At 41.1% G+C, this 122,237-nt stretch overlaps 3 protein-coding genes across 4 annotated transcripts in view; all 3 read left to right on the top strand.

Moving 5' to 3' along the window:
• Positions 1-9,278, top strand: part of pidd1 (p53-induced death domain protein 1) — a 10,369-nt gene extending 1,091 nt beyond the window's left edge. Inside the window, exons 2-15 of the mRNA XM_080474919.1 lie at positions 254-667; positions 792-944; positions 1,065-1,116; positions 1,206-1,407; positions 2,088-2,237; positions 2,325-2,498; positions 2,585-2,732; positions 3,276-3,411; positions 3,502-3,652; positions 3,851-3,974; positions 4,095-4,210; positions 6,342-6,449; positions 7,267-7,463; positions 8,608-9,278. Of these exons, the coding sequence (XP_080331045.1) occupies positions 254-667; positions 792-944; positions 1,065-1,116; positions 1,206-1,407; positions 2,088-2,237; positions 2,325-2,498; positions 2,585-2,732; positions 3,276-3,411; positions 3,502-3,652; positions 3,851-3,974; positions 4,095-4,210; positions 6,342-6,449; positions 7,267-7,463; positions 8,608-8,842 (2,360 nt within the window). The 3' untranslated portion in view covers positions 8,843-9,278. The remainder of the gene's footprint in view (positions 1-253; positions 668-791; positions 945-1,064; positions 1,117-1,205; positions 1,408-2,087; positions 2,238-2,324; positions 2,499-2,584; positions 2,733-3,275; positions 3,412-3,501; positions 3,653-3,850; positions 3,975-4,094; positions 4,211-6,341; positions 6,450-7,266; positions 7,464-8,607) is intronic.
• A 1,199-nt stretch (positions 9,279-10,477) lies between these two features.
• Positions 10,478-22,420, top strand: slc25a22a (solute carrier family 25 member 22a). Of its 2 annotated transcripts, none has more exons than XM_080474725.1 (11): positions 10,478-10,586; positions 17,715-17,904; positions 18,000-18,125; positions 18,217-18,272; positions 18,467-18,557; positions 19,294-19,348; positions 20,034-20,094; positions 20,312-20,456; positions 20,556-20,710; positions 20,791-20,866; positions 20,981-22,420. In XM_080474725.1, exons 2-11 carry the CDS (start codon positions 17,885-17,887, stop codon positions 21,132-21,134), a joined length of 939 nt encoding a protein of 312 aa, XP_080330851.1. In that variant the 5' UTR covers positions 10,478-10,586; positions 17,715-17,884; the 3' UTR covers positions 21,135-22,420. The 2 variants fall into 2 exon arrangements, with proteins under 2 accessions (XP_080330851.1, XP_080330852.1); XM_080474726.1 differs by lacking the exon at positions 10,478-10,586 and adding an exon at positions 13,762-13,822 and having other exon boundaries at positions 20,981-22,408.
• Positions 22,421-31,489: 9,069 nt separating this feature from the next.
• Positions 31,490-118,007, top strand: syt7a (synaptotagmin VIIa). Its single transcript, XM_080475336.1, has 12 exons — positions 31,490-31,643; positions 69,633-69,736; positions 83,335-83,414; positions 84,796-84,930; positions 88,677-88,844; positions 95,523-95,669; positions 106,065-106,167; positions 108,601-108,868; positions 110,804-110,973; positions 111,316-111,430; positions 112,078-112,277; positions 114,168-118,007. Exons 1-12 carry the CDS (start codon positions 31,610-31,612, stop codon positions 114,270-114,272), a joined length of 1,629 nt encoding a protein of 542 aa, XP_080331462.1. The 5' UTR covers positions 31,490-31,609; the 3' UTR covers positions 114,273-118,007.
• Positions 118,008-122,237: the final 4,230 nt, after the last annotated feature.

The raw sequence follows: 122,237 nt of genomic DNA, 5'->3' as shown, positions 1-122,237 counted from the left end.
GACAATGTTTGGAAAGATTGGTAAATCGAAATGATCAAATTTGGTTCTTTACAACCTTCAAGTTTGTGTTGATGTTAGTTATATGATATTTGGAATGTCATTGACACAATTGTGTACCAAACAATAGATAGACATTTTGATTCTTCAAATTCTTGATTTGAATATGTTGTATTTTCATTTATAGATTTGTGGGTTTTCTAAGTATTATATTGTCACTTTTTGGCTCCAATTTGTCTTTTCTCTCATTTTAAAGGGAACTGTTTCTATGATTCACAAGGTGATCCCCTGCCTGGCCTCCTCACCTCCTTGCCCTCATCTGTTGCCTCACTTTCTCATCTGGTGCACCTGGATCTCTCCTTCAACCAGCTCTCCTGTTTCCCGCCCTGCCTGCTCGGCCTGCCGTCACTCTCCTCTTTGCTCCTTTGCCACAACCATCTCTCAGCCTTGCCTCCTGATATTGGTCAGCTGTCCTCCCTCAGCTACCTCTCTCTCCTGGGCAACAAGCTGATGTCTCTACCCCCGAGTCTGGGTCAGGTGGGATCACTTCAGACGCTCGATGTGTCTCATAACCTTCTCCAGCAACTACCTGATGAAATTGGTTCTCTGGGGAAGCTCGTTAAACTGGAGCTATCACACAACAAGCTGAATCAGTTACCAGAGAGCATGGGTAAGGGCCTAAGGGTGAGCGGGTATGAATGTACCCCCAGAACTCCAAATCTCAACTGATTTAGTTGAGATAAACTGGTGAATGCTGGGTTAAATTTCTGATCTGGCCTTCTTTGTTTGCACAGGCTCTCTCCTGTCACTCAGGCAGCTTTTCATTTATTGCAATGACCTCCGCCTGATCCCACAATGTCTGAAAAAACTGCCTCTGCTCAGAATAGATGTACGCGGCAATCCTTTGGGAAAACCCCCAACACCTCCTCCTCTGCCTCCTACACCTGGTGAGAAGAGAACAAAAATAAGCTTCAGATCATATTGTACAATGCTCAGATTATTTTGACTGCAGTATTTGCATTCAGTGCCAGTGTGCACACACTGATACGCCACACTTTTCTTGCCAGATCGAGCAGAACCTAAAATACCAGAGCTACACCTTGGATTCAGTCAGCACAGGTACAGTATCAGTCCCATCCCATATCATCACTGTGATATTGTTACGGGCTGTAATAAAGATGTCATGCTCCTTTTGCCTTTCCATTTAGTTTCAGTGTTTCATCTGCTGGGTGTCATGTGTTTATCCCTGGGGGGGCGGAGCTACTTTTCCCCCCAGGCTGCCTGGTGACAAGCACAAGACTACAGTGGGCCGACAGGAGACCAGAGAGAAAGTGGGTGTTGCTCGAAGAGCATGACATCCTCCTGAGCCGCCCGCTGGAGCTCCGTCCTCATGGTATTACGTTCTTGAAGGTATATAAATAAGTTCTAAACTGTTTATGAAATCAATTTCCCTGTTTACTTCATTTGTTAATGGAGCATGCCGCTTTATGCCACTCATCATGCCTGTGAAAGGTTTCAGCGATTCACTAAGTAGCTCCAATGTGATGACAAAAGTGTGAAGAAAAAATGATTCCAGCAATGTGGATTAAAAGTGTGGATATTTTCCTCCTGAATTATGGAAAATGATTAAAATTACTTCAAATCAGGACATCTCAGGCTGTATTTTGATGTCCTAAACCTTTCTTTTACAATTGGCCCATTTATCATTTATGCTTTCAGTTATTTCGTCAAAGAATTCACAACAACAAAAATATACTTCAATTCAAATTGTAAAACCTCAATATATTTTACATTTCTTGATCATAAAATTATCTATTTAAGGATTTTTTTTATCTGAATTTATAAATTGTAAAAAATTACAAAACAGTTCCCTAAAATATTTAAATCTTTTATTTGTCTGAACTGAAAGTAGAAATAACTGACAAAATTCTATTGATATTCAGTTTTTCTAGATGCACTTGTATTACTGCGCATCTGCAACATGTGTATTAGTGGAATACATCTGTGTTATGATCATTATCCTTATTTTTGTTCACTTCCTAATTGCACCTGCATGATGTGACAAACCTCCATCTTTGAAATCCCTCTAGCCTGTGGAGGTGTGTGTGCCATATCATCGGGCAAGAAAAAGGGAGGTGGTGCTGCGTACGTTTGATGGAGTCTCATGGAGCTCACTGCCCACTCATTTGAGGAGAGGGAGCGAGAACCATAGCAGTCACCCGGGGGGACGTCCAGCCAGGGTGAATCATAGATCTTCCCACTGCTAAAGGATATTCTTACAAGTCTTTTTCTGTGCTAAACAAAAAGATGACTTCTTGTACTTGTAGCTGGCGTGCTGCTCTGTAAGCCACTTCTCCTGGTTCATGGCAGTGTCCCAACCAGTAAAGGACAGTTGCCTTGTAACACCAGCTGGAGCCCTACTGGTGTCCAGCTCCGATCCTGGAATCAAACTCAGTTTCCCTCCAGACTCCACTGTGCAGACTCGCACCATAACTTTACAGGTGAAACCTGCTCATAGCACTAACATATTGTAAGAGCAATGTTAACTCTTTTTGCAGGACTTCAGAGCATCTCTCTGTGTGTGTAGGTGCTGCAGGTGTCGATATCAGAGGTGCAGGCTCTCTGCGATGATCCTCAGGCCAAAGTCAGTCCCCTCCTTTGTCTCTCTCAGACTCCCAGCATCAATTTTCTGCAACCAGTGAAGGTTCAGATCCCTCTTCCATCTGGACTCACAGGTATATTATACCATTGACATTCTGATGTATTTTTAATACGAGAATATACAGTTCTGTGTAAAACTCTGAGGTAGATGTGGGTTAAAGTGCTGCTTTCACATCTGGAAGGTATCTGGTGAGAGCCAATGTCCTCTAAGGAGCTTTATGTAATATTTCTGTTTTATGTAAATCAGTATGACCTCCTATAATAAGTATAATTAGTCAAAGCAACAGTTGTGAAGTTCTATTGGTATAATATGACATATTTAGTCATTGGGATTCAGTTTGTACCACAAGAAAGTGTATTGAGTCCCTTTAAAAAGCAGCAGACCAACTGGTTAACCAAACAATGGCTGAAACTCTTGATATCTACACAGTGGTGTGTTTTATTTTGATGAAAAGATTTACATCATTTACCATTTACCAACCAATAAAAAAAACAATAAAAACAAACAGCCAAGGACCCCAAACTCTGAACGCCAGGAGAAGAACAGACTGGCGCTAAACTGACTCAACGAGGCCTCCCAATTTATTAATAAAGGCATATTATACTCATCTCTACAGGCCACACGGTGGATCTGTCTTGTTTGCATCTGCTTCATGGAGATCCTGCTGCTCAGACCTGGACTGACGTCACATCACAAGTGTCCCTCTGTGTCACCCATTTATATGCTATTTTCTACATTACACATTTCTCCTGGTGAGTTTCCCCCCAATCATACAGTACGTGTTTAGTTGAAAGTATTTTACTATGTTGTGCTCAAACTTCGGATTGTTTGCTGAATCACAGGTACTGGCTGTGGTACACCACGCAGCGCTGTGTGAGTGGGGTGGTCAGGAAAATCTATCAAAGGCTAAAACAGTTTAGAGTGCAGTTCTTCGTCCTCCAGCGGAAGACCGATCCCTCACAAGTCCTGCTTCAGTGCTTACCTGCCAACAAGGTCTGGAATCAACTTCCTATTCCAGGTTGTAACTGACTTTATAGAAGTGCTGAGACCATCGTGTGTGTTATGTTATATACGTGTAATGCCTCAATTCTATTAATATTTGACTGAACGAATTACTCAGTGGTGAGATTTTTTCTTTTGTAGTAGTAGTAGTAGTAGTAGTGAACATTGATTGTGATGGTTCCTGCGCAGGTAGAGGGCAGAGTGCAATCTTTGTCTGAGCAGTATGATGGACCACAGCCTTCAGACTTGTGCGACCTGCTGGAAGGAGAACAATTCTTTGCTGGCTTTGAGAGGGGCTTAGATATCAGCACAGGTCTGATTTCCTCTTTGTTGCTATAACTTACAGTGTTTCCCTAAAGTTCTTTGATGTACTAATATGTCTGTTGTGATACTTGCAATAAGTCTTGAGCTGATGCTGTTTTGTGTTTTGCAGACAGACCAGACTGTGTGGGTGGAAGGCTTTGTTTTGTGTTTTACTCAAGCCTGAAGAATGTAAAGGAAGTGTACATCTGTGCTGCTCAAGGTCAGAAGGAGTCAGTGAGGGGACAGGTGAGACTAGCAAATGCAACAGAACATACCAAGATACTGAGCTTCAGTTTATTTTCCTGCTCTCTTAATGTGTAGTTAATATTAAGAACATTTCCACAGTGACTAATTTGCACAACTGCATACATGAAACTCCCCCAATTCATTGTTTGTATCACTTACTTGGATACTGCATGGTCTACATTGTTTCACCACCGGTCGCCGCAATAAATTCTAAGACTGCGGTTTGCCCCCACACTTTGGGGGTGTCGGAGAGAAAAATATGAGAGCCAAGTTCAGTCTTCAGTTTTTCCATATCTTCTTTCTAGCGTGAAACACTCTGGCCAGAACAAATTTTGTTCTTGGTTTTGCCCGTTTGAAAGAACAAAATTATCTGTTCTTGCAGAGACTGTATCCACCTTAAATGTGTCAAGCATCAACATCCTGTAGAAGAGGAAAAGGGCACAATGAGTGATGCTCTTGCTGGTGTTGCTGAAAGGCATGTTAATCCAGCATCCAGCTGACAACATAACTCACTTAATGTGATTCAGAATGTCACAATGGGACATTGTAGTCAGTAATTGTACACGACCCCTTGATTGATAGGGAAAACATTCAGTGCGCGCTTGTTTGAGCTGCTAACCGGCATCAACCTTTTAATGTAACATTTGCTTGACCGTGCATAACAGTATCACTTCTTTGTGGCAGCATGTTTTTAATTCCCTTTTTGAGAATTGCAAAAATATAATTAAGTGCCTGGGTGTCATTAGCATTTCTACTGCGATAAATGTATTTACAATTAATGGGCCTCAAATATTAGCAATTAAGTTTGCTGACAGCTGGAATGCTTTATTATTGTCTCTCTAGGTGAGAGTAGAAACACTTAAATTAATGGTCTGTATATTATCTCCTTTGTGCTTCTCAGTATGGCCCTGCTTGGTTTGGTGACACTAAATCTCCATTAATGTGTTGCCTTTGGAGAAGCAACAAGGCAGAGTTATCAGCAGATACATGGAAGGCCTGGGTGTCCCTGATTTGTTTCAGTATTGTCTTTATATGTCAGATCATTGTTGCGTTTGGTCTGTGAATACAAATTTAAATCATGATGCTCAGATGGAAAAAAGAGAGCTGAATCCTCTGTTTTGTAAAGATTATGTAACTCCAAGTGAGGCTATCAGCAAAATTAAATCCCCTTTTGCAAATTATGAAAAAAAAAGTAGAATTTATTTTGCTTCTTTCTGTTGTTATTCTATTTTTGTTGAGTTTATCGAGGAAAAATGTGATTTGTGGCCTCAGAGATGCCGGTGCACAGACTGCATCTGTTATGAGTAAGCTATCCAAGAAGTGTGCTTCTGCTGCCATGTGTGATAGATTCGATAACACCATTTCAAGAGGTGCAATAACTGGAGGACTGGAGTCTGCTACTTGAATTTCCTGTGTGCGATCGCTTCTACTAAGTACCACTCTGTGCAGCTCACATGGGGACATGATTTAAATACATCGTGCAGACTGCAGATATCATTTTGTCTAACTACGTTGGATAAAGGATTATCCAGTTAAAAATGTTATCCAAGTCACATGTCAACCCTGGTAGATTATATAAGCATGATGAGAGCCATCCATATACATTCTGCTTTCATCAGTGTAGTATAGAAACTCTTTAATGTGCTTTCTCGTTTGTCAGATAGAGGACAGTGTTGGTGCAGGTCACTATAAACGGCGGACACAATGCTGTTCATCATTTACAGCAGTAACATTGAACTGTCCTCTGGAGGAGATATACGTCGCTTCCAGCGGAAAATGGGTTGAAACAAAATTACTGCTTGATAAATTATTTTAAATCATAACATGTCTTAAGATTCACTGGTAATCTGTCAAGACCTGACATCCTACTCAATGCTGCCTGTGATGAGTTCCAGCCCTTTTGGGATTAAGTCTAGAAGATGGGATCACTAAGCGTTAAAATCTGTGTAAAGAAAATGCAGTATGTTGTTTATATTACATTATATATTACATAACATGAAGTAGAAAAGTTCCAACAGTTGAGTGCCAGAAACATGGTGCAGTTGTTCTGATCATATTTTGTCCTATAAAATCAATCTATATGTGTTGCATGAACCACATATTTTAAATGTGCTTTGCATCTCCTTTTCAGGTGTCGTTTTATAGAGGGGAGATTCCCGGCAATGTTCCAGAGGAAGTGTCCAGGAAGAGGAAGGGACTGGACAGCCAGTGGCTTGCTACTTTACCACTAAGACTTCCTGTCAGTTTATTTAAATTTATTCATTTCATATGACAACATCAAACTTTAGTTGTTGAAAAATTTATATTTAATGTAAGGATACAACCTCAATTCCAAAAATGTTGAGTGATTGTGTTCGATTATAAAAAAACCCAAAACAGAATACAATTATTTACACATGTCATAAACCCATATTTTATTAATAATGGAATAAAAACAACATATGAGATGTTGACAATGAGACATATCAACAAATTATGTAAATGATCTGCCAATATTGAATTATATGCCAACGGCAAAATAGTGAAAAAGCTTCATCATGTAATGAAGAACACGTGATATAAAAACGCTGACAGCTTCTTTGGACCAGAAGCAATTTAAAACTCCCCCGGGAAGAAAATGGAAAACTATTTTGTGGTCAGATGAAGTGAAATTTTAAATTGTTTTTGGAACCGAATGTGGACTAAAGAGGAAAGGATCCATACAGTTTATTATCAATGGACAGTTGACAAGGTGAAGTGAAGTATCAGACAGGGAAAGCATTTGGATTGGCCAATACTCAATTTCTTAAAAATCGAGGCCAAAAACTGACCGAGACGTCCCGATTTTTAGCACTTGCTAATCATTTTCTTCAGCTTTTAGTTGCATCTTATCATTTTCCATTTCTGGAATTGCAGTTGTATTTGATCTTGTTGAATATAAAATGTTCACTGTGCAAAAAATCAGGTTCTAGACAAGATACTTTCACCTAACAGTTCACATAAATACTGTACTTGCTGTGATCCTGGAAGGAAGTAAAGTGCTTATTTAAAAGAATTCTTCATATTTTATCCCCTAGGCACGAAATGCAGACAACAGTTTCATCAAAGAAGAACTTCAGTATCCTCCTCTGAACCTGGGCAACCCTGAAAGTGGGTACCTGACAGAAGCCAACCTGTTGTCCATCTCTCTTCAGATTGGGCAGGACTGGCGTGTCATTGGCATTAATCTTGGGTTGAGCTACCAAGAGCTGGATCGCATCCAGTACAAGTACAGGTAAGACTTACAAGTACGGTCAAAACCATCTAATAATCAAAGTGCACATTATACTGTGCAACCCCCCCCCTAAAAACAGTAGCTGCGGAGTAGTTACTTTAAGATCCTGTTGGCTCAGTGGTTCATCCAATATAGACGGAGAAAAATTCAAATAATGTCCTTCAACACTTGATAAGTACAACAGAAACAATGATAAAAGAAAAAATGATCCTAGATATAATGATAATAGAAGTATAATTTCTTAGTAGATTGCCAACTGTCAGCAGTAATAGAGTCTGTTAATGACCTGTGTGTGAATGGGTGCATGTAAATGATTATTCGAAAGCATGCTGAAAAGTCAGTTTACCAAAACATTGTTATTCCAACTGATTGACAGGACACATTTATTATACTCTCAACCACACTTTTTTTTCAATCTCAATTTATGTTGGAATTTAAAATTGCAACAGCAGTTCAATTAGAAACATATATATTTGCTGTTAATGGAACTCAGCATGAGTAATAATGTAATCAGTTATTATACAAACGCACAGTCAAAGCCTCCACAGGATAAGATGGAATGTGATGGCATAAAACTCGAGAAACCCTGTGTCGGGAGAGAAATTGTCATTTTAATCTTTTTAATCTGCACTGCCAGCCTTCGCTAAGCCATCTGGGACACTGGAGCAGATTACACGCAGCCTGTTTCTCATCTGGCCCTCCCCCTTTCTCCTCGTGCTGAGAAGAGATTCTCATGACACGTCCAGAATGCATTATGTGAAATACGGTATTCTGGTGACGATCCTGTACGTAAGAGTGTGATGCAGGAATGTGCTTGCACGTCATTTGACGGATTTGTGCCATAAAATGCTATTTTTATCTTTAGTATCGTTTTGTTTTCAGAGCATCTGATACCAGATTGCATACTGGCAGACTGTGTATATATTTTGTAATATGGTTTTCAAGATGAAGCATCTATCTAAAAAAGGAATTTAACATACATTTTAGAATACTTTATGTTCACAATCATAACTAGTTAGTAGGATCATGATAATTCAAAGCCAGATATACTGTATATTTCCACTAGTTTCATCCATATGTAGGTCACTGCAGCAGGAGGCATATTATGTGACATTTCTGGTGTACACTGTGCTCCGCTCCTCAGGGACAACCTTGGTGCGTTGGTGCTGGACATGCTGTTTCACTGGGCCCGGGCGCAGACAAACACAGGTCCTGGAGCGGTGTCGAGACTGGTGGCTGCGATGATAGAAAGCGGGAGGAGGGACGTGGCCGATGAGATCGAGGACATTGTCAATATTGGAAGAAGGAAATACTCAGAGTCACTGAGGAGGGTAGGCCTGGATGCTGAGGGCGCCTCCTTCGCTGAAGCGCGGCAGTAAATGAGCCCACACTGGGCGCAGATGGCTGACTTACACTTGAGCAACCTGTTTGTTTACAGAAGGCCACCATCATCTCATCCTGCTGTCCAAACAAGTGTCCTTGTGCACAACTGTCTGTCCTTGTCACTGTCACTAAAGCCAGCAATCAGCTGCTGGCGCCTTTTATTAAAGAACAGAGGAATCAAGTGAAATGGATGAACTGTGAGTTGGCCTGCAGCTTTGTTTTATTGCACCTTTAATAAACTGTCTCAGAATGAAAAGTGATGCTATTGCAGCTCATTTCTGCCAAGAATAAAAAAAAATAGTTACTAGCAGTGGTAAAGGTATGTAATCTCTTCAAAACATAGATCACTGTTATTCTGCTGTTTGTTTTTTGACTGTTTTTGTCATTTCTGCTTTACCAATAAATGTAAACTTAATGCAGTGATAATCCTCTATATATTCTAAGAACCTGGCTGATCTATGAGCTTTTGCTAAGTACATAATTAACCAGTCATGGGGTGCAGAGCAGAGTCAGGTCACAACAATGGAAGACCTATTATTGGTGTTTCCAGAGAATCAAGCATGCCATTATTAAGAGTGTCACACTTTCCTTCACAATCTTGTCCTTTATTTCAAAAGTGTTATTTTTCCTACGTGAAAATAGTTGTTGGTATTGGTCTATTTCAACCTTACTTAGTGGTCCTAATTGCAAATCACTGCTTGTATGAATAGGAGTGAAGTATTTTTCATTTTAACGCAGTGTTTTGATACTAAGGTCTAGCCAATATGATCCTAGTCCTTTGTAAAAGGGCCTAATGTGTGAGTAATCTGAAGCTAATGTGTTAAAAGAAGGGAATTAAAGTTAAATTATACCTATTAAAAAGACACCAAGGCAGATAGGGTGTTTCCATTAGCTATCACGTTAATACATTTCAGCCTCTGACATGATCATCTCTTCAAGGGGAATAGGTTTGTCTTGCCTTGGCTAATTTCTTGTGGAATAAGTTGTCATGTCACCCAGAAGCAAATAATTAATGGCATACTAGCTTTTTTCTCTGTTCTCAAAAATATTGTGAAAAGATATTCCTGGTACCTGTTCAGGCAGAGCAAACATTAAGTTGTGTTCAAAGGTCTGGGTAATGTGCTGGAAAGTGCAAGGGGAGGTTTTTTTTTCTGTCCCCTCCACAACTCATTGACTTTCTTTTATGTGTGTCCTTTGGTCACTGAGTAATCAGAGTAGCTGTAGTCCGGGATGTTATTTCTTTTTGTAAGCAAGCAGTCTGATGAGTACAACTGATGCTGTTTGCTGCAGGTGACTCACTGCAGATTAAATCCTGCGTGCTCTCCTTCATCCCCAATATTTCCACTGTGTATTTTTTTCTATTTGCGGTGCTCAAGGTCATTGCGTGGAGATGAGTCGTCACTATGACGCGAGCTCCCCCCCCCCCCCCCCCCCTTCAGCCTCCGCCCCCCTACACCTTTCTGCTCCTAAAACAAAAAAAACAAAAAAAAAAACGTGCCTGCAGTTCCACTACGTGCCGCTAAGGGACACCTCGTTTAGTGATTGTAGTCACAGGCTTGCTGGCTGTAGCTGCTTCACCCCTCCCTCCTCTCTCCTTCCTCTCACTCCTACCTCCTCTGCCTCCCTCCGCTGGACTCAAATGCTAGTAGCGCCGGTAGTTTAGCTCCTGTCGGCTCTGTCAGCCGGAGATCCAGAGCTCACACACCGGGGACGCGCCGCGGAGGAACACGGCTCTTTTTGGTATGTACACACCGGGATGCACGCCAGGTCTCGTGCGTCTCCTAACAGGAAAACCGATTAAAAAATCTCACCTGGGAATAACGTGAATGTTTTCTGCTTGAATTTCGTTGTTTTTTGTTTTTTTTTAAATGAGCGGAACGTGAAACAGTTGCCGGTTATTTGAGGCGGGGATGCGACGTTCATTCACGTTCCGTTATGTGGCCGTTATGTGGTTAACGGTACCGTTGGGCCTATTGTAGACATAACGGCGTTATGAAACGCGGCTGAGTGATGGTCGTCAATAATGTGTCATGTCATGACTCAGGTGAGACAGCGTCCCGTTGCCACCTCAGAGAAAACCGAGGTATTTTACCTCCGTCGGTGTCCGTGCGCTTCCCGAGCTTTCCCCGTTAACGGAGCGGCGCACCGTGTTTGACCCGCCGTCGAGCGGCCGCCTGCATCCGCAGTGACTGAAGGTGTCATGATCATGTGTGCGGGGATGTCGGAGTTGGAGGGTAAACCCACTTTAAAGTGTACCCACCTCCCGACAGCCAGACACACACTCCAGCTGGCACTGCGTCCTCTCTGCTGTCAGACCCAAGCAACATAACGAGACTCTCCATCAGTACCACGATGGTTTCCTCAAAGTCTCTTGACTCTGACCTAAAGACCCACAATTACAAAAGTGTGAAAACCAACTGACCCTCCGAGATGCCGAATGAAGTGATGCACAAGAGTCAAATTGCAATTGAGTAGTGAGGAGATTTATAGAGACCAAAATAGGTTACAAAAAGAGCTGAAACTAGGTCACAGAAGGATCAAACAGCTACGCAAAACAAACAAAAACTGGCACAAAATCAGCAAATATAACTACCACAACAAGATGAGTAAGGGATTTGCACGATGTTTTCATTTCTATTTATTTCTCAATGATATCTAAGGCCGCTTTTGTCACAGTTTCAGACTTAATCATCATAAATTATACTATAATGTTTTCTCATTTGTTTTTATAAATGCGGATATTCACAATAAACACCAAATAAAATGACAAATAACCTAAAAGGGGCATCACACTCCATTAGATCCAAAGAAAATATCCAACATCCATTAGAATATGTAAAAATATCTCATATAAACTGGAAATGACAAATAAAACAAGGCAGGCCGGCAAAAAACACAAAAATGTAATGACAAGAACAAGTATAAACACAAAATACTAGGATGCAATATTTATAGAATGGGGAAAAAGTGAAAAACATACAACAAACAATAAAAAAATACTATATAAATAGATGCAGAATTGAAAATAAAATCCACAATTGTACAAAAGTAGCAAAAAAAAACCAAGCAGGGAACTAACCAAGCTTAGGTTGTGAAATTACAGCAAAAAGAAGTCATTTCAAAGTGACTCAATGACATTGTACAAGAAAGGCCAGACAAAATGAATAGTGATGTAGCACAACCAAATAGTCTCAAAGTGAGGTGGATTGGATACAGATTGATAAATAGATGCAATCGGACTTCAAAATATCAAATCTTTGGATCTTTTTCATTCTGGGGTGCTTGACGGGTCACTGGGGGCTCCATACAACTATGATCATTGCTTGAAGGAACCCTCTGATAAAGCAGACTATATCCCTTCTGCCCACTGGTTTGTGTTTAACTTCTCAAATGCACACATAAGGTAACAATTAACTGGTGGATATCAAGAAGACTTGGAAAATGAAACAATGCATTTTTTTCTTTTTTTTTTAAACAGACAAGTATTCCTGAAGGAGAGATCCTGTATTGGTTTTGATGAGGCCCAGCAGTGTAATCAAAAATTCCTCCTGCCTTGAAATTATTGATGAAGCAAGCCATTCTTAGGTGTAGGGTGACATCCTGTGCTTTCCATCTGAACTGACGTAGCGTTGTGACTGCCGGCCTTTCTTTCAACGAGTGGAAAACAGTTGCCTCAGACCTCAGATTATACATTTTGTATGCAGGGCTGAAGGTTCACACCTTTCTCAGAATTTCTGCAGGAGTCTTGCCCGGCAGGATCTTATAAGTGTCAGCATTGTGTGTGTACACTGAATGGGAATCAGTTTTGCTGCGCTGGCAAGGAGCTGCTACCCTGCTGTGTGAAAGGCTTCTCTCTTACTGTAATCTCCAAATTATAACCTAATATCTCAATGCAGAAAGGCTTTTTTGTCCACTGTAACATCCACCAACAATGATGTTCTTATTTCTTTATCAAGGCTTTAGGAAAGCGGAGACGGTAGCAAAACAAGCGGTAAGAAAGAAAAGCCCCAGGTAACTTCAGAAAGAAAGAAAGAAAGAGCCACCAGAGATGACTGCATGGGCTATCACAGGAAGAACTGAACACTACACCACGCGTCTGCACAGAAAGGCCATTCTTGGTGCCTGAATGCTAAGCTCTGTCTGATATTTCTGGTCCACAACAATGCATGATTGCCCAGGATTAATGGCTGCATTTTGAACTCAGAGTAGAGTACCTGTAATAGAAATGCACTAGCGTGACCTGATCACGACCCTCACTTCTCCAGTTGTAAATGGAGATTGCAAGAGCGCTTTCATAAGTAGGCATTAGGATTATGATCCTGATGCTGGAGGGAAGAGCGAATAGTTTTCAGATTTATATGTGACTCCACAAATTCCATTCCTTGTTGATGTTTGCTGGTTGGTATGGAAAAAAAACACAAAATAGGCCTTGTTTTATAAATAGTTAAAAAACAAACGAAGCATCACGATAACAGCATAACATGAATTAAAAGTTGATGAATGTCTCCAGGAGCTGCAAAAGATTATCTAAAACCAATTTTTGTAAAAATTATTATGAAACCGATATGCATAGATATTATTATGGAGGTCAACCATATCATGGCAGCTCAATTAGTGCTACAAAAATAATAATAATTGCATAAAGAGAGTCTCGAGAAGGAAAACTAGACGGATTGAGATTTTGCCCGAGCCTTCATGTGATGGAGAATTGCAGGATCACACTCTCGTCTCACTAAATTACGGTACTCGGGGTGTGCAGAGTGTTAATCAGACCAGTTCATGTGAGACAGATGGACTGGCAACAATCATCTGCACTGAGTCTTTTCAGCTACAATCACGTGAGGCGTGTTCTGAAAGCTCCACTTCTTTGTCACCACTACTCACTTCCCCTTACCAAACTTCCTGTCAGTCGCCGAGACCTTTACCCCGTTGATCCTTGAGAGCAGAGAGGCAGCTGGGCAGTTTTCATGAGCAAGGTAATTGTTCCTGGTTCATTTCAATATGAGAATAATCATTTGCATGTCAGTTTGAATTGGACTGGGGTTGATCTGTCTTCAGATTTGCGGTATTTTCATGGTTATTTGTATCTTTCTGTGATTTCTTTATCTTTGAGACAGCTTCAATGCAGATTAGTCAAAACCTTTTCTTCCCTGATATTTTTCCATCACTGCTCGTGCTATATTTTGTTACTGTGTCCGCACTATAGGGTTCTTTTGCTCAAGGGAGACTTTTGTGATATGACATAGAAGCTCTTCGGTAATATTACTGTTCAATAGTACCTGACTGATAAATTTAAGTTGATAAAAATGTTTATGCTCGTGTTGCTTATGATGTTAAAATGGAAAACAATAAAGAGAAACAAAAAAATGACAATATATAGGAGAGATGAGAATCCCCTAAAGCAGGGCTTGGAGGCTTGTCAGAGGAATGAATCCAGTCAAATGAATTCATTTCTAAAGAAGAGTGTAACTGTTTGGGTTTTTTTAACACTAATTTGTCATTTGTTGACTGAGACAACATTGTTTTGGAAACTCAGCAGATATAACACAACACTTAGAACAAGAGATGGACAGCCAATTGCATCAAGATGCTGCAGGGAGAGTTAGGAATGCACACTTGCATCTTTTTTCCACATAAAAATAAAACCAATTAAAGTACTTATTTTTTATTGGTTGTCATGTTGTCATCATGCTGTGGGTCCCTGAGCAAGACCCTTAACCCCAGCAGCTCCCCGGGTACTTTACTGTACTGCAGCCCACTGCCCCGAGTCATAAGTTGGGTTAAATGCTGGAAAATAATTTCCCGAAGAGTGATCAATAACGTACTGAAAATTCCCCACAAAAATGTCACTGACTGGACTTTCTACTAGGTCTTTAGTAAAGTTGATACTTGGCTTAAGTGGTTAAGTTCAAGGTTTTGCACAAATTGCGTAATCATTTATTGCTTATGTATCAGTGCTTATCAGCTCTAGTAGTGCAAATGCATGCGTGTGTGCTTGCTGATGTTTGTGATATCTATGTCATAAGTCAGCCAGTTTGTGGTCAGCCTGTTTGCTGAGAGAGCTTTAGTAACCGTTGCTTAATTTATTTCCAAAAATCTTGTTTCCCAAAAGTACCTCTTCCTCCTAATGATTGTGTGAGTGGAAAAATGTTGTCCCCAAATGGGATGATAGAGCAATAAAATACATTCATCTAGTAATTTCCCAGAATTTGATATTTATTTCATGTGCTGTGAGAAGCAAAGGAATTTCTTGGAATTAGTGATGCCCCTTGCTGTGGTGACGACACACTGAGGCTGATTCTTTCCGTACAGTCTTCAATTGTCATGACAAGACACTGCAGCCAGGCTATTGCTAAGAGTCAAATGAATGTCCTGTTGCAGACATATCCGTGGTGCTGGAGATAAAGTGAAGTCGACGAGTAAAGCTGCAGGCGCGGTAGAAAAGTAGAGAGCTGTCAGTTGTGACTCATTAGATGTGAAAAGTGATCTATACATCCTATACATTTTCTCCACAGTCCTATGACTTCCGAAATATACACTGCACTTTAAATCGTGGCTTAATGCGAATTCAGAGTTCTGGGAATGGTGTAATTGAGAGTGTTTTTGAGGGAATCAGAGCCAGAAAATGGAGCAACAAAAAGAACATGCAGCTGGGTTAGACATCACCCCTGGGTGAGAAAATGGTTTGACGAGGGCCAGGCATAGAGGTGGGATGTGAATTCAGCTGTGTGAAAACTCCACCAGCAGAGAGAGGCTGACCTGCATCCCCCACCCCCACCCCTCCGCGGCAACCTCTGGAGCAGCCTTTGAGGGCCTCATGTTCCTGTCCAAACTAAACACACAAGCATGCCGCTGCAATCACATCCAGATTCACCTTAAAAAAAAAAGAAGAAAAAAAAAGACAAACCTCCCTGAAAGAGCGATTTGAAGAATTAGTAGATCTTGTAACTGTATAGCTATATACTTACGCACAACATGACTTTTGCACTAAGAAACCCACCAGTCAGCAAACATCTGAGACGTAAATGCTGTGTTTGAGAGTCGTGACTCGTGACTGAGGGAAATGATGGGGGAGGGCTGTTGAGAAGGCGAGAGAGGGAGGGCTGCGGCTCGTACATGCAGAGGCAGCCTGTGATTGGAGGATGGAGGGGGTGGAGAGAAAGGAAGGGGAAATGGAAATCATCTTTTCATACTGAGGGCATTCTGACTCAAAAATATGGAGCATCTTGGCAATATCACACACATTTGATCTTTTTTTCCCGAAAGCCAGTGTTTTCGCTTCCATGAAAATGCACCGTTGTTCTATAACCTTGCCGTCACTGTGGAAGCACTTGTGCATAAAACATGAGTATTCAAGGACATTGCACAGATGCCCATGTAGTGATGGATTTGCTTGGCTGAAGGTGATTATTCTGAAGTGAATGGCAAAGGCTCAATTTCAAAGGAGCTGTCATCTAAGTTGTCTAATTATGTGTCCGTGTTGGAATAAATTCTATGCCAATGTCCATGTTTTACAGACATTGTAGTGTTAAGATGACTTTGACGAATGCTGCAATGATGTCTTTGTTATATATATGCTGGCAAAGCATATTGAACTAAACTGATAAGATAAGACTCACCTGTCACAAATGACACTCAGCTGTCGGGCTGCAGTTGATTTATTTGTAATATTTTTTTAAACACATTTTATTGTTTATATGCTCAAAGAAAATACAAAAGACAAAAACAAAGCCCCCCACCCCAACCGATTAGACAGAACGTTATCCATGGACAAAAAGACATGCAAAATAGTCAAATAAACAGAATAATAACAAAATAACTAATGATAACAATAATGAAAATAGTAATATTACAACAATAATTTTAAGTTAAATTAGAAAAAAATGTATTCATTATTTGGGGAGGTGTAGTTTGGTTCGTAGAGCGGTTGTCTCCCAATTGAAAAGTTGCCGCTTTGATTCCCAACTCCACCTGTCCACATATCGATGTGTCCTTGAGCAAGACACTGAACCCTGAACTTCTCACAGTGGGTGGACTGGTGCCTTGAATGGTAGCCGCCTCCATTGGTGTGTGAATGGGTGAACGTGAAGAACAATGTAAAGCGCTTTGGGGACTGCGCACGCAGTGAAAAAGCGATATATAAGTGAAATCCATGTAATAAAAAAAATTAAAACACAGCTGTAGTTTGTCTCCAGTCCACAATATGTGTCATGAGCTAAGGGTAACCAGCCATCAAAAGGCCATTATACTCTGTCCCTGAGTTTGAGATTTAAAAGACTGTCTTCCCATCAATAGTAGATTTTTCAGATCTGCAGGTATATAATTTAGGAAACGTGTCCAAACTGTAGAAAACAGTTCTTGTGCCTGCCTTAGAGGCAAGGCGCAAAGATTACTATCCTAGGCAGCTGTTGAATTTTATTTTTCTTCTTTCGCCATTTTTTGGCACGTAACTAATCCCACACCATTAAGAGCACAGACACAAAAAGCACATCCAAACGTGTGGACAGTTTGGGAATAGTGTGCTATGACTTTTGTTGATGATTTGGCTAACCCTTTCTTTAAAAAATTGCAATAAATCCTAAGTAAATTGCCCATACAAAGCGGATGGAAGAGGAACCTTATGGAGGAGAAGAATAGTTGATTACATCCTTTCACCTCTGTCTGTTGTCATGGAGACGCTGACAGACAGGAGCAGGGCTCTGAATCACAGTTCAGGATGTCATCAAAAGATGTCATCAGCGAGAGGCAGGCACACAAAATTTCCTCTGGAATTTTTCTGTTTTTGTTCTTCTTTACTCACATGAAGTACATTTTTATTGACTTCTTCCTCAATTCCGTATATTTTGTTGTTTATCTGTTTCCTCACAGATATCTATTACCTTCAGCTAACAACACCTGCAAGCTGACAAACATTTCTACTCCGTAATAAAATCACCTGGCCAACAGAACACTACTTTAACAAGCAAGAGCAAGAGGACGGCCCACGAGTCACCGGCTAACAGACACATTGACCTTTGACCAGCTGGGGCTTGAGATAAATGGCTGACAAGCAGATCAGGTAAGGTTAACTATAGTAATGCCTCATTTTGGTCCAAACTGTGACTGCTGCTCCACATTTAATATATGTGTCTCTGTCTCTGTGGTTTTACCCAGTTTGCCTGCCAAATTGATCAATGGGGGGATCGCTGGCCTGATTGGAGTGACCTGTGTGTTTCCCATTGACCTGGCCAAGACTCGGCTGCAAAACCAGCAAAATGGATGTCGCCTTTACACCAGCATGTATGGAATTTCTGTATTTAATGAATTCTCTACCACACATCATATTATTTCCCGGTCGAACATGTTGACTCATAACATGACTGTGTTTCAGGTCAGACTGCCTTATTAAGACCATCCGGTCAGAGGGGTATTTTGGGATGTACCGAGGTAAGCGGAAGACTTTCAACTTTATTTGTAAAGTAACTATGTCTTTTTAATCACAATATCTTTACTGTCAGCTTCACAGTGAAGATACAGAAATTATTTGAAGTATCGCTATTCAACTGTGCAAAAACATACATTGTGCAGCACTTAATTGTCTTTCCTCTTTGTTCTTTTTTTGTGGATCTTTGTCATTGTAGGAGCGGCGGTGAATTTAACACTTGTCACGCCAGAGAAAGCTATCAAATTGGCTGCTAATGACTTCTTCAGACATCACCTCTCCAAGGATGGGTGAGGCATGAAAGTGCTGACAGGCTGACTGACTCGCACTTACCTACCACACACTTGCACTGTGATTAACTGGTTTGCTCACCAACATATAACCTGACCCATGAGCTGCCCCTTTTCACACCAATATTCCAGTTAATCACCCCAACTACTGTCATCTCTTCAGCTGTCAGCATTTCACATTGTGTTGTTAACTGGGTGGTTTTTAAATATTTGGATTAAAATCGGTAGAAATTCAGTCTTAAAATATGCTACCAGGTGAAATCAGCACATATCATTAGCACATGTCAAACAATAGCAGCTGCCATTTAGTGCAAGCATTTGTTGCCCACCATGAGCACTGCCTGCATTGATAAATCTGAGATGACAAACGTGCAAGCTGATGAATGATTGACTTGTCGGTCCCAGCTGCTCACCTTGTGAATGGTGTTTAAGCATATTGTCATTCATCCATGTAGGAGGCGTCTCGAACTGAAATTCAGTCGGGTCAACTTGGAAGACGTTTCGCCTCTCGTCCAAGTGGCTCTGTCAGTTCTTTACCAGGCGAGCAAGTCAACCTTGTGAACTATTAATCTGCTCTTGTGCCTGGGATGATATGGAAGACAAAGATTAGTGTCCCCAGTACCAATGGTGATAACTCCTTTTCCAAGAACTGGGCAATTGAAGCTGCCTAACTCTCACCTGTCAGTCTAATGTGTGCTGTAATCTGATCCTGCATTTTATCCTTTGTTTCCTCCAGAAAACTCACTCTGCTCAAAGAGATGCTGGCTGGATGTGGAGCAGGTACCTGCCAGGTGAGTGAGTTAGTGACCTGCCGACATTAGCACTACTCCCGTCAGATCACACACAAACGGCAGGAACCACAGTCTCATTTGTTTGTGCCTGCAGCAACAATTAGCCACAACCACATTTAAATGAATGGTGGTGGTCATAGAAACATGCTTGGAGTTTGTCTCTATGGATTTTGTTATCTGCGATCTGAAAGTGACGAGAAACATCCCATTAAGGTGAATGATTTCTAGTCACTGAAATGTTGTCCTGTTAACAGGCACTACAATGGAAGCTACAGATGCGAGTGATCAGATAAGACGCTTTGAGAGTACTTGGCCATGTGAACTGAGTGAATGAGTCAGAGGGAAATGCTTGTTGTCAATGAGGGCAAAGGCTTGGGGCCCCAGGAACGTGATTAGATTAAGTGTAGCAGACCTTGGATTAAGATTGCTACTGAGAACATGCCATCTCACCCTTAATCCAGTTAACTAGTTACTACTTGTGGATTAGAGAGGGAAACAAGAGTTGACATTTTGTCAGTGAATACCAGCAGGTTGTCTCAGGGCACACATCATACCTGACTCAGAGTCAATCCTTAAATCTTGACTTAAAATCACTTCCAATCCAAATAGAGATAAGATAACATAGTGTTGGGAGATGTCTTCATTCTTAGCATGAATAAATGCTTTCATTTTGCTTTTGTTCCAGGTTATTGTCACAACTCCTATGGAGATGTTGAAAATCCAGCTCCAAGACGCTGGGCGAATTGGTAAGAGGAAATGAAATACAGCTGGAGCTTTTGTTGTTGGTATGCTGGACAAACAGTGGCCTCGTGTGGCTGTGTCAGAGATGGCAACTATTTGTACCCTCGTTTCTGTCTCTCCTTTTTTCCACTATGCATTCAAAATGCCTATCCATGTGTCTGATATTAGTAATGTAGGTTTGCTTTTTTATAAAATTAATGATCTGCTTCTTGTGCATTGCAGCTGCTCAGAGGAAGCTTATGCCAGAGACTGTGGCAGCTGGTACTGTGGAAGCCAAGTCCCCAACAGCCATGCAGATTACCAGACAGCTATTGAAGGAAAAGGGCATTGCTGGGTTGTACAAAGGCCTCGGCGCCACATTGCTCAGGTGAGACTGATCTGGCAACCAGCTGACAGTTTTAACTACAAACTGAAGTTTGTTCTTTGTTTTTTGCGACTAATGCTTTTTTTATTTGTGTTTTTGAAGGGATGTTCCTTTTTCTATTATCTATTTCCCACTGTTTGCCAACCTGAATAACCTGGGAAAAAGAGGTTTGGATGGTCCTGCTCCTTTCTATGTGTCATTTATAGCTGGCTGTGCCGCAGGGAGCACAGCGGCAGTTGCTGTCAACCCTGTGGATGGTGAGCACTGAGAATGACAACAGTTATGTCTCCACTGACACTTGATGCTACATATTCAGCTGAATCCATTTGTGTTACAGTTATAAAGACCAGACTGCAATCCCTAAATCGAGGGAGCACAGAAGACACGTACAGTGGAGTGACTGACTGCATCAGGTGACCTCAATGTCTCTCATTGCCCCACTCCAGCATGTGTGAAGCTGCATGTATAGCGCAGCACCCTGGCCGTATGTTCCCGTTTATGTAACAAGGTTTTCATTTGCTCTCCAGGAAAATCCTGCGGAATGAGGGTCCAGCAGCTTTCCTGAAGGGAGCCTATTGTCGAGCCCTGGTCATTGCACCTCTGTTTGGCATCGCCCAGGTGATCTACTTCCTGGGTGTGGGTGAATTTATCCTCAGCTTCTTGCCTAAAAAACATGACTAAGAAGCACCTCCTTTTCTGCCTTTCCCTCCCATAATGCATCACACCAACTGCGTAAGAATTCATCTCGTTCTGAGTTCCTGCCTGGTCAAAGTGCGACCAGTCAGTACATTTTTGTTTAAATTTGTTGTGTTGAATGTTCAAACAGTTCAGGACAGAGCCTTTTTTGCCAAGCTGCCTGTGGTGGCACACCAAATTCCAGTTGGCAGGCTCAGCTAGCTCTCTGGAAATCAAGCCACAAATATCAGCTAATGTCTTTAATGGAATATTGCTTTTTAATGACAACATTTTATCACATTTTGGATATGATTGTTGAATTTTTGAATTAGATGTACTGCCCTTGGTTGCTGCAGATTTGCAAAGCCCTAGAGTACCTAATGTTTCAAACTTCATTAGCTTTTTGCTGATAACCTTGGAAATCAGTTCAAAATATGAATTTTAATTATCTGAAATAAGCAATTAAATTAAATTTCTTTACTAAGGAAGATATTTTACAGCATTTGATCTTGTGAAATGCATACAAAAACATTTTATTTTACCCAGACGGTTCATGCTAAAAGGTAAGACACAGAAAATTAGATTGGCATTTGCTTCTGTTTCAGACAGTGTGTTGAAGCGATACCAGCTCAATCCCTATGCTCTTTCCTGGGAAGCCACATCCCTTCCTGTAAGTGGTTGTAATGAACTCAGCCATTCAGCTCAAAGTAGACTTTGATTGCCTTGGCGTTTCTTAGTAGATCAAGTTCCATCTGATATTTAGCACTACCACAATGGTTCAACTGTTTTGGCTACTTGTAGGATATCCCCTATTTCCAGGTTACACACTAGAATACATCAACAGTGTGAAACATTTGGGCATTATGCACTACTACAAACTACACACACCCATTGTTTAAACTTGACTCAGAGACACAGACAAAACACACAAAAAATGCTGCTCCTGGTCTTTCTTTGTAGTAAAACTGCACGACAAGTGTGTTGGACTCGAGGTCACACCATAGTCCATGATGCCTGCAAGTCTGTCAAATGATGTGTAAAACCAGTTTTCTGCTATGTTTCTATAGTGGACTCAGATGATTTAGTGTTTGTTAGAAATGGAAATAGAAAGCTAAATCAGCTGACAAATGATCAGACGTCACCTACTGAGAGCACTGTCATCCATTGTGGCACCAGTAAATCTGCAGTACTTCTTGCCCCTTCAGACATAGTTATGTTTGTTTACAGATGAGTTAAAACTCACTTTTAAATATCCAAACTTGAAGTCAGTGGCAGGACCCAAAGAGCTAATGAAAAAAACTGATTTCTTTATCAGAAAATCAAACCAATGTTTTTTAAGTGTTATGTGTGTTTGTTTGTTTTTGTCTCTTCAAACCAAACATCTGGGCTTGTTTGCTTTTGTTTTTTCTTTGCTTAAAGCTGCTAGGGTAAGCTGTCCAGTCTTATCTCATTTATGCATCACAACACTGAAGCCCTGCCATTGGTTTATCTCATCGGATATCAAGGTGACTTTGATGTGTATTATCAATCACATTCCTTCCTTACTCCCACTGTTCAAGCAGCTGGTCAATTGTAGGGCTGCACTGTGGGTATACATGCAGCTTTTCAATATGTTATCACTTGTGGGAGTGAGCTTTATTTATCAATATTGCTTTATATAGGCAGTATCTCATTATATATATGTATGTGTTGTTTTTTTCTGTGTCAAAGTGTTCTCCGTATCTATATTGTATATATGCAGATTCTGTGAACTTTAAGTTTTTGGATTTATTGTTTATTTTGTACATGATGGCTTATTTGCACACCTACCTCTCCAGTTCCCCCCCATTAATTCATATTGTGATGATTTTAATGTTATGATGACGTGGACATATCAAATGAGGTAACTTCAATGCAACAAGCATTAATTGAACCTAAATGCAGCATATTAATGAGTGTTTTGCTTTTCACTGTATGAAAAGAGAATTCAAGCATAGATGACATGTTTCCGGAGGTGCCATTTCTCCTTAGACGTTGGTTAATTTTGTGAATCAGCCTGTTTTTCTAATGTCTATTTACTTTGGACCAAATGAGACACAATTTAATGCTAGTAGAAGTGGAGTTGGTTGTAAGGGAAAGGGTAAAGACAATGCTGAAAATGAAATGAAATGTCATAAACCCTGGACACGGCTAGTGAAGACCTGTTGGCATCAGGCAGTGAAGTATATCTGTCTTTTTGAATGGTGCTTTTTTAAATGTGGTAGCTGCAGTATGACAGTGGCTGCACAAACGACCAAGGCTGTATCGACTGAATCACACTGAGTGAGCTAAACTCAGTGTTATCTGTACATACATTTTTAAGGACGGCAGATGATCTCGGGCTAGATATGTTTGCAGAGGAGGACTTATCCAGAGAGGCATTTACTATACAATTCAAATCGCCGGCTAAGAAGCCCAAGCCCTTGTAATGGTTATTAAACAGTAAGATAAATTGTGACATAAACCGATATGAGTCCTTATGCGGGGCATAAATATTGAGAATAGTTATATGTTGATCAGAAAATGTAACCCTTAATCAAAGAGTATCTCCCTTCTAGTGATGTTCTTCATGCTCAAAGATAAAAGGAAGGTTCTTATTTATGAGGATGCCTGTGCCTTTTTTACTCTGTGAATGGCAGGAGAAATAAAATTGGCCTACCCAGTCCCTCCTAAGCTTCAGATGTTCTGTATCAGATAGTGTTGTTTCCTGAAGCAAGGCTACATCAGATTTTAGTTTTTTCAGATGTGTCAAAATTTTCTTTCTTTTAGTGACATGGCCCAACCCCTGGACATTCCAGGTAGTGAGTTTAAGTGAACCAGACACGATAGCTGCAGAGCTGGAAAATGACGAAGTGACCGATAATGAGTGAAGAAAAATCAATCAGGATGCAAGCAGTTCTATGAAAAAGTAATCCTGATCTCCTGTCTATTGGCAAAAAGAAAAGAAAACCTGAACAGCAGCATTTACTCTCCCCTATCCTGTCTCCAAATGACAGGATAAAAATACCATCAAAAAAGCGCTCTAAGCATAGATCAAATCTGAATTTAGCAGATAGTTCACAATAACAACTAAGACACAAAAGACAGTGCCCATCCTCCAGACTAATTAAGATAAACCACCAAAAAATCCCTCAAAATGAACTTGGATCTCAACATATGTGCAAATTGAACCTTAAAAACAAATAACACACCAGAATAATATGAGGGCAAATGAAATATTTACCCTAAGGGTCTGTGTGGTGGTCACGTAGGGTTAACATAGAACAGTGGGGCTCGGTGTACAAAAAGTCTGACTTTCTCCAGTATGACCGGTAACATCAGAGATACTGAAGATACATCATTTAAAGGTGTCCAGGAATGCAGCGGTGGCATCAGGGTGTCAATAAGGCAACTCTGCTCGTTATGAAGCCACCGCAGGTGGGCCGAGAAAAAACTTGTTAGGGCGGTAAACGTAGAAACCGTACCAAGACGCTTCTCGATGGCTTTCCTGATGCCGGGGCTCGATGAGCGCGTTCAATCTCTAGCCGGGGGGGAAGTCGGCGGGAAGACCAACTAAAGTCGGTAACGTTGTCCGGAGAAAATTTGCAAGAGGGACGTCGCCCTCTACCTTCTCTGGGAGGTTGATTATTTTCAGGCTTTTACGTCGACCACAGTTTCACAGGTCATCAAGCTGCACTGTTTTCTCCCTTTAGTTTTGAGGAGTGAAGCGTCGCCAAGCCTGAGCTCACCTGCGGAGCACAAAGCCGCTTAGTGAGCAATTTTCTTCTTAACGTTGGCACCCGACGAAGAGAAAATACAACATTCTTTGTCTCGCGGCGATTCAGGCATCTCTGAAGTACAACGTTAAAGTTGTAATCGAGTATATTTGGAGAAAATCGTAGATTAGCTTAAAGTCTGGAGAGGAGTAAAGTCTCAAGCGGCCATCTTGAACCGGATCACGTGACCAACTCTGCGTTATCAACTGTCTTAACTGAAAGCCATAGGTTAGGGGGGGAAAGCTTGACTTAAGCTGACACCTTTGGCCTTGGTGGTAGATGACAAGTTCAGCCACTGGAAAATGGAAAAAAGAAAAACCCAAAACAAAACCAACAGAGATTCACCTGCTCGTGTGGGTTTGGCTTTATAAATTACTGTTGTCATTTTTCTTTATGACATTCCAAGTTCATCTCGTATATGCTGTTATTGTGATTACATTGCCTATTTCTGTGTTGTTGGATTATTGTTGTGTTTTTTCAGCTCTCTCCTTCTCCACTTTTTATCAGTTTTTTTTCTGTTGAATCTTGAAAATGTTGTGCAAATTATTGTTTGACTCAGCTGTGAATTTTCACTGACCTTGTGCATTTGGTTTCGTATGTGCGTGTGCGTGTGTGTGTCTGACGGTGTAGTGCTGTAGTTGATGTGTAGTTGTTAGTGTGACACTGCGGTATTTTCCTCTTTTGATTGTCAGACCCATGCTCTCTCTCCCTCCTCCCTTCTTCTTTCCATCTATCCGTCACAGTCCTCTGCCACATACTTTATCCAGCATCCACAGCCGGGTTGCAGGGTAACACAGAGGTCCTGACGAAACACCAAATATCTGACTTTAGAGTGTATACAATCAAAGAAAGCACAAAGGTTTATTAGGCACAGGAGAGCATATGGCCAGCTTTGAATATTCAAAGGTCTTGGAAACCCACATGCTTCTTTTGTAGGCAAATGACTGATGTATTTCTACACAGATGTTGATTGATATAAGATATGACTTAAGTTTTGAAGTCTTGCAACAGAGACTTATATATGTCTGTAAAACTGGATTCATAGGGCTGAGATGACAGATCATTATAAGAGATCCCACATGATGGTGTCCACTATGTTAACCATCAGCAGTTATCCACAATAAATGTATATCGCCTACATATTCTAAACAAATCAGATATAAGAATGTAACTTAGATATTATAAGATGTATTATAATTATAGTGAAGAGTTTATTACATTTTAATCTAAAGATTTGTGCTTTATGTACACATACACTGAATAATTCATGAGCCAGCTCACTGATATGCAATAAGTAGAAATCACACAGATACACAGCAGAGAAACACATACACAAAAAAAGAATCACTGAACACAATCAGTCGATCACAACTACACAAAATGTATGCATAATACAAATGGGGACCTTGGAGGCCTTTTGGGGTCAGAGCTCAATTCACGGCCTGTATTCTCTTCCTCCACGAGGAATTGCGCATCAGAGCACTTTAAAAGTAACGACCCTCCCCATCACCCCACTGTCCATCTATAAAGTCTCTCTATGAACATAGAGGGTGTTTTTGAGTATGTGTGGTGAAAGACACGGTTGTCATAGACATTGTTTACAATGCAATGAAAAAAAAAAATCTGAAAAATTTGTGTTCCCTGTCACAATTTGCTGTTCAATAAAGTGACTGTCCTAAAATTGGCTGCTGATGTTGTCTGTGCTGGGGGTTACACATGTTTTTCACACTCATCAACATCTTTCAAGGTCCAGACAGATCAGCAAAGAACTGATGCAATGTTTCTGTTTGTAATAATGCTGTGGAAGCCAAACCGTAAATATGCATTTTGAAGACTACAACTGTGACATTGAGGCTCCTCGGGGGCTTTGGGAACAGCTGAGGCGTGAGGATGCTCTGCTCCGTGGAGCCACCAGGTGTCAGTGTGGGGTTGCAGTAAAGCTCGGAGCGCTCACATGGTGGGAGTATGAAGAGTGTGTGAACAGTGTGCCTCACACTACAGGTGTATGCTCAGCCTGGGTGGTGTGGCAGTTAATCACGCGCTCTGATTTCACTCGCGAGCTATCTCATTCTCAAGTCATGCTAGTTTCTATCTCTTGCAGCTGTGCCAGCTTACACCTCTGTGTGTTTGCCTTTCTCACGTGTGATCTCCAGCATTTCACTTGATGTGAATAAGACCTGTCTCTACATGTTTACAAGTCATGAGAAAATGAAAATGTATTTATGTATTTCACAAAAAGCTAGGAGATCATGAATCTTGCATTATCTCTGCAGTCCGTTTTGTATGATGGAGGTTTATTCATTATTAATCCTTTGCTGTTTATTCAACGTTCATGCTGATCTTATTATTTTTCAGGGGACTGTAGCACCCTGCAGAAAAACTACATTATAATACCCTCATATAACCCTGCAACACACCTTGCAGTCACCCTATATGACTCCTGCCTTTGTGCTGTTTCAGAGTCAAGTGTCATATTCAATCTCTGTGCCTCTGAGAGAGACTCCTTTATTCAGACGTCCTACTCCAGTGTTTACACACACGAGAGATTAGCCGAGGGCTCAGTTTACCACAATGACAAGACTTTGAAATATAGGAATGAGCCACTGTTCTTATTCTCCCAGAAATCCTTTCCGTGTGCCACGACTTAAGCTTCTACCGTGAACTATTATTAGCCTCTCCTGCTTTCTAGAAAGAGGAGTGGAGAAGGTGGAGGGAGAGGTAGCCTAAGTTGAGCTTGAAGGGAAAGAATGATGAAGGAAAAGGGATATCAAGAGATGGAGACAGTAAAGGACCATCGACAGAAGGAGCAGCGAGCCAGAGGGAGGGAGGGGATGGTGCTGATGTGTATATAGGTCACTAAATCAATGGGAATCAGGTTTTTGAAGGGGAGAGAAAGGGGTATTTATAGATACCAGTGGAGACAGATGCATCAGTGACAGGCACAATGTTGCTGGAAGCACAGGGGCGGGGTGGGGTGGAGGTGGTGGTGGTGGGCCGAATCTGGGAATAGACTGTGGTGAAATTAGTCTGCAGAGATTTCCCCTAACAAATGGTGAAGGATTCTCAGTAGTGAACAAATAGCAGCGGGCACAGTGCAAAACAAAATATAATCAAATGGAAATCACTGCAGGATACTTTGAGAAAATGACCTTCTCAGCTCTATTGACAAAATGCAAGCAAACTGTTAGCTGCTGTATTGCAAATGCTCACAGCATTTGCATCTACAGGCTGCGTGTACTCATATCCTATTGAATTTCTAATCTGTGATATCAGAGAGCCACATGATTGAATGCAATATTAGCTTTCTATTTTGCGGACTTGTAAGGAAAATGCATATTTATTACTTGGGCACGCTGAAAGCTACTGAAAGGCTGAGAAGCAAAATGAAACATAACAGGGAGAGCAAGTTGGCTGATCTGTTCACTTTATGGACTTTCCTTTTGAATGCATGGATTAGTTACACAACTTATAGTTTAACAGTATCCACCAACTGTCAGTGCAGGATTCATGCTACACTTTTATTCGTCCTCATGAATTTTCTCATTTCTTTCATAGCGTCCCATGTCTACATATAGCAGCTTCGTGCCACAAGAACTTCCAGTAATAATTTATTTTTTCTCTTTGAACAAGCGAAAACGTAATTGAAGAAATTGCCTTAAATTGCTTTCTAATTGGCTTTTTCTACAACTGAGTCAAGGTCACAGAAAGAAGTGCTTTCTCTCTACTTACCAGCTGCCTATGTATGATGTGAAACAGTCTGGGTATGAATTCTGGATTTTTACATCGAGTTCAGGGACTGTCCAAATAGCAGCCACATCACCTCGCAGAGGAAACTGGTAGTAGCTAATTACTCCCTGAGGATGGTTAGTCTCCTCCCTGTGTTCAGTAATGTGGTCAGTGAACTTGCACAAGACAGTGTCTTCACAATACAAGAGCACGTGAAAAGGGACACAGATATGCGGCAGGTGGGATGAAATGAAAAGACCAGATGGGTTCCAACTTGCCCTGCATTACATCAGTGTTTACTGACAACCAAGCAGGACTTTCATTGGATTTAACAAATTGATTAATTAAAACGTGTCACTCAGGCGGCAGCACGCTGTTGCTTTGATGACTAATTGGTCACACTGTAGTGGCTACTGCCGCTGAAGTAACATAATGTTTTCATTTTAATCACTTTAAAAACACCGTAATCCAATTTTGGAGTAAATCTTTTATTGCTGAAAATAAGTATTGTTATTTGTATCTCAGCTGACAGTTGGGGAAACAAAAGGTACATCCTGAAGAGGCCATCAGTCCATCACAGGGCAAACACAGAGAACATATATATTTCTACATATTCATGTCAAGTCCCTGATTAACCTCAAGCATATGTTTTTGGACTGATGAATTGAACTGAGTAACCTGCACAGGGTGAACATGTAAACTCAAGGGTCCCAAAACCTGGAATAAAACCATGGGGTTTCTTGTGAGGCAAGAGTGCGGCCCACTACCCCAGGATGTGGCCATGACAAATGTCCATCAGTAGTTTTCACATGTTATGTCCAAATAGTAAAAACTCTAATATGTCCAAGTTTAAGACAGAAAAAGTTTAAATATTCACTCTGCAGAAGGTGGGATTTTTCCCTTGATAATTGACTCATTCTGATTAATCAGTTGTCAGAATCTCTGTCAGTTCATTTTCTGGTGATCAGGTAATCATTTCAGAAATCCTTGAAATACAGAGCTTGTAATCATCTCATAAAACATAATGGGTTTTGATAGATTAGGCTGATAGTGACTTAAAAATAACTCTGAGTTGCCTGGGTAGAAAATAAATGGTCTGCTTACCCATGAATATATTGTATTTGTTAGGGTTTATTTGCTGGATGTTTAATTTTGTTACACATTATGCACAAGCTGACGTGTCCATCTGTCTTCTGCATCGGTTTATCTGGTAAAAGGTCGGAGGGCACTGGAGTCGATCCCAGTTAGGTATGTGTGAAGGCAGGATACACATGCACAGTCTCACTTTCAGAGCAGTTTTAGTCACAAAATTACCATCACCTGCATTTGGGAGGAAGCAGGAGAAAAACAACACACTCACACTGAGAACATGCAAACTTCACATAAAAAGGGAATAATTGTCATTAGGTTTCCATTATGTTGATCCATGTGGAAATCTTGTCAAACTATTTAAACATGAAGTGTTGGACTAGACTTCTCATGTCATTGAGATCACTTTGAACAGTTTTATGTATGTTTTTTAACTGTGAAAAATTCTAATTAATAGTACGCAACATGACTGTAAAACCTAGTTTATATACTATATTATACTATATTCTAAAATATAGTGGTTTTTGTATTGCAACACTGAACCTGTGTTCTGTTGAATACAAATGCAACAGAATAACCTGATGTTGATGGGAGACATGTCCAACACCATATTAATGTTGGCATTAAAAAATGAAGATGTCATGTGCAGTGTCTTTTCACTGACAATGAATCAACTGAACCAGTAAAAGCGAGATGAAGAAAATGAAGAAAACTCAGGGCTTCTCAAAGTGTGGGAGGACGAGCTCCCGTCTTAGAGTCAATAAATCTGAAATTTAGTAGGTCTTGATATATAGTCTGCAACTGCTGTCACACTTATGGTTTTGCAGTAAAGCATATTTTTTATCATTTTAATTTGACTCTTCCAAAAGAAAAAGAATTACGACAGGGAATTGGTTATTTATTGTGCCCCCAGGGAGGTTTGCCCCATACTTTGAGAACCACTGTTGAAAAGTTATTTTCATTCTGGAGACTTAATATTTACTTTTAGAGGTCTGCCTTAGTTTTTTTTTTTGTTATTCATGTTTCTTTTTCCCCCATTACAATTAACTGGATCTGCCCCTGATGTTGTTTGACTTATTGGATGAAAATTCAGACTGAAGTTTTTTTTTTTTTTTTTTTTTTTTAAAGGGTCTAAAAATACTTTGTCCCCAAAAAGTCAATTTTTGCATGAGTGCTTTTGCGTCCTAATGAGATATTTTTTGCTGAAAGCACTTTGACTCAAGTATATATAATGTTGATTGCGGGAGGATTTTGGCATGCAGTTTGGTGGTTTGACTTCATTAAACCATCTGTATACTTGCACCACTAAACACATTTCCAATTATCCCATGAAACTGCTGGGATACAGGCTCTGTCCAAATCCCATCAGAGGTGTGTGTGTGTGTGTGTGTGTGTGTGTGTGTGTGTGTGTGTGTGTGTGTGTGTGTGTGTGTGTGTGTGTGTGTGTGTGTGTGTGGGTGGGAAGGGGGGGTCTGCCAGGGGCAAGTTCTTTTTTCTTTAAAGACTACCAATTGAAACAAGGAGAGCAAACAGGACTTCTTTACTCAGCAGTAGAAGTCACTTTCCCCATTTTGTCCTTCGTGTGGTTATTTGGACGGAGAGAGAGAGGAGGGGAGGAGGAAGAGAGCGAGAGAGAGAGCGAGAGAGAGAGAGAGAGAGAGAGAGAGAGAGAGAGAGAGAGAGAGGAGGAGGGAGGTAGTGAGAGTCTCTAACTGGTTAGCCTACCTATCCACTAAGAGGAGAGGAGAGGCTGTTCAGGAGCATCACAACAATAAACAGCTACTACTACACACCACATCAGCCGGAGTTCACCACACACACCAGAGGAGTACCAACAAGAGGAAAGCTGAGACCCCCGCCATCGTCATTCAGCCTCGGAGTGAAGTCACAGCCATGTATCTGAACAGGGAAGAGGACAATGGCAAAGGTAAGATCCCGGGAAGACGTGCCACTGTTTGCTCGCAGCATCCTGACAGTTTCAAGGTGTTTGGTTTCTCTTTGAGGTGACTGCCTGACATGACAAGGTGGGGACTGTCACACCCTCCTCCCCCGGTAACCCTCTTTTCTTTTCTTTTCTTTCCTTCTTTCTTTTTTTTTTTGATCCTGTGTCACGGAGCGGGTGTGTTGCTTAAAAGTGTGGGCTGTCATTATGTAATATCAGTGCAGTTAATTGCCTCCTCGGAGGGTGCTTGTCTTTTTAGCCCGATCCCGCACGTATTTCAACGCGATCAATAGTAAACCTGTTGTAGGCGGAAGCCACTTTGTCATTACGCGTGAATTACCCCACGTGCACGTGCGTGCGCTCCTGATGTTTTCGGACGTCTACAACAGCCACTTAAGCGCTGCATAATGCAAGGTCAAAGCCTTTTAGCTTCAATGAAGCCCAAGTGCACACAGGTCCTCTCTTTATTTATACATCCTCCCACATCCTGCAGAAATCCCACCGACCCAGGCTGCAGAGATAACCGTGCAGGAGCCGGAGGGGCAAAGAGGGTACAAAGGAGGAATATTTGAGTAATCTCTCCCACGTGTTTTCGAGGCGTGATTTCTCCTCTCATCGGGCGCCCAGAAACACACTCGACTCGCGGTTCCTGCTGTTACCATGAAGCATGAATAACTCTCCGAGGCTGAGAGAGGTAATGCTAATTACCACCTAAATCTTCAGGTTATACGAGAATAACACCTGCTGCTACACCGAGAACCGGGGGGGGGGGGGGGGGGGGGGGGGGGGGGGGGGGGGTGTTAAAAAGAGCAAAAAGGCAGGGTGGGAGGAGCCGTTTCTGTTCATTTCCCTGTGATGTGAGATAATGGGATCTCTGCACACACAGACCACAACATGATACTGTAAGGGGGGGCTGTGTGCAGCAGCCTGCAGGGGGGAGGATGGTGGCTTCAGACAATGATGCAAGTCACACCAATGTGTGTGACTGTTCCGGAGGGATACAAAATGACACAAGCTCTTCGAAAATGCTCTTTAACCAATTTGGAGAACTCAACTAAAAAGGTTTGAAGGCAGTGTTTAAGGTCACACCTCCAAAAAGCTGCTGAATATGTGTTCAGTGATGCAAGGTGGTGCCAATTAGGCTTTTATATATTACGACTAGGTTGACGTGTCCATAAATCCATCTGCTTTCCATATCCAGTTCAACTGCTGGAGCTGATCCCATCTAAACAATGGGCAGAGGTAGGTTACACTGTGGAGAGAACAGACACACAACCACACACTCTCACACAATTAAAGACACACGTTTGAGCTTAAAGTGATGACCACTACACCACCGTGGGGCATCTACCCCGAGTTATTGATGTACACAACATTAACTCCCTTTTACAGGACAACATTTTCAAGTAAAACTGGCCAATTTTCATTGCATTTTTGGCATCAGCCTCTGATATTATTAACATTTTGGCTTCCAAAGTGCAACAATTTTTGAAACGCTCCCTCATCCATATCAGTGTGAACAGGGAAGACGCAACTTGTCGCATACTGGCACATGCACACTGCAGTCGCAGTCAATAGTTTTTCTGCCCATGCACAACAATAGTAACAATGGTGGGTTTTCAGAATAATGCCTGTGCTACTGACTCTTTTGAATATAACAACAGTCGTCCAACTAACGAAAGAAAGGAATACGTGTGTGTGTGTGTGTGTGTGTGTGTGTGTGTGTGTGTGTGTGTGTGTGTGTGTGTGTGTGTGTGTGTGTGGATTTGAAGGTGCTTTTTTTCTTTTCTAAATTATTTTTGCTTTAGTCGATTTTATAATAAAGAGTGACGATTGAGCGTGACTTTGTTCAGAAGAGCCCCAGTGAGGTGGCTCACAGTGGTGGAATACAAGTCCATTATAATTATTACAAATTCAAATATTAATTCTGATTGAAAGCAGACTATATTGTGCATGTGCCAGGCTTAGTAATGCTTTGTCTCAAATTGCATACTTGCACTTACTATTTTGAGTGCAGATGTGTATTCATGCTGTTAAGTAAGCAACATTGCAGTGCACTGTGGCAGCCAGATGGTGTGCACTTCACAGTCTCCATCTCTGCAGTTTATTTAACATGTGGCCTGAACTAAATTTACTCAATGAAACTAAACATACAGAGCTGTTCAATGACAGTTATCAATTTTTGAGAGCATTAATCCATGCCTGATTAACACTTAATGCAGACAGTGCACTAATATGCAGAATACCGCACGCTAGTGTAATGTGAACAGAATAAAAACAATTTTCATCTTGGACCCATCCTATAAATGGTGCCAGCACAGTGCTGTTTTTTTTTTTTTTTTTTTTTAAATATGAAAGGACAGTGATTGACTTTTTTTTTTTTTTTTTTGAAGCTAGTTAAAAACTAAAGAGGATCAGTTCACAACACCACTTTCTCGCATGCAGTCACAGCTGCACGTGGATTGTGATGTTGAAAGGTTACAGTGCACATCTCCCAAAAAGTAGAATTATAAGCCAAAGTATATGCAAAAATAAGTTGAAAAAAAATAGTTTGAACATCAGAATAATTATGCAGTCAGTCTGACAGCGTGCATCAGCTGATCTCAATTCATTAAAGTGTTACCTCCTGACTAAGCATTCAGTAACTATAACTACCTGTAGGGCTCTTTTAATCCTTTAAGCCCCACCCACCAGACTATTCAATGCATTTCTAATACAATTAAGCCAATTAACTTAACAATAGCCCCATTATAATCTTCAAAATGTATTTCCTCAGCAAGCGAGTCCTTAATAAATGGAAGACAGAAACAGTTTATAAAAAAAAAAAAAAAAATGACACAGACCACACGGCTCCCCTGCCACAGCACTATCTAACAGCTGATTGAGCGTAGCTTCAGGTTGGTTCAGGAAGCCCATGAACACACACCCACACAGGTAAGCCAACTGACAGTCAATGATGCGAAACGCTGAGTAGATTCCCAAGTGTACACGCTTTCCAACCCATTGGGCTGGCCAAAACAGCTACAGTAACTAACTGCAGTGAGCGTGAATCAGCGCCTGTGTGTTCGTGTAAGTGAGCGAGCATTTTCTGTATGTGTCTCCTAGTGTGCTCTCGCTCAGCCACATGATTAAAATAAATTCGAAAAGTCCTTCCAATATTTAAACGGACCATTGTTTGAGGGGTAAAAGTAAAGTCCACAGTACAAAAATCATGGGAGATTGTGGGAAGTTTTGGGTTAAAATGTATTCTTGAAGGAGTGAGCACAAACCACTGCAGAAATTTAAACTATAATTCATTACAATAACATCCCAGATGGAGATCATTCTCCAAGGATATGATCAGTAACACATCTCCAAATGTATACTTTGGTAGGGTGTTGGATTTTAACATATTAAAGTACTTTCCAATAAATTACCTGATGCAAGGATTACTTGAAACAGCAAAGAAAACCAGGCCATAAAGTTATTAGATAAGTAAGTAAACAAACAAACAAGCAAATTAACTGATTTACACTCGTGTTATTGTTTATGTTAAAGCTATTGACCAAAAGCTTGCTTGTATGCTACGAATGTTTCAGGGTGTGATTGACTTTCTTAGCATTAAGGTTCCACAATTAACTGAGCTGAATGCTGTTAATGTTATGTCTAATGTTAAGAAGGAAACACTGCCCTGCTAAGACACTAAACTAATAGTAGATGGTAGAGCTTACTTGCCAAACCTCAGCATACTAAGCTCTGTCATTATGAGCATGTTGGCCTGAATAATATAATTGGCTTCTGTACAGCTGAACAGAATGGCGAATGTGACTTATTTTTTTGCAATGGATAACTGAGCAGCGTAAAACCTTGTGGGGTGTGCGGGCATCATGGTGCTGGAGGTCATGTAGGTCATCAGCAGGTGTTCTGAGAGGAATGAACGTCGGAGCGTTAGTGTTTTGTACAAATGGAGCTGTAACCTGCTGTTAGACCTGTTGGTCATTCCGCTCCAGGATAAAACAGAAATTGTATTTTCAGGGATTAATGAAGTGCTTTTAAGGTAGTACTAAAGTTATGGGGAGGCTGGCTCCCAGTGCATTGGGGCTACTATTGTAAGTAAAGAAATCAATACTTGATTGACAGCTCTAATTGATTCTCATAAGCGAGTGTTTCCCTTCACTGCATTGCCGTGGCCTTTAAATTCACACTGCGTCTCAAGGTGGACGGGCAGGGAGAGGGAGAGAGCTCTACCATGGATGTATTGATTATGGCCTCAGAGGATTAAAGGGGTGGGCTGAAGACAAACAGTTTGATCATATGTGAGTCTGACAAACTGTCGCCTACTGTCACACAAACATCTGAAATAAAACTCAACGTGGACTCTGATCGATATAAAACTTAAGAAGGAAAAGTAAATGGTACAGTGTAGAAAGGAGTGAATGCTGGGGATAATTTGGCACAGTATTATCGCCTCTTCAGTTTGATGGCTTAATGGTTTAATATTTCTATTCATTGAAAAACATTCAACCACTATTTAGATGACTTACCGAGCTCCAGCAGGGATTGATTGTTGGTGATTAAAAACTAACCTGGGACTATTCTGACTAATCAACCCGCGTGCAGACCTCATCTATGGATTAAAATATTATAGGCGTTTAATTAATAATGTGTGAAGTCTGTTTTTGAACAGCTCAGCAACAGGAGGAGTTCAGTATCTGAGACTGGACACTTTGGGACCATAGACGATAGAAAGTATTTCACTGTAGTGTTGACATGGACTGAAACACTAAAGATGTCAAACCGGTGTCCACTCAAACACAGAACAATTATAAGCCCTTGATAATTACACTAATAAGTGTTGGGTAGCAGTAAATAGCTGGAGTCCAGGCTGGCTTCTTGGTGGAGAGGCAGTGAAGTTTTCAGGAAATCAGGAAGTTGTTTTCTTGACAGGATATCTTCACATCACCCTTTTGATGATCAGTGGTACAAAATAAATATTTTCCATCTGCTTCACACTGGACAGTAAAAGCTATATATCCCGATGCATCAAAAGTGTTTCTGTTCCACTAACGTCTATTCAATTTTGAATTTATGAACTCTTGTACACACAATCAGCTTTTGCCTGTCTCTGCTGAAGAGCTTTACAAAGACACTGGTTTATTTTGCCAACGGTGTTTTCCACTTGTCCATCCCTAGAACTGCTTTGTTTATAGCTGGTTTACTATCTGATCGGTCCACGTGGGCTATAGGCATGACATTGCTTAATACTTAATTCAAGAATACCTAATTAGATAAATCCTAAACTAATTTTTAAAATGATTTCTAATAGTTGCTGTGCTTAAAAGTCAAATCCCAATTCAGCTTATTTTGTTGTTCTTCAGTGTGCAGTGGCATGGAGGTGACCAACATGTGGCACTGCTAAGATGTGACAAGAGCCCAGGTGGGTTTGATAACAGTCTTCAGCTCGTCTCTTCTTTTCACAATAACCCACAGATTCTGTGTCCTGATCACGTCAGGCCAGTTGGCTAGACCCTCAAGCTCGGTAATACCACTGTCAACAAAGCACTTGTGGGAAGTTTTGGCTGTGTGGATAAGTGGACTGTTTTGCTGGAAACGAAAGCCCGAATCATTGTAAAGCTTTTCAGGAGACAGAAGAATGGAGTGCTCAACAATCTCCTGGAAGATGGAATGTTGACTTTGGTGTTGATAAAACACAGTGGGGCAGCAGAAGCAGAGGACATGTTCTGTGGATACTTTGCTGGACGTGATGCAGCTTGGGTTTAGAGTCTCCCTCTCGCCAAACTCATAAATATGATTGCCATGTTACGATAAACGCAATATTTATTTTCATATGAAAACATTGAACAACAGTGCAATAATCCTATTGTTTGTTTTTCCTGAGCCCAAATAAAACTGTTCTGATGTCGCCTCTGGTTCAGGAGTGTCTTGACACAGAGGAATGCAACACTTGTCGATTTCTCAGACACGTCTGTGTGTGGTTGCCTTTGATGTTCTGACTCCAGCTTCGGTCCACTCTTTCTGAAGCTCCTGCAAGTTACCGACTTTGCTATGCCTGATAATCTTTTCATGGTACCCTGGTGGCTTTTGCAACTTTTAGTTCCACACACCGTCCCTGAGTTTCTTCTGGTTTTCTGTCGAGTCAGCAGTTTTTTTTTTACAGTAGTTTGTTCTGAACCACAGTGAAATACAAGTGGTTTATACTAAATATTGATGTACTTGACATGATATATTCAAATTGGGAGATAGATTATTTTTAGACTGCAATGTAAATGAAGTCATCTTTCAGTTATTATATTTTCTTAAAATAAAAAAAAACACCTATTTTTTTATGCTATTCCATTAAGAAACAGGGAGTGATGTTAGGGAGAAGCCTATTCATATTCATATTTTTTTCTTGGTCATGTCCGAGTGCAAATAAGGATTATAATAAATAAGTGCAGGGTAAAAAAACAAGTAATTTTACTAAAACACACATTTTTAGAACATAATGGAGACTAATTTAAATCTTAAAATAAGCTCAGGTGAAAAAACACAAAGGAAGGTGTTGTGAAAATTGCAGACTGTATATAATATATAATATCAAATACTTTCAATCTAAAGAATCTGACTAGCACAAGAAAAGTCTGCACTTATTCACACTTTTGAAAGGTTTGCCGTTTAACAAATAGGCACAAATGTAATATTGCGTGCACTAAGAAACCCTAGAATCCCCCCCCCCCCCCAAAAAAAAAACTAAAACAAAAAAACTATCAATTTAGCATGGTTGCCTTCATTTGGATTATTGGGCATGTTTCTCAGATTGCACAAAATAACTAATGCAAGTTTGATAACTTCCTCTACCAAAAAGCCCAATTCCATGGTATAACATAATATTTTGTGCATGTGGGGGCTCAGCGCTGCATCTCATTACTCCATGGTGAATGCGAGCGGGGTCTAATCTGTGCAAAAAATGTCAATTGAATACCTTTATTTGCACATGCTGTCACTTTTTAGAAAAACAAAAGCAAACTGAAGCACAAACCATTTGCATGAGCATGCAAATTAGCACACTTTATACAACATCCTTATCAATTAGGCCTTGCATCTCATGATGTTAAAAAGATGTTAACCGAGTTGAAGGTGGATCAACCTCCGTCGGGGGGGAGGTTCTCCTCAAACCCATTAAAAACTCTTGTTTTACTTCAAAGCTTGCTGCATCTCAACTGTGCTTAATTGACAACATTTCCCCCGTTTTTTATTTGCCTGAATTTAAGAACAGCTGTGTCGGTGTATGTCCCTGGACTGGCTCAAAAGGAGCTCTACACATGCTACTTTGTATATTTGCTTTTTACAGCAATCACCAGTGAGTGTGAAAAATCTGTCAGGCAGGCAGCGTCATCACCCCATGCATAACTAGAAGACCGTCTCTACTTGTGAAATGTCTGTGCTGCACTTCTATTCGCTGTTCAGCAGGAATTTCAGCGGGTAGTCACAAACTGGAGGTTTCTCTTTTTTAGACGAGCTGAAACAGTGCAGCATTCAGCTTGTCAAGTAGCAGGAGGCCAGTAAGTGAAGAGCCGAGCAGCTTCTTCCACTGATGACTTTCTTTGATGAACTGGCTGCAGTGGGTGTGTTGGATGGGTACTGATGCCTTTATTGATCGATCACAATGAGGGGAAAATGGTTCAGGTCCTGGTTTGGTTTGGGGGGGGGGGGGGGCATGTTCAGAGAATGAACCTGTGGTTGACTGTCTTCATGTATTATGCATGTAATCAACCTGATCTGTAAAACTGACAAGAGGAGGAGGCTAATGCTAATGCAGTCTTTATGGTTCAGCTGGGACACCTCAGGACTTCTGGACCCGTCAGTATATTGCCAGATCAAACTAAATCCGGTTAATGTCGAAACAAAATTAATAAATCCATTTAAAGCTTTATTTTTTTTTCCAAACAGCATGAAGTAAAATCTTTCTGTAAATTGACATTTTGGTTTCTCTCAGTTTTTGTGGCCCTCGGTCTGAAGACAGAGTTTGTGCATCAGGGACAAATTGTCTTAAATTTATTTGATGTGTGGTCCCACACTCTGTCTGGCACCACACAACCTCTGTGGCTTCAACATGATATATAGGAATGCTGTCAGGTTTGCTATTGATTTAGGATGATGCTGGCATTGCTTTTGGGCTGGAGTCCAAACCTCCAGTCAGGGCTACAAATCTTTAAATGATGTAAGTTTGGCATCCATAGCAGCACTAATAGAACTCCTCAGGTAAAATACATTTCTGCGGATAAATCTGCTACCTAAAGAGGGGATGTTGTGAGCAGACGGGTCCATTTTACAGCAAGAATATCATGAATGAAAATTACTGCTCTTAGGTTGAATGATAACAACAATATGTTGTTTTTTTTTAATAATTTTTGTGAAGATGTCATTACTTTTAATTGGACACTATTCTTAGCCCTCTATTTTATTTGTAGAATATTATGATTTAGGACACGATTTCTGCAAAACTGCCCATATTAACATTATTTGTACTGAAATACTCACTCACAGATGGCCTCATTGAGTTCACTTGTACACCACAGACCAATCCAGTTATTCGGCTACTTGATCTATTCTATATTTACAAAGGAAATATTGTTCAGTTTAGCTTGAGATAGTCAGAGAGGATTTAAATTAAATGGATTTTAATTATAGAGGTTTCGCTTTGGCGTGTATTTGAACTGAGCTGAATTATTTGCGAAGGTTTTCTTTGGGGTGGCCTTTAAAAGAATTCAGTCCAGCCAGACTCTACTGCAAACTAAGATCTTGAAACACAAGCATTCAGCTAAATTATATCCTCTCTGGCAGCATCAAGTAGAAGTAAAAAAATGTATAATATTGCTGTGATGGAGTGTGATTTATTTATTTATTTATTTAATTTCATTATTTTCTAAATAAGTGCCAAATGGTGATATTAGTCATCTTGGACAATTGGGCAGAAGCACTCATTCATTGCTCATTTTCAAAGCCATAAAATCAAAATAAATCCAGGTATCCTAGTCATGAGAGGGCGAAAGACTTTGCAATAAATGTGATGTAATTTTCAGATTAATTTTCTTTGAGCTACTTGTAGTTTACGATTGTATTTTTGTCGGACCAGCTTTAGCAGTTTTTTCATCTCCCGTATTAGACATGCTGTGTGCTCTCATATGCATTCTTGAAATTGTGGTTAGAGCCTCTGTAAAAGTAATTTGCTGTAATCACTCAGGTCTGAATGAAAAGGCCTTCATTTTGCCCCAGGTTTTTGACGCTTCTCGGTTTACTACCTTGTTGGTGTCAATTCTTAGTGTGCATCAAAGGCTTTTAGCGGTGATGGAAATGAAATGGAAAGAGCGGGGATTGGTGGCGTGTCTTTAACATGGTGTGAAGTGTAGGTGCCTGCAGAAGATTGTGTGTTCCTCACCTCTCTGTTATTATTGCCCTGTAGAAATTGATGATGTCCTTCTACTTCATGGCTGTTTTACTAATGTCGGGGTTTTTTTTTTTTTTTTTCTTTAGACCAAGATGAATTATTTAAAAAAATAAAAGCTGGATAAAAGGTTTCTGACTAAATAGCTGCATTCAACAAGTCTATATTTTTGTGATCAAACTTAAAAGGGAGATTACTGAGATATTCCTTCATGGCACACGCTTTTTTTTCTCTCCTCGTTTTGTTTAAAGCATAAAGCAGCTGCAAGCAATTCTGTTGTCTTGTCAGTCTGCTGTATTGATATCAGATGCAAAGCAGATGAAAATGTCATATTTTATAGCTGAGCTTGAATTAATCGCATCAGATTCAGTCTGTGAGCATCAGATCGGGGTGCACAATCACAGCGGAGACCTTTAGATACGCAAGGTACATAAACTCAGGCTCAGGAATTGTGTAATTGTAAGGAGCGCTTATTCAGCCCGTTTGACATTTAATGGATCACTCTGTCACTTGAGCTTAAGTTTATTTAGCTTTGAATGGATAGTCGAATGGTTAACAGCTTCAATTTATGATACAGATGGAAAATCTGAAGGATTTCTGGAGTCAGAGGAACAGGCTGCGATGGAGGCAATTAGACGCTTTTGTAGGAACACCTGCAACGAAACACGGATTTGGACCTGCTGCTTCACCATTCCACCGAGGGAGCTCGTCATCCTCCCTGGTGGAACAGGAAGCCGCATCAGCTGATTAGAGCAGCGTCTAATCACACCATGAATCCAGCAATTTGCGCTGCAGACAAATAAAATCACATTTGCAAAGAATAAAATTTATTTCATTGATTAACCTGATTAACCGGCAGCTTATTAGGACGATCATATAAAGGGTAATGCAGGATACGCATTTTGTAATATGTAGAAGTGTTAGCTGTCAGGTTGTAAATAATGCTAATTAATCTAGTTCCAATAACCTTCAACCTCAAAACATTTTAAATTGTTGTTCAAAATGCTCTAAAATGCAGCTTTCACTTTATGGGCTACTAATGTATTATTCAATTCAGACTATTTTTAAAAATGTTATGACCACTTTCTCCTACAGGGTACAGCTGATATAGAAAACACTTTCAACTGAGGATTACAGTATTAGATATTATGCTCGGTTTTGCTTATTATACAGCAATGGTTATGTAAGTAGAGGGGTGAGCCTCCTACAGGGGCCACCGAAGACTTATTGGGGGGTTGGTGCAGCAGCAGAAAGCTGGGGGTGTTGGGGATCTTTTTTGTTTTCATTTTTGAGAAGAAATCATATAATGAAGAAATAATTTCAAAATGACTTTTTCTTTAAGACATTGAAAATCTAAAATAGGTTTAACTACTGTTGCGGACAATGAAAACAAAAACCCACAAGATATTTAAATGAAATGCCTCTAACTAGCACTCTAACTAGCATTCTGATGGTTTCCAACTTATTTGACCAGCACCAGCATTTAAATGTGCCACTTTTATATTTTTTTTAACAAACTTGTTATTACATATTATTTAAAATTAAAAGAGGTGAGATTATTTCTCTATTTCATGATATATTTACAGAGTCCTCCTCGAATCTGAATGCATAATCCTTCAAAATCCTGGCATCAGTGTTGTTCATCATGAGAATCAGCACACATCCTTATTTATGTGTTCTTCCCGCTGCATTAGGAGCGCTCATTAAAGGTTTACATGCCACTCATAAACAAGGCTGAAAGTAATAGGTCTCACCGCCTATTATAAATCATTAATGATGGAGGACCTGTTTTCCACATAGTAGACTTGTTGATGGAGCTTCTTCGAGCTGGAGTTATTTTTGCATTGACCACTCTCAGCTGATGAGCTTGCGGAGGAGGGGAAGGTCTTTTACTTCTCCTCTCTCTGCCATCTTCTGTCCCTTTCTCCTCTATGTCTCCGAGAGGCGGAGGGGTACAAAAAGCAGCAGGAGGAGGAGGAGGAGAAAAGGAGCGCGCCGGTTAACATCAGCCGGCCTGGGGAAGAGTGATAGAAAGCAAGAGTTCGAGAGGCAGACGATAGAGTGGAGGCGAGCGTAAAAAGATGGAGAGTGCAGGAGAGACAGAGGGAGACGGAGAAGCAAAGAACAAGCCCTGGAGTGCTAGCCAGTCAAGGTCACACAGAGGAGAGGAGGCCCTATATATATATATATATATATATATATACGGTATATATATATATATATATATATATATATATATATATATATATATATATATATATATATATATATATATATATATATATGGGGTTTGTGACAGTGGATTAGTTTAGAGGGGGGTTTTTTTGTGCGGGAGGGATGATGAAAGGAAGCAGAGGAGGCAGAGAAGGGAAAGCCAGATGAAAAGAGCTTGTAATATGACTTCACAACAGTGTCTTAATACTCTCCTCACTTCTGTATTCATGACAGGGCTGGCTTAATGTGTGACTTTTAGTGTGTTTGACTTGAATTTAGCCGTGGCAGTGGTACATGTGTTCTCCTTGTGGCGACTGCATTTGTGTGTACGGGATGTGAACGGTTCCTTGTATGCTGTTACGTAACCGTTCAGTCTCGCCGTGTTGATCCTTGTTCTCTTTGCAGTCTCTTTTATTCTGTCTTTTTCCTTTGGCCCCCCTCCTCATCACTCAATGACCTCCACTGTCTCCTTGCAGCGCTCACTGCCACGAGGTGCCACAATGCATTTTGTTAAGTGCATGCTTTTTGAAAATTAAACACAGTTGCTCTGCAGGTACATCCTGCACCTTCTTTCCCGAAAGCAAAGAGACAAGAGGAAGTGGCCATTAATCCCATCCTGGAAACTTGCTCCACTTTGGATTGTAGATGGGGGAACGGAGAGTACTGCATAATGGATAGCCGGGTGCTTGTCATCTTAGGATCAAGAGTTTGGGAAGCTGACTCGTGGTTTGCTGAGAACACTCTTTATTCGGTTATCCGAAGAGGATGCAAAGTGTCACTTGGAAATGTGATCACCACTGTCTCCACAAACATATTAGCTCAGTTTGCATCTTACACCCAGGAGAGATTACGTGTGTGTGAGCAGTTGCCATAGTGTTTCAGAGCACCAAGGAGCTGATGTGAAAGATCTGAGGTTGCTGGGGTGCTCTGCAACATTATCTCTCTGGAGCAATAGTGTGTGTAGTCGTGATAACATATGATGACAATGTTTACCGGAGCTCAGAAGTTCATGCTGTGTGTGGCCAATCTCAGATGCCTCACACCGTTATTGTTTTAGATAGTCTCACCCCCTAACGTAGTCATGCATCACAGATGGGTTTTTACTTATTAGAAAAATCCCCTCTCTAGACTCTGTCCTCCTAAAATGCAATCACCACCACTAATCCTCACATTAAACCTCTGGTGGTCACACAATCGCATTCACTGTAAGACTCTTAGCGAATTCTTGGCAAATTCTCCTGTTGACTTTCATCATTACCCGTCCAAAGCGCAATTAATCTTTTCACATTGTGATTTAACTCAGATGAAGAGAAACAGCTTCTGCAATAATGGTTTCAAAGCTTTTTTTTTTACTCCCAGCACACGGTTATTTCACCCACGTAATTCAGACTCTGCGGAGCTGGTCTGCAATGTAAGCTGGTGCACATATGACTTTTAAGTTTTGCATTGTTCTATCACACACATTTAATGAAAACAGACAGGAGCCAGGGATGAGAGATGAGAGTATGACATGCAACAAAGTCCTCAGCTGGAGCCACTCATCCTTAAATGAGTCCTCTAAAAGGAAACCGCCCGCAGTCATCGGAGCAATAGTTTGACATTTTGGGACAAAACACTCACTCGTCTTTTCATTGAGATGTAAGTGGGAATATTGACTCAATTGTCTGCTGTCCGTAAAGACATGTTTTTTCATGTTATATGGTTTGGGCTTTTTTACAAATTTTGGAGGACGTCACATCAAAGATATTCAGAGAGGTCAATCATTTTGCAGCCACCATATCTTGATAAATTGTGTAACATCACAAGATACTATCATAAATTAGATGACAAACAAACAGAAGCTACAATAAATTCAGTAATTACAAGCTTCTTGTTTTAAAAGGCTCACCCCACTGAAATAGCTGAAATGTGACACTGAACCTGTAAAGGAAAAGTCTAAATACTTATTTAGTAGTACTAGTATTTCTGTTCTATTCTTTTCTATTCTAAAGTAAGGTACTTCATAGTTTAACTTCAAATGAAGACAGGAATGAAGCTGAATAAACTAACAGTCTCAGGCCAAAGATAAAATCTGCCTACTGTCACCTGTAATATCCCTTCCCTGTTATCTTGTTGTGTTAATCCAAGTGTAAAAGAGACAATTTGTCATTATATGCTGCTGTATTTCTTGGCTCTTTTCTGGTGACTTCCTGGAGTATTAGCCATGCCTGTGAGCTGGTCCTTTCCAAGAAACAACTTGGCACAAACACACTTTTGGTTTTGAACCAGTTACACAAATGAAACATAATGGGAGTGAATGAGTGAGCTGCAGAGGTGTAGATTGGTGGATTTTGTCCGTTTTTTCATAGCATGTACGGGAATGCAGGCGAACGATAGCTTCGTCTTTACTGTAATGGCATTGTGCTTCTCATCTAATAAATACCAGCAGGAATGCAAATGTCTCTCTTGAAATGTCAAACACTCCTTTGAAGGGAAACCTTTCAGTCACATAAGTCTGTGCCGCTAAAAACATCTTCTGTACACTTCTGACAAGCATGGTATTTATTGAATACTGCAGTTATGCTTTGGTTGAGCCAAGGTCACCACATGTCCAGTAAATTTACCGCAGGAGTTGACAGTAAGAGGGGAATTTTGCTAAAACAAAACTTAATATTCAAAGATACGTGTTATAAAGAAGGGATGTGACGCTGTGTGCTTTAGTACAGGGTGTTCTGCAACTCGGTGTGTTTGCTAGAGCATTAATGCGCGCGTTTGTGCGTGTAGCCACACTGTTTCTTGGTATTTAGCAAAAGAAAAAAAGTGTGTGATTGTGTGTGAGCCACCCTGTATCTGGCAAGGTAGTCAGACTGACAGATTGGACTGTATGAGTGCCATCTCCTCAGCTTGGCTGCCTGAGCACTTCTCCCGCGCTCCCACTTCCTCCGTTTCATCTTCCCATACCCTGCTTGAGTGGTGACCAGCAGGGCAAGGGATATTTTCCTCTGTTCGTCTTATCTAGCTGTATAGGTAGGCCCTCTGTTTGGATTAAGTCCCCTCAGTGTTCCATAGCTGTAGCCAGAATAAATGATGGATCAGCCGTCCTGCTCTGTCTCCCCTGCGCTTGAGCCAAAGAGGTAGATTTGACAGTGTGAGGTTAAAATGCCAGTGATGGCAGCAAACACTAGCTGTGTCCTTGCTTTATTCTTATGCATTAGCAGCTTGTGGCTGCGTCAGGATCAGCCCAAAGACACTCATATATTTATAGATGATAAAGACAACAGAGCCATTGTTCTGCATGACCAGACTGGGTCAGTAAGAGGCTCAACAGCTGATTATTAATTTTGTTATCATCTCTATCCTTACAGTTTAAAATTTTTTTTAAAAATGTTTTTATTTTGGCAAAGTTTTGAGAATAACCCATTTCTGAAAATGTGAAATTGTAGTTGACACAAGCATACCTGCTTTGTTTTGCTTTTGCTTTACAATGCGTGCACTTAGCCATTTTCAGTTTAAGGTTGGAAGCATGAAGAGAGAAGAGGAGGAGGAGCAGGAGGAGGAGCAGGCAGAACAGGAGTCATGAGGGACAGAGGGAAAACCTGACACAAACAATAGAAATACACGCTGCCATGCCTAAAGATTGTAATATGCCAAATACAAGTTTACACGCTGATTAGGATGTGGAAAAGTGTGTTTCTGTGGGTGTGTTTGAGGCTGCAGACTGAGAGAAATTAGAGGAGATCAGCTGAATATCTTACTTGAAAGTACCATTTCTGAGCACAAGAACACCAAACTGCAGATACCAACAGCGGGCAGACTCATGTTTTTGTTCACTCACTCTCCCTCCCACTCTATCTCCAAAAACGATCTGGATTACTGTTTTTGTTGCTCTTCTTGAACACCCCACCAGTTATCTAACTTTTTTTTTTTTTCTTTGTCACAAACTCATCATCCTATGTTTGCCTTGGCAGCGGTGTGAACTGGTGCAGCTGGAAGGGCACAATGAATTGGTTGCGAGCAATTGTGCATGCATGGGAGTGAGTTGAGAGAGCTCAGCCCCTGGACTCAGTAGAGCTAAGACACACCAGATTGGGCTGGCTCGTCCAAGCAGTACATTTCTGATTGGTCTGGGCTACAGAGCTGAAATGTGCCTTTTGTGCCACTGGTACATACAATTGATATTCAGTAGAAAAATCTCTCTCCCTCTCTCCCTCCCTTTCCCCCTCTCTCTCTCTCTCTCTCCCCCTCCCCTCCACGATTAGGGACGGCAGGCCTTTTCGACATCCACAGATCGTATTTCATGTATGCAACGTTCATTGATTAATGCCAACCGCCCTGAGACCCTTCTCAGTGATTATGGCTCTCAGGCTTGGGAGGGGCTGCTGATACCCTTAATGAGTCATAAAAGGCGAAGAATTATACACTCCAATACTCTTGACATTGGGTGATATTTCAATATTTGGTCACTCACTCTCGGAGTCTATTTGCCCACAGAGTTGGCATACGCTCAAATGCCCTCAGACACGCATTTGCACGAGTAAACAGAAAAATCTTGACTTTCCAGTCCATGGTGTGTTCGGTGCGCTCAGGATATTTGGGCACAGGCTGGATCCTGCTGCGCAGCCCGGAAAAACAAACACGCAGGTCAAACAGAGAGCTCCCAGAATGCTCTGTGATTCAGCTGCGCTCACTCACCACCAAAATAAGCATGGTGATTACATAATCAAAACAAGAAGCCTGAATGCCTAAAACCACTATATGATAATTGTCATGGTATCATCCTGCGTTCTGTGACTCTGCAGCACATCCTGCCCGTGGTGATGGGCCATCCTGGGTGATAATGTTTGTCAGCTGCAGCATGAGACCAATTGTGCCTAAAATATGTTGTCCTAAATGTGATTTCCCTCTTGATAAGGATGGTGACTGGTTTCACAGTCTGTTCTCCTTTAATGAGACAATGGAGCTCCTCTGTCAGCCAATGAACTCCCATAAAGTGATAGTGCATACATTGGATGTTTTACTATCTGCTTTTCACACCATCTTTCTCTGGGGTATATCTGTTCCTCCCTTGCGTCAAAGTTGACTGCCCTCTAAAAAAACCCAAAACAAAACACTGCTTAATTACAGTGCAACAGAGGGAGGAGGTGAGTGGAAAGTGTGGAGAAATGAGCAAAAACAAGAAATGGGGAAGAATAAGCTTTGAGCATGCAATCAGAGAAGGTAAAATGAGTGCATGAGAACAGCTGGAAGAAACTGACGGCGGACAGGGAGGGTGTTCATAATTAGGATTGTTTTAGAAGTAGCGTTGCTTAAAAAAAACAGTTAATATTTGATGATTGCTGCAATCTGAGATCCCCCACAGAACAAGCTCTGAGGGGAAACACACAATGACTGCACATCAGACATGGCTGAGGATTGACAGGCATGTGGCTCCCAGCTTCTTCCAACAGTCTTCTTCCTTCTTAAAGCGCCTGACAAACCTCATTAAGGACTATTCACGCAGGGTCTATAGACATGAGACATACCAAGAAAGGTTCATGTATTAAACATGAATCGCTCAAGGTTATACAGCAGAGCCTATACATGGACCTATAGTGCCTAATGCTACACAAGCACACACCTACACTGTAAACACTGGAGCATATGTAATGTAGCAGCAATATTTACTGTCATTGCTTCAACTTGTGACATAAGCTGGTGCCATTAGTGTAAGAAGCAGGGCCTGGTCTAATCACAGTGGGAACAGCTTTTGCACACACCTCAGTTTTGATCCACATTCCAGAATCACGTCCACCCCCCCAACTCAACTCTCCTAAAATATTAATATATAGTAATAGGCTATTTGTATTAAATATTGAATTCTGTGTCTTATTTGCATCTCATAAACTCATGGTCATTATTAGTTTCGATTACCTTTGAAATGTTCCAACTTGCAGGATGGAGACAGAAAGCGAATGGCTGAGGAGCTGATGATGTTTCTGAGAGGAGGGGAACTCGTAGTGTGTGCTGAGAATAGCTTCGGGTAGCTCAGTGAAAATGAATCTTGTGTCCTTTTGGCTGCTCCATTTTCCTCTTCTTCTTCTTGTATGTCTGCACGCCGCCTGCTGTGCTCTGTTTCCCACTGTTTATTAACCACTGCTTGCAAGCAGCACTTTCTGTAGTGTGCCCCAGACAGATTTGACAGCCTGGACTGGGACCATAAATTACCTCCTGTTAGTGTATTATCTACCCAAGAGATCACAAACCCAGGTATCTGGTGTGAGGTGGATTCAAGAAGAGCAGTGGATAAAAAAGACAAGTTAATGGCAGCGATGGAGAATATAAGGCAAAATATTTTCCATTGACTTTAAAGATCATAAGGAAACCCAAACAATTCTCCATAAGTGAAGCGTAATGTTTAAATCGGCAGCTCAATAAATTTGCGTTTTAGTCTGTCCAGCGCTCTCATTTCATTTCAGTTTGAATATGCAGGAATATTATTGTGTAACAGCAAATCTCCTTCAAAGTGTCCTGCTGTGAAAGCGTAAAGAACCTAATGTCAGTCGTACTGACCAGATCATCTGCTGTTCTGGTTTTCAGAGTAACCAGAGTGGTTATACTGGAGCGTGTGACCATTTTCATAGCTCTGACCTGAGGTTATTACTGTGTGCACTGATGAAGAAAAAAAGAAACTGCGTGCATTCATTCTGTCATGCTGTCGCAGTGGCTTTAGGACAGTGTTGATTGGTGTTAAGATGCAATGCTTACATTTAATTCTGCACTTGTTGAGTGCTGATCTTCTATCTACAGTGATTTGTAAGGGTGACCTGTCGAATTAAGTAACTACTAACTGACTAGTCTGGCTAACATTGAGGGAGGTGACGTTCACTTCACAAATGACACTTTCTTCCCTCCTTCCAAAGACATATGGAAGAACTCGTTCTAATTACAGCAATATGAAAGTCTGTGAGAGAGAAGGTTGAAAGGGGAGTTTGCTGGTGTCGTCACTAATAATTTGCAGCCACCCCATGTCTCCTTCACATGTCAGAAAACACTCAAAATTACCCCAAATAAACCAAACAATAAATATTTTAATAACTGTTAGTCCATCAGAAATACAACAGCCCTGATTTTCCAGCAAAATTCTGTGTGATTAGCACTTTTTGCTTCAGTGGTCCCATGGGAGGAGTGCAGCAGGTATGCCAACAGCCTCATAGAATAAAGGTTATTTCAAATAATAACTTAATTTGGTGGAAATTAAATGGAACTTATATTTCCTCATGAGTCCAATTTAAGATTTATTGATTGTTTATTCAAAGACTGATTCACTAAAATTACTTGGCTTTCTTTTCCTGCTATTTCCAAAAGGATTCTAGAAAAATGGGCAGTGTGCAGAAGTGTTTGGACGAGCGCTCCTTCCTGAGAATCTGTGTGGGTTTCCAACTAAAATGTGTGTTTGTTGATCCAATGATCAGTGAGCAGCTCTCAATCCAGGTGTAATTGCTCCAAAGCAGCTTTGAGGATCTCCTGCGATCAAATTGCTCAAACAGCATTCAGCGATGGTCAGTGATGCATGTGACTGCATATTCAGTGTAGTGTGAAAGCAAATGCCTCTCTGACTGCATGCGAGAGCTGAGGGGTCAACTTCAACTTTGTACAACATGCATTTAGCATGACAAGTTGTTTGTTTGTGGCTAACAGCATGGACAATGTTTTGAAATCAGTTCCTGAGGGGGAGATAGTAAACACTATTTCTTTGTCTCCAGGGTAGATCTGTGGCTTAGCACAAATGTGTTTTTCCATTCAGCAGCGGTTGCAGTTTCCCACAGATCAGAAAAAAGAGAAAGTGTTCCAGGAAGCAATGTCATCATGGCGAGTGGCAGCTCACACCAGACACACAGCCGGTTGCATGATGTACATGTGGAATGGCTGTCCTTTGACAGGATCATGGGCCTCCAGCCACAACAACTGGGCCAAAGAGGATTTGTCAGAGCCATTACGCTGGAGAAAATAGAAAATACAGTCCATAGAATAGAAACTACATTACTATTTTTTTTAAATGAAAAAATAACCCACTTGGCAATCATAACTGCCTGTAAAGAAGTGCTAAAAGATTTACAGTTGTTTTAGGGAAGGGGTGATAGGCGTAATGAGTAAGCCGTGCCTGGTTCTTTTTGGCTTTGCAGTGAAGAGGACACTAATGAAAAGCCCTGAGCATCTGTAGGCCTGCTTGCCCATGCTCCCTCACTGTCTTCCTCCAGGAAGGCTGCATAACCGCGGCCACAGCCAGCCATACGCGTAGTCACCCCCCCCCCCCCCCCCCCCCCCCCCCCCCCCTCGTGCCTCTACAGTCTGCCAGCCCCCAACTAGCACAGCCTGGAGGTAGGGCAGCCTGGCAGTGCTCTGTGTTTAATTTTTTCTTTACTTGCTCTGGACTAATCCTATTTTGGGTGCTGCTTTCTGAGCGAAGGTTTGCTCAATCTTTGCAGGTCACATGCATAAAGAACTGACATTTAGGGACTCACCCCCTCAACCTTTTGCGTATTATTAAATCATCTGTTTATGACTACTCCGCTGTTCAATTATATGTGCAGTGGACGTGTCACAGTTTATGTAGACAGCGATATAAAAGTCCAGAGGGGAAGTACAAATCGTTGCAAGCCTCGTGCCCCTGTTCTTCCTCCTGTTCTTCCTCCCTTGTCTCCGGTCCCATTGTCTGTGAGAGCAAGCCCACACAGGAATCCTCCGGCACAGCCTGGTGATTCACTCCGCAGCCACAGCCGCATTCAGACAATCAAACAAATGAGCAAAGACACACAATAAAATACCCCCTCCCCAAACCATATGTTTCATCTGTGTATCACTTAGTGTTTTGAATGAAATTGTGTGAGCCACTTTACACATTTCCATTAGATAAAGATAGGGATTCGTGCTAAACCATTCCAATAACTTTAATGCTTATTTTCCTGAATAGAAGCATTCATCTTAGTCTCAAAATATTTGCAGCGCTTTTAAACACATGAGTCAATATTCATTTTACTTTTCCAATAAACTTAAAGTCTTTCTTTTGGTGTATATTATTTCTTATATGACATTATCTTTGACAAAATGCTTTTTGACCACATTGGTAATATACAGCAAGCCAAACAGGTCTCCAAAGCTGCACTTAAGTACAGAGAAACTTCAGCAGTAAGAACCCAGTCAGTCTCCTCTGGGAAGATGTATGTCCAAGCTAAAATGCATCACAAGTCATCTGGTGGTTGCCTAGTCGTTCCAACTTGAGTCAAAATGAAAGAACTGACCGACAGAATGACGCAATGCCTATATAAGCACACTTAACAATCGGGCAGCTGTGGCTCAGATGGAGGAGCCAGTTGTCTTCCAACTTCAACCAGCTGAAGGTTGGCTCAGTCCCCATCACTGCTTGTGCTGAAGTGTCCTTGAGCAGAATGCTGAGCAGTTCTAGGTCCGCCTTTCAACTGTGGTGCAGCATGACTTGAGCAACACTGCCACAATGATGGACCTGTAAATTGGCCAAGTATGATGTTATGTCTTCTTGCAGCATGTCTGCGATGGTTTAATAAACAGTTTATTTTCTGCCACTACTTTGGCTGTGATCTAACAAAAATCCCTCCCTTTTGAAACACTTTCTTGTGTTCTTGCAAGCTCCTGATTGACGGAAAAAAAAACAGGTTGCATACAAATCACACAAGTGCCCTCTTTGTCCTTTTGGCAATCAAACCGACCCTATATAGACACGAGGCTGAGAGGCTCCCTCGACAGCAGCGGTTGTTCTTTGCTTCTTCCATCTGGCCCATTACACAAGATGAAAATCATAGCTCCTTGAAGTTAATTAATCAAGCACGGATCAAGTTTGCTTGGAGCTTTTGTTTTCCATTCCAATTACAATAAATATCGGCTGCTATGCAAGCGAGATTGTTTGTGACAACTTAGTTTGCATGTGGCCAGGTCAGTATTGTTCACCCTCAAGAGGGTGTCAAGTAAATTGAGAGTGTGATGGAAAGCAGTGCACTACCGCTTTCCACATTTAATTGTATATTTCATGCTGAAACACTGTGCGGCTCATTATTACTCAGCCAGAAGAGACATCAACTGTGATTTTCAGTAATAACTTAAAGCTCTTCTTTTTCTCGCTCCTAATTCATCCCCAGCCTGAACTGACACTCCCTCTATTATTTTCTGTCCTCAGTTATGCCAGCAACAGTTATCCAAATGACATCCTTGTCATGATGTTAGGGTGATAATGTCAAGTAGGTGTGAGAGCACTGTGTGTGTGTATCAGGCTGCTTAATGGCAGCCAAACCTGCCATTAATTCTCCACTGGCCTGCTAGCCAGATGGAAAACTTCACTGTATTGATAGTAATGACAAACATTGACATTGCATGCAGTAGCAAGTATTATAGTCACTCCCAAACACAAAAAGTAAGGGAATTTGGATTTAAGAGATCATTCCTTTGTTGTAACAATGCATCTTGGCAGTAAATGGTTTACTGTTGTAAAGCCTTTTTATTTCCCTTTTAAACGGCGCCACATTTGTAAGAAACATGCGTTTGTGGGATGAACAGCAGAGCTGAGGACGTGGGATGTGTCCATGAAAAACTGGCAGACTCGATCTGAGCTTCTGGTACATCCAGGTGCAAACAATTGAGGCCTGTCATCACTGAAAGCAATTTGAATGCTGAGGGATTTTGTGATGGGACTTTTCAAACAATCCCATAACTCCACATTTAGGTATGTTTCACACGCCCATTTTTAGCCTGACCCACTTGAGTTTTGGGACTGTGTACAGTGTGACGGGTTTGGTGAGAACTCAACACCAGCACTCTGGTGCAGATCAGAAACTAGCTGCACCGCATCAGACCGGAGAACTGGTGTTGTTGCGGTGCCAGTGTGGTGCGTTGTGAGTATTCTGTGAAGGCAGCCACAAATTTGAGCTATAAGGCTATGTGCTGTGGCATGTTGAGTGTGCATATCATATATGATCAATCATGATGGCCAGATTAGATTGTTTCAGGAATGCTATGATAATTACACAATTTAGCGTGAGGAGGAGGATTGTGTGTTGTGGGGGGGGGGGGAATAATCTTTTTCTTTTTTTTTTTAAACACATGTAGCACCCCTTAAAATGAACATAAACAGGATTTAGAACCATAAATGTTTTGTTGAGAACAAAAACATTGTTCCAAAAAAAAGAATCGATCAAATTTACATTTTTCTTTTCTTTTTTTTGTGCTGTTAATATCGAGGCGATATCGACTGCATCAACACTGCCTCTCTCTGAATGTCAAGCTTGTATTGCGGCAGAAGTTACTAATAATGAGCTCGTGAGAAAGAATTAAGACGTGTTATTACATTGTGATGTTAGACTAAAATGTCCTCAGGTGCTGTGTAATTGAGTTAATGTGGAGGGGAAATTACAGACTGCTCCCTCCAGAAGTGAAGGCCATGACGATCGGTAGCTGTGGAAAACTATATTTCCCATGAGCTCTTGATGGTATCCTGCTGCAAACAAGCAGCTGCATCGTCAATAAGTCTCAATCTGACAGGTACTATCCAGCTGTAAATTGTTGACAGTTATACAAGCCAACACATCAATGAGCAGTCAAGCAACAGACAGCAGTGCTCAAGGCCTTTCCAAGAGTCACCCCGGACTCATGAGCTGCAAATTATGTCCCTGCCTCTCAAATGTAAAAACTTCATTCAGTGAAATGTGCAGCATATTCCCTTTTATCTTCAATTATGAAATGTGTTTGCTGGAGCCGACTGACTTCTGAGTCAGAGGAAGCAAATACATTAAAAAGTACAGTAGATGTTATAGGATATATTTCATTACTCTAATTTGTCCTTCTTTTGACATTGGTGGATGCTAATGAGGGTTATTTTCTGTGGTGTCGCTCCAGCTGGAGTCTAAAAGCAGAGGGGTATTTAAATCTCCGCCTGACACTGAGCCAACACATCGTCGTCCCCGGGGCCTCTGCTCAGTCCACAGCACCGAAGAGGACAGGATCACTTCGCCCATAGTGTTGCTTTACTGTTAATGCACAGCTCACTGACAAGAAAGGTCACCTGGGGGGAGAAGGTGGCCACACAAGAGGCGATAGACTCTGTTCCATCAGATGAGAGCAGCAGTCAGTGAACAAATATAATGCACCCTGCAGTGGAATTACACCGTTTCCCTCTGCACTCCTGTGACAGAGAAAATTACAGTTTGGCAGCCTGTTGCACACACACACCAAACCCCCACCCCCCCCCCCCCCCCCCCCCCCCCCAAAAAACCCCCAACCCTTTATTTCTTGTGAAGTAACATTTCACACCCTCTCGTTTAGCTAATGTGGAACCTGTACATCCTTTTCTTTGAATGGACTGTTTACACCAGTTCTGGGAAAAGTTTGGGTCATTCATCACACTTTATTTGTAGCTTGTCAATGTGAGGATTCAACTCCAGGAAAAGCATCATATGCAAGCACAAATTCAGGCAAGCCTGCATGAACGGCCTTGGGTCACTGTAGGTCTGTCTTTTAGTGTTTTCTTTAATTTCTTTTTTTTTTTTAAATGGAGTCTAAATGTGGACGACATCGACTGGGTTGTGGTCGAATCAATACTTTAACCTCTGGCTAGAAGCTACACGGTGCTGGGTTTTTTACTACCGGGTCTGTCCAGACAGGTAATAAAGTGCTTTTTACAACCAGCCTTTAATTGAATGAAGGCAAAGGTAGAGGCCTCCAGATAGTCATGAATCAAAATTAATTCATTTATGACAAGTAGAGGCTGCCTGGCATTTTTGTATGAACTTTGCTCAATACATGTGTGTCTGTTTTGGACGTGAGTAATCATGCAAACGCCTTGAGCTAAGCTCCTTTGTGCAGTTGCGTGGTGTCTGATGAGATTTTATAAAAACCATAACGGATATGTGGAGACGAGGCTGCTTCATTGTCATCTGACTGTCATTTAGCTGTCATTCAATTAAAGTTGCACTTGTCCTGCCAATACTGTAATTACACCCTTAATAATTGTTTTCCCAGTTTTAAAAGAGTGACTATTTAGGCTAATGTTTTTATGTGAAGAGAGGCACTGGATATTGCACAAAGATATAAAGGTGCACACAATGAAAGCATGCGGCTCTGTACCCTTAGGCAAATACAATTGACTTGGACTTGGATTAGATTTTATAATGCCACCCACACAATACATCTGGAGCATCGGAGATCCTTTTGTCTTGGTTGATGTCACCAGCAGTGAGCTGATGATGTGGGCAGATGGGGACTGTAGACCTGTATGCATATGCACAACCTTCACAAATTGCTTCTCAATAGCATCTCAGTTGAGTTCCTCTTCCCTCACTCCCACTCTGCTTTTTTCCTGCAGTTTTCTCTGCACTTTGATGGTTTCCTCACATCCCAAAAGTTCACGTGTTCCCACCCCATACCGCTGTGCTTAAACTGTGTCAAGTGGAGAATATCTATCTATATATATATATATATATATATAGATAGATAGATAGATAGATAGATAGATATATATCAATGCGTTCGGTGCTGATCACAAGCGTGCACACATTTATTTTAAATAGGCTGTAAACTGAAAAACATGGGAACTTTTCAAACTGTTGAAAAAGGGAATACAACAAAAATATTAGATGTTACAGCAGAGCACAGAGGAGAGTGATGGAGATCGGACCTGGGGTGTAGAAAGTGAGAGGAGCCAGCGTAAATGTTTGGCATGAAAAAAATACACTGTAAAAATTTGGGTTTTGATCAAGATTTGTTTATAAATCTAAAAAACTTCGAGAACATGACCGCTCCCTCAAGCTGAATCAAAAATTTCGCAATTGTCCTCCAAAGACTGACTGCAGTACAGGTTCGTCCATGTTCGCCATTGTCATTCAAGTTCAAACAGCAGAGTGCACTTAGCCAAAATCCCAGAGACGGTTTCTGCAATTTTCTTTAGTCTCCATCATTATGATGGATATTGTTTATTTTTCATAGTCAGACTTACTTTATGTAATATCGTTTTTTGTTTGATCAAACAGACAAGATATGACATTTTGATCCTGTGACGGAGTAGTCAGGATAAACTACATTTAGAGGATGAACAGTTATTTTGATTGACAGTTGCTGAGTGAAATAGCCTCTTCAGGTTACGTCAGGAAGTATTAGTGAAGTGTTGAAGCTACAGGTACACATACAACGTGACAAAAAAACCTTATAGGTGTATAAAGTAAGAGTGCAGTGTTTGTAAACAGGACATTTCGGCTTAGCATTTAAGCAGCGTGGGGCGATGGAGACACATTATCTATCTTGATAAAAGGTCGACCGCGTTTGAAGACTTTGAAGGAAGGAAACACTTCTTTAGCTGCAGGTTTGAATGTTATCAATCCAGCTGAGTGGCTTACGTGATTATTACTTTGAATGAGTCTTGTAGATATGGTGGGGTAGGGTCAAACTGAAAATCCTGGAGCCAGAAAGATGTATGGCGACCTTTAGGGACTGTTGTGACTCTGACAGATGCAATGTCGGGAGGCAGTGGGATGTAGGATTAAATTCTGTATTGTCATTCAAAAGACATGATGTGAAACCAAAAGAAAGCGTCTGTTATGTTACAGGTGAAGTAATGCAAGGTATTTAATTTGTAGGTATTCGATCTGATGTCCTAATGCTTCTACAGATTGTGACTTCAGGAGAAAAATAAATGAGAAAGAATCATGGCATTGTAGTAGCGTTAAAGCACAGCGGGAAAAAACTCAGTCGTTGGACAATGTTGGTGCGATCCGGCATTTTATCTCCATGGGAAATCTACAAGCTATTGTTCCCAGTATGGTGCCTGTGTCACATTGATCATTTCAAAATGTTCTGCTGTTTTTCTTTGAATTGAAAGGTTTAGATGGATGGCAGTCATGAAATTTCACACACTATCAGTAGATGATCTCAGGTTAGCTGTGATTTGAACAACTGTGACAATCTGCAAGCCTCTCGCTTTACAACATAAGAACACGTTTTCTTTACGCCACAAGTAAAGGTATTGTCAGGATGTGTCTTTTTTTTTTCTTTATTCTGGAACGGTCGAAAATCATACTGTATGCCTGTATCTGATATGTTTAATGAATGATAAGATTATTTGTATGGCATTGTATACACCTAATGCTGAGTTTCTAATATTACTGCGTTAATAACTTGAGCACAGATATATATAAATATTTACGTTCAGTTACATGCTTAAGCTTTCCACATAGGCATAAGAAAATCTATTAATTTAATGAATTATAAAAGACGTTTTGAGAGTTTGTGTTCTTTTTATTTTCTTAAAATTCAAAATATTTGCCAATTGTACAAGTGAAAACTGTCTTGGTATTTCAGATCTTGAGACTTATAAACAGATCTCTTGTCATTAGAAGATTTGTGTCGTCTAGCTTGTATGAGTGAGTCACCTCGTACCACGTAATTAAATATACTTTTATGTTAATGAATATTACAATTTTACTCAGTTTCTCTTTATTAATGCATGTATGCAAGTGTGCTTGTATCTATGCAAAGCCCTCCAGTTCAAAGTCACTGCAATCTACAGCCTCAACATGAAACATGCAGTGAAATGAATACCTGTCTGATATTCTCCAGCAAAATGCAACATTATGAGCTTTGTAAAGGCACAATTCATAACAAATCCTTTGTATTGGACTATGTCAGATTGCACAAGGGCCTCTAATGAAGAGTCCAGTGAGTGTACTAGATACGGTTTTGAGAGTTTTCTAGTGTGGGTTAAAAGTAAACCCAATTCCACATTGGGAGATGACGCTCTGTCTTTTAGCTGGTAAGTGGCAGGTAGGGTGAGAGTGAACACAATAAAACCTGAGTGCCTTTATTGCATCATTTTCTTGCCCAGTGATCATCAAGTGAGGATAAGGAACTGTTCACTCAGTCTTTTATTGTGTAGGAATGTAAAGCTTGAACGCAAATGGGCTTTATAGAAAGGTCGATTTGAGTAATAACGAGTGCACTGTGGGAAGGATGGAGGCAGCAGAGAAGGACTGCAGTAAAGCAGTTAAGTGAGGTGTTGTTTATTGGGAGCCCTGACCCTGCCTAGAACAAATAATGTTTGGATATACAAGCAATTTAAAGCATCTTAACCTGGATTAATGACAGTCGTGACTGACTTAGTTTACAGCACACAAACCCATTACTGGGATGGACACTAGTCCACCTCCAGAGTATCAACAGCCACCATGTGGACTTAAATCAATAAAGTCAAGGGCATCAGTGAGACTGGTGAATAATGGCTTGTTTCTAAGTGTGTGAAGCAGCCATAATGTCCCAAAGCTCGGGGGCTGTGACAAACTCATTCAGCTTGATCAGGTTTCTGTAATATATAACGGTCATTTATCCCTGTGTGACACTCCGGAGCAGCAAAGTGGGGAGAGCACTTGGAAAAAAATGAGAGAGGTGAAATCTGAAGAGGTTGTGGTGATTACTCTGCCCCGAGAAACATGAGGTCAAGAGGTAGACCTGATGACAAGTTGAGTCCGTGCTTTGTTACTTCTTCAGCGCTGACAGATAATTAACTGATAAACTGCACAGACAAACACCAACACCCAAAATGATATCCAGGCAGACAGTCGAGTTAACCTCCTCTAAAGCACTGGCAAGCTGTGATATATGGACATAATCCATTATTAATGTCCGTTTGATGCCAGGCATGGACACAAGTATTAGTGTGCCTGGAGAAAGATATGAACCAGTCTTTAGTAAACGTGGTGTGTCTTTGTAGCTTATATATGAAAGTCATTAATTTTAATCTGACCAGTTAATTCAGTCTTTCCGAGGCAGAGCTCGGAAAGAAAACTACAGCAGAGACACTGATAGATATTGTGATAAATGAGACTGCATACAGTATTAAGTCCTTATCGAAAACATGGAGAAATGGATGTAACCAAAATGTTAGCTTTATCATTCATTCAGTCAGAACTGAGGAATGATAATATTCATTTACTGTACTTCCCACTGAGATGATGACATTAAACAAAATGTGCTCAAAATGAACAAACTGAGTTGAAAAGAAAGTATCTTTTTTTCTTCTTCTTTGAATAAGACAATTCTACTACGCTGATTTCAGAGTTCCTGTTGTGTTTTCATGACTTCTAAATAGATTATAATCTGGTGAACAATATCTACCCAGACTGTAACAAAACAACAGGGGATGTTAGAATTCTGGACTCATCTGAATTAGTATCGCAGAAAGAAATATCCAAATGAGATGTTTTTCTTTTGACTGAAATAAGCGATACTTGCCTCATTATGCAGTCGTATTTACTGCGGGGAAGTTAAGCTGTTCAGTCTTTTCAATGAGCATCACACAGTGAGTGAGCTGCTGGGTATTTTCAACGAATACCATTGCATATTTACAAATAGCACAGAGCAGATAAGTACAGTGCATTTCCAGTTGGCGTCAATACACTCATTCGGTGAACCTAAAGTACAGTAAGGACCCGTCATGTACAATATGTAGTATGTAGGGGAGAATTTGACACACACACACACACACACACACACACACACACACACACACACACACACACACACACACACACACACACACACACACACACACACACACACACTCATTTTTGGTCTTTTACATTTAAATGAATGCCTATCGCATTTGAGTCTTTGCCAGATGTGCAAACACAATGCTGATTAATCCCGTCTCTGCCAGGTAAATCTCTTTGTGTTTCACTGTCATATGGAGTTTTCAAAGCAGGTGCCTGGTGGGATATTCCCATGCTGGGTAAATGAATACTTACTGGGCACGCTCCGTCAGCAGTGCATGCACGCCAGAACCTTTTACTAAGTTGAATGGGGATAAACTGATTCAATTATGCAGCTTCTGTACATTTTCCAAATGTTAGCAGAACAATTGATGTGCTGTGTTGTGTTGTTGTGAAAAATCGTTGCATTGTAATGAATATGATAAATAAAAAATATCGCAATAATGCTGAAATTGTGACTTACTGAGAGGATGACACCTGACGGTGTCACTTTTGTACAATTGGAAATAGTTGTGCACATGAACAAGTATGAACAAAATCATCCAAACTGTTTATATTTCACTGACCACTTTGTAAGATATACATGTACAATTATCAATAACACAAATAGCTAATCAGCCAATCACATGGCAGCAGCCTAATGTAATCATTAAGGCATGCAAACATAGTCAAGGCGACCTGCTGAAGTTCAAGCCAAGCATGAGAATGGGAAATATTGGTGATTTAAGAGAATTTGAATGTGGGAAATACTGTTCAAGGTGCAACATACCATGATCAACATGCCCAGTGTCAAGTTGGAGAGTTTCTGAGGTCTGAATAAAATAGGTAAAGACAATTGATGGATGCATCTACAATGTTATTATAGTAATAATACTGTTGTTAATGTTGATTTTGGAATTTTTGGGGGGTATTTCTCTAGCTGTCAATATAGGGAGATTGTTGTTCTCTTATTAAGGTAAGCTGATATTTGATAGATGCTGTGAATATTTGTTCATCCCCATCAGGGAGCAAAACAGAGAGAGACAGTAGCTCTACATCTGTTCTCATGTGCACATGTAACAAGCTCATAAAAAAGTTAAGTAATTGTAACTGTGTAATGATTTTTTTAATAGTGCTCACTTCCAGGTGTCTTATTGCCTAATGTGGTGGTGTCACAGCAACACGTGACTTCATACACGCTCTTTCCAACACGCTCTTTCCAACACTGTCACACTGTATTTCACTAATCTTCATATTGTAGGTTTGTGCCAAAAATCCCAAAATTGCAATGATTAGTTTCAACAGCCCTGTACACATTGATTCTAAAGTACTGAATTTATGCTTTGAAACATTTGCTTTGGTTAGATTTTCAAGAGGAATGAAAGGAATTGAGCATGGCTTTGAAACCTCAAGGGCATGCATTCATTTTAGTGTCACTAAATGTTAATATTTATGATTGTTTACAAGAAAAATACAAAGGATTCATAGAAGATTGATATAAATACTGTGTATCAGCTGCATAGTGAAAAAAATAAACGTTTTTGTGGAAATGTACATATAAACATTATTTCTTCTTTAATAACTCACCACAAAAAGTCCAGATGTTTGTTGGGTTTTCTGTCAGAGGTGCTAATGGGATGATGGTGACATTACAGGTCACACCGAGCATGTGCCACGTGATGTTTTGCTGGTCAAACTCCAGCCTGTCTTGTCACTGGCTGAGATGGTTCTCATCCCTGGTCTCGAACAGACGTGGGTGGCAGGCCTGTTACTCTTGCTGTGAAGCAGCCTTTGTGACAGCACAGCAGTGCTGCAGCTGAGCCATAGGGAGCACATGGGGACAGAGCACCAGCGAAGCTGCCTGCAGCCTACAGGGGATGCAAGAGACACTCACTCTCGCCACATGTGCTCCCCACCTGTCAAAAAAAGCACTGGATCCTCTACACACCCCGGTGATGCGCTGCACATGAGTCTCTCCAGTGTCCAGCATGGTCTGGGATCCCCAAGCGGTTAAAATATGACCCCAGCATTTTGCCAGTTTTTTCTCTAGTCACAACAAATTACATAAGCAAAACACATCTGCTGGTCAACAACAAAAACGCAGCTCGTTTTTATTGATAATTGGATGCTCTCTGTACCTTTTAGAACTTGGCTTTAATTCTTGCTGCCAACTTGCCTGATATGGGCAATCCATCGCACTGAACATTAAGTTGTCCATATGGTTTGTCACAATTACCATCGCATGGTAATAGAAAGTGACATCCAAGAACTGAGAGTCCTCTGCCAGTCATTCAGAAGAGACAGCATGATGTCAGAAAATCTACCTCAGGAACACAAACAGTAAGCAGACACAGATGTTTTGTCAAGGATCAAAAAGGAGAGGTAAACCTGTGCATGGGCATCCATTGTTATTTCTTTTATTTATTATATATTAATATTTGTTGTTCTCCAGTACAACAGTGTATTTAATGAATGGTCGGCCCTATCTTGCAAATTATTTTAATGTGAAACAAAAACCTGCAGTAATGGCAAATGGACCTTTTTCATATTGTACTTTTTTATTGATTTTAAAAGTCGGAAAGCGACTTGCATTGTTTGTCTTCACCAGCACACTGAGGGAAAAAAAGAAGCTGAAAAGATGTATTTAAAATAAAAAACAAAAGCAAGGCTTAACATTCTTGATAAACTACCTGACTAAACTGAAACACTGCACACGCCGTCTCATTTCCAGCAGTAATTTTTGGCTGAATGCTGGTCTTTCTGTATTCTGACTATTTTGACAGTAAAATATACAGTACATATTGGAAATGGCTTTTGGGATCCGTAGACAATAAAACAGACTGTGGGAAGCATGCAATTGGTTTTTATTGTTAGAATTCAGATGCTAATTTATGTCAACTCTTCAGACATTGGACTTCCCCTTCTGGCATCGTAAAAAATACCAGCCTGCATTCAGACATTCACACACCGATATCAGTGGCTGATACACAAAGTGTTCCCCGAGCTTCAGAGCAAATTTGGGTTCTGTTTCATTCTCCTCAGTTATGAAGAGAAATCAGTGATTATTTAAGTTTCAAAGATGAACGGCAGTGATATAAAGTATACATTTTTATTTACTGCACATTGTAAAATGTTTAAAGCCATCACTCATAAGATGGATACTAAACAAACCTGCAGTGTCTTCACAGAGGCCTGACTCACAAACAACTACTTAAACTAAACGTTATAGACATGAAATTAGCACTTTGTTAAAGAAAATTGGATTTGAAGCATAATTGTAGAGGATAATCTATGAGATGGTTGACATTTCCAGAAAAGCTGCCATGTTTTTCTTTGGTAAATGCCAAAACCCACCCACCAAATGGTTCACATTGTTGTCTTCATGGAGGACAGAAGTGCCAATCATCTGTTTCCCATCCTACCTAAAAATGGCGATCTGTCACAAGCAAATGCTTATTGAGGCTTGCCAGGCTGGCTGCCTTTAGTACAACACTGCAAAGGATGAAACATGCCATAGCAGTGGGTCATTCTTTGAGGATGCCACAGCATTCACAGCGACCAGCTTTCAGCTCACAGCGTTAAATGTCACTTCATCAGCTTGTTTGAGAATTGTGTTATTTATCAGGAACTATGGTAATTGGTTATTTTATCCATATCCTCTCACTTGAGTCAATTTCTGTCTCTTCCCACACAATTTATTTGGTGCAACTGGGCAAAGGAGGAATATTCCGTTTGAATGCCTTCATGTGCATGTGCTGTTTACTACGAGCCAGTCTTTCACCCTGGGACATACCTGCAAAACAAAAGTATTAAGCTGCAGTGCTGACTTGAGTCATAAGGTGGATAGAAGCAATCTGAAATGCTCAATATTGATATATCGCTGTAAGTAAATAATGTGTTGCTGGTATGCAGAGATACTGACTCAGAGGGGACAGACTGTAAACACATCTGAGTGACATCTGTGGATTACCCAGCAGCTCAGTGGCGTTAAAGAGGGCAGAGCCCAGGCTAAAGTACAAGGAGTGGGCACTTTGAAGTGGCGATTAGGCTATGAGCTTTCTGCACCCCGTGCTTCTGAGGCGCTGCCCTCTCCACCTCAGTTGGAGCATAAAGATGCGGTGTGGCAGCTTTGCTGACTGGACACTGCTCCAGTTACGCCTGTCCAATTAGCAATTTCCTACCCCTGAGGACTGGTCTCTTTCTGCCTGGCTTAGCTCGCTGCTTGTGGACCAAATCACCTATATGCAATGCAGAGTAGAACCTCCTGAGCATTTCGTCCTAATATTTCTGCACTGTGATAGGTCCGGCAAGTTCTGTCCTTGCTTCTCTTGTTGAACTTCTGCACTTAACCTCCTGCGTTATTTGGTCTCTGTTGTCGTCTTTAGTTAAAGAGATCTACTGCAAGCTCATTTACAATATTATTGTCACTACCCACACCAACACCTACGCCATTTATTCTCTCTTTTATGTGCATATAAAAGAGATTTCAGCCAATGAAATCTAAAACAAGCAAGTGACTTTCAAGTTCAAGAGTGTTCTGACTTCTAAAGGCCTCTGATCAAAGGGTTCAATGGCTTGTTCAGCTCACTTGTCACTTTTAGTGGGTGGTGCCATTTCATATCAGAATCACGAGCCTCCATTTGGAAAGATGTTGTTTTTTACAACTTGATTAAATATAGTGAAGACATCTAAACTGTTTTCCGTCAACTTCAAGAGAAACAGTGTCATTATTCCACAAACACTGTTTTAATCTTTCATCTTACTACTAATGTATCAGCTGCCAGAGTTCTTCAAGCTAAAAGTTTTGTCATGTTCAGAAGAAGAGGAAAAAGATAAATCGAATTTCCTGTGTACTCTGAGAGCTGTATGTTGTGCAGGCTTCTCTTATACCCTAATGATGCCTCTTTTTCTCCTCTGCCAAGTGCTGAAGATTTGCATATCTCCCTAATACCTCAACACGCTGCATTTTCTTACTTTTATTCCTCTGCACAGTCTGCACACCACAGCGCTCTGTAATTTCTAAAAGGCAACATGCACTCAGTGAAGTAGGAAGAAAAATCCGAGAGACGCTCCCTGTTTGCATGCTGCTTTTTAGGTGGAAGCTTTCAGTCCCTCAGCCCTCATGACTGACATAGCTCCTAAACTGTACACCTCTTTCCACCCTCTGATCTTTAGAGAGGACACGAGATGTAAAATCGCACACGAGCTGCGGGTTCTCACTGATCCACCTGAGCTCTTCACCGGTCCAAACATCCATCACTGAGCCACAGCACCGACGCTACTAGTACACGCCCTGAGCTGGAGCACCCTTCCTGCTCTCCTTGTTCAAGATCCATTGCTCCCTTTGCTAATGTCATGGAATCTAATGGACTCCACTTTATTGACCTCTATGAATACACCAGAGTACGTATACAGTAGTGTCTATTTTTAAACGTCTATGAACAGATTCATCGTGTTTCACTGACCCGCTCGTGCTCGGCAGCATGATTGTGCCTGTTCACCATCAGCAGTCACTCTGACAGGAGATAAAGATAAATGAGAGATTAATGGAACAGGACATTTATTGACTAATATGCTTATTAAGTCTATACCTTATCCAATCAGATGAACATCAGTCAGGTGGATTTTTTTTCTTAATCTGGGTCAGTTGCTGTTGTCAGGAGATAAAGGTAGTGTATAACGTGAAAGATGCATGGTATTTTCTTTATCTCTTTCATGATAGAAATGCCACAGAGTTTCCGTATGCCATTGAAATGAATGCTATTATTCTCCTTGGACCACCTAATATTAAGGTTGTCCAAGCTGCTCACTACAGGTTTATGAGTTGTAATTTATTGAAAGTGTCTAAGTTTCCTCTGTTCTTTGGTTTTACTGTACTTTGCTGATCTGAAGCTTCAAAAAACACAGCCTGGAAGTCTTGCAAAGTCCAAACGATTCAAAGAGGGCACCTGGCAGGTCAATATGCAGATTTCTAAACAAGAGTTTGATGAGACAAACAATGTATTCAACATATACTAAATGCAGGCAGAAACGTCATTGATTCAGCTTGTCTTAAAGGGACAGGAACATGTTTCACACCATTAGTAAATAGATCCGTTCTCAGTCCTATTCAACATGTAAAACAACAAACAATCAAATATGAATTAAAACAACATAAAATAGGGGACAGCCTTAGGCCTCGTTTACACAACAACGAATATGAGTGTATCCGCAAAACTTTCTTCACTTTTGGGGGGGTCCGTTTACAAGGTACCAGTGTGCAGATGCACTGTATCCGCGAAGTTTTTAATCCGGCTCCCAAGGTATAAAGACTCTTTTACGGCCGCTAATCCCTCCAACAGAGACTGCCGGAGGCTACAGAGCCTGTTACTGCGCATACACATCTCTCCCCCTCCCTCCCACTCATTCAGTTGTAAACAAACATGGCGGCCGCGTAGTGGTATGACTCGTAGTCTGTATTCTAGTTTTATCGTCCATATCAGTAGTTTAATAGTTGAGACTCACCCCTGATAGCATCTGATGCGTCATCAGTCCATGCGGATGTCGGGTGCTCTCCATTTTCTTCACGTTTATAGTGTATTGTTCTGTGTGCAGAAAACACTACAGTTTTATTACAAAATCAAGCAACACCGCCCTCCTGTGGCCCGGCATACTAACTACATCGTCTCTTTGTCCACTGCTGCAGTGGAAACGCACTCCTTTTTTTAACGGATTACGTGTTGTCACGTGAAACGTTGTCGCATAAACAGGGCCTTAGTTCATGTCGTAGGCCAGGTTGCCTACCAATCCCAGGGTTGCTGGTTTGATCCCTCATTTCGTTCTTGTCTATGTGTGTATGCACAAATAGGGTTTTTTTGTGATAACATTTTTTTTTAAATAATTAAATCAGATTAAACAAGATACAACACTTATTTTACATAACACAAAAATAAAAACAACGACAAACAAAAAACAAAACAAAACAAAAACATAATAATAATAATAATAATTTTAAATTAAATTTGGCTACTCAATCGTAGCCATCTTCAAATGGTAAATCCTTGTATGGTTCATTATATTCATTATATAGTCGATTGAGTATCTAATGTGTGTGTTGTATAATGATTGACTTTAGTTATGCAGTGCATTATATTTCTTTATTCATTTAAAATGGCCTTACATGGTTATTAACATTCATCCATTCATTCACAATAACAGCTGCAGCACAAGGCACTAACATACCATTTTGAGCAACTTAGGGTTCAGTGTCACATTGAGAAGATGAATTAGGGGCTCAAACAAGCCACATTAGGATTAACATACATCCCGCTTTCACAACTTATCTGCAGCTGGGCCTCTTTAAAGCATAAACCCACCAAACACAAATGAAAAGCAGCTGGGAGAACACATGTATAGTTTTGTTAATATAAGTTGTTTGCATGAATATTACACGTTTGCTTCTGTGCTTTGACTAAAAAGAGGACAACATAAAAGAACAAGACAATATATATATATTTTTTTAGAGGACTCAGAGTTCTTGTCAGCGTATGTTTGTAATTGGTTTCTCCACCTTAGACACATTTTTGAAAATAAGTTTCATTTCCATCTTTCAGATTGCTAACCTAAAACCTAAACGTAAATGGTTCTTGTCTTCCTCAAAAGTCATTTTGCAGCTTAGTAGAAGCATTTTTGGTGAGAAACTATCAATCTTTAGGTCGGTTGTTCATCGTCTTGCCTCCACTGTCTGCAGAGTCTTTTCTGAAATGGCCTCAGGTGTTACATCGTCTTCAAAACAGCCATTGAGGCTGAGGGAAACTTGTGAGCCATGAAACTGGAGCCTTCCTGATTTTACATATGAAACAAGTTTACCTGACCCTCCTCTCTGAGCTCCTCTCTGTGCTCTTCTGTTCCCCGAGGAAGAGGAGGGCAAGAAAGCAAAGATGTGATGGAGAAGTGAGATGAAAAGGCCAGTTGTGACAAGCAGAGGGAGAGGGGAGGACAGCGGTTGGGGAGAAGACTGAAAGGAACGCTGTCTGTCATTGTTTGTGTGGGATCCATGTCGGAACCCATTCTGATTTCATTTATCACTGTATATTTAGGAGTCAAATGTGTTTGAGGGAAATTGTGAATTTGAGTGCATTAGCATTTTTCTTGCTGTGCAAACATCAAAGCGCCACAAGGCTCCATTTCCTCGTCCTCTGCAGTGAAGGCCATCCCATTGTTTGAGTGTGTATAAAGCTAAAACTGAGAGTGTTGATGTGTGAATCCTCTCGGTCCCTCTCGCACACACTGAGACACGTGCGAACGCTCGTCGGTGATGTTTTTTTATGACTCTCTTCCAGAGCCACCTCTCACTGGGCATCTACTGATACCCATTAATCATTAACTCACTTGTATTGTCAGCCCAGCCTCCCCAGTCTCTCCAGCCTCCCCTCCCCTCTCCTCCGCCTCCCTTCACTTTCAGCCTGTCAGTTAACAAGCTGTGACACCATGACAGTGATGTGTGTGCAACTGAGTGATGCCTGGCTGCAGCTCTTATTGGAAAGGTATTGAAATGCTCCGGCGTAGAGGGGGTAGTGATGAGATTGTATTTCTAGGCTCCTTGTGACAGAATGTAAAAATGGCAGCTCTGCCTGGTTATTCAATTAAACGTGAAGGCAATAGGCCCGGCTGCATTTTGGGTCCAGCCCCTTTGACAACATGATTTACTGTTTCACACAAGCACCTCTGTAGCAAATATTCCAATGTTTTTATTTTGCATGTGACAAAGAAAATGCCTCCATTTATGGAATAAAAAAAAAGAAGAAAAGAAAGCATCTCTCATTTTTTTTCTTGCTTCCTTGTATACGTGTGTGTGCATTACAGGCTCAGTGTCCCTCAGTGTGTTCCTGGTCTCTCTCGCAGTGACAGTGTGTGCTGTTTGGCTGGTGGCTCTTTGTGGCGTCTGTGGTTGGTGTCAACGCAAGCTGGTGAGTGTATACACACACACACACACACACACACACACACACACACACACACACACACACACACACACACACACACACACACACACACACACACACACACACACACACACACACACACACACACACACACACACACACACACACTACACTGTGGCTTCCTACTATGCTTTATTAATCAATGCTTTAACATGCGTCATGGATTTACTTGCAAATAACACTTTAGCACATCAACCCATTGGACAGTGTGCGCAAATATTATGAAAATCTGTGCAAATACTATGTGCAGTCTCTTCTATTTGAGAAATTTGTGTTTCAAGGCAGCTATAATTTAAGACATGTTGGCACTTGTGGAGCAGGGCCTCAGATCTGTTGCATTCGTAACATCACAAATCCAAGAGCACTGAGAGGAAATAATAAAAAGTACTGAAGTATCAAAGAAAAACCCTTTTCAAATATCTAAAGCAGGGATGGGTGGATTTGATCATTGTGAGAGTTATAGAAGTATATCTTCAATACTAGGAGGGGGAATTGTTATCTTGCACTTTATGACAGGAATACACAGTCCTGGCAAACATTTTCTACTAATGAGAAGAAGTGCAGGAAAGGAATAGGGCCTCAAAAAAAGGCATTGATCAATTTTTCATGTTTTTCTCATCTATGAAGACAATGTAAAGTGAATATAAAATTATAGACAATCAAAAACAATTGGTGACCACGTCTTCAAAGCAGTCTTTTCTTCTTAGTACACTTTGCACATGGTTTTGGAGGAGCTCTGCAGGGAGATTACTCCAAACATCCCGAAGAACCAATTTCAGATTTTCTGTGGATGTAGGATTTATGAAACCCTTATGTCTCTTCCTGTAACCACAGACAGACTGCACCCTGCTGAGATAGACCTTCTGCCATCCATCCATCCATCCATCCATCCATCCATCCATCCATCCATCCATCCATCCATCCATCCATCCATCCATCCATCCATCCATCCAATCCAGCATGAATGTGGTTGGGATCATATTCCGGCTCACATCAGCAGTGAAACCTGCTGTATAATTCGTTGGATTTTAGAAATTGCTTTGCGGGCTGCAAAGTATTGGCACCCCGGCCACAAGAGACCCAGGAGCTGCGAGTCACCCATGTCTGATTTGAAGTCCCTTTTGCCCTCTGTCATGAATGCATTATCATATTTTACATTATTTATCAATGTGTAACATGCAGTTGATGGTTAATATGCTTCTTACAGTTAAGCACTGCAGTCCAGTGATGGAGAGCCAAAAGAGCCAAAAACACAAATCCGAATGACCATGAGATGGTCACTAACTTCACATATTTGCAATTCATTGGACTCAGGTATTTTAAGTATTTTAAGACTCACTTGAAACCTTCTGAGATGTTTAAAGAAAAACATTTCTTTGCTGGGATTTTTAATAATTCATAGGCAGCGAAGACACGAAAACACGGCATTTCTGTTTGTAAGGACTCATATACATATATATATATACATATATATATATATACCCCCTTGTTACTTGTAACTAGGAACTAACTCTAGTTGCCATCAATATTAACCAATGTTTGATATCAATTCATTCTTTTTTAGCCCTTCATAACATTTTTCTGACAGTCCGATCAGAGGTCTTATGTTTCAGCCTCACACATGTGCCATTGAGTCTGTAATTTGACATCAACTTCATCATCTTGTTGCTGCTATGATTTAGGATGTGACCAGTGATCAGCCGATGACAACTTTTCCAAACAGCTGTAATAGCAGGATATTTTCAAGTTAATTAAAGTTGTCACAGATTTTGTCAGATTATAGATAATAATTTTAATGTCATTCAGCTAAGTTTGAACAGTTTTCCAAAACAGATCTTACATTATGTTGACTGAGCTTTTCTGACATTCTGGGAAGGTCAGTTTGTAAAGAAAACACGACCAGCAGAGTTTGAGTAATAGTAACAGGTCGTCACTGGTGAATTAACTACGACAGGAATAAACTAGAGGGAATTTAAAAAAACAACATAACTAAGACATAAGACAGTGTTTACTACCAAACAACCATTTCCAACAACATCATAAAATCAGTATCAGGTTCAAAAGCCTTTTTAAAAAATATATTTCTCAATTTATCCTTCCATCCATTTTCTTTACCGCTTAATCCTGTGCAGGGCCACAGGGTGCTGCAGCCAATACCAGCGTACTATGGGCGAGGGCAGGATACACCTGGACAGGTCCCTATCAATAAAAAAAAACAAAAAAACCATGATCATTTGATGATAGTCTATTTGATTGCTCCCTTTAACAGGGATCACCACCACAAATAATATTAACTTGCACTACAGACATGTCTAGATTTCTGTGTTGGATGCCCTTTGAGCCCTATAGACTTAAGATGATATGGGGACTCAACAGATAATTCCATTTAATATCACTTAAGTAAATGATTTGTGCTCACAAAAGTTACAGGTTACATTAATTTTACCAGTTGGAAAAATATCAACAACATTTTTGTGTCCATGTTTTAAAATCTGCAGAATTGTGTCACACAGACTTCATTCATGTTAGCGTTTCAATATTTACAGTTTGCGTAATTGTATGTGACAGGAACTACGGGAAAGTATCCTCTGCCTCTCTTCTGACTGATTTGTATTTGACGTCTTTTCAATATCATTGTCTCAAGTTCAAAGTTACCTGAGTAATTCAACAGTCCAGCCTAGCACTAATTCATCACCCTGACATTGCCAGGTTCACCAGGATCTGTAAATTACGCTGATACAGCATTAGTGCCAGTCACCCCATTGAGGGGAACAGAACACAGATCAAACATGCTGACCTCTGACAGAAGGCATGTCATTGTGATTATGGGGTATGAAATGTGATTGATTAAAGGAAGGCAAGCTATTATTACGCAGACAGATCCTTATGCTGAGAGCGTCTTAGCATAATATATATTTATTACTACTTACTGTGTTCAGCTCGACATTCCACGGTTGAGAAACTCACTGCTCCTTAAATGGCAGAATTTGGCTTTGCAACAGGTTTCTCACACTTCACGCCTGACTTCTTGCTATCATTTCCATTGCTACAATCACTGCTGAGGTGTGCTTAGATCATTGATGCCATTACAGCATATATGAAGGGAAATGGTCCGTGTTGGAATGGGACGGGGTTACAACACACACTTTCTATTGTTTGCTTCAGCGGAACATCACGTTATATTTGATATTCCACTTTAAAGTAAATGGAGCAGTGAATGACTCCTGGTTTCCCGCAGTGGATAGTTGTAGTTCTGTTACCAGCATCTTGGAAAGTCCCCGAGGTCCTCTTCAGAGCACAGCCAGAAATGGGTCTTATTTCCATCCTCCGACATTGCTGTGCTGCTGCAGACTGGGACATGGTGACGGTCTTTTTGTCCCTTGACCCCGTGAAGCCGACTGTCATCCACATCCTCACACACTGCATGATTTTCTTCTGTCTCACTGGAGACGTTGTTTGTGCCGTGTGTCCAACTTTTTTTTCTTTTTTCATTCCTCTTATCAGTGTATCTTACCCTGATGACTTCAGAGTATGTTTGTGTGCACGGTGGTTGAGCAGAGAGCAGCATTGCATTGTTAATTAGAGCTTTTGTAGTCTTTGGACCATTCACTTTAAGAAAAATGTCAGCCACCCACTGGTGTGAAACCCCATTAAACACAGCTGCTTAATGCACAACCCACTTGAATGCGACTGAGATGAATAGAAGCTTTTTTTCATTATGAGAAACGTGTTATTGATGACATGATGCACTTTGACAACGCACAAACGCTGCATATCTTGTTAAAAATAATTCTCCCACATTATTATCATCCTCCAACTGTGCCTTCTATATGTGGCTGATAACCATGAAGGCTTGGCAGCTATAGAGTCTGTTCTTCTAAAAAAAGTTACATAAACTGTGTCCTCTACCTCACTACCCTTGATCTCTTCATCTCTGTTGTTTGAAATCGCAGCTCTACATTCCCTGAATACATGATTAGACTCTATATACAGTATAATTTGCATCAACACTTTCAACTAAGAATCCTGATTATATATGCGTGCTATATTCAGCATACTGTAAATTCATGCGGGCTAATTTTCCATGCACAAAAACGTTCCCATTAAGTAAGAAGCACCGCGTATTTAATGCTCATTTTACATGAAGCTACCACAGGCCACTTCACGTCTAAAACTTTTATTTTTGACATATCCGAGTGTACTCTTTGACAGTGTCAGCCTTCATAAGAACAAATGTTTGCCTGAAGCTTCACGTGTCAGTTGCGAGTGGGCCCATGCCAGTTTTGGTCATGATTCATAGGTTAATAGACAAGGCATTTTGGGCGAGTGTTGCTTTCGGTGTTTTAGCTTTGGCAACCAGTGCAATGGGTTTTATTTTAAAAGTCCTCATGTGCAGTCATCCTGAAGCCTTCCTCCTGCTTGGTGCTGTGTTATCTAAGCCCCCTGGAAGTATGGCACATTGAATGCTTTTCCTTCTGACGTCCATTCGTCGCTGTTGTTACATACATCACTATCATTTAGCTTTATGTAGAGTTAAGTCTTCAATGTTTTTTTTGAGCTTTGTAGCTGCTGATTGAAAAAATTTTAAAATTAAAAAATAAATAAATGTGTATGGGCAACCAAAGGAAAATACAAATATCAATGTGAAAATGATTACTGAGCCCCTGTGCTGAGGGGCTGGTATTTGTCAGCAGGGACTTGTGTAGAAGGTGTTTGGTAGAGCTTTTTGGATATCAGAGGTGGTGCAGCTAACATCTGTTTGAGCAGCAGTGGCTGTTTTGGCATTCACAAACCCTCTGCCCGCTCCTGTGAGCCTTGCGCTTATTTGAGCCACGACATGGTAGTGGGTGGGTAGGGGCTGAGATTGGACCTGACCACATTCACAGCCTGATTGAATCCCCGTTGAGCTCGTGTCAACAACCTTCAGTATTTTGCCTGCATTAATTGAGCGTTTGGAGTTCAGAGTTGTTACGGGGATCATAGTAATTATGCCCATCAGAGGGAAGATCTGAAATTTGATAATTACTGAATTTCTTCAGGATGAAATCATTACAATCGTCTGGGGGATTTATAATAACTGGTGCATTATGTAGATCTACAGTCTTGACCTGTCACAGTTAAGTGACAGATAGAGTTGGCTCAGTTCCTGGGGATGTCTGTATTTCATGCCTCTGCGACGACATGCTTCTCCATGTCATCAAATACCGTGAACACAGGTACGTAAAAAAGGTTTTGACAGATGCTAAAAACAAATGATCGCTTGATGATTTAGCAACAGACGGCCATTTTAATAGTGCACTCCTCACTAATTATGGTGTGATGTGGGTAATATTGAGCGAGCATGTAGACTCTTGCTGCCTGCTAATTCACAGCAAACAAACACAGCTGGGTGTTGGAAGCCACTGCACTGCCAATAGAGAGGGGTGGGGGTGGGGGGGGTGGGGGTGGGGGGTTGCTTCTCTCCATCTCTTCTCATGTCTGGAGTCTTCAAGAAAACCCTCAGCATCACCCTGGGCAGTCCAGCACTGAGTCTCCTCTCACTCATCTGCAGTGATGGACGCCAAAAAGGAAGAGGAAAAAATAAAAATGAAAAGAGCAATCTGGGTTTCTCCATGTCGTGTGGACACTCAGTTGTTCACTTCTTAGTTTGTTGCATACATTGCTACTCCTGTACAAAAGACTTAATCAATAGAGAACATCTGCATTCACAGGTGAAAAACTCTGGGGGTCCAGGCCTTGATAAAAACAGAATAGTCCCCCAGTAAATTGCTTGTGCAAAGAATGAGCTTCATAATAATTCATGGGAGTCATGAAAACTATTTTGGCAAGATGATTGAGTTATATCTTTAACTCTTCACTCTTTGCAAGTCAACCCGATACACCAAAAGGGAGGACAGTGCTTTAAATATACTATCATCAATTAATGTGTTAGAAATGGGTGATTTCAACTGTAGATGTTGAAAATTATTTCAATACTTCAAGACTGAAAAGTCAGTGTATATTATTGTCATTTGATTGACATTTCTATGCAATAAAATCTGTTGAAAATATGAACTGAACCAGAATTTCAACTACTTCACCATTCATGGCCTAAGAATACTCTCAGTAGTAGGATTTTCCACTCAGTATTTGAGAAATATTACTTGTACTTGATTTTTACTGTCAAATAATATTAGCAGCCAAAATAAAGACCCCGCATATGATTTATTAGATGCATTAGGAGTTTGTCTCACGGACTTAGTGTCCATGTTCTAGTTTTATATGCAAAATGCACAATTTAAACTACTGCTTATCAATATTTTTAAATCTTTTTAAGTGAAATACACATATTAGGTGACTGACTGGGAGAAAGTGAAGCATTGTAAAAGCCAATGTCAGCATGAGCAGGTTTATCATGCATTGTCATAATGTTTCAAATGCCACATATCCTACACAAGCAAAAATCAATCTTCATGTTGATTTTTCATTTTTAAATGATTGCTTACATAAACCTCTAATTCACACCGAGCGTGGCTTTCAGACACGTCCCGGAGCCGTCTCGGTGCTCACCGCTGTTGACAATAAGCAAATCTATTTTTAACTGAAGCCGCGTCAAACTCCACAAAGGGGATCGAGCCAGACATGAAGTGCATGATGAATCTAGCCATAATCCGGAATGTATTTAACTTTATTCAGTATTTTGTTAAAACTGGTAGCGACAGAGTGGATGAAGTAATCAAGCAGCATTCAGATTGATCTGGTACTCACCTACCCTAAGAAATTCACTTTCTTTTTTCCCCCCAATAAAGACATGGAATTGCTACCTTTGCTTACATCGGTAGTGATTATTCGATTACAAATTAGTCCTGGAGCTGTTATTATAACCTAAAACTGCAGCATATTTTAGTTGACTTCCATAAACCTTCTGCAGCAACTGTGCAAAACTTCTAAAACTCTTTATTTTACCTCGGGCATAAGGCAAAGGTGGACAGCAATCTTGGCATGCCCCTGCTTCTACGCGACTCGAAATAACAAGTTCCCCAGAATTTATGACAGAATAGGTTAAATCAGAGACAGGTATGTGGGCAAAATTTAAAGGGCAAAAATTGCCTCTTTCTTCTTTGATTTGTTTTAAAGGATTTAGATAAAACACTATCCATACAAATAGAAGTTGCAAAAAGACCTGGTTTGGTGTGTGCACTGAAATAATAGGACAGGGGTGGCCTAGAGAAGCTGGGATGTGACGTTCACACGTTTGAATCCCACAGCTGATAGGACAATGCTGTGGGCCACTGTGGGTCCCTGAGCAAGGCCTTTAACTCCCAGCAGCTCCCCGGGCGCCGTACTCCTAGAAATAGGATAGAGCTTTCTTTCTAAAGAAACTATTTCCTTCAGAAGGATAAATAAAGTACACAAAATCCACAATAAACAAATAAATGAAATGATCATGCAGGGTCAGGGAATGCTCATAATTAAGGTGAAAATGTGACTTTTGTCATCATCCATCCATCCATCCATCCATCCATCCATCCATCCATCCATCCATCCATCCATCCATATACTTCCCCACTATTTTAGTGTCACTAAATAGTAAACAAATTGTTAATGTTTTATCATTAGGTTTAAAATCCTTAAGCTGTTTTTGTTGGTTTTAAGTTTCAAAATCAATCCATCTCAGCACGGTTTTACTCCTCCTTGTTGAAGTTTTGCTTTGATGCTCTACCAAGAGCAATCTGTGTTGTGTTCCTGTGTTTGAGGAGCATTTATATCAGTGACCCTTTCTTCTGCTTGGCTGACTCTTCTCTGAGTGATGCACACCCAAACCCAGCACATATTTTCTTCAGTCTTCTGACTTGCTCGCTCTACAGCAGTGTTTTCTTCTGCATGAGAGGTCAGACAGATTACTGTGCTGCGGTGCACGTTTGACATGAGTCAGTCATGGCGACATTGCAAAGTTATGGATGTCCAAAAGCTCATTTGTGAACACAGTCGAAATGTATATGTTATGTATTTTCCTCTGTAGACTGAATGTCAATGATCTTTTTTAAGGACCTCTGTAAAGAACCACCTTGTTCTCAACGACCCATTGACATTTGGTTAGAAATCCAAAGCTGCTATCTGATAACATCACCCAACTTCCACTTTCACTTGTGTCCTGATGTGATAATAATAAAAGTGCCGCAATGAAATGTAGTTACTATGAGATTGGTTCCACATATACGTGCACCAACACACACAATAAAACTTTTTTTTTTAAAGCACACAGTTACTGTCGTAATGTGATGTTAAAACTATAAATCAATGTGAATAATATTGTACCTGTTTTACATTTTTTGGTAAAAAAAAAAAAAGTCATAAATGTAATGATATAATGTAGCCAAAAAAAAAAAAAAAAAAAAAAGAGGATAATACATTTTAAATGTGCACTGGTTTGAGAGAATCATTCTCAAAGACCCAAATTTACTGTTTAACATGAGTAAACCCAAAGATAACTGCAGGAGGTTCACTCTTGATGCATGCAACGAGACAGTGCAACTTGATATTGATTTCAAAATACAATTATTCTATGTGTTTTGTCCGACTTGCTTGTGAAATAGATTTTATTATTATGAAGAAAGTAGGAATTTTTCCCCCTCTCACCTTACAATAAAAACAATTAATTGTGTTTCCCTCCAGTCTCCCTGGTCAAACACTCCCTGAATACCACACAACACCATTTCTTACCCCCCTAAGAAGCAAGTGTGGTAAACGCCTTGATTCAGATCACAACTCAGACAATCTCATTGTCACTGCATGGTTCAAACAAGTGACCTGTTGATCCCATTGTCTCATTCTCTGACTGGCCAAGCACTAAGTCCCTTTCGTGTCCTCCACTGTGTCCCTCTCTACAATAGTGCAGCTTGCCCACTGTACCTGACTCCACTGATATCAAACAATGCACCGATGTAGTTTAGCCATTAAAGCAGAATAAGTGGATTGGCGAGTTTTTTAAGGTCAAAGTTTAGACCTTTCAGCAATTTAACCATGTCCACTAATTGGTTCACCATATGCGTTGCAGCGATTATGAGGTAATGGCTATGAGCCAGATGCTACTAAATTCTGTGATCATTGTAAACCCTCTGGTGTGTCACAGAAAGCAGCGGTGGGGTGAATTGTACACACTTCTATTGATTTTCTTTAAGCCTCATTTGATGTATTGAGCTAATGTTTTCATTGTTTCTTGTCTCATGTCAGTCGAGCTGGCAAGCTTTGTTCTGATCATCACAGTGGTTATGCAGCAGCCTCCACAACTCCCTTGAAGATGGAAGGCAGTGTTTGTTATCCATTCTTGTGAATGGGCGGGAGGAATGGTGGAGAGCAAGTCGTTTTGAAGCTTTTTTCATTTCATTTTGTGCGAGTGTATGCGCGTTTGTGTGCGAGCATGGAAAGGCAGACGTGCGACTCACTGCCCACCGTGGAGTGCTGAGACCTGCCTTGTTTTCACATCCAATCCACTCGAGTCTATCTGTCACTCATTGTTTCACTCAGCTTACCATTTGCACCTGTCCCTTCCTCCCATCTCTTTGTCTCGCACGTTGCTGTGCTCTGCTGTCGTTGTTTCCTTCTGGTTGTCTTTTTTTTTTTCTTCCTGAATTTGATTTTTATTTTCAGCTCTATCTGTACTGGACTCTCACTCATCCTCTGTCTTTCTGCCTTCTTGAAAATTTTACGATAGCATTGAATGATACATGAGTTTCTTTTGATAGCCTGTCCTTGCTTCAAAGAAGTATAGACAAGACCCCCCCCCCCCCCATTTAAAAGTGTTTTGCACAGGTACAGTATTTGTTAAAGTGAAGTGCACTTGTTTGTATGGGGGGACAGAACTACATTTTGTGCAGGCAGATATTTTGAGACAGGATGACTTTGAATCCAGAACTGTCAATGCCATAATCATATCTATATCATAACAGACAAAGTAATTACAAAACAGACTGGCCTGTTTTGATGTGTTTAGTTCACAAACACCAGGGTCCTCCCATATTGGTGTCGGGTTATAAAGAGGTTGTTTATTCAGAAGTCAGTGGGTAAATTACACACCTCGTTGATGTAGCTGTTTAACCAGTCATCCTGTCAGATCTGTGTTTATTCACTTGTTGACCTTTCCAATTCAGGTTAGTGCTGCTTATACAACAGTTGAGCAGCTTTGTTTCTTTGTGTGCACTGCGTATCATCAGCACCATCATTGTGGACTTTATCGTTTTGTCTCAACGGGGCCGTCGTTAACTCCAGTTTTTGTCACTGGTCCAACAATATCTAAAGCCACAATATTCATAGTGCAGATTGCAGCCTACCTCTATATTCCTTTTGACTTCTGCAGCTCAAGATATAGGTAGTGATAAAATTTGTATTTCCATATGCTGTTTGCGAGTGTTGTATTGATTTTGTAGCTCGGAGTCAGTCCAGTGTCAATCAGAAGCTCATACATATACTCCAGTGGCTTTCCTGTGTACTTTTTAACATATTGGATGCTTGGATCCCAGGATTTGTGTTTAGGTGGACAGACAGTTCATATGACTAACTGTATACTCGTATAGGGTGTACAGTGTTAAATTAAACATATGGGACAGATGGAAAATACTTCCTTGCAGTTACATTAAAACCTTTTCTTGTCAGCCTTCGGCTGTGCAGATCATCCTGGTTGTAGGAAAAGGCTTTAAATTGTAAATCACAACCTCACCTTTGCCACTTTGCTGTGAACAGATATCATATCAGATTTTATTATTGACACTCATTTCACAATTGCGTCAACTAAAGACATTTAAAGTCACTCAATGACTTGTTCATCATGGGTGCTGGATCCATTGAATTGGATGGGTTTTGGTCTAACATCCATCTTGAGAAATATTTCAATAATCTGAGGTCAGCAGAATAATCCAGAGCAGCAAATTGTCAGCAATTGTCATGTTGGTGGATCCACACTTTCATGTTGTTTACACCAAATTCTGACCCTTCTATGAATGTTGTTGCAGAAAATGAGACTCATCAGAGCAGGCAACATTACACCAATTTTCTATTGGCCTATTTTGGTGAGCCTGTGTGAAGTTTCCTGATCGTAGCTGAAAGCAGTGACACCCGGAGTGATCTTCTGCTCCTGTAGCCCATCACCTTTAAGGTTTGATGTGTTGTGTAGCCAGGAATGGTCTCCTTCAAAGTCTCTTAAGTCACATTTCTTCCAGCTTGTCATGCTCAGTTTGAACTTAAGCTGGTTGTATCTCCACATGCCTAAATACATTGTGTTGCCATCATATAATTTGTTATTTGTGTTAATGAGTTATTAAACAGGCATACATAATGAACTATAATACTAGAAAATGACTTAACATTGCATAAATAACTATAACTGTAAGTTAGTAAAAAGTGCTGCAGATCAGCAAAGACTTTGGATCCCAAAAGTTGTTAATAATGGTGTCTTTTAATTTATTCATATCGATAAGCTCAGTGTTGATGTGTTGGCGTCCCCGGAGATCATCTGTGAGCCCAGTGACAGACATGCACAGGCATACTCCTCTAACTGGATCTGCTGTCACCTCACTGTCTATTCAGGTGGTGTTGGTAAATAAATTCATAATCTATTTGTCCAGATTCAATGTTTCACTCAAGTGATTACTGGCAGCTAGCTTTATTTGGTCTAGTAATGGTGCTACGAGCTTGAGAAAGAGGCGGTAACCCCCAAAATCTGCTTTGCCGTGACTGGTTAATTTGGGAAAAGAAGAGAGTATTCACCATATAAACACAGTGAAACACCCGTGTTTTGCGTACAGTGTGACACTCAAGGACACTGACCTGATGCTTCATTCTAAGGGGACTTGTACACCCCAAACTTGTCTTTTTCATATGTCAGCCAAATAAATCAAAATGTTGCACAGATTAATGTGCAGCGATTAGAAAAAAAAATAAAAAATGTGCAGCGTTATACTCTGTACATGGCCAGCAAGAATTTTATTAGGTCTTCACCAAATATTTTTTTAACAGACCAAATTCAGGAAGTTTTCACTTATTTTCTTTTCTTTACTTATTTATTTCAAACTGAAGGTTTTTGTCCATAGCTCAGATTTATTTTTCCAGAAATGTATAAATGTTTTTGTCATTATAGGAATAAGAACTCACCAACCAGAGCTTAGTCAAGCATGTTGAAGAATCTTGGTTCACATTTAACTCTTTACTGACATATTCTTTCAAAACAGAATATTGGCAGGAATAAAATCAGTTGTAAAATCAATTGTAAAAGTAATTTATAAGTGTATGTACAGATGTACAGACATACCAACTCTTGAACTTTTTTTATGATTTCTCATCGGAGGACATTTCAGTTGTGTTTCCACGTGATGTATCCACAGTAACAGAGCATAAACTGAGTGCTTGTCTTTGAGGATAGTGTGTTTCCCACCGTCAACACTGAGTGTACATGATCTCCACATAGTTCAGTTTCCATGTTAGTCTCAAACTGCATTATCAGGACATCCTGGTGTTAATTATTTCATGTATAAATGAAATAGAATCTCCTTACAATTAGGAATCAGAGGACATGACAATAAATTTTAGTAAACGATAAAGGCAATTACACTGTATCACGTTCCCCTGAGGGTTTTGTTGTATTTTAAGATAAGCAAACATGATTCCAAATCATTAAGTGGCAATATGCTCAGAGCCTGCATCAAGCTGGACCTGTTTGCACTAAGGTCAGTGTGGGGCAGCCGGTCCTAGGTGGACTCTAGGAAAGGTTTTCATGGCTCTTTGACCAGAGCACAGTGGATCTACGATTGTTGCCAAGTCCGTACAAAACCTTTAACCGGCAAGCTCCAGTCTGGATGTCCATACTCCGCCCCCACTGGCAAGCAAGCCCACCACAGGATATTACCTTTTAGCCAACTTCAGATCTGAGCCAAGCTGAGCTGTGATACCAATAGATTTTCAGGGATGGAGAATCCTCCCCTATCCTCAGTGTGTATCAGAGCATCACTTTCAGCGCTGCATTCATGGTATTTGAGGGGTAGGGCAGCATCAGACTGATACCCCCTCATCCGAATTGTAGTAAAGTGTCAATAGAGATTATCTCTAGCGTGACACATGTGAAACACCTTCAACTGTAATGAGCTTTTCCACAAGAATGCGCACTGCAGACGTTACTTTCCGAAGCCTTTAAATTGCCATTATTTCCATGGTTACTGCAGGTCATGCTCTAGCTATTTGAAATCAGGCGGGTTCAGGACTTTCTAGAGGCTTCTCTCCAGTACCCGGCGGATTACGTTAAAGAGGCAATTGCCATGTAAATTTCAGGGTGGTACGAATGATAATCATAGTCAGAAATGGCTCTCCACAGAAGATTTGATTTGACGTTGATTAGTGTAATCAGGAGACCATGAGGTAAAGGACTGATGGCATAGTGTTCCTGAGATAATGGAAGAGGCATTTACACTTAAAATTAGTACAGCAAAAACACATCTTCAAAGGACAAATCCAAGCTAACCTTTTGTTTCTGCTTTTTTTTTTTTTTTTTTTTTTTTTTTTTAAATTTGTCATCCCCTCCCTCCGCTTGGCTGAAGGGGAAGAGGAATAAGCCAGGAGTGGAAACTGCAGACACTCCAGACTCGGCACGTGGGCGAGGGGAGAAGAAAGCCATCAAGTAAGTGCCTAGTAACTGGTTGGGGTAGAAAGTCTGGTGCTAATAAACTCCATTTGATTCAGCTTCGAGTCTCTTGATGCCCTCTGCACAAACGAGGCAGAGATGAGGCCTGTTGTTGTATTGTAAGGAATACAATCTCTAAACGAGTGTGTTCAGGGGGAGACAATAAATTAAGGTTACTGATTTAATCAGTATAGATTAAATCTGCATTATCTTACCTGTGAAGCTTTTGGCTGGACAGATCCGCTGCTGCACTTATGTGCTGTGAGATAGTTCTCCTTGAGCCACGCCTTGCATTGCTTCGGATGGTGCAGTTTCAATCAAAACCAGCGTCCCGCTTTGTGAAATGCTTGGAGAATGGATGTGTGGAAAAATCCCGTTTTCACGTTTCTTACAGGGCTCAATCTAAGATTAAGGCATTTTTTTTGTCCTCTATAAAAAAAGGGGGCCATAGGTCAGCACCAGAAAATGTCAGATTTATAATACTAAGTACACCATGTTATTCAATGAAATACCTCTATTAACCTGCTGATCACTGCTTTTCTTCTATAGCCTGACATTGCCTCAGCAGTTTTCACAGTGTGTGTTCATGTTTTCTTCACCGACTTTTTTAAGGACTAAAAATGAGCTTTTGTATGCGAATGTACTCTGACTTGGGTCTTTCAGTCTCTTAATTCTTTTGCATTTTCCTTCTCACTGGCTCCAGCAGCATTGGTGTGCTCTGTTGGTCATCTCAGCTTCAAACTTCCTCTCTTTGTGCACTGCCTTTCTCTCCTGCTCTGTCCCTGTGCTACAGCTCTGGCCACTGCCGTGTGACTTGTATGACATCAGTGATTCTGCTCACCTTTTCCCTCCTCTACTTTGACTGCCTGCGGTTTATCTCTTTGCCTTGTGTCTCATACGTTCATGCTTTCTCACTGTTCATGCTGAGGATGGGGCCCAGACTTCTTAATGTTTACTTAAATGTCTCTCATCAGTGGTGCCATGCTTGATAAACAGAAGGTAATCACATGCTGTATGTAGTCATCGGATTATAATTCCTTTCTTGCTGTCTATCTTCTTTTTCTATTTCTCTGTGTCCTTGCTACAGTTCATTGCTGTACTAAAAGCTTTTGTGAATGTCTTTTCCCCCCTCAGGCTGCCCCCTTTTTTATTTTTAAACCTCTATGTTGACTGGTATGCTTCAGGTAGAATAATCGGCATTAATGTGGGCATGTTTTATTTCAAACTCCCATTGGTTGCAGCTTTAAGAACAACCCTCTTCTTCCAACCGGGCCTGGCTTCGTCTCTAAAAGGAGGAGCGCCTGTTGAGAATGGTTTGGTTGGTGCCGCGGCTGTCCATAGTTGTATTGCTCTGACCTGTCTCTCTCTTTGGCCGCAGTGATCTAGACAGAGACTTTTGGAATAACAATGACAGCAGCACAGTGCAGCAGAGGTGGAGCTCCTATCCGCCCAAGGAGTTCGTACTAAACATTTCTCCCTATGCCCCATATGGAGATCCTCGCCTCACGCTCAAGTGAGTCTTGGTCCAAGGCTGGTAAGAGACTTCCCCCTGTGCAGGGCTGTAACGAGGCAGGGGCTGTGCACTGCTCCCTCTTTGCATTGTCATATCCTCTTCCCCCATGGGCAGAAATCTCTGGGCTCAAGGGGTTTCTGCGCCCGACTCTTTGAAAAAACTGATAATTTGAGGAAACTTGAATTTGGAACTTGTTAATAATAAGAACATTTGTCCAACAAAATATCCCCAAAAATTCTGAATTTGCAAAATAGTAAACCTTTATGCAGGGTGTGATGTGCCAAAGGGAGGGGGTGGTAACACCTCCCCCTTTTGCTCTACGAGTCTATTGTTAAAATTCAGATTTTCTAAACTCTGCTTTGTTTTAAAATTGTATTACCATCATTAAAAACACCCAAACTTCATCTGTCATCACAAATAAAACCCTGATTGTATGGATGAATGAGCCCCCAGTAATCCTCTTTGTGATAAATTAGTGACCCCCCCCCCCCCGTCCACCCCGTCCACCCTATTTCTCCTTTCACATAATGTGGCCAAAGTTACGAGCAAATGTGGGTATTGTAATGCCCAATGGCTTCTTAAATCCACCTCATTTCAGAATTTTGATTATATTTCTTTTCTTAAGGACAGCATTTCTCACGAGGAGCTGGGGGTATTTAGCCAAAGGATTTAAAGATAAAAAAAAAGTCCAATTCCATGAATGTCAGAGTGCAGCAATCCACACAAACTGCACATTTATGACTTGTTTTAGTTGTGCAATGACATTTTTATCATCACTAGTAATAACAGCAACAAAATCAACCCCCTCAAATGTTAGCACACTGGAGGGCACAAATGGTTACTAATGATTACTCATAATCTGTTTGGGAAAGACAAGCGGAGGAAATGCCACACACGCACACATTACAGCATCCCGAGACAGTCATTTGACTGTTACTGCAGCGACAAAGCAGAGCGGCCCTGTAATCCTCCCCAGGGTAATTTCTGCTGCTTCTCCTCACATCTTGTCACCTTTAAATGAACACAGAGGCGCGTGTTCAGAAGCCCCCTCACTCCCTACAGCCCTGCTGCTCGACACTAACCGCTCCTGACCTCTAACCTCTCACCTCTCTCCCATGGAGTGTAACCATGGAGACGGACAACCCTCGTAGTTTTCCTCTTTCTAAAAGAGATGTGTGTACTTTAACCCTCCTCCTCTGTAACCTGTGTATCCTAATCTGTGCATCTCTCTCTGTCTTCTCCTTGTGCTGACTGAAATCTGCTGTTATTGTGGAGGGTTGACCGTTACACCTGGTTGCAGTCTGGTGCCAAAGTTCACCTGTAGTTTACGTCCATCCATGGCTTCTCTCTGACCCCCCCCCCCCCCCCCCCATCAATACAATTCCTTCCGTGTGCTGCACTAATACTGAATCGCTTGAATTTCATCTGCTGTCTATTGTTTTGAGAGAAAAACTAACAGTGTTTTTCCTTCATGCAATAAATCTATTTTTTTCACTCACTAGGCACAATAATTCAGTAAAGCGCAAGCAAGGTCATACCTATCTCCCACTTCTGGGTACTGAGAAGCCGTTAAGACATCCTGCTACCAGGCATCTGTCTGATACACTGTCTCATAGCTGGTCATCTCTACCAGAGCTAGCCGATGAGGACTGTGTTAAATTGCCAGGAGAAAGGAGGCAGCAGTGTGCTTAAGGATGCAGTGGATAAATGGATTACTGTCTGAAAACTCTGCCTTTAAGACGGTGGCTGCTGTTCTTGGAATTACAGCTTCAGAGCCAGTGTCTGTGTCATGAGAAGTTCATTCTTTAAGCCCTCAAGGTTGCCTTTTATTGGCTATGATGCTATTTTTTCTTTTTGCAAGCACTGCATGTATAGTTAATTTAAGAAAATATATTGAAACATTTAGCAGCAGCAATGTTTTACCATAACTGAAGTGTGAGCAGGTAAAAACACAGATGTTCAATTAAAAGAAGGATACATTATGAAGAGTTTTCTCATAAGGAGAGTCGGGGGCCTCCTGACTCCAGGCAATATAATGTTGCTAAAGCCAACAGACAGCTGGGAAATCACTTTCTATTTGATATACTCTTGAGATCAGCAGCTTTCAATCTCTGTAATGACACTGGGCCTCATCTATCAAACAGGTTTCCTACTCTGCTCCACGTTTATGGATTTATTGGATTTCGTGTTCAATTCTGTCATTTTCCAATAGTGAATCGGTTATACATCACATGTCGGCAGTGTCAACAGTCATCACACAATCTTGGAAAAGTGGCTACAGTGAACCCGTTTGTCAAAATGACGCAGTCAAAGTCTTGGGAATTAGATTTGCCTGCATTATATTTTCTGTATCTGAGTGCTCCACCATCATTATCTGGCTCTCAATTTTTTTCTCAATCATTTCGACTGACAGTGAAGTTCACTGAGGAGCAGGTTTGAGCTCTCTGACTGCTGCATAATCCCGGTAATACTCTTGATGATTCATGGCCCCATTTATTTATGTCTTCCTACTTTTAATAAAGAGTGAAGACGTTCACCTTGTGCTCGGCTCGATAAATGAGGCTTGTGTCTCCTGTGTTGACCGACTCTCCATCCCAGTCATTCATGCCGCTGCTGTGATTGATGACTTATCCACGTGTAATGTCAGGTCAATTGGTCAGAATTATATGTGAAAGGTGACCTTCAAAGGGACACCATGCAAGTTAAGCTCACCTCTGATCTCATGCCCACACACCAAAACAGCAACGCCTCATCTATTGTATCTCCAGGAACAGGAGTGCCATGCATATTAATGAAATGTAGTCATGTCACCAGAGGGCACCACTGTTCTTTATTTTTGATCATCACCGCTCTCAGTGTAAACATGGCATTTTAAACTGAAGCCCATTTTAAGGGGAAATTTGACTTGAGATTGGCTTTTCATATGAACACAGATTCATTTCTTGAACTTGTGCCTTCTAGAGACATGTAGGTTCAGATTGTTCTCAGATTTCTTCTGGCTGATTGTGTGTAGAATTTCTCAGCTTGCTAAAAAATGATTGACTGTAAGTGATTATCGAATTACAAACTGACATTTAGGAAATAAAATATTACAAATCAGGATCTACAAATATAGAGTGCAATCAGTGTTTTATTGGAACACTAGCACTTTCTTTTCCTTTTCTTTAAATGCATTTCAAAGTTGGAAAATTTCTCATGAGGCACTCAAATGCTCGCCGTCATCCCTTTGCTCTAAGCTGTTACGATGAATGGCCTTCTTTAGCCACACATCTTGAGTCTGAGACGGCTAATTGAATGAGAAAATCAGACTTGAATTAGCAGTGTCCGCACACTGTTGCCGCCAGTGACTGTTGGCAGTTGTAGCATTGGTCCTCCAGGCCCAAACAGTGACTTGTTGCTGGTTTTACACCTTCCACAGGCTCCATGTGAGGTCTCTTCCTCCTTTTAGTCCTACTTCCCAATCTCCCCTGCCCTGTCCCTCTCGTTTTTCTACATTGGATCCCAGACCCTCCTCATTCTCCTGCCTCTCACTTGGCCTGGAAAACTCGGCCTGCCCCTTCACACACTCTGCTGATCTGTCTCACCTCCTTAGCCATACGGTTGCTCAATCTATTTTCCTGTGTGCTTTTGTGTGTGTGTTTTTTTCTCACACTCTTTGGTCTTTTTCTCCTCTGCCTGTCATTATTCTCCTCTTCCTCTACCTTCTGTTCGTGGGGGATTCTCCGCACCCTGTCTCTTTCTCTTAGTGGGGCAGTGTCAGGGGGTCATAAGGGGGCAGCAACTGGGCATGGGGATGCTGGGGGGGGTCCTTATCGCAGTGACAGCGTGAAGAGCATGGTGACAGAGGGAGTGAAAGCCGGGAGGTGGCAGACCATCCAGGGCCACATGCAGTCCGGAGGATTGAGACCCAGCAAGTGAGTTCAGAACCGAGGCGCAAAAAGATCATTTCAGCGCTGTGCAGCAGAATGAACACCTGAGTACCATGAAATGTTTTTTTTTTTTGTTAAGTTTTTGCCCTAACAGCAGCCATGATGAGATGAATGAAGCCATTCGGAATAGAAAAACACGCAGGTCAGGTCATCTTCAGCAGGGAGGAAAGTGTAATTTAGGTGACAAGGTGAGCATGTGGGCACAGATCAAGGTGTGAGCACTGAGGAAATGTGCAGTCTCATCAGGAGAAGATAACAATAGTTACTGTATCACACTGATTCAAACCTTCAGCTGACACAGGCAGCCCAGCTGCTTCATATACCTTCCCGTGTGACTCTGCAAGAGGATATGCTTTATATATACAGGGAACAGCACTGCTTGCAAATATAATTTCAAAAATGCAACCAAGAGATTTTCACACTCTCAAAGAAATTTCGCATCACACGCTGCCATCCCACCTTTTAATGAAGATTCAAGATGACATGTGAACGGCATGCGTGTTACAAACTGCATGTGTTCCACAACCATGACGTACGGCTCTATATTCAGTGTGCTGTAAATGATGTAGTTCATTTTTGATACTTTGTGATATTTGCACCTTCCTTTGGCACTTGCTGCCTGTGACTTCTTCCTCCACAACACATTCATGCCCATCACTACCTCACTCTTCATTCCCTCCTTCTCTCCTCTTCTCATCTTTCTTTTTGCCCCTGTCTATAATTGGATTCTATTTTCAGGCTGCTATAAGTGTCTGTGTCTCTTGTGTTTGTGTCTCGCACCCCATTTTCTGTCTCTCCTCCATTGTCACCCTCTACTCTTATCGCTCCCATCACTCCCTCCATCTTTCTGTCTCCGTGTAAAGCCCCCTTCTGGTTCTCTTTTTTTCTTCTTCTTGATTCCGTTCCACACTCTATTTTAGTTCTACAAAACCGTCCATTGCCCTTTTTATTATTTGTATTTTTGATTGTTATATTATGTGACTATCATTCTTAAAGCCTTTTGCAAAATTGTGTTAGGTGAAGTAATGCAAAGCAGAGTAAACTGCACCTAACTGATGTGAAAAGCTCTCACATGACCTAATTCTGGTAGTCTGGGTTACACAGCGATCTAAGTGAGAGGAGGATATATTTAGTCCAGGGAAGGAAAACATAAAAAAAGATGATGATAGCTACTGTAGAGTCAGAACACAGGAAAGATTTATGCAAAAACATGTAATGTGAGCTTGTAAAATATAGAATCTGCCTCACACTTTCATGTTGTGGGGGAGATTTTAAGAGTGGCCATCAGCCAATTAAGCAGCATTTATGGAGGGGAGGAGTGGAGAGTGACAGGCTGACAGAGGGAGGGAGTCACACTGTAGAACTTGGTTGGCTGTTGGCATGTCTCTGGAGGTGCAGCACGTATTTAAAAGACGAAAATGACTTAGACAGAAAGGAGAGGCAGTCAGACATAACAAAACTGGACTGACGGGTAGAAGAAATGGGGATCTCTCATCAGTCCAAAAAGCCTTCGTCAGAGAGGTCCGGAAGCTGCAAAGCCACCGCCCACACGCCTCGACGTTGTCACGTGGCACCGAATCGCTCCACGCCGATGCGGACGGTGCACATCCGACCGCTGCCACTGCGCAACACACCCTCATGCAAACAGCACGCTCATACGGCGCAATCACGCAAGTTGCACACACATCTGGCGCACAAGACTGGCTCGCAGTCGCTACACTGCTGCGTGCCGCAGCCCCACCAGCAGCTGCACACGACACACAGCGACCATCAGTCAGGCTGCACCTTCTACTGCTATTTCTGCTACTGCTGTTACTGCTGCTGCCTCACATTGCTTTCTTTCTCTCTCCTCCTCCTCCTATCTCCACCTACCAACACTGCTCCCTCTGACTCCTCCATCCTACAACCATCAACTTCCTGTTTGGGCAAACTGTCCTGTGCCCACCCTGACATCAACCTGACTTCTTCTACTGTGTCTCCCTGCTATCCCGTGCCTCCCTGTGTCCTCTCTGATGACTCTTTCTTCTTCATCTCCTCTCCTGACTTCTTCACCTCTGACCAACCCACCTCCTCCCGCCACGGCTCCTCCTCTCCATCTTTTTCCCCTTCCACCCCTGACTCTATTGACCCTCCTCATCGACCTATTCTCTGCCGGCCGTGGCCTTCTTCACGCTCTCTTTCCTCCCTGCTCCTCTGTCCTCCCAGCTTTGGGGATCCAGTCTTATCCTATACTTCTACTCTGGAGCACATCCCCTCTGGGCCGGCCCGGCCACGGACATTGTTGCGCCAGCAGAGCCTTCAGCAGCCTCTCATCCACCCGTCAGGCCCTGGACTCAGCCACCCTCCCACCACATCCCAGAGCTTGGGACAATTACACACAGCACCTGGACAACCTGGGGGAGGCGGGGGTGCTGGGAGAGGAGAGGCAGGTGGCAACAGTGGTGAGGGTGGGGGTGCAGGTACGCGTGGCGGCGCCCAGAGTGTACGGGGCAGCCCCGCAGGAGGAGGGGCCTCTCGCTATAGGGGAGGTGGAGCAGGAGGCCGCTCACGTGCCAATCCTGGCAGCTGGGATTACATGATGGACCAGATCCGGGGTCGAGGCCTGGATGTCAAGTCTTTCCTGTGAGTCTATACAATTTTTTTTTTATTCATATTTTTATGGATTCTCCTTTTTTAAAGTCACATACTGACATCCTTATCTCTGTGTGTAAGATAGACTATGGAGTTTTGTGATGCAATTACTTAATGTTGCTTAATGTATGAGAACTGTCTTTTTAAATTGTATTGTATTTGTATTTAAGTACTTACTAATCTGCTTTTACCTTTATTTGTGTGAAAAACTGTTTGTGCCTTTCCCTTGAGCTGTTTTCCTTCAGTTTGCATCTGATATCCAGGGAAGGATATTACTTCTGTCAGTCAAGCTATGCACTGTGTGCTTGTGCTTATATATGTTATCCATAACACATAGTCCAAATGCAGCAAGATGACGTTTAATCGTGATGCGAGGCAATACATTGCCTTATAGAAATATATAAAACATTTTAATTAAGTTAGAGTTCTGAATGTTAATAAGCTTTTGTGTTTTAGCTGTCAGTCGTGCGGTTGTGTAAAAGATGATCATTATCTTCCCTCATCAAGGCATCATCTCACACACAAATAATAATCATTACAGATTGTGTTTAATTCTACCCATCCTTTCCAACTCGTTCAATGAATGAGTACATAGTGAGCACATTTCTTGTTTATACTGCACAGTGACACTTCACTGATCAGTGAAAGTGAATTTTGAACTTTTTTCTTTTTTAATTGAGCAATATGTTAAAGAACCTGTTTGGCTCACATTCAGGCTATCTGCTGCAATTGTTTTTACAGGACATTGCAAGTGTGGCGCGTTCACAATATTTATAAGAAGATGCCATGAAAAGTGACATTATAATATATCAACACAGTCTCAACCAACTTCATTATGTTATTTTAGAGCCGTTCTTTGAAATAAATGACTGATAAAAATCCTGCTTAAGAGTCTTACCAGTAAGCGTGATCCATATTTTATGAGTATTAGCTACTGAAGTGACACCTCTATTTTTGGTACCACTGTAACTTTCATACTAACAGTAAATCTTCTGCAGTTTGTGCTGCTGGCTTACTGACACGTGTGTGAACGTGCAAACATCACACAGCCTCATGTCACAGTGCATCAGTATAAGAACAAGGGTCAAGCAGCTGTGTGTAGATTTGTGTTAACCCTGAAGCATTGATCTTATGTCACCAGCACCATTACTTCTACGACATATTGTTACCTCATGCCCCGAAGAGGGATAGAGGGAGGGCAGATGAGGGGGACAGAGGGTGTTGAAGGGATGAGCAAGGACACTTCCCAGATACAATGTGTGTCTAACATTCATTGGAATGAGGTTCATTGTAGCTTTACACCGTTGTTTTAAATGTGCACTAAAGCTTGTCTGAGTGCTTGCATATGTCACAGCTGATCTACTGCCACCGGCAAACTGAGCATTAGCGATGTAATGCATGTAACCACCAAGGTCACTGAGAATATTGCCCATAATAGTCATCTGTAGCACTTATCATTGTAAATGTGAAATTGAGGTCATTGTTGTTGTATTTCCTGTTCTGCAGCAGCAACACCTCATTTGATGGATGCCAGAGCGGTCGAGTAATAGACACGACCCATTGTCCATGCTGGTTAATTCTGATCTTGGCCAGATTCCCTATCGGGGTGAATCATTGCTTTATGAATGTGTCGATGTCATTGACACAGATATCCAGCCTTTGGAGCCATTTGATCCCTAAAGAGATCAGTCTTCATCCATTTCAGCTTAAAATCAATAATTTGTCCGTGCGTCATTAATGTCTCCTCCTCCACTCATGTCTGGGTTTTCTTTTAATGCTCTGTGCATTGAGTGAAGTGCTTTAACAGTATTCTTGAGACTAAACGTCAAGACTTAAGAGCTGATTGGAGAAGAGGGAGCCAATAACCATAACACTTACAATGCGAATACAACTTCACGCCTCGTTCTGCTGTATGGACCAGTGATTCACCAGGGAAAAACTGTGGAAACATCTCAATTAGTCTGAGGAAATGAAAAACATGATTTGATTTGGATAAAAAATCACATTGAGTCAGCAGCAACACCAGAGGACCACATGTTGCAAATGAGAGTGTGAAAGCTGGTCAGCGAGAAAGCAGAGGGGCTGAAACATTTAGTCAAAACACACAAATTGTTTGGTAAAGAGCAAATTTGATTGGACAAAGACATGTATAAACAGATATAAATGGCTAACACCGGTGAAAACATGGGTGAAATAGAAACGCACAAATCAATGTAAGTAAAAATGACACAGAAAGATGTAATACTACAGCAATGAATGAACTTATGAGTAAATACATAAATATACAATGTATCAAGTTAAAAGAAAATGTAGAGCACAGCAAGCCAATATTTGCCACACAAATTAACAGAAAAGTAAAAAAGCAATATACTGGAAAAAGCATCAGCGAGTAATGCAAAAAACACACATGAACAGGTTAATATAAATATCGCACTGTAGTATGAACTTTTTTTTTAATTGTTTTTAAGCAGACTTATGAAATAAAAGGAAATGATTTAAAAAAAAAAACTCATACATTGAGCCACTGTAATTTAGAAAAAACAAACACTCATTGAAATTTACATCCAAAAGCCAAAAATGCAAAGCAATAAAAAAATGTATCTAATCATAAAACAATTAACAATGTAATAATCGGTGAAATAATACAAAAAAGTATAACTCAAGAAAATTAAGACAGTGAAAAGGAAGCCAAAATACAAATACCCGGTAATAAATAATAAAAGTGTCTAAAAGTATTTGATATGTGGATTTAATAGCTGGGTAAAGATTATAACATCACAATGAACATCTAAGAAATTACCTCAATATGTCATACAGTCAAAATATGTTCACAGATAACAGATTTACAAGTGATATGGTTCCATAAAAAGTGCTGGGCTGAATAGGACTTTTGATGCGTGACAGGCGGTGTCGGTGGCTCGTATTAATCTGGAAGGGGTTACCTCACATATAGGTTTAGGAGCCACTCGTATAACACGGAGGTTATTAAACCGGCTCTTTGGAGCTGCCAAAACAGCTTTTGACGGTGTGTGAAAAAAAGATGAAATTGTGAATTTTAGGGTGCTATCTTTCCGCCGCTTGGCAGCATTGCATTTTCTTCACGAAGATACTGTAGCACAGTCGAAGGCTTAAGCTATAGAACCGTGGGTGTGGATGACAGGAAGGAGGAAGGCGGCAGTGATGAGGAGGCAGAGAATTAAGTGTAGGAGATAGGGAGGATGGGGGGGGTTTGGGGAAGATGAAATGAGAAAAGTATGACATGGAGAGTGAGAGAGCAGTGACCCAGAAAACGGTGACACACACCGTGCACCTCAAGATACTGTATCACTCAAATAGAAACAATTAGTCCAGATCTTCTTAATGAGGCTTAATTAAATCTCAACTCCACAGAAAAAGGAATAGCATGTTCGTAGAGAAAGGTGATTGTGGAGGTAAAGGGAGACGCAGGTGAAATAGCTTGATGAATTACTGTTTCTTCGTGCGTGCGTTCATGCGTGCGTGGAGTCTTGTAGGTACCTTCAACATGTGTGGGAGCTGATGTGCAGAACTGCTGAATATCACATCCATTAACAATCATTAACTAATCACCCAGAGTTCCTGAGTTATTTGCGTCAGTGTGATGTGAATACATCCTGTACCTGTTGTCAGCACCACTTCATTAAACTCATTACGGCATTATTAATTCGCTCTTTCAGTTTATGATATTTTCCTAATATCCTTCCCTGGACAAAGTGCTTACTGCTGTGCTGTGATACAGTGTCACAGATATTACTTTTAATGACTGTTTTCTCTGTTACTGCCTCCTCTGTTTGTTTGCTCTCGTGTGATCTCTTGTCGTTCCGCCGTCTCTCAGCTTTGTGTCCAAACCGTCACCTAAAATGACCTCTCCTTTTCCTCTCTCTCCCTGCACCACACCTTCTTTGTGTTCAATTTCCCTGTCCTTTGCATCTGTTCTCTATTCTCGCCTCTCTTTCTCTCCTCGTTTCTATCTTTTGTATTGTTTGTATATTTTTTTTTTTTATGGGGAGCCAGTGAAGGGAAGCTGGTGGTCCTGGCTTTGACCATTGGTGTGGCAGAGCAAGATGACTTTGCCAATATCCCTGACCTGCAGCAGGAAACAGCGCAGGCAGCACCACCAGCCAATCAGGAGCCCCCTCCTGAGAAGAGGTACCAGATAATGTATGAGAGTGCTTGTTGTGTTTGCGAGAGCAAATGCGGTGCGAATGAAAAGGAAGCGATATTGAGGGAAACTAAGAGACGAATTCAGAATACGGGCAGAAGAGAGTAGTTTTGTTTGGCAGTGTTTTCAGTGAGTCACTGCACTTAAGTGTATTGTGCCACAGACCTGTACCCGAAATAGCAATGGAGCGTTTCACTCTGTTACAGAGATATAAATGAGCGCTGGCTATGAAACCAACTGTAGGAAATAAATGCCGGCAATGCCGAGATGAGTAAAATGATTAAACAAATTTAGCTTGTTAGCTGAAAAGCAGTAATGAGCTCATAAATCACAGTAGTGAGATGCTCGCTGGTACTTTATCCCTTTTTTCGGCTTTTAATAGACAACAAAATAAAAATAAATCAGTCAATCAAATAAAACTGTGTTTTCTAATGCCAGTGGTCTTTTTCCCCCTAACCGTGATAATTATCTCTCCAATCACAATGACATATTTCCACAACTATTTTCATTCCCATATGTTTGTATTTCACTCTCTCCTCTCAGAGACCTCCCATTGGTAATTGTTGTATATTCTTTGTATTTTCATGCTTTCATTATCCCCGTCCTTTCTGTTCCCGTGTTCTTTTTTCCCCTCCTGCTCATTAGCTCCCTTCAATCACCCTCTGCTGCTCCGAGAGTCTTGTCTCTGTAGCTCCACCGAGGGCCCAGAGAGCCTCCTCATTATTCCACAACATGTTAGTCACTTACATAAACATCCTGCTAAAAATAACCCTTTTCCTTGCCAGCCAACTTACACAGTGGAAGCCAAAATATTTCCCCTCATCTTTAAGGATGTATCAGCCTCGCTCACATTTCCCCATCTCCTGAAATAATTGGGTTTGTGCTCGTTTTTTCGGAATCTGACCAATTTTTCGTGATACAGTTAAAGCCAACAAATGAGTACAGTTGGGCGTGCCATGTGAAACAAACGGCCATTGATGGCCATGGACTGTAGTTGTGATTATATGCACCAGCAAATAATAATAACAGCGGAGAGTGGAATTGAAACCCTGCGTTTCGTCCAGCCGTAGGCAGAAGCGACACACTCAATTTCCTCTGCAGTCCAATTAGGGCTGTTTTAACCCCACTTTGATTCTGTGACAAATGGGAGACAATTTGGAGATACATATTATGACACACACCTTAAAACAAAATGGGAGAGGACGGTGAACAAATTCAGATGTTCTCGTCACACCAATTATTTGTCATTCACAAGTGTTTCATCAATTTGACACATGACTTTCAACTGCGGCTCCTTCTACAACGCAGATATTGAATGTTTTCTTATCCAGACAGCACAGCTGCAAAACGAAGCTGCACACTTGCAATTCCATACATTCGCAGGGTCCCGTGTGCCTACAACATGATAAACAAATGTGCTCACAAGTTGAGAGCAGGCTATTTCTATCTGTAAGTAGTGTGCCTCATTTTAAGTCTCCTGCCCTCAGGCGGTACGCAACCATTTCCGAGAGTCAACACTGCACTGCATGGACTCACAAACAAGCATGAGGAGCACCCGTTCGCCAACACTGTGGCTCTAGTGAACATCAAAACTATGCCCATTGTTCAGGATTAGTTTGAAAACCCGCAGAGCCAACAGAGAATAACAATTTTGGTGTTTATGTTTCATATGGCCTTTGCCAGCTTTTTGTGTTTATTTAGAAATCTTCTGAAACGGCTTTTGAAATCCACTAATATACTTAACAGCGAGCAGGGACCGCAGGTTGCTTGGTCCCGCGTTAGACCCACATCATCCAGCCCTATTAGAAGGGATGGGTATCTTTGTGCTATTTTCTGGATTAACCTGAGGTCCATTTAATTTCTTTTGCTCAAAACAGAGTGAGTGGCAGCTTACAGTCGGTGAACAATGGCGAAGTAGTTGAGATTTGACTGTAATGAAAGCACTGAATGCCTCGACCCTTTACTGAGCAGCTGTCTATCCTTCCCCTGAGATGTAAACTAATTCCACTTGAGCCACTCATTCTTATGTTTCACATGAAATTACAAATTCAAATTCTTAATAAATGATTTAGCCACACTTTGATTGGCTGCTAAATTTAGAAGCACGGGTAAACTTTGGAAGATGACAGTCTATTAGAAAAGCAAGGTATAAGCTTGCTGGGAGTATATCATTCCCCATGGTGTTAGTGCTGACTTCACAGACGTCGAATCGTGATTTAATCAATCATGCTCCTGGAATATTGCTCATTTGAAACTGGGCTCTCAAGCCAGAGACAAAGCCTGGCTCTCCCTTGCATCTCTCTTGCATCCCTCCACCCCTCTGTGTGTATCCATATCGTTGCAGTTTGTATATTCAACCATATTCTGTGCTCATCACTCATCCTCACCTGCATCTCTCGTCTCACGCCTCATGAATTTGTTAAATCAAGCTGACCGTTTCAACAACGTGTCGCTGACAGACTGTTTCAGCTCGACATGAAGCCTGTGAAGTTATTGTTAATAGTTTATGGGACGCTCAAGCGTTAGTGCCATCAATGCAAACATCAAAGTGAATTCTCTCCTCACTTCATGAATATAGCAACAAGCTGATGTCTGTTCACTCGTGTGTGTTGCCCTACATTAATGAAACAGCTAGGGCTTCAGCCTAATGTAGGTACAATTGTATGTATTTGTAATCACAGCTTGCACAGGCTACAGCAACTAGTTATGTATAAAATAAGTTGGACGTCAACTGGTGGTGCAGCACAAGGTTATTTTGGTCCATTTGATTCATTCAGTCATGATCAAATTGATTGATCTGATATTTTTCACTGCATGCACTCCAGCGAGAGGAATATGATATTCTGTGTGTTATAGAAACCTGGCAAAAGTATTTCCTTTTCTTGAAAGAAATAGATCCAAGATCTAATGTCAACAACAAAAAGCATTGCATTAGTGCCAGACATAGTTATGTTACAGTAATCCATTTCTTTATAGCAATTAATTCAAGTTTCCATAAAAATATGTTTACAGTATGAGATACAATTGGCACATCAATGCTCTGGCACAGTTACAGTCTGTACCGATGAATGTTTTGGTTGAAGTTATTTGGGGTATTCTGTAAACAAGTGACTGTTAAACAACTACTGTTAAGGTTTTGCAACCATCTTTATATATATATATATATATATATATATATATATATATATATATATATATATATATATATATATATATATATATATATATATATATTAGCTGCATCACAGGAATTATAATAATGATAATTAAATTCTCAATAAATTCAGATAACAAAATGTGACTTTTGTTATTTAAGCTATTAATAGTTCCCCCCCCCCCATTATCATTTATTCTTAAAAATAAGAAGAAACAAGTCATGCTGGGAAAAGACATGTCTCTCGTTAAACTAGTGTTGAATAAGGCAACATGCCTGTGACATCAATTTTCCATCAGAGATATTTCCTATGTAAACTCCTCCCATTCAACTCTCCAAAGTCCATCCGGAAAAAGGTTTGCTTTGAGTAGAGAAAAGTTGAAATACATATCTTTCTTTTACTTATTTACACAACAAATTATTTTTTTTTTTTTACATTTATTGTATAAATCATCCAATCTGACTGTAAAGAGAAAAAAATCTGAATACCTCTCAATCAGAAGCATCATTAATTTTTGCTCATCCAACTGGATTAATAATTATATATGCCATTTTTATTTGGTCGATCCAGAAAATCACAAACTTGCTAATACATTATAGAGCATAAGCTTGAGTAACTTTGCAAATATTTGCATTTCTCTATATTCCTGTACTATTTTTACCAAAACAATATTGACAATATGGCCTTGTAGACATCACAGGTAGAATTATTTCAGGTGAATTATACTAATTCAACTTCAGTACCAGTGTATTTCTGGGCAAAGCTGGATGTGGAATCATGTGCACATTTCACAAACGACCATCGTCACCGTGCATACCATTACAGGATCAACCTACTTACTGAATGATATGATATTGTTCTTACTTCTTTCTTCTTGTGAACCTACACATCAGCCTGATCACTGCATCCAGTGTTCATGTAAATAGGACAACCAGATCTCTAAATCGGTGAGAATTCCATCAGATTGGCTAAAAAGTGACCAAGTAAATGTAGCCACTGGGTTTTTACCGTTACATCTTAAGTACATTTAGCTGTATAGATTGCATTATTATATTGTAAGAGGTTGATTCATGGACTTATGATGAAGCATTGCGTAGTGTTATTGATACCTTTAATCACACACAAACCTGATTGAATTCTTCCATCATTCCAAGCAACAGCACTCGTGACCTTGTCCCACAATTACCTTAATAATCCTGGTAATAGTAAAATGTATGTAAAGTACTGGAGGCACAATCAACAGAGGCCCTCCATTAACAATTCTTCACTGTGTCAATGCTCCATTGATGCTTAGCTCTGGTTGAGGACAATCCCAAAAAATACCCAGTTTTACCCCATGGCCGTTGGAAGGTGTTACAGTGCGGGATATTCATTATGCTGCTCTGCTGACCTTGCGTGAGCGATGGTTGAATGAAAGCTCTCTGCTTGGCCGTTTGTTTCCAAAATGCTGCAGGAGGAGTCTGACAGTTTGAGCCACACCGAGGTTGATGGGAGGCAGAGAGACTTTGAAACCAAGGTTGCACTTTTTCCATCACAAAAGAGGAAACAGGGGGACTGGGCTTGATTATAAAATTGTGTGTTTGCTTTGATTTGAGCGACGCCACATGCTGAGATGTTTGTGTCCCAGGCATCCATAGGTTGTACGTCTTAGCAGACTTAATTAGGATGTTAGAATGCATCGCTAATGCCTCATTGGTCCTCACTCATACAATTCAGTTGCGATTCAGTGAACATATACTGTAGGTTCTCCTCCAGTGTTGCTATAAAGAGAAGCCACAATCCCCGAGAGCTTTGAATCTAGATCTCTCTTTGAGTGGCAAGCGAATGGCCCAATGAGGACACAGGTTTGGGACAGAGGAGGTGGGATACATCCTTGTGCCACATTAACATTCAATCCACTTGCCTGTGGTCCTTCAATTATTCATCCATGCATGTTACATCATTTTGTGTAAGCCAGTAGAGTTGTTTCTTGTTTCAGAATACATCTCACAGATATTAATAGATAGAGAGGTATATTTCTTTGCCTCAAAGACATGATGCACTCAGTGAGATGCTCTGAGTGTTTGTTAATTGCCAAGCCAGCTGTATTTCATTGCTTCATAATTTATGAGCTTATTACATTGCTTAACTTGACATGAAAGAGTCACGTAAATATAGTGGATGGTGGTTATGACCCTTTACCTAAATCAATATAAATGTGTGTTTATTCAGTGCCACCACCGTGTGTTTGTCCCCTAACCACATTAGTCAGTGGAGGAGGAGGAGTTAAATCTGTGGATGGGGGAGATGATGTGTTTACGCTGATGTTAGGTCACCTTGAGGTCACACACAGTTAAAATATAGTTTAACATCTAAAGGTGGATTTTCAGGCCCTTTTCTTTTGAGATGCCGTGAAATAATGCTCTGGTCAGGCTTCAAGAAGATATAACGTGTATATGTGTTTGTACACAAACATGTAAATTGATTATTGTATGCCCTGTTAGTCTGACACAGTGCCCCGCCTATGACAAGAGCTTTGCAGGCCCAACTAATCAGTTGAATCCTCAGGGGCTACGGTTAAGAGTGTCCCTGAGGCTTTGGCTCCCTGCAGCCACCGTGTTCATCAGCACATCACAGGGGAAACGCAGGGAGGCATTCAGTTTCATGCGAAGAGAGAGGGGAAAGTAGATAGCACTAAGGCATACAAAATCGGGCACAAAAAGCGGAAGGGAAGGAGGTGATAGTGGAAAAAGACAAGGAGGAGAGTGCATTCATACATATGTCCATCCATCCATCCATCCACAGGTCAGGGGAGGATGAGAGAGAAAATTCAAAGTGCAAATCCATCTTCCTTCCGCAAGAGTAGTGGGAGGGAGTACTTATTGTACCCTGCACATCCATGCGTCATGCAGGGCTAAAGGCAGCACTCTAGCCGGCAGGTGCATGCTGGTACACATGCTCATAGCATGCACCCAGATAGATGGATGGTGGCTGAGGAGACAGGCTATTAGGAACATTAACCCGGGACTCCTGCGTCCTGTCACAACAGTTGGCACATATACAGCAGCTTCCACCTCCACCTGAGAATTCAAAACACCTCATTATTTCATTTTTAAAAGAGCTTTTTAAAGGCTTTGATGAATTTATGTTGCTAATGCGAATGATATGTGAGTTGTTTAATTGAAGCAGCAAGACACTAGCCCGAAATTGCAGAGTATTGGGAGGCTGTAAAGAGAGGTGGAGCTATTAACTGTTGAAAGTGATAATGTTTGCTGTTCTTATAGAATCCTGGGAACTTTATTTGACGTAGAGAACAGAGGAGCGAAGCCTGAAAGGAGCTGTATGTTGAAAATACAAAATGAAGTACCGGTAGCTGTAAACCAGCATTTGTGGAGATAAACATTTGGAAGGGAGTGAATTGCCTCTGTTGTTTTTTCTTTTTCCACTTGGAGTTCAGTAAAAGAGGCAGAGACACAGAAGGCAGCATTTAGCACCTCCCTCGACTCTTACTCCTGAAATGGGATTTCAGTAAACGATGCTATTTTGGACTAATTTCTAGTTCCAACATGCCGGAAGTAATTAATTGACAGTATGAGAATTCATATCTAATAGCTGCCGCAGAATCTTTGGTCTTATTCTTAGAAGAAAAACATCAGGAATGACTGATTCTAGTGTGAATGTACATGTGCTTCATGTGGATGATGAGTTATGTAAGCAAAGTCGTGCTTCACTGATGTTTTTTTTTTCTTTTTTTTACTGTATATGATACTGGGAAGTGTGCTGCACCCCTGAGGAATGATAGATCTAGTGGGCGGCAATGAAATTGAGCATAGACACTGAAATTCATCACTTCATGGTCTCAGGCGAGCGTGTTTGTTTGAGTGTGGCATGTTTGCAAAAGGGGTGGGGAATGTCTGAAAAGAACAAAAAAAAAAAAAAAAAAGGAGGGTCTGGGTTGGGCTCTCTTTCTCGCGTCTCTCTCCAGCCTAGAAGTGGAGTGTCTTTCCCCCCCCCTTCCCCCTCTCTTCGAGCTGCTGGCCCTCGGTCAGGTAACAAAACAGGATAGTATCACAGGACGGTGAAACCCAAAGTGGCCCCGCCTGCCTCCATATGTGTGTTCATGTGAATGTGTGTGTCTGCGAGGCTCTCACCCGTACCTGTCATATATCCTATGCCTTATCTTCCTTGTTTTCTGTGTGTTTGCCTGTTTGTTGCACCCCTCTAAACACACCCTTCCCTTTGTGCCCACTCCCAGCAGCCTCCTGTCACACACCCCAAAACCCCATATGTATGGTCTGTGTTTCTAGAGTCGTTGCTATGCCAACAGCCCACTTTCCTTGCCTTAGCTGTGGGAGAATCTGATCTGAGTCCACTCTGCCTCCCACTGGATACTGTAGACAACTGCAGGCTTCACAGACTCACGTCAGCCCCCCAAGGGGTCAGAAAGAAAAAGCATCGGCACCAAAATGTAGCAGTTGTAGTTTTGCCATCTGTGACATCATTAGTGCTTCATTAGAAATTAAATAAACTGAAGCCAATCTTCATTGTTGTTACATGATATCATATATAATCTGGAAGAAGCACCGTGTTATATACAGCCATTCTGCAGCCCCGGCTGCTTTGTTTAAACAGCCTGGAGGCAGGGAGCAGAGGACCACCTCAGGTGTTGTAGAGCAAGGCTGGTAGAAAGGCCATTCCCCTGGCTGCTCTAGCTCTTACCTGAGAATGCACTGAACCCCTGAATGAAGCATGAAAGAGAATGAATAATTGAAGACTTTCACTCCCCCATCGATAGTTGGGAGGTGGAGGAGGAGGGAGGTGCCTTGCTTTACTTCAAACTCCAAGAGTTCACTGTGCTTTCAAGCTTTGCGAGCTGATCCTCCTATCCTAAGTCATCGGTTCCAACCCAGCCTTTTCCTCTCCTCGCAAACACTTTTCCTGCAGTTTACAGTCCATGCAAAACATAAACAGGCCTCTGAAAATGCAATTACCTCCCTTGGCAACTAATACGACTAACACCAATTGATGCCTCTTCCCTTCCATTCTAGACATGGTTAACATCCCTCCTTCCCCCCGTCTCGCTCCGGTTCCTCTGCTGGTTGAAGTGAAGTCCGTTTGCTTGTCTTGTTCGCTTGCTTTTTCTGTCTGTCTATTTGTCAGTATAGTTTCCCCACAGTTTTGTCCTTGTCTGTTGCAAAAATGTATACATTATTGCATTCAACATTGATTTTCATACAAATTACAAAAAAAAAAAAAAAAAAAAAACTATGACCCTGATACATTCTCTCGATGAAAAGCTTGTCAGAGAATGCTGGCCAGACAGACAGACTTTCTTTGGGCTCCTTGTTTATTGCCCGTCCCAGGCATTGCCTTCACTCTCTGAGTGACAACTACTTGCATATGTTATATATGCACATGTAGCCAATGCCAGTTTGTGCTTTGGCCCCTGTGTCCCCAGTTTCACTTTTAGAGTGTTGCTAAATAGTTGGAAAAACAAAATGAACATGTATCATTTGCAGACTTAAAACCTAACAAGGCTCTCTTTTGTAACACTCTAAATGTGCCTTTACTATGTTCTTACTATGTGTCCCTTTTTTGTTTTTGTATTTTCGTATTGTATACCTACATTTTATTTATCTTTCATACTTTTCATCTCTCTATTATTTTGAGTCGTCCACGTTCAAAACAAACAATGGTTCTCCCTCTCTTTTTCTGATGATCAATTGTATTTATTGTCTTTTTTCATTTCTTCTTTGTGCTCTTTTTCTCCTTTTAGCATGTTTGCTCCTTTGTCTCCTGTTAGAGATACTGTGTGTGTGTAGCTCTTTATTTTTGTCTCTTATTCTTTGATACTTATCAGACTGACCAAACTAAGCCTCTCTTGTGTTTCCAGGCTTTCCTTCCTTCATTCCCTATCTTTTCTTGCAGCTCTGTTTTTTCTCTCTAATGTGCTGGTGTTTGTAACAATCTCACTCTCTTCAGTTTTAGTTTTTCGTATTGTTCATGCTATTAATACTTGCTATCTCTTCTAATCCAGATAAAAAAAAAAATCTGCCTGCTATTTCTTACATTACTTTTTGAACTTTCTATCTTATCTACAGTCTTTATGATTTCTGTGTGTTGGTTTGCAACGTCAGCATCCTCTCTTCGTCCGCTCATTTCTTTCTTCTTTCTCTGTGTTTCTGTTCTATTTTCTCTATTTACTGTTTGTTTCCTGCCTAACAGTGTTTCAGTGTCCGGCCTCTCCATGTGCCTTGATCAGTCATTTATGGAGTGCTGTGTGTCCAATGTGTCATCGGCCAGGACTTTTGCATTTACCTTTTTCTTGGTCTGTCATGCCTTCCTTAATCTCATGATATTTATTCTCTTTTATTTTCTTGTCTTGTTTTGCTGATTTCTTTTCTTTACTCTTCACGATTCTTCTTTTCATGATGTATGAACATAGAGGTTTTTCTCCCAGAATGTTTATCCCGCGTGTTTTCAACAATCCTCATGTGAAGGAAATAAACTTAACATCTATTAACATTTTACCTACAAACCGACTGTGCCATGGGAGATCTCTGCTCTCTCCTTTATGTTTCTTTTTTTTAATATAAGTCATTTGTGTTGTGGATGCCACAGAGAGAAACAAACACACAAATACTTTGTCACACTGTTCAATGTTTGTCTTGTTAAACATCTGGTCCTCTACATGTTGCTGTAGATGTCAGTCTATTGTTTAATGTCTTGTTGCTATACATGTCAATATAGATGTGTGTCCCGTTAATGTCTTCAGAGGGAGTAAAGGTTGCTCATGAACTCTATATTGGGGACTGGATATTAATGATGGGTTTCTATGTGTTTAAATTTGGATTTTCTGTGTCGTGTTCTGTCTGAAAATGTTTTATTTATTTGGTTGAGGTAACTTTCTTGTTAGGAGATTGCCACACCGGACTCATATATAGAGTCATCTCAGACTCCAATTTTCATCAAACACAACTCGCTGCATCAATTGTCCTCAGTTCCACCGCCCGCCATTAATCTGTGGGATCTTTGGCAGATTTCATTTGGCTTCGATCATTATAGCTACAGAAAGTGCAATCGGCTTTGAAGTCACATCTATCCAAAGTAAACTTGGAATCGCTTGTGTCCGAGAGACCGTCTTTAACCGTTAAACAGGTGGAGGTTGGCTCAGTTATTCTCCCTTGTGTAGATGAGTTAGCTTCTCAGCGTGCATCCTCACTGTTTTCTCGCTGTCAACCTGAGCTTTTGTGCTTTTAGGGGTAACAAGCCAGCTAACAGCCCCAAGGGCCAACCCCCAGATGCTGACGGCCACTCCTCCGTCACTGACCTGGCCAACTCTCTTACTGGAGACATGGTGATGGTAAGAAGCTCTGGTCCTCCTCACATCCATCTCGCAATGACATGTTTATGTTTCCTAATGTATCTCATGTCTGTGAAACACATTTCTTCATACATATTGATCCAAGGTTGATTTTCTTAATTTGAGCTACACTCTAAAGAATAAGTCATATAAGAATAATATGTGGGTATCCTTCATTGAGTACTTCACTTCTCTTTCCAAGTACGTGGCACACAGCCTCACTCTTTTCCCCTGAATAAGCTGTTGTGCAATGGTTGAAGTACTCACATTACTATTAGGTGTAATTGTGACACCAGAACAGTTAGGATGAGTCATAGTTTCCTTGTTTATCTTTATGAGATATGTGCAAGCTCATTCATGTTTTTTCTTATATATTTCTCATATCCTGTCATATCCTGGTTCTGATCAGTTCTGTTATAGTCATGATAGAGTTATAGTCAAATGGGATCTCATTGGGAAGTACCTGGGATATAGGATTCTCTTCTAAAAAATGTGAGCATTGATGAAACTCACTAAAATCGTCAAAACGTAAGTTATTGATGATTAAGTTACTGGGTCAAAATCTGCAAACTTTAAACTATGTAGACAGTGTCATTTGCACACTTCAAATGTTTTTAAACAATCCAGAAGTTTATTTCAGTGTGCCTTATCCTGAATAGACTGTTGTAACAGTAAGGTTCAGAGAAATTCTTTATTTATTGGTAGCTCCTGGTAATGAACAAGTTTTTAAATCTTCACCTTGAGTGTGGGAGACCGGTTGCAGCAGGAATGACATTCAACGTAAAAATGAGCCAAGTCTACTTCGCTTTGGGAACTCTCTAAAAACAGAGCAGACAAATAGTCATTTGAAAAATTAATCTGCATTATTCAATAGTTAATCATGTGAAGTAGTTATCTGAAAGCTCAATTCAAAGCATGTGTTTGCCAATAGAAGCTGGCAGAGTTGAGCCATATTATGCACGGTACGTTATCTCCACCTGTTCTTCTGGATGCTGGAAGCGGCAGCGTCCTTCACCTGATGCCATGATTTACTCTTTCAAGCATTGCTGGGCAGCAGTTTAGCCGGTTTTAACAGCTTATTGCATACATACCACCTATAATTGTAGCAGAAACCCATTTAGCACTGAAAGACATTTCAGTCAGTCACCTTTTTGAACATACTAGTTCCTTTTTTAATGGGTGGTTCAAAAAATTGGTAGGATATAAGCCAACCCAGTCTGTCGAAGCAACTATATCTTTGAAATGCTGAAGAGACTCACTGACATCCTTAGCTCTGGACATTTGGCAATACCTCAAAATTTTAAGAGTCTTCATCATCGCGAATGACAGGTTGATATAAAGCTGCACCAGTTAAAAGAGAAACAAAGATAGAAAAAACACACACACACACACACACACACACACACACACACACACACACACACACACACACACACACACACACACACACACACACACACACACACACACACACACACCACACAGGTAATCAAGCAAGACAAGCTATCCAAGGTGACTCACACTGTTTGATAAATTAGACTTGGAATTTTTCACATTTGCTGCCTGGTGGCTTTAAAACCCATATTTACAAATGCTGAGTGAGTCTTTCTCACTTTGAAATTGTAGCTCTGGCCTAAACCTCCAAAATCAAGAATTTCAGGTAATACTCAGAGAGAGTGTTTGCATGCAAATCACTCCTCAGAGTGTCACTCGTGGCTCTTGCATAAAGTGGTTTTATGAACTGCTGGTTGCTTATCTCCACACAAAGTCCTCAAATTTGTTGTTCCAGTTTATGCAATTGTTAGAAATAGAAAAAGGAAAAAGATAAATTACATAGACAGAAGGTAGACCTGCAGGAAGACAAGAAGCAACTCTTAAGTCAGCTGCAAGTGCAGAATGCCAACCTTGAGCTGTGCTTCCTGGCTGTTCTCTCCGTGGGTTTCACGCAATGCTTTTCAGCCTCCGTCTCTCTTACTGCTGTCCTTTCTGTTTGTCTCTCCTTCTCTCTTCTCCTCTCTCTGTCCACTGCTTCAATCAGATAGTGGCCTTTTACTGCACAGCAGTGATAAAGCAGTCAGAGCGGCTGTGAGAGAGAATGGGTGGTCTAAAGCTCCCCTATCTTCAATCAGAGCACCTCCTGCCTCTTAAGAACATTAGTAAGAAAATTAAACTCTCCCAGTCTTCTTAATGTCAGACCAATCTGCGGCTTTGAGTCGCTGCTTGAGTACGCCGTGATGAAAATTCGGCATTAAAATTCACCAACCCCTCACAGCTTCTCTCTGTCAAGGTCTGTGTGCATGTGCCTGTGACACAGAAAGTGTGTGTGCCCGAGGGTTGAACTTTTCCTTGCTGAAGCTGCTGCTGCTTCTGATGATGATGCTGGATGCACAAGCACTTCTATTTACAGCATATGTATGCATTTGTGGCCTGCAGCTGTCTCCAGGTTCGGAGGATGACGATGGTGAGGGACCCATCAGTGAAAAGCTGGGCCGGATCCAGTTCAGTATAGGCTACAGCTTCCAGAACACAACCCTCACCGTGAAAGTTCTCAGGGGCCAGGACCTCCCCGCCAAGGACTTTTCCGGCACCTCGGACCCTTTTGTCAAAATCTACCTGCTTCCTGACAAAAAGCACAAGCTGGAGACCAAGGTCAAGAGGAAGAACCTGAACCCGCACTGGAATGAAACCTTCCTGTTTGAGGGTTGGTACCATTCCTGCTCACCATAACCCTTGTAGCATTGTCATTATTGTTTATCCATGGTTCTACACTATGATCTGTCAAGCTGCTGGAAAAAACAACTTTCTCTTAAAAGGCATACAGTAAGTACATTTGACACAGGTTTGATGACAGGGTCCACTTTCTATTGCTTATCAGCCTCATGCTGACTTTTGATGAGACAATATTCAATTCAATTCAACTTTATTTATATAGCACCAAATACAACACAGTCATTTCTAGGTGCTTGATATAATATATCCATCCATTTATTTTCTATACTGCATTGTTCCACTTAGAGTTCACAGAGATTTGGAACCGATCCCAAAGGTGGGGAACAGCTTGGACAGGTCACCAGTCATCATATGGCAAACACAGAGAGACAGTCAAACACTCCTACGGTCATTTTAAAGACGCACGCAGAGACAATCCAGTCAGACTCCACACAAAAAGGCACCATAGTGCAGAACCAAACCATAGATTGTGAAGTGTCACTCTGTGTCACGCCACCATAAAGCTCTGACAAAATGAAGATGATAATATTCATAATGCAACAAAAGCACAATTACAAGAGAGATAGTTGATGGATCTGAAGAAAAAGTCTTCAAAGATATTAATGGCCAAGGAAACTACCTGATCTCTGTTGAAACTACAGCCATTCAGAGATTCCTGGACCCTTAAAAACTAGTTTAACTTTTATTAGTCAGAAATTCCTTGAATAATTTGAGCTGGAAAAAGTTGGGAGTCACTCACATTTTCTATTTTTACTGTCCGTATCATGATACATCTATATTTTCATTTTAAAAAATGAATTTGCACAAAACAGCGTATTGACAACATCCCTCTCACCAGTCACACAGGATGTCACTTTTTCTTCCATGTGGGTTTGTGGGGCTTCACTCCACCTTGAAATATCAGTATCACTTCAGGGAGGTGTAGAAAAAAAAGCCACAAAAAAAAAAAATTTAACTCAAAAGATCATTTGAAAAAAGTTTTGGCAGGGACCCTGTTTGTGTCCACTCGAAGAGGCTGAACTTAAAGTTATGCACATAGTATATCTGAAAACCTTAACTTAAGCAATAATTAGAGAACCTGGAATATTTGCTGATTTGTCCTCTCGCTGAAAGTCTGTGGAAAATCGATGCCACTAAAACCTCCAGACTAAATACAGCATAGGAGCTGCTTCACTTAGCACAAAGAATAAAAAAAGGAGAAAAACAGCTCGCCTGGCTCCATCCTAAAGTAACAGCACCAACATTGAGGTGTAAATAAGTAGGACTGACCTAGCTTTCTCAGATAACTGTTGGTTAAGTACATGCTGAGAGCTCACAAGTTTATACAGCTTAGTTTTTGCAACAATGGCAATAAGCTGTTTCATAGCAGAAAAAGAGCATTGTGGGAGTTCTGTGAAAACTCTCAAACAAGGTGTGAAATCATCTATTATTTTATTATGCTGTGATTAAATCTTTAGTTGAAGAAAGCCCAGGTTTTCTGGTTTGAACTGAGGATGTTTTGTTACAGTCATGAAGTCGAGTAGTGCAGCATCTCGCCCTGCTTGAGCTGAATTGCTTTCATTATGAAGGCTTTGCCTGGATGACAGCGCAGTGGACAGATAGCCAAAATAATGTTCAAAAGGCACCAATGTTTTCCAAATTCAGAACAATAGTCGGAACTCTTGAAAAATGAATGAGATAGGTGTTTGTGACGGGAAGATAATGATCCCCCTCGGTCATTCGAGAGAGTGCTGTCTGGTCCAAGCAGTTCTCGAAGTGCACTTTGGCCTTTGCCAAATTTATCCCTGTTAGCAGGGTGCAGATTACACCGTTGTCTCTGTACTGTTTGGAATATGTTTTTCACTCTGTGTGACTTTGCTATTCCCAGCTCACCTCACAGTGTGATCTGCTTCTGTGCCTGTTTTAGGCTTCCCTTATGAGAAGGTGAGAGAGCGCACTCTCTACCTTCAGGTGTTGGACTACGACCGCTTCAGCAGGAATGACCCCATTGGAGAGGTGTCAATCCCCCTGAATAAGGTGGAACTGGGCCAGATAAAGACCTTCTGGAAGGAGCTCAAGCCCTGCAGTGATGGCAGTGTAAGTGATGAGGTGACGGGAATTAGGCTGAACCGTGACCCATCTGCTCTCTTCTTTCCACGGTTGTTCCTACAGTTTTGTTAAAACAAGTGTGATACACTTGTTGACAACTTTCAGCATGTGAGCTTGATTGACGTAATTTTAGGGTGAGCAACGCTCCGGGCGATGCCAGCCTGGTCACTGGACCATCTGTGTTTGGCACAAGGGTTTAGATCAGAAAGGGCATTGATGTAAGACTATACAATGTGCTAGTGATTAATCTGGAGTTTGATATTCCCTGATGAAATCTGATATCAGACTGCGTGATTCATACCCCATTGTATTTGTGTGTGTCTTTCTCAGGGGAGACGAGGGGACCTGCTGGTGTCTCTCTGCTATAATCCCACTGCCAACACCATCACTGTGAACATCATCAAAGCACGCAATCTCAAAGCCATGGATATCGGGGGCACCTCAGGTACAGATCCCTCTTTGTTTGTTTAGTCTTCTCTTTTTCTAAACCCCGTTACACAGCCTCAAGCAATTTTGGTGACTTTGGGAGCTCTCTGCTTCACCCATTGGCTCTGTCGCCGTGTTCAAACATTTACTGACTGCAGAGCATGGCCACTGCCCATCGTGGACAGCCACAGCAGCAAGGTGACTTTACATCAAGTGTCTCTCCATTGACCTCTCTCTTTCTGTATATCTATGAGGATCTTTAGCCTTGCAGCCAAATCTGTGTCAGCTCAGTCTGGTCACAGCGTGTTGTTCGAGTATCCAGCCCTGGCTGTGAAAAGCTCTCTGTGGCTCAATTTTCTTGTAAGAAATTACAGCCTCCTGCAGTGGTAGCAGTGGTATGTATTGGTATAACAGAATATGATAATGCTCCAGAATTGGTAGTACAACTCCCAGTCCCTATTTCCATAAATACCTCCTCATTTGTATGTTTCCTAGCTCAGGGGATAAGTTGACCTTGAGCTCAAACGAGGTATCTGCTTCCCTGCTGCTTTCCTTGACTTTAACAATTAATAGGGTAATTGCCAGCATGACCCTAAAACTCACCATCCATGTGCATCTTTGTGGGCTCTCTGATGTGAACTGCTGCACTGTGCATCCATGCTGCAGATCCCTATGTGAAGGTGTGGCTGATGCACAAGGACAAGCGTGTCGAGAAGAAAAAGACGGTGACGATGAAGCGCTGTCTGAACCCCATCTTTAATGAGTCCTTCCCCTTCGATGTGCCCGCCCACGTGCTGAGGGAGACCACCATCATCATCACCGTCATGGACAAAGACAGACTGAGCCGCAACGACGTTATCGGCAAGGTAAAGTACCTGTTGGAGTCCTTAGCGACACCTGTTTGGCTCTTTGTTATATACTGTACTGTGCAAAGATGTGAGGTGAGTTGTGAAGTGCTGCAAAGTCAGAATGTTTCCTAAATAGAAGTATTGATATTTGTTAATCACATAACAAATTTCAGAGTGAATACACAGAAGGAGTCAACATTATTTCTTCTCAGTAGACAGACTCGCAAACAGCTTTTGATGGAACTCGGCAGAGAGCTCGTTCCAAACATCCACAGACCCTCTGTGTATAAATGCATGATGAAATCCTTCTGTTTCTTCCTGTAACTCCAGAAAGACTCAAATCTAACATACAGTGGAACCTCTGTGGTGGCCACAATATCCCTTCCAGGACCTGCTGTTCTTGTTTGTTTGGGGTTGGTGTCCTGTGTTGCAGATTAAGGCCCCGTTTACACGACAATGAATACCAGTGTATCCACAAAACATTTTTCACTGGAGGTCAGTTTACACGGCACCAGTGTGCGGATGCACTGTATCCGCAAAGTTTTTAATCCGGCTCCCAAGGTGGAAAGATTCTTTCAAGGCCGCTCATCCCTTCTGCAGAGACTGCCGGAGGCTACAGAGCCTGTTACTGCGCATGCACATCTCTCCCCCTCCCTCCTGCTCATCCAGTGGTAAACAAACATGGCGGCCCATAGTGGTACGACCCGCGGTCCATATTCTAGTTTTATCGTCCATATCAGTAGTTTTATTGTTGAGATTCACAGACTCCGAGGCGTCATCAGTCCATGCGGATGTCGGGTGCTCTCCATTTTCTTCATGTTTATAGTGTATTGTTCCCTGCACACAGGTCTGTGTAGTTTCATTACAGAATCAAGCAACAGCGCCCTCCAGTGACCCGGCATACTAACTACATCGTTGTCTCTGCTGCTGCAGTGGAAACGCACTCCTTTTTTTTAACGGATTAGGTGTTGTCACGTGAAACGTTGTCGTGTAAACAGGCCCTTAATGTGAAGCCTATCAGAAGCCTTCCTGTATTAATTGGCACTTTTACCAAAGACCTGCCTGCAGGTTTTACATGTGAATGAACACTTGTGTGTGTTGAATGTAAGACCAGCAGATGGTTCACTCAGCTGAGCATGAAAACAGTGTTAACAGCTTGCTTGCACTGACTAAAGGTAGCACAGTCTGCCTCCCAGCACCTTTAAAGTTCACTAACTTAAACATTATATTTAGTTGGTTTAACTGCACAAAATCCAAAGCAAAAAAAACAAAACAATACTTAACCATTTTGATTTGAACTGATACGAGTGAATATTTTGTGGACACGGTTCAGACTGTACTTTGTGGCCCAAGCAAAAAAATAGGTTTTATTATATAAAGCAATAGCAGAAAATGTGTTTTAAAGCCATCTGTAATGCAGCTGGTGAGAGGAGTGAGATCCCCCTGCTCGCTTCGTTTCACCGCTTTCCAATTGGTTGCTGCTGCGCTGTAGTGACAGTGCTCACCGTCATGATTGAGATGTTGCATGTGACATGACAGTTGTCAGACACATCCAGCTCCTCCACTTTACGTAGCCTGATCCAGTCAGTAGTTATAGGGTTGTCAACCAGCTCTGTGTGTTATCATAGTCAAACTAAAGACAAGAAAAACACATAAAAAGATAAGCAAGGAAGAGGAAGACTCCCAACACACAGAGGAGTGGCATGACCAGTGATGCTCATTAGGAAGAAAGAGCACATTCAAAAAGAGCAACATGCGTTTTGTTAATCTTTCAAAGTCCTGAAAGACAAAAACAATGACCAGAACCAAATGATGAAGCCAGTAAGGATACGTTTTTTTGTTTTTTTTTTATCTAAGATTAGCTTTGAGAGTTGAGCATGACCCTCCGATCTTATTCTCCTTTCTCAGATCTACCTATCATGGAAGAGTGGACCAGCAGAAGTAAAGCACTGGAAAGACATGCTTGCTCGGCCACGCACTAACGTCGCCCAGTGGCACGCTCTGAAGGCCTGATCGCACCACCCAGCTTCCTCCATGGCCCGTTCCGTATCCTCCTCCTCCTCCCCCTCCTGATCCCTCTCCTCCTCCCCTCTCCCGTCCTTATGCACAAGACTGACTTGCTGCCAGGCTGCGAAACACGGGTACAATTAGCCATCTGCTCTCTTAAACCTTTAAACTCTTTTCTCTTTTCTTTCAAGATCTCAAATCCCCTCCATTTCTTTTCTTCTGTCCCCTCCTCTCATGCAGCGTGTCTTGAGCGCTGTCTCGCCACTTTGCCAATGGTTCCCCTGTTTCTGACTGTCTATCTGTCTGTCCTTATGCACTTTGCCTATGGAGGTCTGATAATCAGCTCCGACGTCGATTCCTTAGTTTTGTACTACACTGCAGCTCACTCGAGGTGCCAGTCCTGTGTTATCACAGAGAACGTTCAGTGATGGCCGAATCTCATATACTCCTACTGTATGATTACTCCAGGTACACAAGACTATACTGTATGTACTGTATGTACACATACATATTAATATATTAGGCATTTAGATTGGCAGAACTCCCCGTATACACACCATTAGTATATGTATGTTATCCATTGCCTGCCTGCCTGTTTCTCACCCCTCCATTGTTTCCCTGTCCTTGTCATTTGTCTCAAGTGTCCTCATTTCTGTCTTTTGTCCTTTTTTACTCAGAGGAGGTTTAATGTTCAGCTAAAGTTGTCGAAAGCAATCAATACTTGTTTGTGATGAAACCAGCTAAGCTCCAGATAGAATTATTGATACAGCTGTTTTCTCCCTGCTCTTTTTTTCTTCTCTATGCTCTTCTTCTTCCTCTTCCTTTTTTTTCTTTCCCTCCTCTTTTCTTCCTCTGGCACAATGTGAGTGAATTAACCCTCTTCCTTCCTTTTCTGGGCCTCTCCTTCTTGTCATCTGTGTGCTGTGGGTGCTGTGCTGTAGCTCCAACAAAAATAGAGATTTAAAAAAAAAAAAAAAAAAATAGATAAACTGAACTTTCTGAAGCTGGGAAAGCCGGGACACGATAAAGCTATGAAATGGATTGCTCCTAATTTTTCCAGACAGAAAAGCCCCGACATGGAGAGAGAAAAAAGAAGATGTGAAAAAAACAAACAAACAAGTAAACAAACATTTTTCCCACAAGATACTATGATGTCATCTTTCACAGCATCACCAACTGAGGAAACTAATTTTAAACCTTCTAACAATGTTATAATGAGAAAGGAAGCAAAGAGTTTGCGCACATGTATTCTTGTGTGTGCATAGGCTTCTCTCTGTTTATTGACGCTGTGAATTCTTTGTGCTGCCCTGTGCTCTTGTTTTGTGCTAATGGAGGTCAATCTTCACCCGTTTTGACTATACGAGTGCAGCGTTTGCTCTGCCTGTGTGTTTCTGTGCGCGTGTTTACAGGAGCAACACAACTCAAACTCGGCAGATATCTTCTTCTCTTTTCTCTTTCTTATCTTGCGCTCTTCTTACTCTTCTTACTGCCATTGTTTCCCCATTCCTCTATCGCCCTGCCCCACGAACGAGGGCACGGGGAACTTCTATCTGCACTTTTTGGAAATGTAATAACAATAATAATGATGATGATAGTTTTGATGATGAGTATAGAGTCGGTGGAAATCAAGGGAGGAGTACCTGAGAGGGTGAGTAGCAGTTTGGGGCTGGGTGACGTCTGCTCTGTGATTTCAGAATTTGGAGATGAAGTGAAGGACGCTGAGGATGTGGGGCTCTCATCCTTGTCCTTTATTTTTTTCCTGTGTGTGTGTGTGCGTGTTTGTGTGTGTCCTGGTGGCGGATCATCCGTGTCTGAAATGTCAGGCGAGGATTGAGATCTCAGACTCGTCTGCCTGTCACATGAGGCACAGCAGTGCTATTACACGTTGTGTCGATCAACAGCAAGCAACAGATAAATGCTATTCGCTTCTCTATGACTCTGCGATGTCGAGTGTCTGTGTGTCTGGGAGGTTGTGTCGGGAAAGGGAGGCTGATGTGCAGTTTGGCGTCCGCGCCGAGAAAAGTTAACCAAAAAACAAAATGCTCTCTTGAGTTTTCACTGCAGTTCACTGGAACTACTGGCAACTGTGAATCACAGACAATGGGTGTGATATTAGATGATGGCCTGATCTGCCACTGTGAGATACTGTAGAAGCAGATTAGACATTATCTCTTGGCTGAGTGCTTGAGAGCATCACAGAGTGTACTGGTAGCTGCCCTGCTTGTCAAGCACATTCAGCTCAGCTTGAAATTTCCACAACGTAAATAAAAGAGTCACAAAGCTGCCACAGGAAAACTGTCAGGCATTTGACATCTGCGCTTCCTTAGTATACTGTAACTGTCTGTCTGTAGTTTATCATTCAAAAAAAATCCTGTGAAGCATAATCCTTTTAGCGATTCATCATTTTGGTTTCATGTAAATGGATTCTTTTTTGTTTTTAAATGTTTTTTAATTTTTAAATCCACTTGTTAAACACATCTAAGTTTAGACAGACTGAGCAAGTAAATGTAATCATTTACTTTTTGTTGGTTGAGACATGACAGCTTCTCTTAATGGGGGATTTATAGTTCTGACGAAACCTCACCCCATCAATATGCTTCTGGCTCTGCAGTTGATTCAGTTTGCTCTTATCGTGAAATAATTTGATGGTGTCTTGTGCTTTCCATACCTGTTTTGATTTACACTAAGGATAACCTGATCAACACATGCCGCTGTGGTTTAATCTGCACTGCAGCACTCCTCTTCCAGTATCTCTGTAAGCCGGTCTGGGCGGTGTGTTTCGTGTGAGCCTCGGTGCTGGCCGCTGCGATGCAGTGATCCAGTCCAGCACCCTTCAGAACAATTGGCCAGCTGTGGAACAGGGCCCACTGTTTTGACAGCCACTGCCTGCAGTGTCACAGCACATTACGCTCCCATTAGGTGGTCAAAATGGAGCAATATCTGCTTCTCCGGACCTGGGGGACTTGCTATTTGCTGAAGTAATACACGCTAAGCTTATTACAAAACGTGGAGCGCTCTTGTTAGCAACCATGTCGACATGTAGAGGAATAAAAGCTCCTTATTCAAAAACGAAAAATAATCCACAGGAGTTTGTTGAAGCCATGAAAACCTCACATGCAGACAGCGAGTCGACACCTTTTTCTCACAGAGACTCTATCTTGCATAAACAGTGATAAGTGGCCATGCTTCTGGGGTCTACCAAGCACAGTCATTGATGACCCTGTAAACTTGGGAATGGTTTTATTTTTAGTAACACAAGCCACTGTGTGATGCCGCTGAGCCTGGAGAGGCTGCAGGGTTGAGCTTTTAAAACTTGGAGCACTAAGAGTCATTTAATACACATTCCTACCTGAATAGGAATATAATGCGTACTTGACTATTTTGTGTTATAAATGTTGTTCCATCAAATAATTTGCTAGCAGCACAATTGTACGACCATTTGAGCGAAGACGAGAGGTCACTGAAATAGCTGGAGTTTGAGCTGCACAGTCTCTCTGTATCAGTAAAAACAAGAATAATTGCAACAAAAAAAAAATAGGATTGCCTCCATAAAATGTCTTGTTCTGCTCTTAATAAAAGCCAATCAACAAATAATTGATATTACTGTAAAGTGGGCTTGTGAAGTTAAAGTACAACCTTGTTAACAGGAAATGGGAAATATTTCATATCTTATCACAGATTATTTTTAATTCATAAGTTTTTATCTGAGACCAGCATAAAACTAAAATAGGCATACCTTACGAGCTCAAAAAAAAAAAAAATGAATTTTTATTTATTAGCCAGACACAGCAACCAGGAAGTTGCATCTTAATATTATAAATATTATATCAGTAAGTAATAAGAAGTGTTTAGCCTCCATCTTTATATTAATGTTCAAAGTTATAGTCTGTGAAGTTTAACAAATGGCAAGAAAAAGCAAATTTCTCTTTGTATAATTTATGTACTTTCATAACTTATTTACTGTGGAAAGTCCAGTGTATCACAGCGTCATATAAATCATCCAGAAAGCTGTACAGTCCGTGAAATAAGTACATTATGTTCTCGTTGCCAGCATTGGAAAAGCAGCACTATTAAAATGAATGGAAAGCTCCGAGCCAAACGGTATAAAGGAGAAGGCATATTCCAAATCCCGGTTTTATTATACCGCCACCTGTTTTGCACCTTCAAACTTATTGCGTTTTGTTGGTTGCCAACATCGTCCGTGGTGACCTTCAACAAGCTGGGGCTCATGAATACAACACGGCAGCCATGCAGATGCTCCCAGTCAGGATTTCTCTTCTCAGACCAACTCCTCTATGTGTCTGCTGTCGTCGCGTTTGGCCTCAGTTCTGCTTGTCTTCATTGCGTTCACTCCCCGGTGGAGCCAACTGGACGGTGCAGGTGTGGATGATTAGCGCTTGAAGGAATAATTGAAGAGGGCAAGACACAGCCCACAATGCTGCTGGCTTTACCACAAAAGGAGAGCTGTAAAAGTCTTCACGTTAAGTAAGTTGTGCCGAGGTGTTTTTGATTTTTAGTTTTATCTGAAGGGTAATGAAATAAATTCTGAGGTTTACCTTGATTGCACTTCGGTTTCTTGTAATTTTACGTTTAATAACAGCAACTCTTGGCAATGCTAACTGACATGCTGAAAGCTGTTGACCCACACAATAGCAATTTGGCAACTCATGTCGGGCTTTTAGTAGAAAGTAACTTTTAGCTATGCTACTTTCTCACAGTTAAAGAAGTTGTATTCACATGTACATCGTGACACAGGATACTGACCTACTACTTAACTTCAGACTACCTTACTTCAGCTTTAAGATTGAATTTTTACTTGATCAATTAAGGAATGTTGGACATTTATCAAACTGCAGACTCAAAGCACTTAATATTACCACTTTAAGTCAAACATTTGCAACTAATTGTTGTACTATTGCTTCATTCATGCATCTGGAAAGTGGGATAGTTATCAGGTGGACGTGTCCCAATAATCAGTTCACATTGTTCACATGACAGAATAAAACAAGCAATCGTTTCATCGCTGCCGTCAGAGTTGAGAAAAAAAAAGATAATCAAGCATGCCATAAGATATATCATCTCAAATGGGGTATTAAATAAACTTTTAGCTTGCTCTAATCTGCTGCAATATTGACTGATGTTGTCTCTGTTTGACTGCATTAAGATGCATTTTTACTCCTGGGAAGTTAAGTTTTCCCAGTTCTCAGTCGCTCATGAATGCACCATATCACGACGCTGCAGCATTCACACACACAGAAGTCAGACACTAATTTAAAGGATGATTTCTTTGGATTCGGGTTAGATGTTGTGCTGCGAGCTCATAGATAAGAATTTGTTATCAGTTTGAAGAAGTGAGATACATGTTTCCTCCTTTGACTCCGGTATAATCTGAGAAGTTTATCCTTGGGTGTGCACCCAGAATTTATCATTGTCACCAGCAGCTCTCCCTCCTGTTTACTTTCTAAATAACTTAAGGTTTTATTGGCTGAAGGGGCCACACCTGATTGCGAAGGGATTAGCAAGATATTCTTCTGATATTGTTTGTCCTTGTCGTGGTCTCTTGCTCTCCTTTATATTCCTCAGTAGCTGTTTTCATTAATGGATAAGGCTTTCTTGAGATGGGCATCAGTAACTCTCTGTTGGAAAGCTGCCTACTTTCTGTAGTTTTGCAATATTAGATTAAAGGTACTTTATGTTTAAGGTCTTGGAGAACTTCAGGTGTGCGTGGATTAAAATCAGGCCGTAGTAATCTCATCTGGGAGGTGACTGCAACTGAAGTTTTATTCTGCTGAATCATGTTATGACGGCTGAACAAGTCGAGAGGTGGTGGTGGGTCACCTTTGTCGTTTGTCCAGTCGGTGTGTTTGCGTGCGTCTCGTCATGTCCAGACAGACCTCGCCTCCCCCAATAACTCATCCTCTCAATTGTTTTAAGCATCTGGTGAAAAACCGGTGCGACTTCTCTCAATCAGGGTTCAAGTGAGTGTTATTTGAATAGTAACAAAGTGAATATGAAAAACAATAATGAGTAATAAAACTTTAGGTTTTTTTTTCCTTTTTGTTCACATTTGACTGTTGGTCGGTGTGTATGTATGTGTGTGCTTGGTGTTCTTGTGTTTGGTTTATTTTCTTTACTAAACCGTGAGAAGAAAATCCTTTCTGTTTTTGGAAAACTTTATGTAAATATTGTTGGTGAAAAATTTACATTTGTTGTACGCCGAGTTTTCATTTGTCACTTGAAATGATGAAGAAAACAATGATATTCATGAATAACAGTGGTGATGTTGACGATGCTGAAGCTGATTTTACCTGCCCTTCTTGAATAAGGGCTTTTGATGTCCGCTGTATTTTTGTTGGCGTTGTCGTGTGGTCAGGGCAAGAGAAACAAGGAGAGGGAGTGATACCCGACACATCCCGGGCCCACTGTAGCAACACTGCCACATAAACCTTCTCAACCCCTCCTAAACCTCCAGGAAATTGACTGTCTGATAAATGGTAGCCAGCGTTACTTATGCCATAAAACTTTTTTTGTGTGTTTTATTACATGCATCAAAAATCGAAAGCTCCCTGGCTGTGTGGAAGACTGTTCACCTCTGTGTGGAGTCACTCGGCTCCACTCACTTGGCATTACATCTCCCCCTGTCTGCTTATAGGCTTGGGGATTTACTGTAATGCCATTGTGTTAGACAGGATTGGCCCTGTACTGACACTGATGATGCCTTCCTCATTGAATTTGGAGTCATTATTGCTCTGGTGGAGGCCATACATGCGGATGGGCATGTATGGAGGACCGAGTGTTTTCCAAGTCGAAGGACATAAACCATCCGTCTGACCCTGTGTAGATGATTTGCATGCTTGTGATTCAGCCTCTTATTCAGGAGTTAAAGTCATGATTAAGCACAACTGAGTGACATGAACTCGCTGTATAATGGGCTCAACTCGTGCCCAGTCAGATATTTATAAAGAAACTCCATAAAGAAAATCCCAGGATTAAAGCAAAAGCCTGATTTTAAACTGCCATATGATGGAGCTAATAGAAATTTTTAATAATTAAAAATATATAGACCTTCAAATGTTTCAATTGTGCCCTGTGCCTTCTTGAAAGACATTTATTCAGCCCACTGCTTCTCCATAAAGATATAAAATGGACAGGGCTGTAGTCCAGTTATTTACACCGTAGGTGTCAGTATGCCCACTTGCCTATTTTCCTCATGCCATAGCCTTATACATGTTGGGCCTGTGCACAGTGCAGGGATTTGAGATTATCAGTTTTGCATTACTTTTAGGACCGTCTCTGCCACAGACATGGTAAGGTACAGCAGATACTCCCAGCAGCCTGCTGCAGGAGGGACGGTGGATACAGTCCTGCCTTCATTTGTAATGCAATCTTTTAGACGGACTCCCACGGGGCATCACAAAGTGCACAGATATGCCAAAAATAAAATTTCCCTGAAATCCAGATCATTCAGACTTTGTGTGTTTTTCTTTGCTCGTCAGTTGTAAATAGACTTTGTGATGCAGTTAGAGCGGCCTCTAACTCTTGCCATAATGTGGACATTTTTAATCAGGTAGGTAAGAAGCAATACACTGAACCGATCTAATGCCATACTCTGAAATATTACTTACCCAGTGCAATGGAGACCTTTTTGCATTGTGGGATGTCAAGGGTAACACTCCTGCTTTCTTCACCTCCTTCTCAACTTGTCGTGGCCCACCGTTTCAACAAAGAGTGCTCTAACTTAAAACACACAATTGTGATGTGTACAATCTAATTTAATGTATTTATTTATGTATTTTTGCCAACTTTGTATAGTGTATAAATATCTATAAATATATGAAAAAAGACAGTACTGTATAGATTTTAGCTGCCTGGTAAGGTTAATAGTATATACTTGGTAGACTAAAAGAAAAAGCGTAGAGCTGTTCAAAAGCCAGTTATTGAGAAAATGCTTTCTGTAAAACCCGGTGCCAC

Source organism: Lipophrys pholis (genome assembly GCF_963383615.2).
Source record: "Lipophrys pholis genome assembly, chromosome: 11".
Lineage (NCBI taxonomy): Eukaryota > Metazoa > Chordata > Actinopteri > Blenniiformes > Blenniidae > Lipophrys > Lipophrys pholis.
This window is presented reverse-complemented; position numbering and strand designations above follow the sequence as displayed.

What these genes read in the sequence shown, in the direction of transcription:
- slc25a22a (XM_080474725.1), top strand. Translation starts at nt 17,885, where the DNA reads ATGGCTGACAAGCAGATCAG. An exon ending in GTATTTTGGGATGTACCGAG is followed by an intron (nt 18,273 to 18,466) that starts GTAAGCGGAAGA and finishes TTGTCATTGTAG; the next exon opens with GAGCGGCGGTGAATTTAACA. An exon ending in CCAAGACGCTGGGCGAATTG is followed by an intron (nt 20,095 to 20,311) that starts GTAAGAGGAAAT and finishes TGTGCATTGCAG; the next exon opens with CTGCTCAGAGGAAGCTTATG.
- syt7a (XM_080475336.1), top strand. Translation starts at nt 31,610, where the DNA reads ATGTATCTGAACAGGGAAGAGGACAATGGCAAAG. An exon ending in GGAAGAGGACAATGGCAAAG is followed by an intron (nt 31,644 to 69,632) that starts GTAAGATCCCGG and finishes TGTGCATTACAG; the next exon opens with GCTCAGTGTCCCTCAGTGTG. An exon ending in GGATATCGGGGGCACCTCAG is followed by an intron (nt 111,431 to 112,077) that starts GTACAGATCCCT and finishes TCCATGCTGCAG; the next exon opens with ATCCCTATGTGAAGGTGTGG.